Consider the following 144,179-nt stretch of genomic DNA (forward strand, 5'->3'; position numbering starts at 1 on the left):
TGTATGTGTGTATGTGTGTGTATATATATATTAGATTTTTACAACCCCTGGTAAGCCCCAATTATGGGAGGAAGCTAACCGCTTCCATCATCTGTCAATCAGCTCGTCACAAGAGTCCATCACAACAGAAACCCAATATTTTTACTGTTGCCTTTGTTATTTATCAGCACAAATAAAAACACACACACACACACATATATACATATATATATATACATACATACATACATACACATATATACACATATATACCCACACACACACATACATATATATATATATATATACACATACATACACATACACATACACACATACATACATATTACAAAGATCAGAACTGTAGAAGCCACGGGATTCTGTAAAACATTCTATGGAAGCAAAGTTGGACTTTGAAGAAGTCTGATGTAAACCACTGGTTAAGTTTAGTCCCCAGATGCTCATTAAGATTATCAAAACTTTAACTTTGAAAACATCTCCCCAAAGAGGCAAGATGTTTAGAGCAAGACTAGGAATGTCCCTTGGAAAGTCAGCCAAGGCTCTCTTTAGACCTATTTTATCAACACATCTGAGGATTATTAATCCCCATTGGGTGGGACAAAAGATCATAACAAAATACACAGATATATACATTAATATGCTCCTTTGAGTTCAGAATTGCTAAATATAGTTGAGTTAAATTAATATGGTTTCAATAAGTGGTCTCAGTAGCACATAACCCACAATAGATTCAAGTTATTCCTTTCTTTTAATGATTAATAATTTGGGTAAGTAAAAACAAAGCCACAAATTGTGCTTTCTTCTTCTGTGAATAACTGGAAACTACTGAGGGAATCTGTTTATTCTACATATTTACTATAGGTCCAAGTCAGTCTGAGGTTGATGATGTAAAGACTTGAACAACTAATCTTTCATTTTCAATTACAAGGTCTACTGTAATTCCTTGTTATAGTTGACATAGTTGAATTACATAATGAGTAGAAACACTATTTCCTTGACCAAATTCACTGTGCACTTGCTATTTTAAAAAGGTTTCTGTGAACAATTTGTACTCAAGCTAATAAGAATATATGTACATCAGGGATGTATAAATGAACAAAGTCAAAATGAAGTTCAGAACCCTATACCTGGGGCCGGGTTGTATTGCTAATAAATATATTTTGTTTTGAGTCTTTTACGGGACCAATATAAAGCCCAAATCAGAGATATCTACCAGGTATAAATATTTCTTGTTTTTAATGCAATCAATGACTTGTTCCCTAATAATAGAATAACAGAATTGGAAAGGACCTTGGAAGTCTTCTAGTCCAACACCCTACTGAAGCAGGAGACCCAATAACATTTCAGACAAAAAATATGTTATTCTTTAAAGTTCAGAAGTTAAAGAGCGTGATTAATCTGGATTTCAGCTTGCATCACAACAACTAACTGAAGAACATGACCAACTGAATGCCAACCTTCCACCATGGCAGTTAGCTAAAGACAGGGCTCCTGAGGAGATATGGATATAACTGTAAGTCTCAAACAACAGCAGCACATCACAATTTAAGAAGAGAAGAGAATGAAGTCAAGCTGTCTGCATGAAATAAAAAAGTGTGACTCAGCAAATCAGTCAAACTGGGAGGAAGGGATATATAATCTTCAATCAGAATAGAGCTGGAGAAAAAGAGCTTGGAGATCTTTTAGTCCAGGCCTCTGTTCAAGCAGGAGATCCTATACCAGTGATTGCTAACCCTTTTTCCATTGTGTGCCAAAAGTGAGGGAAGCCAGGGGGGGTCGTGCGTGGGTGTGCCCACATCCATAATTCTATGTGTGTGACACCCCCCCGTGCACATGTGTGTGTGACCCCCAGCTCACTCCCAAATTTTGGCCTGCGATGGAACCATTTTTCACCCTCCCCAAAAATGGCCTCCCCATAGGCCCTCCGGAGCTTTCAGGAGACTTCCCTGAAGCCTCTGGAGGGTGAAAAATGGCCCTACGGGCAAACTGGAAGTTCAGGAATGGATTTCCAGTTTCCCATAGGGCCATTATGTGCCCTCCAGAGCCTTCAGAAAGCTTCCCTGAAGCCTCCGGAGGGAGAAAAACAGCCCAACGTGCAAAGTGGAAGTTTGTTTGCAGGGAAGCCTCCAGAGGGCGAAAAACTGTCGAAAATGAAGACTGAAGTCAGCTGGCCATTACGCACATGCGCACTGGAGCTGACAGGGCAATGCCTCATGTGCCCTAACAAATGGCTCCACATGCCAGCTGTGGCATGTGTGCCATAGGTTCGCCATCATGGTCCTATGCCATTTCAGACAAGTGACTATCCAGTCTCTTCTTAAAAACCTCCAGTGGTGAAGGACCTACAACTTCTGATGGTAAGCTGTTCCACTACTTGTCCTCACTGTAAGGAAGTTTCTCCTTAATTCCAGGAAACTATGGTGTGTGTGTATGTGTCTCTCTGTGTGTGTATGCCTTCATTATCATCATTAGATATCATCATAACCTACATCCTCATCCCTGATAAAGTTTAATAAATTAACATAACAAATGACAGGGTTAAATTTCCAGCAGATACAGGAGAGGGTACTAAATGAGATGGAGAAGGCAGTATTAAAAACTGTTTAAAAATTTTATAAAGAGTGATCAAGCTAAGAGGAAAAATAAAATTAAAAGATAAGAAAATTTGAAAAAAAAAGATTGAAACTGAAGGCTTGAAAAGTAAACAGATAGATACTTTAACAATAGATACTTTAAAATAGATGTACACACAATGCAACCTGCCAAGCAGCTCTTCCGGACCATTTACATTTTTTGAAAACTCATACAATCCACTTTGTTGAAATGCTGAAAGCAGGTTATCTGAGAAGCCATCTCTTCGCAAAGGGAAAAGCCTGCCTCACTGACTACAGTGGAAGATCTCTGCTAGAGAATATAAACAGGCGGGGTCAAGGAGAAGAGCCTTTTCTGCTGTGGCCCCCATCCCTGTAGGATATTCTATCACGGGAGGTAAGAACTGCCCCCTCCCTTTGGACCTTCCACAACCTGGCTTTGTCAGATGACCTGGGGCCCTAAGGGGGGGGACGTTCACTGCTGAAGCTGACTGATGGGATAAGAAGGCCCCATCCCTATTAATTAATGTTGCACTACCAGGAAAAAGCTGCCATTTAATTTTCCACAGCCAACTCCAAGCCTCACCAACACTGCCAGCTCCATTATTATTACTGGCCACATAGGTAACTGTCAGCAGAGAAAACAAACCAAGCATGGGATCATGTTTTGAACATTGAAAACTATTTCCTGTCATGGAAAAAATTGCTTCTTGAAGATGATATTCATTCCTAACTCAACTAGATCAACTTTTTTGGGGAAGAACATACACGTTCAAGGCCCGTATGTAAAAGTCCATCAGGACATTGAATTACCAATATTAAATAATATATCCCTGAATCATGTATTTCTTGTCCCACACATAATTTTGAGACACATGCAATGTAAGTTACATAAGATAAGATAATATATAAGAACATATGTTCCCTAAGAGAGATCCATTTGTGTTGTTGATAGCTCACAACTGCTCACACACATGGTTTGACAATATGAAGTTTGTCATCTTGTATTTAGTGTCTCAGTTGGCGATTGCAACTGTACACTTTTGTAATACAACAGAGTTTTGGGATCTGAATGCACCAGATTCCTTTTCTTGACTTTCATTACCTGATTCAGAATCAAACTCATTGTTAGAGCAATATGCTTGTCAGGTTGGTGATCTAGATATGTTTGAATTTTAAGGAATTATCTTTCAAACAACTTTGCTTCACTGTTGGCAAGATGCTTTGATCATAACACATATGGGTCAGAACCAGGGGTGGGTTCCTGTCAATTCTAACCTCTTCTATAGAAGAGGTTCCACAAATCTACAGTGCTTTTTAGAACCGGTTCCAGCTCCCTCCCCCTGCCCATCCGTACATCATCAAGATGAAGAGCGAGAGGAGGAATTCTGGGAGTTAAAGTCCACAAGTCTTAAAGCTGTCAAGTTTGAACACCCCTGGGGTTTTTTTTCTAAAGGGTTGTAACTTGACAGCTTTAAGACTTGCATACTTCAATGCCAGAGTTCCTGAGCCAACATTTTGGTTGCTAAGCAAGAGCATTGTTAAGTGAGATTCACCACATTTTACAAGTTTGAGGTTTGAGGTTTATTGGATTTATATGCCGCCCTTCTCCCAAGGACTCAGGGTGGCATACAACATAAAAAAAACACATATTATAAAATTTAAAAGGGACATTAAATAAAGTATCCAAAAAACCCAATTGATATTTGCAATAAAAATTTAAAAATTAAATTAAAATTAACAACCAAATTAATCCTATATTTTATTCTATTCAGGCGAGACCGGCTTGCTGGAAAAGCCAACTGTTTGGCCATGCCCACCCAGTCACATGGCTGGCAAGCCATTTCCACCCGGTCACATGGCCAGCAAGCCACTCCCACCTGGTCACATGGCTGGCAAGCCACTCCCACAAAGCAGGCCACACCTACAGAAGAGGTTCTAAATTTTTTTGAAACCCACCAGTGATCAGAACCCAATCCATGACCATAAGCAATCCCTGTTCCACTGCAATAATCTAAGAATATGCAGAATGAGTAAATTATTATCCCAGAATCAGTATATGCAAATAGTTAAAGCTGATGAAAACATCAAGATGTGATGCAATCCAAACAGATTTTCCACCCTGAGTTTTATTGGCCAAATATGAACTCATATGTTGGATACTTTATCAAGAATTCAGCTGCTTATGTGAAAGCTCACCCTTTGTTCAATGATCAAACACTGTTGCCCTTTTCTACTATCATCTCATCAAATTGAGAATTGTTTTTGTTAAACTGGAGAACCAGTTTGCCCTAACGGCTAAGGAACCAGACTAGAATCTGGGAGACTGGGAGTTCTAGTTCTACCTTAGGCACAAAGCAATAGAAGTCTAGAGCAATACTTTATTTATTTATTATATGCTTGGAGTGTTTTAACAAACTGCATCATTGTTTGGTCTGGTCCCTGCAATGCTTCAGAGAGAAAGTTGATACAGAGAGTGGTAAGGACAACCAAGAAGATTATAGGAAGCTCGCTTCCTGTCATTCAGTATACTGCTTATAAGGGCTAAGTGCTTCTAATCCTGCTTATAAGAGCCATGTGCTTTGAGTTAGAGAGCCTACACATCCACTTCATGGTCTATTTTGATTGTTCCCCTCTGGGAGGAGATTTCAAAGTATTTCTAGCAACACTAATAGATTCTGAAACAGCTTTGTTCCCTATGCGATCTGTCTAGTAAACTCACAAGATTCGTTTCTCTTGCCATGTACATGTATACGTCTATCAAACTAGACTGTGTTGTTTCTCTATGTCATATATGTGGGTATATGCATAATTTTGTATTTATTTATTTTGTTTAGTGTATATTAGAGGTGGAGACCCTTTGAGAGCTGCATGCAATGAAATTTCATTTTAATGTATGCCAATTAGTGTACATTCAAAGTGACAGTAAAGTTATTCTAAGTCTAAGTCTAAGTTTATTGAGCTAGCTAGGCTATAACAAAATTCTGCAAGACTGCTTGTATTGTGCCTTCCCTTCTTTATATACCTCAGTGAATCAAGCAAATGTTTGTCTGAGCTGCTTCTAAATATTATCTTGTTTCCCAGGATTGAAAGAATGTTTGCCCCTCTTTGCCTAGGAAATGGTTCTTGCATATTTCTGTCATGATTCTCACTTACAACCCTGTCATGATTACAACCTGGTCTTGATGGGTATAATAATCTGAGCCTAGTTTGGGCCTAGTCTGAATCCAAACCATGGTGGAAATTAGCCTATTAAAATCACCATTGAAGTTGCTATGAGTTGGAGTTGCTATGGGTTGATGTGACATGGGAATTGCAAATGTCTCCTCTATATAATAAGGCAAAATAAAAGTTTGAATGATTTTTTGGTGTTAAAAGTTTTATTTCATTTTCATTTTATACAATCACATATATACTGTGCATGATTAAGGCCATACAACATTAAGCAATAAACACAACTCTTCTTATATTCCAAAATACAAAACCAACATAGCGCTTCAACCCTCCATACACCCTTTCTTCCTCCCCCCTCCAACTTTCTTTTCTCCCCTTCAACATTCCCATCTTCTACTTCCCCTCCCCCTCTAATGTTCCTTTCTCCCCCTCCCTTCCATCTCACCCTCTTTCCATTCCCCTCTCACTCCCTCTCTACCCCTCTCTCTTCTTTCCCTCTACTCCTCACTTCGGTGTATTTCTACTATCCATCGATGTATTCGACTTCTTATTTTATACTAAAATTAAAAAAAGGAAAAGAAAAAAGCAACAGTATACAAGTGCGTTCTTGTTGTTCTAAAGATTAACATAAACTATATTACCCCCCCTCCCCCCTCCCCCCTATAATCCCCCCTCCCTTCCCCCCTTCCGACTTCCCAAATCCCGTACCCGGTATAGCTTTTTATCAAACACAGTCTCGAGTATATTAAAACCAAGTAAGTTAAAAGTGAAAAGAAAAAGGAAAAGAATAGAAGAAAAAAGTACTAAAAAAAAAAAGAAAGAAAATCAATAAACTCTCTACATTGAGCTCAGCTTCTTATCATTAAACAAAAAGGAAAGAAAAAAAAAAAACCTAAGCGGTTTACATCATTCCTAATCTTAATTAGTTAATTACCTGCAGGATTTCAACATATATTAAAACCAAGTAAGTTAACCAAGTAGAATTTTTCTCTAGCTAGGGGCCTTATCCCTTTATCTAAATATCTATCTATTTCCAAACCCTTAATTTGTCCCTTTTATGCTTCCTTCCTCTCTGACACAATTTAAACACATCTCAAGTTCTTCTCTCGGTTTCCTCTTCCAGCTCTTCTCATCCCTGCCTCTATCTGTATCCATATACATCCATATACACACATATATATATACACGCCCATATACATACACATACATATATTTTATATTCATCCGTACTCCTCTCATATATGCTCCGCCTTCCTGCAAACTCCCTGGATGTATCCTTCCAAGCAGTATATTCAGATAGCAATTTTTACAGTTCCATCTCAAAGTAAGCTCTCATTGAACCTCCACTACTCTCCCATCTACACCACACCTCCCAACTCCATCCAAATTGGGCCGCGATCCAAGAGAACCACCACGATCTCCGCCCTCCACCCTGGAAAATAAGTCATCAGTAATTTATATAAAGGAAAATTCAAAATTATCCATTAAGTCTTTTTAGATCCCATACAATATATCTCCCCCCCCCCAAAAAAAAATCAACATCAGTTCGTTCAACCTTAATGTCTCTTCCTCGGTATACAACTATATCATTTTATACAAAACAAAAGTCACAGAATGTTAACCAAGTTCAAAATTAAGCCAATATTTTGGGTCAGTTAATTAAATATAATTTTCTTACAGAGGAATTATATCATTTTAAAGCTGTTTGATATAGTAAAATATTTGCTTTCTCTTTTGTAATGAGTTCATACATGTCTCCTTAATCAATAGTTGATGATCATAAATGTTGCTGCAATCCACCTTATTTTCCCATTCGTCTAGGAGCACGACTGGGTCCTTGTTCTCTGGTCTCCTGCTCTTCCGGAAGGGGAAAACGATACTTCCTGTTTTGTAATTGTGTGTTACATTGTTTCTCTTGTCCTTCTCTTTGTCTTTCTCCAAGTCCAGGTGATTCAAGATGTTCCGCCTTTAAGATCTTATGGTAAAAATATCGGGCTTCCCATACAGAGTTAAGACGATATTTTTGCTCACCGAATGTGATTATAATACCAAAAGGCACATCCCATCTATACTGTATCTGATGATTTCTGAGTTCTTTAACTAGAAAAGCATAGTCTCTCCTGGCTCTTAACATTTGAGGTGGTATTTCCTTGAAAACAATCAAGTCCTGTCCATCAATTTGCAGCCTGGTATTATAAAACTCTTGTAGCATCGCGTTTCTGGATTCTCTTGTAGCAAGATATATAATTACATCTCTCGGGAGCTGTCTCTGTTTTGCCACCCACGAATTATGACGGTAAATTTTCTGGATCTGCCAATCAAATTTGAGTCCCGGATTTCCCATTGAACGACTGAAAGCCTCTGAAAAAATCTGTTTCAAGTTCTCCTGATCGTTTTCACGCAATCCCCTAACTCTTAATGCAAGCTCTGTCTTTTTATAATTTGTCATAACAAGTTGTTTTTCTGCGTTTTCAACTTTCTGCTGCAGCACTTCAATTTTGGATGTCAGGTTGGCGTTGGCTTCCTCCAGAAACTCCAGCTTATCTTCCATTCCACCAACATAATCTGTCAATACTGTTACAAATCCAATCATATCATCCTTTGTTTGAGCAATCCTGGCATCAAGCTTATCACATAAATCTGAAATAAGTTGCTTCATCTCCTCTCTGAATTCTTTAAGAGTCTCAAAAAGAAATTCTTTCGTTAACAAATCTCCAGTAGGGGGCATAGAAGGTAAGGACTGCGGCTTTGTAACAATTGCTTGAGATATATTGCTCAAAGTACGTTTCCCCGACCTTGATTTCGGTGCCATTATAGAAAGAAAGCAAACAAAGTTTTCAAGTCTGGTCTCTGCTCGCGTTGATTTCAGATAAAATAATTTCAGTAAACTTTTAGAAGTTGATAAGAAAAGATCTTCGAGGGAGTGAAGCTAATTAATTTATATGAGGTTATTCCTTTGATTCTGTGCCAGGAAGTTGGAAATATAATTCTGTGCCAAGAAGTTGGAGATATATCATTATAACAAATGCGGAAGCTATAAAATCGCCATTTTGAAAACCATTAAACAAAGGAGTTTTTTCAAAAGAGTTTTTTATAACATTGAAGCTGGTATTTTTGATAGAGCAAACAAAAAAAAAGTTTTCAGGATGGTCTCTGCTCGTATTAATTTTCTTTTCAAAATATATTTTATTCATTTTCACATTCCATTTTACAATCACTTATATACAGGGTATTTGCTATAAGAAAAATAAATAAATAAAAAAAATAAAACAAAATAAAAAAGAAAACACAACTCATCATTCACAACCCCACCTGACACTTCCATCCTCCATACACCCCATCTACCCCCTCCAACTTTCCTTTCCTCCCTCTAACACTCCCCTCTGCTCGTATTAATTTTCTATAGCCTAGTTTCAAAAGATTGTTCTGAGGGGGGTGGTGTCACTTGCCTTGTACTGTAAAAAACAGCTGAGAAGATCTGACCGGAGTTAAATGACTCAGCCTTGGCAGAATCTCTTCCTCCGTTCACAGCCAAAAAAAAACACCTGCAAACTTCAAAGAAGATTCTCACCGACTGAATCGACTGCTCTCTGCTTTTTTCTAGCCTGAAAAAAGAGATATCTAAGGTATTAAATAGATAACGAACCAGAACTCTGGAGGCAGCTCAGATAAGCTGCTGGCAGCGGCAGCCCCTCCCCGGAAGTCCAAGTTTGAATGATTTTGAGAAATAAACACAATCCACAAACTTTTCCCCAAAGGAAATATTTATTTAACCATTCATTGCAGTGTTATACCACACTTCTCCTTAGCATGGAACATATAAAAATAATTTCATCTTATCAACATAACAAAACAGAACATGTTAGACTCACTTGAGAGCAATTTGTCCAAACTTACTTGGTTAATTAAATGAACATGATATTAATTTTGATGTTTTAAATATATACACTATGAAATCCTAATCATTCTTATCAATCATTACTCTAAAAACACTGGGATTTAATAAATGACAGGTCAGAAATAAAGATAGAGCATGCCCAGTCATAATTCTTCTCATAACAATTGGAGCAAATCTTTTCAGCAAAGAGAGCTTAAATGAATATTTCAATAAAAAACCAATTTCTATTATGAAACTTGTAAAAAGTCAACATTGTTAATATGACAAATATTATGGATGAGGAAGCAAACAACTTTCAGTTACATTCTGCCTTATCTGGTGTGCAAAAATGAAAAGGCCCCTTGCAAAATCTTTACAATTTTTCTCTTTGCCCATGGCTTGAATGTAGCAAGATCTTAAATATCCACTGGTATACAATTGCATGGTTAAGACGACATAAGTCTCCAGGTTATCAATACAAAACATCAACCACGTTGAGTCTAACACATTTCCAGTTAGACCACATTTGAGGTGAACATTTCATTCTGACCTCCAATAAAATTTTAAGTCCCATGACAGACGTTGCATCTCTGCAACACTTTCACCAAGGCTCCTTTCACTTCTTTGTTCCTGAGACTGTAAATCATGGGATTGAACATGGGTGTGACAATGCTATAGAACAAGGAGATCATTTTATCCTGGTCTGGTGAATGGCTTACGCCAGGTCTCATGTACATGAACATAGCAGTTCCATAAAACAATGCTACCACAGTCATGTGGGAGGCACACGTAGAGAAAGCTTTAGACCGGCCTTGTGTGGAGCGAATCTTCAAGATGGTTATTAGAATGTGGACATATGTGATCAATATAAAGGAGAAGGGACACAAAAGAATGAGGACAGCAATGACAAACACAATGATTTCATTAATATGAGTGTCAGCACACACAAGTTTTAGCAGAACCACGATGTCACAGGAAAAGTGGTTAATGACATTTGGGCCACAATAAGGCATGTGGAGAGTATGGATTACATGCACCATGGCAAAGAGGAAGCCAAAGAGCCAGGCTGATAAAGCCAACTTGATGCAGACTTTCTGGTTCATCATGAGGGTGTAGCGCAGAGGGTAACATATGGCCACAAAGCGATCATAGGCCATGATTGCAAGGAGGATACACTCAGTAATTGCCAGGCCAAAGAAAAAGTAGATCTGAACACCACAGCCAGCAAATGAAATGGTCTTCTTTGGGGACCACAGGTTGATTAATAACTGAGGAAGGACAGTAGTTGTGTAGCAGATGTCTACAAAGGAGAGGTTACTTAAGAAAAAGTACATGGGGGTGTGGAGTTGAGGATCCAGCCAAATGAGCATCAGGATGATCACATTGCCTGTTAATGTGATGCTGTAGACAATCACAAACATCCCAAAGAGAACAAAGCGGGTCTTCAGGTCACTGGTAAGACCCACGAAGAAAAATTCTGTCACTGTTGTTTGATTCGCCATCTCTTCCTCCACTGCAATGGAAGAAACAGCTTCTCCTGTAAAATACAATGGCTTATGTTAGCAAGTATATTAATCAATGAGAGATCCTATTAGAATTTACTGCATTTGTTCACTTATATTAAAGCCAAAGAAGTAAGATTTTTTCAGCAACTCTGGTTTTCTTCATTCCTGCAAATATTACTGGAATAATTCCTACCCAGCAGTATATTGTTACAAAATTTCATGGATTTCAGTTTTTGTCATTCTATTTATCTGTATATTAAATTCATAAATTAGATTCTTCATCACAATGAGCTCAGAGTGCTATTTTGCAAGAATGTAATTCAAATTACTAATAAAAATAAGGAATAAATTGAGGGCATAAGGCATAAAGTTTTAAAAGGAGACAAAGTGGAGCCAAAATAAAATACACTTGTAGCAAAGTGATTATACAAATATCTGAATTATTATTAGCCAAAATTAACAAGATCCTTAAAGACAACTTGTAAGGGCCATGTGAATACATTCAGCTGAAGTATCACAGATAAACTGTGAAGTTCCTTCCAAGCAAGTATGATCAGAAAGTTGAGAGACATGGTGAAACTGTGGCCATTCCCACAATAGTAACTTTTGTCATTTTCTAGAATCATCCAACTGTTGTGCCAATCTAAAAGTAATCAGGACTGGCCCTACATTACTTCAGTGATGTTGGGCTGATGAAGTGCTTTAATTTCCTAATGAGGAAGCAGCCTAAACTAATTTAATAATAAATTAGAATAACAATATAACCAATATTGCAATATTTTAATGCAAATGTAATATTTTATATATTGTAAATAATATAAATAATAATACATAAGAGAGAATACCTTATCAGGTATGACAAATTTGCAATTGAAAGCGAGCAGAAATTTAGGCATCAATCTTGGCATCAGGAGAATGCAATTCCTAGACAACATCAAAGATAGCATTTCTTATTTTTGTGCTCTCCAAATGTGGTAGGAGCACAATTTTCAGAATTCCTGGTCAAAGTTCCCAATATATCAGCACTGGAAAGCAACTTTGCTTTTCATTAGATCCCCATTATCTATCTTTAGGAATAACATGGAAAAATTGAGCAATTTGGCTTCCTGAAATGTGTTTACCTAAAGTTAGATCAAGTGTTCAATTCACAAATACACTCCCCTACTTACTTACTTATTTATTTACTTGCTTGCTTACTTTACATATTTAAAATATTTATTACCACTATCATTGTTTTCATATTGCTGTCATCATGAGCATCAGAAAATGCTTCCTTTTTTGAATTACTAACAAATTGGGAATCAAAGGCCTTTGTGCATCAGCTTCCAACAACATTGGACCAGCATGAATGAAATACTCCCCAATCTGCTGCAGACCTAAAATAGTTCCATTACATAAGGATTAACCCCCACTCCCATTTTTCCTACATAAAATAAATACAACTTGAATGTACAAGTGACAAGACACTAATCAAACCTAGTGCTATTCTGTTGTGTTGAATTACAAGATTCACCATCCTCACTCAGCATGGTCAGGAGAAAAATGCCGTCCAATAAATCTGGGAAATATCAGAGAGGGAAGGGAATGCTAGTTTAGTACAGTTTTAGTAATGGCTTCTTAGAAAATCCTTATATTACAAATTTTCAAATTATTATCTCTAGCCAATCTTGGATTACAATAAATATCTGCACCTTAAAAAAAATTGCTTCCTCTATAGTTTTCAGCTATGAAAAAAACAATAGTAGCTTTCTCTTTACTTACCCAGATTAGTAATGATTAAAAGAAATGGATAAAATGATTCTGTTGTGGGTAATGTGCTACTGAGTCCACCTCTTGCGACTAAACCTCTTTGATTCAACTATGTGCAGCATTTCTGAAGCCAAAGGAGCCTGTTAGGTATCTGTGTATTCTGTTATTGCCTTCTGTCATACCCAATGGAGATTAAGACAAAATAATCTTCAGAGATGAGTTGAACAGTGATGGTAAAATAGGTCTAAAGAGACCCTTGGCTGATTTTCCAAGGGACATTTCCAATCTTGGGAATCTTGCAACTTCAGGGAGGTGTTTCCAAAGTAAATTTTAACAACCTTGCATTTTAATGAGCATTTGGGGACTAAAGTTAACCTGAAGTATATATCATAACAGAGCCAAACATGGAGACTGCACATCAAAAGCTGATAAATTGCATTAGAGGGATGGCAATAGCTCCTTTATATAATACATAGCTGCCAAATGAGGGAGAAATTTAGGGAGAACTTTCTGCTGAAGCTCTGGGCTGGAGCATCTTTAAATATCAGAAGCTTACCAAAATGTTATTTGGTCACATCCTTTTCAAAAGCCATAAACAGATGGACCCAAATTTGTGGAAGATCAGAAAAATAGTTGAAAACAAGTGATTTGGTTTATTGATGAAAAAAAAAAGTCTTGTTTGTGGAAGTGAGACTGCAAATCCTCTTAATGATGTCTACTCCCTGGCTGGGGAATAAATAGAAGGAAAGGGGAATGGTTGTCGTAGGAGACAACAGTTCGCATTTCTGAAGATTTTGCTTGTTGTGTTTTGTGCCACAAAGACTGCTTGCTAGAACTTAATTTGCAGCCTTTTGGCTGGGAGCTCATGGCCTTACAATTATCGCAAGGAACTGATAAGGTCTGTTACTGCACTTAACTCATTGAAGGACTATTGCCTGGACAATTTTGTTGGGTGAATGCAATTAATTCACAAGAGGTAAATAAAGAGGGGGGGTTGTGACAAGGAGTCTGTTTCTTGCTTCTGCTAAAGCTGGGTCAGAACAGTTTTTTTCTAAATTTGCATAAGACTTGATCTAGTGGAATGGGCCTTTGATTTGAAGTTCTTCTCCAAAGTCAAACTTTTGAAAGATTCATATTGATTATGGAGTGCCTCTATATCACAACTGATGCTGTGATTAGAATGAATTGCCATGCTATTGCCACAAGAACACTATTTTGGGAAAGCCGACAATTATAGTGCCCCTCTTTCTCCCTTTTTCTTGCTGCAGAGACGGCCATTTTGTTGAATGTATTATTAGATCTAAAATTTTAGACCTAAAGGGAGCTTTTTAAAATCAATAATATCTAATAAATAAAAATTAAGTTGATGGAGCAACTTATTAAGGTGGTGCTGATTGGGTCAAGGTTGACTCAGCCCCCAACCTTCCAATGATCTATTTCAGTGTTTCTCAACCTTGGCAACTTGAAGATATCCGGATTTCAACTCCCAGAATTCCCCAGCCAGCATTCGCTGGCTGGGGAATTCTGGGAGTTGAAGTCCGGACATCTTCAAGTTGCCAAGGTTGAGAAACACTGATCTAGTTGTTGGGGGCAATAAGCTGACATTGTAAACTGCTCAGATAGTTTTGCAGAGCTCTAAGGAGTGGTTATATAAGTCTAAGTGCTATTGCTGACATTTGCTCTTTTTTATCTTACACAAATTCTAGTTTGAACGTCAACTAAAACAACATTGGTAGCTAAACTATTCCAGTTTCTGTACACCAAACGTTGATTATCCTATGCGGGCTGAATCCTAAATGTTAAAGTTTCAAATTTCTAGTTATAAACCTTACAAAAATATTAAATATTAATATTAAAATTATGATATATTAGAGACTAAATTGACACTGGATCTTCACTCATGGTAAACCCTCAGAGCATTCCCTTTAGCCACTCAAGGATTACATGTAGTGAATTCGTTGAATTCCTGTTCCATCAATGCTCGCTCACGTCACAGTATCTATCATGAGAAAATGGGATCAATTAAGATCCTTTAGTGAAACCTCAGATAAGCAAGTAAGTGGCAAATGCAGACCTCTGTTTCCTCTTAGCCTGGTGTCATTCATACATCCTTCTGTACAGTGCTAGGTTTTCTCTCCATAGCCATACTAATGATGATGCATACTAATGATGGTATATTTGGGAACTGAACAATTCTAAGAGAAGAGATATGAGAGGGAACCCCTGCTTTACATGGAAATGTTTCCTGAAGATGGATATATTGAATGTAATGTGAATGCACAATGTACTGAACAAAAAAAAAAAAAGAAACTAGGCAAGAGATCTCTTTGTTGATCAATTATAGTTTGAGATGCTATTGATCTCTGTTTTTTTCATGTAAAATATTTACAAAAATATAATATAATCTTAATTGTATTTTATCATACACACACACACACACACACACACACCACATAAGCAGAAGCCACAGAATTCTTGTTGCAATATGTATTTTGAACCATAAGCCAAGGTTTCTATGGTGAGTAAAAAGAAAATGATAGGGTCCTACATTTGTCAACCACAGAACACACACTATATTTCCAGTTGAGGAAAATAACAACCAACTAGCCTACTAGCATTTTTTCAAAGGGCCTTGAAGATCTGGCTCTTTGCCCAGGCTTTTCGCTAGGATGGTTGAAACACGCACATGTATATATCTTGTAACCTGGTTTTGCCATCTTTTTGCTTCTTTGTTTTTACTGTAGTACATTTTTTATTATTTTTTTCTGTGACTTGTACTTTGTGAACTACCCAGAATCTCAAATTCAATAAAAAAAATAATGAATAAATAAGGTTACAATGTTGACCATGAAAGATCTACATGCTCTTCTTTCTGCGCATGTGCGAGGAACATGTCTGCCGAGCTCACCGCTCCGGCTCTGCTTAAGAAAAACAGCCAGGGAAGAGGTGAAACTGTGCTCTGAATTTGAGCCAAGGAGAGGCTACGGTACGAACAATTCATTAGGGTGCTGGTCCCGGCAGTGGATAGGAGAGATATTGCTCTCCAAGGCTGCCGATTGAGAAAGACGCTGACACCGCTCGGAAGATGCCGCGGCCCAGCTGGTCTGGAAAGCCCCAATCTCACTGTGACTGCTGCATGACTGCCGTGAGCGCTGTTGTGCCTCTGTCTCGCCGATGCCGCTTGAAAACGCCGTGGCTCAGCTGTTTGAAGGACACAGCGGCCCAGCTGCTCTAGGGGAGCCCTGACTTTGCTGCGGCTGCCTGGGGGAGCCCCGATCCTGCTGTGACTGCCGCTCTGACCCAGCTGTTCTGGGGGAGCCTTTATCCTCCTGTGACTGCTGTTTTTGTGGTTCGGCTGACACGACCATTGTGGACTGCTGGTTAACTCGCTGGCCTGCTGGCCCGCTGGCCCGCCAAAGCCGTCGTGAGAACGCTGCGCCTGTGAGAACGCTGCGGTCTCAGCTGTTCGGAGGTCCGTCTTGGGGGGGGGGGCGATCCTGCTCAGGGCTAGCCATTACCGGGGAAGGAGGGTCCACTACGTCACAGCAATCCCTCCTTCTGGCCCTATTAGTTCCATTCCAAGGCCAGATGGCGAGAGTTGTCAAGGCCCTGGTCTCAGGCTGTTATTGCTAAATGCCAGGTTTGTGGTTCACAAGGCTCCCCTCGTCCGGGACCTAATATTAGACAAGGGGGCAGACCTGGCATGTATTACTGAAACCTGGCTGGGGAGGAGTCCCACTCACTGAAATGTGCCCAGAGGGTTTTCAGGTGCTTCATCAGCCATGACCCCAGAGAAGGGGGGGTGGCTATCATCATCCGAGGGTCTTTAGTTCCTCGTAGGATCCCTGCTCCGGAGCTTGTCGGGTGTGAGTCCTTGCTGGTAAAGTTGGACCTTGGGGGTCAAGTGGGCTTGTTGTTAACGTACCTTCCTCCCAACAGCGTTGCAACAGCCCTCCCCTCGCTCCTCGAGTCAGTAGCCGAGCTGGCAGTCAAGTTCCCCAGGCTTATGGTACTGGGGGATTTCAATTTGCCTTCGCTCCGTGATCATTCTGATGGGGCGCAAGAGTTCATGGCTTCCATGACAGCCATGGACTTGACCCAAGTAATTTGGGGTCCGACTCCGAATTACTTGGGTCACAGGTAACTGACCTCACACTTGACCTCATATTTCTCTCAGAGCAGTGGAGACGTGATCTAGATTTGAGGGATGTTAAGATCTTGCCCTTGTCATGGTCTGATCACTTCCTACTGAGGCTTGACTTTCGGAAACCAATCCCCCACTGTAGGGAGGAGGAACTGATTAGGTGGTTCCGCCCCAGGCGCCTGATGGACCCTATGGGATTTCAGACGGCGCTTGGAGAAATACCTGGTGCTCTCGTCCACAGTCCGGTGGAGGCATTGGTTGCTGGTTGGAGTATAGCGGCGGCGGGGGCTCTTAACCGGATTGCGCCTTTATGGCCTCTCCGAGGTAGCAGATCCAGGAGGACCCCTTGGTTTACCGAGGAACTCCGGGAGATGAAGCGCCAAAAGAGACTTCTAGAGAGCCGCTGGAGGGCCAGTAACTCTGAGTCAGACCGAGCACTGATGAGAGCCTATGTGCCTATCTCATGGCAATACGGGCAGCGAAATGTGCGCATTTTGCCGCTCTTATTGCATCCGCTGAATCGCGCCCAGGCGCCTTGTTTAGAATAACCCGCTCCCTCTTGAAAGGGAGGGATGCGGATGACCCTTTACAAAGCAGAGCTGAGGAATTTGTTCAGTTTCTAGTGGATAAAGTCCCTCGGATTCAGACAGATCTGGACTCCAATTGCTCAGAGCCAGCCGAGGTACCGCGGGAAGGTCTTGAGCGGAATCTATGGACTGAGTTTCAACTTGTCATGCCTGAGGAAGTGGACAAGGCCATGGGAGCGGTGAGCGCCTCCACTTGTATACTGGACCCGTGCCCCTCCTGGCTGGTCGTGAACAGCAGGGAGGTGACATGCGGCTGGATCCAGATGATAGTTAACACCTCTCTCCGGGAGGGATCCTTCCCGCTCCTCCTAAAGGAAGCGGTGGTGAGACCCCTCCTGAAGCCGTCTCTGGATCCAGCCATCTTGAGTAACTATCGTCCAGTCTCCAACCTCCCCTTTATAGGGAAGGTTGTTGAGAAAGTGGTGGCTTTCAACTCCGACAGTCCTTGGATGAAACCGATTATCTGGATTCCTTTCAGTATGGATTCAGGCCTGGCTACAGCACAGAAACTGCTTTGGTCACGCTGATCGATGATCTCTGGAGAGCCAGGGATAGGGGCCACGCCTCTATCCTAGTGCTCCTTGACCTCTCAGCGGCCTTCGATACCATCGACCATGGTATCCTTCTGCGGTGGTTGCGGGAGGTGGGGGTGGGAGGCACCGTTCTTCGGTGGTTCTCCTCCTACCTCTCGGACAGGTCGCAGTCAGTGTTGGTCGGAGGGCAGAGATTGACCCCTAGGCCCCTCAATTATGGGATGCCGCAGGGTTTGGTCCTGTCCCCCTTCCTATTTAATATCTACATGAAGCCGCTGGGTGAGATCATATGTCGGCACGGGATTAAATACCACCAATATGCGGACAATACACAGTTGTATCTGTCCGCCCCGTGCCAACTCAGTGAAGCGGTTGAAGTGATGTGCCAGTGCCTGGAGGCTGTCAGGGTCTGGATGGGAACGAACAAGCTTGCACTCAATCCCGACAAGACTGAGTGGCTATTGATGCTCCCTCCCAAAGATTGGCTACTTATTCCATCTCTCAGGCTGGGGGATAAAATTATACACCCCTCAGAAAGGGTTCGCAATTTGGGAGTCCTCCTGGACCCACAGCTGACTTTAGAACACCATCTGTCGGCTGTGGGGAGCATTTGCCCAGGTTCGCCTGGTGCACCAACTGCGACCCTACCTGGACTGGGAGGCCCTTCGAATAGTCACTCACGCCCTCGTGACCTCAAGACTGGACTACTGTAACACAGTACTGTAAGAGTATTTGGAGACTTCAACTTGTCCAGAATGCAGCCGCCCAAGCGATTGTGGGTGCACCTCGGTACACCCACGTTACACCTATCCTCTGCGAGCTGCACTGGGTGCCAATTGGTCTCCGGACACGCTTCAAGGTGCTAGTCGTTACTTTTAAAGCCCTACATGGTATTGGACCTGGGTACTTGAGAGACCGCCTCCTACCAATTACCTCCCTAAGACCTATTAGATCCCACAGACTAGGCCTCCTCCGAATTCCATCCACCGGCCAGTGTCAACTGGCAACTCCCTGGGGGAGGGCCTTCTCTGTGGCTGCTCTGGCGCTCTGGAACGATCTCCCCGTTGAGATCCGGACCCTTACCACCATTCTGGCTTTCCGCAAAGCTACTAAGACCTGGCTGTTCCGGCAGGCCTGGGGCTGTTGAATTTTCAGCCCCATCCAAGGTTACGACTGTTGTTGTATTTTTAAATTGTTTGTCTTTTTATTTTTATTTGTACCCCCTTCCCCTTCTGATTGTTAGCCGCCCTGAGTCTCTCGGGAATAGGGCGGCATACAAACTGAATAAACTGAAATTGAAACTGAAACTCGGTGTTCTGGAATACTTTATTACTTCACTGAGGGAACATTTCCTTATGTTCTCATGACTTAAGGTCAGTAAAAAAAATATTTACTAATATGGCAATTATTTGTTTCTGCTTGGGTGTGCATTATTTGACAGGGGCAGTAAAGATTTCAAATATAGATACTTATATTGAACACAAATTTTAACTTAGCTACTTCATAGAAAGGAAGGTATGGAAAATATGAGTCTAATAATTATTTTGAGAGGCAAGAATCTAAAGGGACCAGCACATATTTGTCAACAGTCTTATCATGTTTGGATTTATATAATGATATGGCTGGGTCCCAATCCATGGGTTCCTCCATTCTCCCAGGAACATATCTGTAACGTTCTGAGCATGCTCACCAAGTTTGTGTAATGGCAGGAGATAGCCGACAGCTGATTGGCTTACCATCTGACAGCCCCGAGTATAAAAAGTGAGCTGTCAGATGAGAAGCCTGCTGTTCCTGTCTCAAAGCCGGTTCCTACTGTTAGCTTGTTGGAATGTTGTTGTAAACTTGTTAGCCTTTATTCCTGTCTCTGCCTCAGTAATTCTGGCCATAACCCACTGTCCTAGTACACAATACTGACGACGAGGATGGGATCGCCGAACTGAGGTCAGGAGCGAGCTGGTCACTACGAGCTGAAGTCACTAACTGAAGCCACACTTTTGGAACCGAGCTCTGTCACTCGCGACGAGACGTCGCTGCTGATTCTGACAGGAATGGCCACCCTAACGTTCGCGCCATTCAGCCAGGATTCCGAGACTTGGAAGTCATACATAGCCAGGTTCGAATGTTCCCTGGTCGTGCATGACATTACTGACTTAACTGATGAAAGAAAATGCACGTTTTTCCTATCCTTTTGTGAGTCCGACGTTTTCCACACAGCGAGGGCTCTCACAACCCCTGACCCCATCAAAGCGGTTCCATGGCAGATGTTCATGGCAAAATTCAAGAGCCATTACGCTCCGTCACCATCTAAAATAGCCCTCCAGCACGCATTCCACCGCAGGAACCATGGTGAAGGAGAGTCTGTCAATAATTATGTGGCCGTGCTAAGAACGGCAGATCTCCATTGTGAATTCAGAGATCTTGACGAGGCCTTACTCGACCGTCTGTTTTTGAAGTGTAATTCCAGCCTGTGTTTTTTGCAGATGAAAGAAGGATAGGTAAAATGGAAACAGCTGAAAAACAGAATAATTTATAAAATAAAGTTGCAGAGCCCAAGGAAAAATGAATTATCTTGACCTTATTCAGGGTTCAAGCCTGGGTATCGGATGGAGACTGCATCAGTTGTTCAGGTAGATGCCATTTATTGGAATCTTAGCAGGGACATAGATAGAAGCACTCCTGCTTGGTTATCTTGGTAGCTTTTGATACCACTAGTCATGTATCCTGGGTTAGGTTCAGTAGCACTATTTTACAAGGAGGGAGGAAGATATTCCATGCCTTGGGGGTACTTCAAAACTCACAACTATTGTTGGATGGCATGTGGAAGCTGTGACTAAAAGAGTTTTGCCCAACTTTATTTCCACTTTCTTGAAGAGGATGGATCTGGCTACAACGTTACCACCTTATCACCACATGGTTAAACTTCTTCAATATATTCTACATAGGAATGCCTTTGAAAACATTTTAAAAAATAAAATTGATGTAAAATGTAACAGTCGATTTGTTGACTAGTGCTAGGCACTTTGATCACAGTATACAGTATATCTCTTATAGGCCCTGCATTGCCTATAGGTTTCCAATATAGTGATAGTTTGACTTACATAGTTGGACACCAAAGTTCTTCTTTCAGGATCACCAAACCAGAGTCAATTTTTACAAGGATGTCCCCCCAGGATAAACTGCTGCTGCCTTTTTCAGGTAAGGATTTTTAAGGATGAACAGCGGTGATGATGACAATGACAATGACAATGGCACCTATACAATTCCCTGCAACAGGGAGATATAAATAATTTAAGTTCCATTTTATTTATGAATAGCGAAATCACGATCTATTCATTTCAACAAATGAGTTAGCATTTAGCCCTATATTTTTTAGCTGTTCAACAAGGAACAAGCAGACAAGAAACATGGAAAAGATTAGAGCAATCATAAAGGCCTTGGAATACATATATATATATGCCCTTTATGACTGCTCTAATCTTTTATATATGTATGTATGTGTGTATGTGTATGTATGTATCAGTGACGTGCGGTCAGCTTTACCCCCGGTGAGGCTGTTTTTAGACTTGTGGACTTCAACTCCCAGAATTCCACAGCCAGGCATGTTCAGTTCTGATTTAAAGAGACAGCGTTTTTCCCCCTTGCAAAATAAGTTTTCCCATTTTTTTTCTTCTCCCTCCCCCTCCTTCCTCCCTCTCTCCCTCCCTCCCCCTCTCTAAAAACAGACACACGGACACAGAGAACTTCGATTCTTCTCTCATTCACTCACTCTCAAACACAAACACAGAAGTTGGATTGGATATATTTTCCAAAGGCTTGAAAGCAGCTCCTCTGCCATACCCCCCCTTTCCCTGTTGCCTTCCGATCAAACTTTTGGAATTCCTCCCCCCTCCCCACACATGCACCTTTTCCAGCTGTTTCAGAGACGATTTCAACTCTGCTTCTCCCAGCCCTCCCCTCCCCTCTTGAAAAGCCAGAGCTCTGAAGTCAGACTGAGTTAGTCGCTCCCAGAAAACTCTAAAAAGCCTCTAAAAATGCCCTCTACAGGAGGCGAGAGAATACGTGCCTCATTTGAATACGAAATTCTTCGCTTGTTAACCCTTGCTTAACTCTTAAAAGGCGAAAAAATCCTTATGCAAAAGAGGCCCCTCGTTCTCTGGCCTCCTCCTAGTTAATACTGAGAGCAGACACCAAGCCATTGTGACTTGAAATCTGGTAGCAACTACCCTGGCTTTAATTATTTTAAGAAAATTATTTAAAATCCTTTCCTCTCCCTGAGGAGACTGGTGAGGCCCCGCCTCCCTTGCCTCTAGTGACTGCACGTCCCTGGTATGTATGTATGTATGTATGTATGTATGTATGTACATATACATACATACATACATACATACACACACATATATACATACATACACACACATATATATATACACATATATAAACACACACATACATATATATATATATATATATATATATATATATATATATATACATACATACATACATACATACATACATACATACATACATACACATACACACATACATACATATTACAAAGATCAGAACTGTAGAAGCCACGGGATTCTCTAAAACATTCTATGGAAGCAAAGTTGGACTTTGAAGAAGTCTGATGTAAACCACTGGTTAAGTTTAGTCCCCAGATGCTCATTAAGATTATCAAAACTTTAACTTTGAAAACATCTCCCGGAAGAGGCAACATGTTTAGAGCAAGACTAGGAATGTCCCTTGGAAAGTCAGCCAAGGCTCTCTTTAGACCTATTTTACCAACACATCTGAGGATTATTAATCCCCATTGGGTGGGACAGAAGATCATAACAAAATACACAGATATATACATTAATATGCTGACTGATGGGATAAGAAGGCCCATCCCTATTAATTAATGTTGCACTACCAGGAAAAAGCTGCCATTTAATTTTCCACAGCCAACTCCAAGCCTCACCAACACTGCCAGCTCCATCACTGTTACTGGCCACATAGGTAACTGTCAGCAGAGAAAACAAACCAAGCATGGGATCTTGTTTTGAACATTGAAAACTATTTCCTGTCATGGAAAAAATTGCTTCTTGAAGATGATATTCATTCCTAACTCAACTAGATCAACTTTTTGGGGGAAGAACATACACGTTCAAGGCCCGTATGTAAAAGTCCATCAGGACATTGAATCACCAATGTTAAATAATATATCCCTGAATCATGTATTTCTTGTCCCACACATAATTTTGAGACACATGCTATGTAAGTTACATAAGATAAGATAATATATAAGAACATATTTATGTTCCCTATGAGAGATCCATTTGTGTTGTTGATAGCTCACAACTGCTCACACACATGGTTTGACAATATGAAGTTCGTCATCTTGCATTTAGTGTCTCAGTTGGCGATTGCAACTGTACACTTTTGTAATACAACAGAGTTTTGGGATCTGAATGCACCTGATTCCTTTTCTTGACTTTCATTACCTGATTCAGAATCAAACTCATTGTTAGAGCAATATGCTTGTCAGGTTGGTGATCTAGATATGTTTGAATTTTAAGGAATTATCTTTCGAACAACTTTGCTTCACTGTTGGCAAGATGCTTTGATCATAACACATATGGGTCAGAACCAGGGGTGGGTTCCTGTCAATTCTAACCTCTTCTATAGAAGAGGTTCCACAAATCTACAGTGCCGTTTAGAACCGGTTCCAGCTCCCTCCCCCTGCCCGTCCGCACATCATCAAGATGAAGAGCGAGAGGAGGAATTCTGGGAATTGAAGTCCACAAGTCTTAAAGCTGTCAAGTTTGAACACTCCTGGGTTTTTTTTTTCTAAAGGGTTAGGATGCAAGAGTCTTGTAACTTGACAGCTTTAAGACTTGCATACTTCAATGCCAGAGTTCCTGAGCCAACATTTTGGTTGCTAAGCAAGAGCGTTGTTAAGTGAGTTTCACCACATTTTACAAGTTTGAGGTTTGAGGTTTACTGGATTTATATGCCGCCCTTCTCCCAAGGACTCAGGGTGGCATACAACATAAAACAAAACACATATTATAAAATTTAAAAGGGACATTAAATAAAGTATCCAAAAAACCCAATTGATATTTGCAATAAAAATTTAAAAATTAAATTAAAATTAACAACCAAATTAATCCTATATTTTATTCTATTCAGGTGAGACTGGCTTGCTGGAAAAGCCAACTGTTTGGCCATGCCCACCCAGTCACATGGCTGGCAAGCCATTCCCACCCGGTCACATGGCCAGCAAGCCACTCCCACCTGGTCACATGGCTGGCAAGCCACTCCCACAAAGCAGGCCACACCTACAGAAGAGGTTCTAAATTTTTTTGAAACCCACCATTGATCAGAACCCAATCCATGACCATAAGCAATCCCTGTTCCACTGCAATAATCTAAGAATATGCAGAATGAGTAAATTGATATCCCAGAATCAATATATGCAAATAGTTAAAGCTGATGAAAACATCAAGATGTGATGCAATCCAAACAGATTTTCTACCCTGAGTTTTATTGGCCAAATATGAACTCATATGTTGGATACTTTATCAAGAATTCAGCTGCTTATGTGAAAGCTCACCCTTTGTTCAATGATCAAACACTCTTGCCCTTTTCTACTATCATCTCATCCTTGGATCAAATTGAGAATTGCTTTTGTTAAACTGGAGAACCAGTTTGCCCTAACGGCTAAGGAATCAGACTAGAATCTGGGAGACTGGGAGTTCTAGTTCTACCTTAGGCACAAGGCAATAGAAGTCTAGAGCAGTGTTTTTCAACCACTGTGCCGCGGCACACTAGTGTGCCATGACATAGTGTAAGGTGTGCCGTGGGAAAAACACCCGCCTATAGTCAATATAGGCACAGAGTTAAAATTTTTTAACATTTTCTAATGGTGGTGTGCCTCATGATATTTTTCATGAAAAAAGTGTGCCTTTGCACAAAAAAGGTTGAAAAACACTGGTCTAGAGCAATACTTTATTTATTTATTATATGCTTGGGACTGTTTTAACAAACTGCATCATTGTTTGGTCTGGTCCCTGCAATGCTTCAGAGAGAAAGTTGATACAGAGAGTGGTAAGGACAACCAAGAAGATTATAGGAAGCTCGCTTCCTGTCATTCAGTATGCTGCTTATAAGGGCTAAGTGCTTCTAATCCTGCTTATAAGAGCCATGTGCTTTGAGTTAGAGACCCTACACATCCACTTCATGGTCTATTTTGGTTGTTCCCCTCTGGGAGGAGATTTCAAAGTATTTCTAGCAAGACTAACAGATTCTGAAACAGCTTTGTTCCCTATGCGATCTGTCTAGTAAACTCACAAGATTCGTTTCTCTTGCCATGTACATGTATACATCTATCAAACTAGACTGTGTTGTTTCTCTATGTCATATATGTGGGTATATGCATAATTTTGTATTTATTTATTTTGTTTAGTGTATATTAGAGGTGGAGACCCTTTGAGAGCTGCATGCAATGAAATTTCATTTTGATGTATGCCAATTAGTGTACATTCAAAGTGACAGTAAAGTTATTCTAAATCTAAGTCTAAGTCTAAGTTTATTGAGCTAGATAGGCTATAACAAAATTCTGCAAGACTCCTTGTACTATGCCTTCCCTTCTTTATAGACCTCAGTGAATCAAGAAAATGTTTGTTTGAGCTGCTTCTAAATATTATCTTGTTTCCCAGGATTGAAAGAATGTTTGCCCCTCTTTGCCTAGGAAATGGTTCTTGCTTATTTCTGTCATGATTCTCACTTACAACCCTGTCATGATTACAACCTGGTCTTGATGGGTGTAATAATCTGAGCCTAGTTTGGGCTTAGTCTGAAACCAAACCATGGTGGAAATTAGCCTATTAAAATCACCATTGAAGTTGCTATGAGTTGGAGTTGCTATGGGTTGATGTGACATGGGAATTGCAAATGTCTCCTCTATATAATAAGGCAAAATAAAAGTTTGAATGATTTTGAGAAATAAACACAATCCACAAACTTTTTCCCCAAGGAAATATTTATTTAACCATTCATTGCAGTGTTATACCACACTTCTCCTTAGCATGGAACATATAAAAATAATTTCATCTTATCAACATAACAAAACAGAACATGTTAGACTCACTTGAGAGCAATTTGTCCAAACTTACTTGGTTAATTAAATGAACATGATATTAATTTTGATGTTTTAAATATATACACTATGAAATCCTAATCATTCTTATCAATCATTACTCTAAAAACACTGGGATTTAATAAATGACAGGTCAGAAATAAAGATAGAGCATGCCCAGTCATAATTCTTCTCATAACAATTGGAGCAAATCTTTTCAGCAAAGAGAGCTTAAATGAATATTTCAATAAAAAACCAATTTCTATTATGAAACTTGTAAAAAGTCAACATTCCTAATATGACAAATATTATGGATGAGGAAGCAAACAACTTTCAGTTACATTCTGCTTTACCCATCTGGTGTGCAAAAATGAAAAGGCCCCTTGCAAAATCTTTACAATTTTTCTCTTTGCCCATGGCTTGAATGTAGCAAGATCTTAAATATCCACTGGTATACAATTGCATGGTTAAGACGACATAAGTCTCCAGGTTATCAATACAAAACATCAACCACGTTGAGTCTAACACATTTCCAGTTAGACCACATTTGAGGTGAACATTTCATTCTGACCTCCAATAAAATTTTAAGTCCCATGACAGACGTTGCATCTCTGCAACACTTTCACCAAGGCTCCTTTCACTTCTTTGTTCCTGAGACTGTAAATCATGGGATTGAACATGGGTGTGACAATGCTATAGAACAAGGAGATCATTTTATCCTGGTCTGGTGAATGGCTTACGCCAGGTCTCATGTACATGAACATAGCAGTTCCATAAAACAATGCTACCACAGTCATGTGGGAGGCACACGTAGAGAAAGCTTTAGACCGGCCTTGTGTGGAGCGAATCTTCAAGATGGTTATTAGAATGTGGACATATGTGATCAATATAAAGGAGAAGGGACACAAAAGAATGAGGACAGCAATGACAAACACAATGATTTCATTAATATGAGTGTCAGCACACACAAGTTTTAGCAGAACCACGATGTCACAGGAAAAGTGGTTAATGACATTTGGGCCACAATAAGGCATGTGGAGAGTATTGATTACATGCACCATTGCAAAGAGGAAGCCAAAGAGCCAGGCTGATAAAGCCAACTTGATGCAGACTTTCTGGTTCATCATGAGGGTGTAGCGCAGAGGGTAACATATGGCCACAAAGCGATCATAGGCCATGATTGCAAGGAGGATACACTCAGTAATGGCCAGGCCAAAGAAAAAGTAGATCTGAACACCACAACCAGCAAATGAAATGGTCTTCTTTGGGAACCACAAATTGGTTAATAACTGAGGAAGGACAGTAGTTGTGTAGCAGATGTCTACAAAGGAGAGGTTACTTAAGAAAAAGTACATGGGGGTGTGGAGTTGAGGATCCAGCCAAATGAGCATCAGGATGATCACATTGCCTGTTAATGTGATGCTGTAGACAATCACAAACATCCCAAAGAGAACAAAGCGGGTCTTCAGGTCACTGGTAAGACCCACGAAGAAAAATTCTGTCACTGTTGTTTGATTCGCCATCTCTTCCTCCACTGCAATGGAAGAAACAGCTTCTCCTGTAAAATACAATGGCTTATCTTAGCAAGTATATTAATCAATGAGAGATCCTATTAGAATTTACTGCATTTGTTCACTTATATTAAAGCCAAAGAAGTAAGATTTTTTCAGCAACTCTGGTTTTCTTCATTCCTGCAAATATTACTGGAATAATTCCTACACAGCAGTATATTGTTACAAAATTTCAGTTTTTGTTATTCTATTTATTTGTATATTAAATTCATAAATTAGATTCCTCATCACAATGAGCTCAGAGTGATATTTTGCAAGAATGTAATTCAAATTACTAATAAAAATAAGGAATAAATTGAGGGCATAAGGCATAAAGTTTTAAAAGGAGACAAAGTGGAGCCAAAATAAAATACACTTGTAGCAAAGTGATTATACAAATATCTGAATTATTATTAGCCAAAATTAACAAGATCCTTAAAGACAACTTGTAAGGGTCATGTGAATACATTCAGCTGAAGTATCATAGATAAACTGTGAAGTTCCTTCCAAGCAAGTATGATCAGAAAGTTGAGAGACATGGTGAAACTGTGGCCATTCCCACAATAGTAACTTTTGTCATTTTCTAGAATCATCCAACTGTTGTGCCAATCTAAAAGTAATCAGGACTGGCCCTACATCACTTCAGTGATGTTGGGCTGATGAAGTGCTTTAATTTCCTAATGAGGAAGCAGCCTAAACTAATTTAATAATAAATTAGAATAACAATATAACCAATATTGCAATATTTTAATGCAAATGTAATATTTTATATATTGTAAATAATATAAATAATAATACATAAGAGAGAATACCTTATCAGGTATGACAAATTTGCAATTGAAAGCGAGCAGAAATTTAGGCATCAATCTTGGCATCAGGAGAATGCAATTCCTAGACAACATCAAAGATAGCATTTCTTATTTTTGTGCTCTCCAAATGTGGTAGGAGCACAATTTTCAGAATTCCTAGTCAAAGTTCCCAATATATCAGCACTGGAAAGCAACTTTGCTTTTCATTAGATCCCCATTATCTATCTTTAGGAATAACATGGAAAAATTGAGCAATTTGGCTTCCTGAAATGTGTTTACCTAAAGTTAGATCAAGTGTTCAATTCACAAATACACTCCCCTACTTACTTACTTATTTATTTACTTGCTTGCTTACTTTACATATTTAAAATATTTATTACCACTCTCATTGTTTTCATATTGCTGTCATCATTAGCATCAGAAAATGCTTCCTTTTTTGAATTACTAACAAATTGGGAATCAAAGGCCTTTGTGCATCAGCTTCCAACAACATTGGACCAGCATGAATGAAATACTCCCCAATCTGCTGCAGACCTAAAATAGTTCCATTACATAAGGATTAACCCCCCCTCCCTATTTTTCCTACATAAAATAAATACAACTTGAATGTACAAGTGACAAGACACTAATCAAACCTAGTGCTATTCTGTTGTGTTGAATTACAAGATTCACCATCCTCACTCAGCATGGTCAGGAGAAAAATGCCGTCCAATAGATCTGGGAAATATTAGAGAGGGAAGGGAATGCTAGTTTAGTACAGTTTTAGTAATGGCTTCTTAGAAAATCCTTATATTACAAATTTTCAAATTATTATCTCTAGCCAGTCTTGGATTACAATAAATATCTGCACCTTTAAAAAATTGCTTCCTCTATAGTTTTCAGCTATGAAAAAAACAATAGTAGCTTTTTCTTTACTTACCCAGATTAGTAATGATTAAAAGAAATGGATAAAATGATTCTGTTGTGGGTAATGTGGTACTGAGTCCACCTCTTGCGACTAAACCTCTTTGATTCAACTATGTGCAGCATTTCTGAAGCCAAAGGAGCATGGCTTTGGCTCACGGAGAGATGTTCCTCTATCAAGGTAGATAACTATATGAAATTGCTACAACAGGTATCTAAAGATATGACTAATTGGAGTAGCAAACAATTGTCTCTGATGGGCAGGATTGCGACAGTCAAGACATATGTATTACCAAAATTTTTGTTTTTGTTTCAAACAGCACCAACTAAATTGGACAAATTTTTTTAAAAATCTTTGGAGACAATAGTGACACAGTTTATATGGCAAGGCAAGAAAGCACGAATCAAAGCCCAAACATTGCAAAAACGCAGAGAACTGGGAGGCTTCGGAGTACCCAACTGGGAAGCATACTATAACGCAGCAATCATGACATGGGTGAAAGACTGGGTGATGTTGAGTAGAAGGCGGCTATTGGCTATAGAGGGACATGACCTCCCCCAGGGATGGCATGCCTCCCTCTGGCAAGAAAGAGACACCCCCCATAGGTACTTCATGGGACATTATATTCGGAAGATTTTGATGGGGGTCTGGGAAAAAATGAGGAAAAAATACTATCTTAGGGTTCCGTGCTGGTTGGCACCATTAGAGGCCTTAACGCATCCGAGTGTATTTAATTGGACAAGAAACATAACATATAAAGACATCATGACAGAAGATGGCAACATGAAAACAAAGATGGAATTAGAGCAACAGGGCAGGAATTTGGAATGGTGGGAATATTTACAGGTTAGAAACAGGTTTAAAAGTGATAAGGCACGTTTTGGGATCTACCCAAACCCTCAGGGGCTAGATAACATCTTGTTTGGTGGAGACAAGAAAATGTTATCGAAGATTTACCAATTTTTGACCTGCCAAGATGCTAATGAAGAGATGGACAAAAGCCTTCTAATAGCATGGGAGAGAAACCTAGGCTATGAAATTGAAATGGGCAAATGGTGGGATCTATGGAGTAAGACCATTAAACTTACAACATATACTGCATTCAAAGAAAACATATACAAGATGGTTTATAGGTGGCACTTCCCCCCAACGAGGTTAGCCAAGATGTTCCCTGGGTTATCTCCATTGTGTTGGAAATGTGGAAGAAAGGATGGCACATTCTACCATATTTGGTGGTCCTGTACTGAGGCCACGAAATATTGGAAAAGGATTAAGAAATGGTTAAAAGAGGTTACCGGGGCAAACATGGAATGGAGACCCGAGAACCTTCTACTAAGCATTAAACCAGAAAACATAAGTAGTTCAATATGGCATTTGAGCCTGCATATAATTGTGGCCGCAAGAATAACCTATGCACAATTTTGGAAATCCACTACCATACCGTCGGAAGATGCTATAATTAAAAAGATCTATGAATGTGCAGAAATGGACAGAATGACGGGTTGGCTGAGGGACAAAGGAGAAACAGAACATTATCTTAGCTGGAACCTATGGTATATGTGGGCGACAGGGAGAACAGCAGGGACTTAAAATGGGGAAAGTTAACATGGGTACTGTAATAGATCCCTGAACTTTGCAATGAGAAGATGTGGCTTAGAGACCTAACAATGAGGAAGGAAAGAAAAAGTTGGGCTGTGAATGACTGTCACCACGGGGGGGGGGGGGGAGGGGGGGTTGTATGTTTAAAACGGTATTTGTATCTGTATGTTTTACGCTTAAAAAAAAAGTATAACTAATGAATGCCGATACAAAAGGCTGTATATTTACTTTATATTGTTATGTATGATTTGTCTTTCTTATGTTGCTGTATTTTTCTTTCTGTTTTTTAAAGATAATAATGTTTAATAAAAATTATATTTAAAAAAAAAAGGATTAACTCCCCTCCCATTTTTCCTACATAAAATAAATACAACTTGAATGTACAAGTGACAAGACACTAATCAAACCTAGTGCTATTCTGTTGTGTTGAATTACAAGATTCACCATCCTCACTCAGCATGGTCAGGAGAAAAATGTCGTCCAATAGATCTGGGAAATATTAGAGAGGGAAGGGAATGCTAGTTTAGTACAGTTTTAGTAATGGCTTCTTAGAAAATCCTTATATTACAATTTTTCAAATTATTATCTCTAGCCAGTCTTGGATTACAATAAATATCTGCACCTTAAAAAAATTGCTTCCTCTATAGTTTTCAGCTATGAAAAAAACAATAGTAGCTTTTTCTTTACTTACCCAGATTAGTAATGATTAAAAGAAATGGATAAAATGATTCTGTTGTGGGTAATGTGCTACTGAGTCCACCTCTTGCGACTAAACCTCTTTGATTCAACTATGTGCAGCATTTCTGAAGCCAAAGGAGCATATTAGGTATCTATGTATTCTGTTATTGCTTTCTGTCATACCCAATGGAGATTAAGACAAAATAATCTTCAGAGATGAGTTGAACAGTGATGGTAAAATAGGTCTAAAGAGACCCTTGGCTGATTTTCCAAGGGACATTTCCAATCTTGGGAATCTTGCAACTTCAGGGAGGTGTTTCCAAAGTAAATTTTTAACAACCTTGCATTTTAATGTGCATTTGGGGACTAAAGTTATATATCATAACTGAAGTATATATCATAACAGAGCCAAACATGGAGACTGTACATCAAAAGCTGATAAATTGCATTAGAGGGATGGCAATAGATAGCTCCTTTATATAATACATAGCTGCCAAATGAGGGAGAAATTTAGGGAGAACTTTCTGCTGAAGCTCTGGGCTGGAGCATCTTTAAATATCAGAAGCTTACCAAAATGTTATTTGGTCACATCCTTTTCAAAAGCCATAAACAGATGGATCCAAATTTGTGGAATATCAGAAAAATAGTTGAAAACAAGTGATTTGGTTTATTGATGAGAAAAAAAAGTCTTGTTTGTGGAAGTGGGACTGCAAATCCTCTTAATGATGTCTACTCCCTGGCTGGGGAATAAATAGAAGGAAAGGGGAATGGTTGTCGTAGGAGACAACAGTTTGCATTTCTGAAGATTTTGATCGTTGTGTTTCGTGCCACAAGCACTGCTTGCTAGAACTTAATTTGCAGCCTTTTGGCTGGGAGCTCATGGCCTTACAATTATCGCAAGAAACTGATAAGGTTTGTTACTGCAGTTAACTCATTGAAGGACTATTGCCTGGACAACAGCTGGACAATTTTGTTGGGTGAATGCAATTAATTCACAAGAGGTAAATAAAGAGGGGGGGTTGTGACAAGGAGTCTGTTTCTTGCTTCTGCTAAAGCTGGGTCAGAACAGGTTTTTTTCTAGATTTGCATAAGACTTGATCTAGTGGAATGGGCCTTTGATTTGAAGTTCTTCTCCAAAGTCAAATTTTTGAAAGATTCATATTGATTATGGAGTGGCTCTATATCACAACTGATGCTGTGATTAGAATGAATTGCCATGCTATTGCCACAAGAACACTATTTTGAGAAAGCCGACAATTATAGTGCCCCTCTTTCTCCCTTTCTTCTTGCTGCAGAGACGACCATTTTGTTGAATGTATTATTAGACCTAAAATTTTAGACCTAAAGGGATTTTTTTAAAATCAATAATATCTAATAAATAAAAATTAAGTTGATGGAGCAACTTATTAAGGCGCCATGATGGTGATGATTGGGTCAAGGTTGACTCAGCCTCCAACCTTCTAATGATCTAGTTGTTGGGGGCAATAAGCTGACATTGTAAACTGCTTAGTTAGTTTTGCAGAGCTCTATGGAGTGGTTATATAAGTCTAAGTCAGTGTTTCTCAACCTTGGCAACTCGAATGCTGGCTGGGGAATTCTGGGAGTTGAAGTCCAGACATCTTCAAGTTGCCAAGGTTGAGAAACATTGGTCTAAGTGCTATTGCTGACATTTGCTCTTTTTTTATCTTACACAAATTCTAGTTTGAACGTCAACTAAAACAACATTGGTATGCTAAACTATTCCAGTTTCTGTACACCAAACGTTGATTATACTATGCGGGCTGAATCCTAAATGTTAAAGTTTCAAATTTCTGGTTATAAACCTTACAAAAATATTAAGAAGTTATGATATATTAGAGACTAAATTGACACTGGATCTTCACTCATGGTAAACCTTCAGAGCATTCCCTTTAGCCATTCAAGGATTACACGTAGTGAATTTGCTGAATTCCTGTTCCACCAATGCTCGCTCACGTCACAGTATCTATCATGAGAAAATGGGATCAATTAAGATCCTTTAGTGAAACCTCAGATAAGCAAGTAAGTGGCAAATGCAGACTTCTGTTTCCTCTTAGCCAGGTGTCATTCATACACCCTTCTGTACAGTGCTAGGTTTTCTCTCCATAGCCATACTAATGATGATGCATACTAATGATGGTATATTTGGGAACTGAACAATTCTAAGAGAAGAGATATGAGAGGGAACCCCTGCTTTACATGGAAATGTTTCCTGAAGATGGATATATTGAATGTAATGTGAATGCACAATGTACTGAACAAAAAAAAAGAAACTAGGCAAGAGATCTCTTTGTTGATCAATTATAGTTTGAGATGCTATTGATCTCTGTTTTTTTCATGTAAAATATTTACAAAAATATAATATAATCTTAATTGTATTTTATCATACACACACACACACACACACACACACACACACACACACACACCACATAAGCAGAAGCCACAGAATTCTTGTTGCAATATGTATTTTGACCCATAAGCCAAGGTTTCTATGGTGAGTAAAAAGAAAATGATAGGGTCCTACATTTGTCAACCACAGAACACACACTATATTTCCAGTTGAGGAAAATAACAACCAACCAGCCTACTAGCATTTTTTCAAAGGGCCTTGAAGATCTGGCTCTTTGCCCAGGCTTTTCGCTAGGATGGTTGAAACATGCACATGTATATATCTTGTAACCTGGTTTTGCCATCTTTTTGCTTCTTTGTTTTTACTGTAGTACATTTTTTATTATTTTTTTCTGTGACTTGTACTTTGTGAACTACCCAGAATCTCAAATTCAATATATAAAAAAAAAGAATAAATAAGGTTACAATGTTGACCATGAAAGATCTACATGCTCGGTGTTCTGGAACACTTTATTACTTCACTGAGGGAACATTTCCTTATGTTCTCATGACTTAAGGTCAGTTAAAAAAAATATTTGCTAATATGGCAATTATTTGTTTCTGCTTGGGTGTGCATTATTTGACAGGGGCAGTAAAGATTTCAAATATAGATACTTGAACACAAATTCTAACTTAGCTACTTCTTAGAAAGTAAAGTATGGAAAATATGAGTCTAATAATTATTTTGAGAGGCAAGAATCTAAAGGGACCAGCATATATTTGTCAACAGTCTTATCATGTTTGGATTTACATAATAATATGGCTGGGTCCCAATCCATGGGTTCCTCCATTCTCCCAGGAACATATCTGTCACGTTCTGAGCATGCTCACCAAGTTTGTGTAATGGTGGGAGATAGCCGACAGCTGATTGGCTTACCATCTGACAGCGCCGAGTATAAAAAGGGAGCTGTCAGAAGCCTGCTGTTCCTGTTTCAAAGCTGGTTCCTACTGTTAGCTTGTTGGAATATTGTTGTAAACTTGCTAGCCTTTATTCCTGTCTCCGCCTCAGTCATTCTAGCCATAACCCAATGTCCTAGTACACAATACTGGCGACGAGGATGGGATCGCCGAAATGAAGTCAGGAGCGAGCTGGTCACTACGAGCTGAAGTCACTAGCTGAAGTCACACTTTTGGAACCGAGCTCTGTCACTTGCGACAAGACGTCACTGCTGATTCTGACAGGAATGGCCACCATAACGTTCGTGCCATTCAGCCAGGGCTCCGAGACTTGGGAGTCATACATAGCCCAGTTCAAATGTTTCCTGGTTGCGCATGACATTACTGACTTAACTGATGAAAGAAAATGCGCGCTTTTCCTGTCCGTTTGTGGGTCTGACGTTTTCCACCCAGTGAGGGCTCTCACAGCTCCTGACCCCATCAAAACGGTTCCATGGCTGATGTTCATGGCAAAATTCAAGAGCCATTATGCTCCATCATCATCTAAAATAGCCCGCCGGCACGCATTCCACCGCAGGAACCAAGGTGAAGGAGAGTCTGTCAAAAATTACGTGGCCGCGCTAAGAATGGCAGCTCTCCATTGCGAATTCAGAGACCTTGACGAGGCCTTACTCGACCGTCTGGTTTGTGGCATCCGGGACTTGAGGCTACAGAGGCGTCTCTTAGTGAAGCCTGACCTGTAATTCCAGTCTGCATTCAATGAAGCCCCCACCGCGGAGCTAGCCGTGACCTCCTTGGCCGCTATTAAATAGCATCACCCCTCTGCCAATGCTGACCCCTTGGGAATGACCAGCATGGCTGCGGTTCACCAAGGGGAGGTGAGTGAAGAGTCAGAGCCTGAGCGGGAGCAGGACATCAACCGCCTTAAGGAGGCAAACAAAAAGGGCTTTGCGAGAGGCAAGGGTACCCCTAAATCTGCATGTATTGGGTGCGGAGGCAACCATGAAAGAGCCGAATGCAGATTTAGGCAGGCCCTCTGCCAGCGCTGTGGCCAAAGGGGCCACATTGTCAGAGTGTTTCGGGCCTCCCAGCCGATGTCCACCTCAGGGTTCCAGGCTGGCAAAACTCAAAATTCCTATGGCCTGCTGGAGGGTCCAAAGAAGCCAAGAGTCGAGTGTCACGCCATCCTCCATAATACACCAACTGGTGAAGCAATCAACTGGCAATCGTGCCACAGCATAAAAAAGAAAATCCAGCTGACGGTCTACATCAAAGGAGCTCCATGTCAGATGGAGCTCGATACTGGCTCTGCCACGTCCAGTGTTTCTTGGAGCACCATAAAGAGACTCATTCCACAACTTGTGAAGCGCCATTTGCAGAGCTGCAATTTGACCCTCAGAGACCATCAGGGAAACCTGATCCCTGTAATCGGCACTAGCAAGTTTAAGGTGCAGTTCAAGGGGTTTGAAGGCAGGCTTCCGCTCATAATCGTTGAGGGAAAGCTGCCCAGTCTCCTTGGGCTGGATTGGTTTGATTCCCTTGGCCTGCAGATCAGCGGCATACATAGCGTAAACCAATCCGACCTGGACTGCCTAGTTAGAGAATTTCCCACTGTGTTTGATGGTCAGCTGGGCCATTACACTGGCACGCCTGTGTCTTTCAACCTTGATCCTTCAGTGCCGCCCATCCGCATGAAACTGTGGCATGTGCCAATCGCCCTCAAGCCTAAAGTGGACGCTGAGCTAGACAAGCTCATCATGCAAGTGGTCCTTGAGCTGGTGGACCATGCACGGTGGGAGACCCCCATCATTGTGCCAATCAAGCCTGATGGCAGCGTCAGAATCTGCGCTGACTACCGCTGCTCCATTAACCGCGCATTGCCATCTAACGCCTACCTTGTGCCAGTGGTCCAACACCTACTTCACACCTTGGGCGAAGGCTCCATCTTCATGAAGCTGGACCTTGCCCAGGTGTACCAGCAGCTGGTGGTTGATGATGACGCGGCTGAAGCCCAAACCATCATAACTCACCGGGGCACTTTCAAATGCTGCCAATTGCAGTTCGGGGTAAGCATTGCCCCGGTTGTGTTCCAAAGCTTGTTGGAGCGGTTGCTCCAAGGACTCAGTGGTGTCGTCCCGTACTTTGGCGATGTCTTCATTTCTGCCTCCTGCCATAAGGAACTGATGTCCCGGCTGTGGGCCGTTTTACAGAAATTTCAACAAATGAGACTGAAAGTGAAGCGTGAAAAATGCCAGATTGCTATCAGTCAAGTCGAATTCCTGGGGTTCCTGGTTGATGCTCAGGGCATCCATCCCACCGCTGCCAAAACCAAAGCTATTGTGGAGGCCCCTACACTGGCCTCGAGGGCTGAACGCCAAGCCTTCCTTGGACTACTGAATTTCTATGCCATGTTCCTCCCCCACAAGGCCTCTGTGACTGAACCGCTCCACCGCCTGCTGGACCTTAACGCTCCCTAGGTCTGGGGCCTCTTTCAAAGTGGTGAAACAACTGCTGGTGTCAAACGCTGTGCTCACACAATACAGCAAACACTTGCCCCTGTTGCTGGCCTGTGACGCTTCTCAGTATGGGGTCGGTGCGGTCCTGTGCCACCAGTTGCTTAACGGCGCAAAGGTGCCGGTGGCGTTTTTCTCCAACCCCATCCGCAGCTGAAAGTAACTATGCACAAATTGACAAGGAAGCCTTTGCAATTGTGGCCGGGGTCTGACGGTTCCACCACTATGTTTACAGCTGCCGGTTCCAGATTGTCACTGACCACAAGCCGCTCCTCGGGTTGCTCGCTGGGGACAGGCAAGCTCCGCAGGTGATGTCCCCTCGCATGACCCGGTCGTTTGTATTCCTAGCTGCTTATGACTATTCCCTGAACCACCGCCCGGGCAAGCAAATCGCCCACGTCGATGCCTTGAGTAAATGCCCTCTGCCGGACACTCTTGAAGACCCTGTGCCCATGTCTTCCATGTTACTGGTGGAAGACCTTGGCCTGCCGGTCACGGCTGCTGACATCGCCCGATTGTCTGCAAAGGATCAGGTAATCTCCCGGGTTTTAGATTGAGTGAAGAGGGGGTGGCCTAGGGACAGCGTAGGGCCAGAATTCCTCCCGTACAAGACTCAGCTGCTGGAGCTCTCTGTACCGAGTGGCTTCCTGTTATGGGGCCATCGCGTTATTGTACCGCCCCAGCTCAGGACTACTGTCCTGCAGCAGCTTCACTGTGCCCATCCCGGCATTGTACGGATGAAGGTGTTGGGGCGTAGTTACTTATGGTGGCCTAAGCTAGATCAGGACATAACCGACAATGTCTCCCGGTGCCCCCAATGTCAGGGCTCTCAGGCAGCTTCACCTAGGGCAGAGCCTCGGGAATGGGAACAACCTACCTCTCTGTGGTCCCGCCTACATGTAGACCTTGCTGGCCCCATTCAGGGACAGGTCCTCCTCATTGTGTTGGACATGTTTTCTACATAGCTGGAGGTTGTCAGAATGCCATCCACCACTGCGGATGCACTGATAGGGGCCTTCAGGAGGTTGTTCGCCACCCATAGGATCCCGGATGTGCTGGTGTCTGACAATGGACCTCAGCTGGTGTCCACCAAATTTGAGGGTTTTCTGGCCTCTATGGGGGTTCGTCACGCATTGATTTCCCCCTTCCACCTGGCTAGCAATGGTTTGGCGGAGCACATAGTCCACTCCTCCAAGGAGGCCCTTGTCAAAATGAGCCCAGCTGGTTGGCAGGAACGCATCGATACTTTCCTGCTGGCCCATCACAGAACACCGTGCCTAGATACCAACATGAGCCCTGCAGAGCTATTAATGGTCTGACACCTTAGAACCGCCCTTGATCGGCTGCACCGCAATTACACTACTCCTAAGCCTTTAGGCTCCAGGGATGGAACACGATCTTTCATGTGGGGGGAGGCAGTATACGCTAGGAATTACGTAGGACACCCTTTGTGGCTACCGGGTGTTGTGATTGACAAGACTGGGCCCTGTTCTTACAGGATGAAGCTGGACGACGGCCGGGAGTGGCAGTGCCACTGTGACCAGTTGTGGGCCAAATGAGGAAACCCGGCGGAGCTGCCTGCCCAGTCCCAGAGGGAGGACGGCACCATGCCTGGAAACGCAGCCCCTGCGAACATTCTTGCAGCCGGCCCAGAAGTACGAAACAGCAACTTACCTACTTGCAAGACTACGCTTGCGCGAACGTGGTGGGAAGGAGTGTCACATTCTGAGCATGCTCACCAAGTTTGTGTAATGGCGGGAGACAGCCGACAGCTGATTGGCTTACTATCTGACAGCGCTGAGTATAAAAAGGGAGCTGTCAGATGAGAAGCCTGCTGTTCCTGTCTTGAAGCCGGTTCCTACTGTTAGCTTGTTGTGTTAAAAGGAATAAACTTGTTAAGCCTTCATTCCTGTCTCCGCCTCAGTCATTCCGGCCATAACCGACTGTCCTAGTACACAATAGTATCCCTTATCACCTCGCAAGCATTAGAGATCACTATTTCACTACTAAGTGAAGTGGGATTTATTTTTCAGCCCCATTCATTGTAGCAAGGGAGCAGGAGACAAGATCTCTGAGGGAATATTTGTGCTTCAGATAAACGAGTTGGAAAAGATGTGGGCTTTGCACAGTTTCTGCTGGTCTTTTTTAAGGAACACTTTGTGGATCATAGCTTGTGGACTACAAATTGCAGTAAGAATAGTTTTCTGATGATGGTCCTTCATCTAGGAAGACGTCTTCAGAAAAGGCTGAGCTACACATGATTCTGGTAGTTGGATGAAGTTTGGAGACTGCATAGGGAGAGGTATAGGGAGTGTAGAATGGGCAGGTAAGGGTGGAGGACTAAACTGAGAGCAGAAGAAGAACCCCAAAGGGAAGATGGGCATAAAAGTTCTGCTAAGGTAGGTATTAATTATTTGCAAGAATGCTAGAATAAAGAGTTGGAACATCCCATAGTAATAAATCAGTGTCTGAATCCTTATACAGTATCAAAATGTTACCTATAATATTTAGAGGAGACTAATTCAAGTTTTTGTTTCATGTTTAAACAATGATGCCGTGCTGATATATCTTTAGACAAAAGGATTGGCTGTTATGTTGGAATTATTAAGCAGAGAAAGCACATGTTCATGACAATTTCCAGTCTCTCATCCATCTGACGACAGCTAAATCTACACTTTAAGTCCGGGTGTGCATACAATCCCCTCGCATTTGGTTTCACAGAGTTTTAATATTGTAAAAGAAGCATAGAAATTTCATTATGCCATTTCTATAATAGGATATGGTTATGTTTGGTAATGTTTGTCCTTCCTCAAGTTTAGTCTGAGATTAAGAGATGCAGTCACTGTTCTGTCCCCTAACCATTTGAGGTTTGTGGGCAGATATCTTTTCTAGTTCTACCATATATGTAGAACTAGATGTGTTTATAGCGTATCACGCATGGTCTTAACATAGATTTACGAAAGGGCATTATTATATTGGCAGTTTGCCTTTCAGTTCTGCTCTTATTAAGTGTGTTTTTTTACAGCAACTGCACATTCATTCCATTAATATATATGTGAAATTGGGGTACAGTATTTCGTAAAACCAATATCCTGACTGCTGGAGGAAAAATTGCAGTTACTGTATGCATTAATATTACATTAATATTACATATACTGGCCAATGGTCTTAATTTTTAAATGAACTGATGATAATTCATGGTTGCTGAATCTATTTCACTGCAATGGATTTTAATTAACCAGATTTATCACCATTCCCCAAGCATTTATGACTGTATTAAACAATTATCTACCAGAATATTATAACTTTTAGAGTATTATATACCTATGAAAGTTTAAAAAATTGTGACCAGCATCACATACTGTATCTCACAGACATGGTCGTTTTTTCTAATGGTTATCCCAGTGGTGGGATTCAGCCAATTCGCACCAGTTCAGGAGAACTGGTTAACTTTCTGAGCAGTTTGGGGAACTAGTTGTTGGAAGAAATCATTAGGGCAGAGAACTGGTTATTAAATTATTACAAGTTAAATTATTTGAATTCCACCACTGGGTCACCTGCATATGTACCATTGGGTGGACGAAGTATGGCACTGCCCAATACTCTGTGATCATTGCAGTTTTTGCAAAGGGTAAACTTTGCAGGTGTGCATATTCTCCCATAATCTCCATCATGCAGTGTCCTATATGAGTAGGCTTCTTTCCTTTTTCAAATATTGAAATGAATGCTGAGAATATAAGAAAGTGAGAGGTTTTTCCCCACATAATGGGATGCAATGGTGAAATTGTCTCAAGATGTTTGTGTAAGATTTATAAGCACAATCATTTTATTTGTTCCCCATGTATATATACAGATCTTTGTCCAATGAATATATCCAATGAAACAAACAAACAAAATAAAGCATCATGATGAACCAAACATCTGTGACTGAATTCCTTCTGCTTGGTCTTTCCAAAAACTTGAGGATCCGTCTTTTTTTGCTTGGACTTTTTTCAATCGTCTATGTTCTGACTCTGGTGTACAACACAATCATCCTGATGCTCATTTGGCTGGATATGCGACTCCACACTCCCATGTATTTCTTCCTGGGCCAACTTGCCTGTGTAGACATCTGCTATACTTCCAGCACAGTCCCCCAGATGTTGGCTAACCTTCAAAGCCCAAGACAAACCATCTCATTGGCTGCCTGTGCCATACAGATGCATATTTTCCTGGCATTGGCTATTACTGAGTGCATTTTGCTTGCAGTAATGGCATATGATAGGTATGTAGCAATATGCCACCCACTGCATTATGTCTTCCTCATGAACAAGACAGTGTGCATGAAATTAGCCTTGATCTGCTGGACTATTGGTTTTTTATTGCCAGTGGTCCATTCTGTTCTTACCTGGCAATTGCCGTTCTGTGGTTCTAATTTGATTGATCATTTCTTTTGTGAAATGCCGGCTTTGCTGAAGCTAGCATGTGCCAATACCCAAATGGTTCAAACGGTTACTTCAATGGGGTGCATTTTCACCTTACTTATTCCCATCTCCTTTATCTTGATGACTTATATCCGCATCTTAGTGGCCATTTTAAAAATCCAATCTGTGCAAGGGCAACACAAAGCTTTCTTTACATGTGGTTCCCATATGACCGTTGTGGTTCTTTTCTATGGGAGCGCCATATTTATGTACATGCGACCAGAGTCCAGCCATTCTTCAGGCCAGGACAAAATAGTTTCTCTTTTCTACAGCATTGTCGCACCCATATTCAATCCCATGATATACTGTCTAAACAGCAAGACAATGAAAGATGCCTTTCTAAAAATGCTGCAATGATGTAACTTTTGAATGATAATTAAATAGCAAAAAGGGCCACTTTTTGAGCTTTAATACCATTATATGAAGTTTCCAAAAGATGACATAATTAATTTACGAGCCTCGAGACAATGTTCAAAAGAAAAGAAGTCATTTATTAGGATCAACATTTTGGCATGTTCTTTTGTGAAGCCGATTGTGGATTTCCGGTTAATGATCTTTGCACTGTGTCCCTAGCTCTCCCCTCCCTCAGTCTGTGTCATAAATCATATCCACCAACGAGGTTGTAGAAATATGAGATCCAACTCTGGCCAAAGGTATGCATGGAATCCTTCCTCCAATGTCAACTTGATAATAGTCATGGTAATGCTTTGCAAGTTGACACGTTACTCTAATAGCAGTCTCACTCTGGCAATGGAACAAATATGTTGTAATAAACAATGGTCCACATTATTATTACTATTTATCATAACTAATTAAAAATAATCTATATGAGTTTTTACAGATTGACTGATTAAGTAATTCTTCATAAATGTCCACATTAGAGAAATTATGGGTGATTTCTGATTGAGCCTATTTCTCCCTGGAATAGCATCTGCAAATGGAGCAAAAATTCCCTTTCTCTGCAGACCAATGTGACTATCCTCACTAGTTTTAAAGCATTGGGATGTCTTCTGAAAAGTATTTTGGAAACACACAGGATGCTTCTGTACTGAGTAGGGAAGAGCAACCAGGTTAAGTCCACCATGCAAGTAACAGTCTGTTCACAATAAGACACAATTGCAAAAAAATGATTCCTTTTTTTTAAGTGATAAATATTACATTAGGTAACTTCTTAGAGGAAGTATTTCCTTAAATGCACTAAAGCAGGAAGTGTTTATGCAAAAATGCTCCCTGTTGTAAATTTTTAATTGACACAACAGGCTTTTGTTTGAAAATAGAAAATCTGTTCTCTAATCAAGAAGAAAGCTTTTAATCAACTGAGTAATCAGTAATATTTCCACAAAGTACAATTTATGCTTTTCCCCTGGTTTGGATTCCAGACAAATCAATCTATATAAATAAAAATGTAAAGGTTGTTTGTTCAAAATCGCTAATCTCCTAAAGTTCTTCACCGATTGCTTTGATATTTTGACACAACGTTGCATTTGAATACGCGAATGTTTTTATATACGTATATTATATAGATGTCACAACTGTGACAGGTAAAATCATGATGTTTTGTAAAAACATGCTTTTTTGAAAACCAGCGCCATGTGGTGGACGTATAAGCCACACACGCTATACTAAATATAGCATATATACTACCCCCGGCCAGCCCAGCCGAGCTCCAGAGGAGGCGGAGGCGGAGTGTCTCTTCAGCCTGGCCGGCTGCGCACGCTCTCTGCCCCCCTCACAGAGAGCCAGCTATGGCCTCACCAAGGCGGTTCCGATGGGGCGGCGGCAGTGGTGTCAGCCTGAGATGCAGCGGGGCTGGGGCGGCCCCTGGGTGCCCCGTGAGGTGGTACATTGAGGACTTCTCCTCCAAGATCCTGGACATCTCACTCTCCTGGGCCACCGACTTGGGCACAGCTCCTCCGAGGAGATGCTCAACAACTTCCATGAGGCCAACAGCCCTGGCGCTGTCTTCCCCAACCAGCCTCCCCAAGTCCTGACCAATGGCAGCACCCACCTGCTACCCCACTACGCCCAGACTGGACCACAGCAACGTGTGTCCAGGTACAGCTAGTTTATCAATAAAGGACAATATTTGTAGCTCAGGGTTGAAATCCCAAAATGCCAGGGAATATCTAGAAGCCTGGCATTCTGACAAATCAGCCATCAACAGATAGATAGACATTAACAACCTCTATAGACTATGCAAATTAGACTACCACCCAGATCAAAAAAGGAACAGAAAGACCCAAGGACCTCTCTACCAGCAATCAGCACCCAGATCAGCATAGGTTAACTCCAAAGTTAACATCAGACCAGCGGTGGGTTTCAACTGGTTCGTGGCGGTCCCTGCGAACCGGTTGGTCGGCGAACCCAGAAGTAAGTAACTTCCGGGAACGGCGAAGGGCCTGCCTGCCCGCCCGCGGACCTTACTCAGTTTTGACGAGTTCTGTGCTTCCACGCATGCGCAGGACGCATACAGCGCCTGCGCGATCCTCCAGGAGCAGCTGGAGCATCGCGCAGACGCTAGTACGCATGCGTGCACCGCGCGTGTGCACGAGGACGCCGCCGGCCTCGTTCCAACCGAACTGGTTGGAACGGGGCGAGAAACCAACCCCTGCATCAGACCAACAATCAAATAAAGAATACTCCAATCAAGAAACTGCCAATGAAGACAACAGTAAACAGCCCAACCAAAGACTATCTAAGTCTATCTCCACCAACATTGACAGGGCAAGCCACCAGAATATCAATTTAGCAAACTATACTCTTTATTAGAACTGATGATGTTACCTAGTCTGCACGAAAACAACAAGTCCAGACAGCACTCAAATCAATTACAGTAATCTATACAAACGAATTAAACACTGTAGCCATAATTATCAAATGCCAGTCCAAAGACATTTACAAAATGCATAACTGAAGTGGCAAGTTCACATATTCTCACAAATTATGGCGAGCAACATTGAATTCTTTCATAAATAGACAATTTGACTTGGGAATAATCAAAAAGACGGACTTTGCAGAGAAATCTCATTATTCCAACATCACCCATGCAGCAGCGGAAGCTGCTAATAACACTGTAGCCATTCGAACAAATTGGGGACAAGAACTGCAATGTCACCTGTATGTCCATGCAGTGCATATTCTCCTGGCTGTGCCAGAGCAAATGTAATTTATCTACTCAGATTTAAAAAATTGATGCTGATGGAAATTATTGATGGATAGATAGTAAATGTGTAATGCACAACTCTATTCCAGCTGCCAATACAGCTTCACAAAGAACTCTTACTATTCCCTGTATGGCAGTTGCTTATCAGTGTCCCTTATAGGATTGAGTGACTGCGCACTGGGAACCAGGAACTATTACTTTCCATTACCAAAATGTCAACACCACACTGAGAGGCCTTTATGTATTTATTTGAAGCATGCCGTAAAGGATAGAAAGACAGAGAGTCTTGCCTCATAAATGGTGCAGACTATTAGAAAGGGAACAAAATCCACACTATTCTGGAGAGTTGCCTAGGTACAGTTCCAACAAGGCAGTTGTATTCTCTGCCTTTGCAAAGAGCTGCCCCAAGTGAAGCCACATGCAGTAGTCCAACTGAATGATGTCAACGCTTGGATCACTCACTTGTCCAGGAACAGCATGTCCACTATAAATGGTCAAAAGCTCTTTTAGGTTCAGCTTCCACCTGCTCTTCCAGCAGAAGCTATAAACCTTCAGAATAGATTTTTAAGGAAAGTGTAAGCCCATCTAGACCAATAGCTGGAGTATCCATCACTTCTGTACTGACAGTAACTTTGTCTTGCTAGGATTCAGTTTCAGACAGTTTCATCCAATCCAGTACCATATAGACTCTAGCAATTCTCTACTATATCACCTACTCCGGCTGGGATAGAAATGTTAAGCTAGATATAATCAACATGTTGATATCAAATCCCTGACAGGTAATTATTCCAAAGTCTTTGCGCAAAAGTTAAACAAGATGTGAGAGCGTTATTGCAAAAATGGCTCAAAAAAAAAAAATCCACTATGTGAAAATCCCAAATTGGCTATCACCGACAGAAAGGACAACCATCCAAATTTTATAGATTTGAACAAAATGCTAAGGTGCAGAGATTTAATTGATAGACAGGGAAATTTAAAAACAATTGAAGAATTGGCAGAACAGAACATGAAAGTTGACTGGCTAACTTACCTCCAAATCAAAACTAAATACAATAATGATACTAAATTATATGACATCGAAAGAGAATTGGATAAAATTATTCAAAGCCCAGATAGAAAGATGATAGGGAGAATATATAAATTTCTCCTCAAGTATAAAAACCAGTACAAAATGTTTTACAGATGGCATCTGGCACCAACAAGATTAGGTAAAATCTTAACAAATACCTCCCCAAAATGTTGAAAATGCAAATCAATACACGGAACATATTACCATTTATGGTGGACCTGTGAGGAGGCTAAATTTTTTTGGAAAAAGATCAAAAATTGGATGGAGGCAATAACAGGGGTTAGAATAGAATGGAAACCTGAAGTGTTTTTTTTTTTTAGGAATAATGTCTGCAAAATACAAAAAAGAAACCCAGTATTTAACACTACATATAATTACGGGTGGCAAGGATTGCCTTTGTCCAGAAATGGAAAAACAAATTAACTCCGAGCGAAGATGAAATAATAAGAAAGGTTATGGATTGTGCTGAAATGGACAAACTAACTAAAGAAATCCAGGGAAAAGAAGAATCAGAATTCTACCAGATATGGGATAAATGGTATAGGTGGATGGAGGAAAGAAACAAGAATCAATGAAGGAATATAACAAAACTCAAAAATAATAGTTATGACTAAAATAAGAAGGTTAAGAATGGTGAAATCTGAATGAAATACAATAGAAGGGGAAATAATATAAGGTGAGTGGTATCGATTGATAATTGCTATTAGAAAGAACAGGAAGCCCCTGTTTGTATTGTATTGTGTAAATGTGGTATACGTCTAAGTTTTGTGCGTGTGTATTTTACATATTTGTTAATAAAAAAAACGTGAGAGGATTAATTTTTGGAAACACAAGGACTCAACCGTTCCTTCTGCAGCTAAATCAGACAGAACTACCAGGAAGATCAGAATTCCTGCAAAACAGTTTCTCCAATCTTCAACCTTCACAGATGTCCCAAATGAATTCCATGATGAATTGTATTGTAAAAAATTAAAACTCACTCCTAGAAAAATGCAATATCCTGGGAAATATTGAAGAGGCAGAATATTATATTTCCCTGGATAAGAAATGGAGAAACATGTTTTGAGGCAGAAAACAGCCTCACTCTTAATAGCCCCCACCTTTGTCAATGGGCCATTAAAAGGCCTGAGTCAGTCTATTCTACATAACAAAGTTCCCCCTTCAGCTCCAGGGTGATGGGATTAAGGCATAATAATATTAGCCCTTTACCCATCTCACCACAGGGCACCTGGGAAGAAGCAATGCTCAACCAAGCTTGGACTCAAAGCACAGCCAACCGAGTTGCCCCTGCATGGCCCCATGGGAGTCTGATAACCAATCAGAATACAAGCTCAGGTTCAAAGCCCAGAGTGGGCATGAAACCAGGAACTTTCAGCATCTCTGCTTCTTTTTCTTCTTCATCCAACATCTGGAAGCATGTGATCCCCCTTTTCTGTTCAGAACCTCAAGCCATGTGGTCCTGTTCATCATTAAACCAACTTTCCAAGCAGCCTCCATGTTTCCAGTGTCTTTTTCCTCACTTGGAACTGAACCCAGAAGGACATTTCTTCCAACAGTATCAAATACTACTAAAAAATCTCACATAAAAAGAAAAAAGTGTTCTGTATCTCTGAAGGTTTTGCTACAGGTCATCCATAAGAGCAAGCAATCTGGTTTGAGTTTTTTGTGTTCAACTACAGTATATACCCAAAAGGACAAGTACCAATTAACCAGTATTTCTTAAAATTCTAGACAGAAAAAAATGGAAATACATTAGGGAACATTAGTATCTTTGGCTCCCAATAGATTTGAAAATAGCCAACAAATTGTAGGTGTGTTTAAACTCGGTTCACTCGATTGGCAGATGGAAAGGTTGATTACATGAAGAGCACTCACAGTAGTCATATTTTGAGAGGATCCTTTGACTTCAGTAGTTCTTTGCTCTAATGTATATGTGATGGTCTAGACCAGAGTTTCTCAGCTTTACCAACTTTAAGGTGAATGGAATCCAATTCCCACTGGAATTCTGGTTGAGGATTTCTGGGAATTGAAGTATATTCGAAGTTGCTAAAACTGAGAAACACTGGTCTAGATCCAAGTGGAGGTCTCCAGGGCATCAAACAGCAATTTCTTTTATGAAAGCTCCACTGAATTTGAGGTCTCCTTCAGAAGAAGCATGTGTTTTGCTACGAGTGCTAGTTCCTCCCATAACAACAGACATTTAAAACTGAAGTGAAGATGTCTTTCTGCTCACAAATAAAAGCGGGAAGAAATACTGCATGCAATACAGGCAAAAACAGAGTAAACCTTCCCACAACATTACAACTAACAGGTGGGTGCATTGCAGTGCACTGTTTGTATTTTTTAATTGAAAATCAATACAATGCTTTAGCACCTAGATATAGTATGGTGATTGAAATTAATTAAACATAACAAAAAAGAGAAAACAAATTAATAAAAAAAATAATTTTAAAGATCCATATTATTATAGCCATTAATAATAGCATAAAAGTAATTCAATCCTTATGTTCATCATTAAATCTATGCCGTAGAGAAACATATTGCTTCACTTCTCATCTTTGGAGCATTGAGACTGTTCAAAAATAGACAACAGATTCAATCCATTCTTTAAAATTAAGAAGGCAAATTTCTTTACATGAAGGTAAAATTATCTTCTTTGCCATGCTGTAATTTCAATAGAGCTGAAACTCTTCATGAGACGAAATATTCCATTCTTTAGGTATACAGTTTGAGATTATATTAGGATCCTTCACTTTATTTCTTCTCAAAATTATTCTAACGTATATAGTAATCTGAAATCAAACTGATTCTAGTTGGACAGGATCAGTTCATAAGAATCTTCAAATTTCTTGCTATGCCAACATAAAAAAAATCTAATGTGTAACACTTTTTACAAACATTTTTAAGATGTCCAATGAAGATGAAATAATATTTTTGTTAAATTAATATCAAATTATATCATAAGAATAATATTGTCGTGGGCTCATTGATTCTCCAAAAATTAATACTCTCATTTTTATTCCAAAATACAGATATATAACTAATACTGACTTTCATTTACTTTGAAATTCCTTTTAATATTGAATTTTGGTTTTATTCAAGCACTACTTCTCTTAAAGATCTTTAAAGTGCAGGTATCTTGCTAAGAAAAATTTGTTGGAAAATAAATATTTTAAAGATCTTGAGATTGATCATCTCAAGATCTTTAAAATAATCATTAGGAATAGTATCGATCCCTTCTTTGGTCTAAGCATTATGCTAAATTATTAGGAAATCTTTGCACTATTTTAACATTTGTGTCATTTTGCAACAATTTCTTATGATTAGGAATCAAAATGTTGGTATTTAAGGCTGGAAAGGAAGAATCCTATTTAATGTACCTGAATCCTAAAACATATCAGATTTTCAGAGGTGTAACAAACTTACTTTCCAAAAAGACCCATGAGAAGAACATTCATAATTATTTTTCTATTTTTTAATAAATAAAATAAAGGCCCAAATACTCCTCTTCCATCTCTTCACCATCACTCTATAAGAGGTGGCATGCAGAGCCCTCTCTGTGTGCATGTGCGCCGTCCCCAGCTGTTCTTCTGATTTCCAGCGTGCACATGCCTGCCGGCCAGCGGGTCTTCGTGCGTGCCGGAGTGCTGGAAACCTGAAGACTGGGTTTCTGGCGCTCTGGCACGTGCATGCACATATGTTTTGGTTTGAGCACTTGGTGATGAAAAGGTTCGCCATCACTGCTCTATAGCCATTACAATAGTAACTAACCTCAATTTATCCAAGAACACTCAAGGGCTTTTGCCTGCCATAACACATTTTCTCATTAACTTTCTACATACAAAAATATCTAATGGGGGTTAATATTGGATACCTCTTAAATATATATACATTAAGTTCCATGTAATACTTATTTCAATAATTTTACAAAGTATATTAAATGAAATATTATTGTATGGTCCACTGAACCTTTCCTAATTCTTGGTGACTGGGTGGAAATGTCAATGCAGTTTTCTTGAGAATATTTTCAGAGGTAACTTTCTAGAGCTGAATACTGAGAGGCCCACAGTTACCATACATTGACTATATTATGTTCATGTTCTCTTGGCTTCTGGTCCAGCACCTTAAACAAGGGAGCAAACATTGGATAAGAATAACTCCTTCCAAATCTCCATGTTTCTTTATCCAAACAACGAGGTTAGTAAAGTATCTACTGCTTATCTCCCTGGCATTAAATAGAAGTAAAGCTATGCAGAAACAGAAGGACATATTTCTGAATGATTTGAAACAATGAGAATCAAGACGTTAATATAATTCAATCCTAGATTTAGAACAAATAAATAAATAAAAGCATTTCATAATCAGTTGGATTTAATGGAAGTTAATGGCACTTAAAAGTTGAACATTATTAAACAGAAACATTTTGAGAAATGTAAGGAAACAGATAAATCCAGCTTATCAACTGCATAAGAAATATGATACAGTAAAAGAATTGTTACCTCCATTTGGGATGGTTATTAGATAATTTTTTACAGCAAAGAAAATGAAAAGCAGTTTATTAAATATTAGTTTACATTATAAAATGAACAGACATCTGATCTGGAAAATGATCAAACAATATTTGAACAAAACTTTGCATACAAAATTTACTGATCACAAAATGAAGTTTTTAGTTATCCTCTAACTAATGACAGATTTTAGAAATCTTGTCTTTTTAAAAATAATTTTAGCAAATAGTCAAAATTTATGTGTTATGAATTTAAATTGGGGATACATATTATTTATTTACATTTATATATTATGTACTGACATAAAATCTAACATTTTATTTCACAGGGAAGACACTTTGATTTAAGAATACAGAGTAAAAATACTTGCGTACATGCCTCTTGTTTTCCCCATTTTGTACACAAATGTCAGATTTTCTAACTGATCTTAGACAGCTAGAAAACTTAGCATGCAGACAGGAGGGAACAGCTTTGAAGAACTACATAGCAAGCAGGCAACCTAAAGGAATGTTTAAAGCCATCATTTCCCTTTCTTCTGCAAAACATAGTAACTGGGCTTCTATTCTCTCAATGAGTCTACAGAAAATAATCAGTATAGGCAAAATCTTACAATGTTTACAGAATTACAGTTGATTTATTTTGCAATCATTTTTTTTTTTTGCAAAGTCTTTTCTTGACAGAATCAGAAGAGGAATTCACAGAACAAAAAAAAAAGTCCGTAATGAAAATAAACTGATTGGTCTAGAAAAATTGTATGTAGATATGTAAATTTTAGTAAATTCCCATGATTCCTAAAGAAGAGCAAAGCTCTCATGTACACTAATTTTCATGGTCCTTTGATGCACTGCTTGATTTTATTAGACAGACATTTATGATGAAATAAATGAGGCTATGTTATGTTTCCAATGCATTGACTCTGCTCCTCCCACTTTTTATTATCTTTATTTCATTTTAACAATTTGTTTCTTATTCTTTCACTTGACTTTGCTTTAGATGACTAACATTTCTGCTGATTATGAAGAAATGTTTGGTTTTCTACTTGTTTATTAGTTGTATGTCATCAGTGGTGGGATTCAGCCAGTTTGCACCTATTTGGGAGAACCGGTTGTTAACTTTCTAAACAATTTGGACAACTGGTTGTTGGAATAAATCTCATTTTGTTTTTTTCCACTTTACAGGCTAATCTTGTAAGGAAGGCAGGAAGGAAACATTCTGGTGTTGTTTCTAGCCTAATCTTGATTGCCCTGCTTACAGAAACTGCCTCTCCGGTTAACCCTTATTACATTGTAACAGCTAAGGTGAAGCGTCCATTGACATGAGTGATGTTGAGTTGGCCACGCCCACCCAGTCACATGTCCATTGAGCCACGCCTACCCAGCTGGTCATTAGGGCAGAGAACCAGTTGTTAAATTATTTGAATCCCACCACTGTATGTCACCCAGAGTCACTTTATTGTAAGAATGGCAGCCATATCAATAAGACATAATTTATTCATATAAAATGGACTAACAACACTGCAGGAAAAAAATGGTGTTACATAGTGATAATTAGAGAAAAAAAGAAATGTATGTAGTTCAAGAATATTTGATAAATGTATTTAATCCTATTTTTTATAGGACTCGTGACATTTGAGCCATGGTGGTGCAGTGGTTAGAACGCAGTACTGCAGGCTTCTTCTGTTGACAGCTGGCTAACTGCAGTTTGGCAATTCAATTCTCACCAGGCTCAAGGTTGACTCAGCCTTCCATCCTTCCGAGGTGGGTAAAATGAGGACCCATTTTGTTAGGGACAATATGCTGACTCTGTAAACCACTTAGAGAGGGCTGTGAAGTTGTATGTAAGTCTAAGTGCTAGTGCTATTTCAGATAGCAAGTCAATTTCCTTTTTTACAGAAGTGGAAGTGACTGATATTTATTATTCCAAATATGCTGTAGTTGACAGAATTTCCCTCTTGTACCTGTAAAATGAGATTGGGAAGTTATAATGGCAAACCAAACCTATGTGGCTGAATTCCATTTCCTTGGCCTTTCCAGAAGCTTGAAAATCCGTCTTTTATTGCTTGGACTTTTTTCAATTGTCTATGCTGTCACTCTGGTGGGCAATACAATCATCTTAATGCTCATATGGTTGGATGCCCGGCTCCACACCCCCATGTATTTCTTCCTGACCCATCTGGCTTGTGTGGACATCTGTTATACTTCCAGCACCATCCCCCAGATGCTGACCAACCTTCAAAGCCCAGGACAAGCCATCTCAGTGGCTGGATGTGCCATACAGATGTATATATTTCTGGCGTTGGCCACAGCAGAGTGTTTTCTCCTGGCAGTGATGGCCTATGATAGATATGTGGCAATATGCCATCCATTGCACTACAGAGTCCTCATGAACAAAACAATATGCATCTTTATGGCCATGGCATGCTGGACTAGTGGCCTCGTCCTCCCTGTGGTCCATACCGTTCTCACTTGGCAGTTGCCATTCTGTGGTCCTAACTTGATAGATCACTACTTTTGTGAAATGCCAGCTTTGCTGAAGCTGGCATGCGCTGATACCAGAGTTATTGAAAAGATTACTTCGGCGGGCTGCATTTTCACCTTGCTTATTCCTATAACTTTTATCACAATGACTTATATCCGCATTCTAGTAGCTATCTTGAAAACCCAATCTGCAAAAGGGCTGCACAAAGCTTTCTCCACATGTGGTTCCCACATGACAGTTGTGGTACTTTTCTATGGCAGCGCCATATTTATGTACATGAGACCTGAATCCAGTCACTCTCCAGGCCAGGATAAAATGATTTCTTTGTTTTATAGCATTGTCATTCCTTTGTGCAATCCCATTATTTACAGTTTGAAGAATAAGGATATAAAAAGAGCCTTGGCTAAAATCCTGCAGTTCTGAAGGCTTTCTGTAGTGCCAAACAAACAGATAAGATTCCTTGTAGTGGTCTATAAACTCTGGGCTGTTTCTTCTTTCGGGCAACAACACTTTATGGTGTCAGGCAGGATCTTTCTTCTATCTTTGATGGTTCCTGTTTTTATTTATTTATATTACTGATGATAAAAATGTAATCTGGAATCTTCTAGGAAATATCCTATTCAGTTTTTTCATTCTAGGATTAAGTGAGAACTTGAAAAATTTGAAATTAATATTTTAGTTATTACTTTCATTAAATCAACAATTGCTGCAGAAAAATACTATAGTGCAGTAGCAACAGGAGTTGACATATACAGATGTTACTTAAACAAATTGGATATTTGCCCCGATGACTATATAATGATACTATTTTATTCTGGTTTCTCGAGGCATACTCTCACAGGATCTTTGCACCACTCCAAGATCACTTTTGCATCTGTTTGATTTCTGTTATTGTAATCTGGGTTCATCTGAGTTGAAATAATTTTTACCTCAAACATAGTATGTTCAAAAGATTAAGTACAATCTGTTGGAAGAAATGTCCATCTGGGTTGAATTCCAAGTGGGAAGAAAAACACAAACATGGAGATTGCTTGGAAAGATGGTTTAAGGTGGACAGGACCACATGGTTTTGAGGTCCTGGGCCAAAAAAGAGCACATGGGTGTGTGTGTTATCTATCCTCTCTTGGGCTCCGCCTTGGAGCTTCCTGTTCCTGTTTAAGAAATGTATTCTGATTGGTTGTCAGACTCCCATGAGTTCATGGAGGGGTAATTTAGTAGTGTCTTTTGAGTCCCAACCTTGGTTGAATCTTGCTGGGTGATGTAATCTCCCCAGGTGCCATGTGGTGAGTTCTGTTGCTAGATGGGTAGAGGGCTAATCGTATCATGTCCTAAGGGCTATGTCTTTTGTGTTGTAGATAAACTGGCCCAGCCTTTCTGGGCTATTAACAAAGGTGGGGGCTGCTTTCCAAGAGCATGTTTCTCCTTTTCTCATCCAGGAAGGTATAATATTCTGCCTTTTTAATATTTCTTAGAATATTTCATTCTTCTAGGAGAGGGGTGGATGGCTAACTTCCTACAAATCTTTTGCTTGAAATGTTGTGCCTTGATGGAGTCTGTGGGTAATACATTACGCTATTGGCAGGAAACTTGTTTCCTGTTGTAAATAGCTGGGAGTCACCGGATTCGATCAACTTCAGAGATATGTAGCCTTTCATGAATTTAAGGATTGACCAAATCTCATCTTTGTAAATATTTTGAAGTTCACTTTTTAAATACTGCTTATTAAAGATTGAAAACTTTAAGAATTGAATGTCGGGGTTGTATTTGCTGAATGAATTTCCCTTCAAACTGTTAAGAAAATTATACATTTAAAGTTTTGTAACTCTCTCTCTCTCTCTCTCTCTCTCTCTCTCTCTATATATATATATATATATATATATATATGTATATGTATATGTATATGTATATGTATATGTATATGTGTATGTATATATTAGATTTTTATTTATCAGCACAAAATAAAAAACACACACACACATACATACATACATACATACACACACAAAATATAATCACAGCATTAATTTTAGAAAGTTTTAAATGAACTAATGGTTCGGATGAATTTGATTTCAGATTTTGAAAAATAATCCTTTTTTCATGGGAAATTTCTGTATGTTTATATCTAAACAACTAATAAAATGACTTAAAGGATGGACACCAGAGGGCAGTAAATTTTTAAATGCTGGAATTACAGGAGACTTAATAAAGATGCCAATAATGAGACAAGAGGTAAAGAAAGTATGAGAAAGTAGTTTAGACTTTGCTGGAGAGAAGGGGGGGGGGAGTAGGGGACACAAAATTGGTTTATTGATCAAGGTTAATATAAATGGATTGCTATTGTTTAATTTAATTTTTTATTAGTACTGTATATGATGTTTTAAATTTTTTATTTAAAAATGGGCTAGGGAGATTTGTTTAAATAGAAAATGAAAAGTACAGATAAATGGAAAAGGAGAGGTGGAAAAATGTTTATTAATGTAATTTGTATGTTAGGTTGTTATTTCTGATAGCCCATAATGCACTTTTGTTGATTTAGGATGGAGTGGTAAAAGCCTGAAAGATTTGATTGTAGAAAATGTGTTTGAGATATGGGATGAAGAAGTGATTGGTTTGTTTTTTTTCATTTGAGAAAACGGTGGCAAGTTGTTGGTGTTGATTGTACTTCCTGAGGAGGAAGAGTTGATCTTTTTTTTTCTTTTCTTCTGCTCTGCTTCTTTTTATATATTTTTACTCTATGTAGATTGTATCAGTTTTATTTGTGTAATGTAATTTTTAATAAAATTATTGCAAAAAATAAGACATTTTCATGAAACAAAGCACATCATTTTGGAAATTGTCATCAGCGCCTGCAATTCTGATCTGTAAGTGGAATCTTTTTGAATGTTTAAATCCTTTTCTCTCACTCAACCATCTGTGGTGGCTTATGTTTAACATGCTTCCTAATATATTCAATATTGTTGTTATTTATTTAAATTTTCTGGCTCCCACTTCCAGTTGATTCTAGGTGGATACAAAACTAGCACGAAGATACGAAGGTTGCGCACACACGCGTGTGTGCAGATACTTTTCAAGAGTTGCACGCAGCCCCCCCACCCCCGGGCCGTAAGTGTGAAGGAACTGGTGCTTTCCTCTCTAGCAAGGCCGCCGGTAGTTGTTAACGTTGTTGCGGCTGCTGCGGGCGCCCATGTGACATTTCCCCGCCTTCCTCCGCTTGCCGAGAGGGAACCCTGGAGTGGGTTGGGCTCCGAGAGCTGCACGTGACGACGTAAAGCGCGTCTTTTTTTGGAAGGGGTGAGTTGTGGCTGTTGCCTTCTTCCCTTTTCTTTGGAGGCATGTGGACCCGCAAGTTTTCCCTCGTCAACCTGGCTTTCCGACAGAGCATGGCTACAGGGCGCGGGAGTTCGGGGGTCAGCAAGAAGAAGGTGGAGTGTTTCTACGACGTCGTATCCCCCTACTCCTGGCTTGGCTTTGAGGTAAGGGCGCTGGGAAAAGCCGTGTGGAAGCAAAGACCTTGTGTCTTCCAAATCAAGCAGAGCCTGCGTTGCTCAGGAGCCTACCTGTCGGGCTTCCGTCTGATTTCCTGCCGTGTTAGGTGCGATTTGGAGTAGGATAAGCGTAGCAATGGTAGTTTTTCTTTTTCAGCTTTGATTCTTGTCCTGTGAATTGCAGCTTCAGATGACCGGAATTTTCTTGGTTTAAAGTCCAGCGTCATGCTGTTTGCTAATGTGAAGATGTGGACGACAGCAGCATAGGAGGACGGCCCTTTCTTGAAGTCCAGTTGCCTTTTGGAAAAAGCACTTTTTGGGCAACCATGACCTGGATGATTGAGAATCTCCATTTGCAAACGGGACCTCTTTCACCTGCATCTTGCAGTGAGGAGTACCTTCCTCCCTCCTTCTGTCAGCTGGGCCAGCCTCCAAGATACTTCATTTTAGTATTCTTCCTTTCACCATTTAACTATTTTTCTTAACAGTTAACCATCTTTTGATCCCTGGATGTCTTGTTCCTCTCTAATAAGTTTTTGCTCCTGGAATTTTGTGGGATTTCCCCAGCCTTAGGAAAAGCCTCTGTTGCCCTTGACAAAAATTTGCAATTTCTGGATAATGTTCAGTATACTATGAAATCCTCATCTGGAAATACTCCAGCCTAGAAAAAAGGGGAAAGGAGTAGAGGGAAACCCCACACCCCCAAATGCCAGCAATAATCACAAAACTACTAGGACTTTCTTGGTTTTAACTTTGACACACTTTTCTGTGGCTGCTGAAAACATTGCAACATTTATCATCTCTGCACTATGTATATGGATTGTAGATATGTTGGGACTCGAGTGCAATATTAACCTAAGCTATGTAGCAATAAGTCACATAAGTCTGATTTTAGTTTGAATTATTGGACTTTGGAACTATTTGTAAATATGGAGTGTGTTGCCTTGAGTTGGATGAAAACAAATCCTGATATATATGAATATTTCAAAATACTCTTGTTAAGCGGGAAGTGCATCATATCACATAGATTCATTATATACAGTTACAGTATATATACTTGGTTTGCAAGAATGTAAGTCTAGATGTTTAGGGATTTCTGCATCTTTTTGCTGCCATCTAGTGGTGATCCCTATTTTTGCAGTCCCTATGATTACACCATATGGCTTCCACTACCAGGCTATCTTAATGTATTATTTCCAAATTTATCTATTTTACCTGGGAAATATATTAATTCCTGCTGTGAAAGAACTGGTTTGCAAGTAAACCAAATGTGTAACTTTGTTTATTAGGAAAATAAAACTATGTTTGCTGTGATGTTTTGATTTCTTTATTTTGCTAATATAGTGTCTTTCACTTTTCTTCTTTTTCCTGCAAAGAATGTTTAATATTTTCGGTTGTTTGATGTCAGTGGGCTATGTGGGCTATGATCAGGGGTGGGTTTCAACCGGTACGCGGTAGTCCCTGCGAACCGGTTGGTTGGCGAACCCGGAAGTAAGTAACTTCCGGGAACGGCGAAGGGCCCACTCGCCCGCCCGCGCTCCTTACCCGGTTTTGATGAGTTCTGCGCTTCCACGCATGCGCAGGACGCATACAGCGCCTGCGCAATCCTCCAGGAGCAGCTGGAGCATCGCACAGACGCTAGTACGCATGCGTGCGCTGCACACGTGCACACGCGCGCCGCATGCACACACGAGGACGCCGCTGGCCCCGTTCCAACCGAACCAGTTGGAACGGGGCGAGAAACCCACCCCTGGCTATGATGTATAGTATTACTTAAAATATCAAAGTACTTTATTCCCACTTCAAATTACAGTTAAATGTTCTGACCCCACCCCCCTCCGTACACTGAGGTACTCCAAGACAAGATTAGTGCTAGACAATCTATTCACAGTAAATTAACACACTGACAAGACCTGGGCAGCAATCCAGACTTCCAAGATAAGAAATACACCCGAGAGCTTCTCCAGCGTTGGTATAATTAGTTGAATCCTGCAAACAGCCTCCTCCCAAAGTCTCTCCTTACATACTCACTTGGGAGGAGCCTAATTACAACCACCTGGGTCCAATTATCTTCTGTATCTGCATAGTTGCTCTCGGCGTTTCTCTGCCCGCCTTTGCCTGGCGTCCGGGACCAACTCCCTTAGCTCCTCCCCACTGCTCCAAGGCCTGGCATCATGGGCGCACTCTCTCTGGCTTTCACCGCTGCTCCATGCCTCAGGCGCCTCCTGGTGGCCAACCAGCCTCTCTGGTCCCTGCTCGGAGTTGGAACCCTGCCTATGGTCCTCCACATCTTCCAGAGCCGACTCATAGGGCCCCTTGCTATCGGAGTCTGTTTGCAGCTCCAACGGCTCCTGCTGGGCCACAACAGTTAAATGAAGTCCTCAACTTAAGATCAATTGCTTAGTGACAATTCAAAGTTATGACAGACACTCCCCTCCAGCTACTAAAATAATAAAGATGGGTTTTTAAAAAAATAGCCACATTTTGTGTTTAGTTCCTGTGATACTTTACTTTTACTGGATTTATATCCTAATAAATTTACACCTGATTTTCAACAAACATATTATGATCTTCCATGATAGTACAGGCTATAAAGGTTCGTGTCAAATGAACTTGCTTGCTTCTGGAGCCTTGTCTTTAAATAGATGCATGTGGAACTATTGTGGTATAGTGGTTATAGTATTGGACTAGGGGCAAAGAAGCCCAGCTTTTACTCCACCCAAGCTATGGAAATTCTGGGTAGTGGCTTCCTCGCAGATCAACCTACTTCAGAGAACTATTGTGGGGAAAAATAAGGGGAAAGAATGTCATGTATGCCAGTGGTCTCCAAGCTTGGCAACTTTAAGACTTGTGGACTTCAACTTCCAGAGTTCCTCAGCCAGCTTTGCTTAGGTCTTAAAATTGCCAAGGTTGGAGACCACTGATGTATGCCATTCTGTGCTCCTGAAGGAAAATGGATTATAAATAAAATATATTTGTGACAGCTGCCTTTTCCTATTGCGGGAGCACCCAAATTCTTTTACTCTCTAATGTTACAGATGTTGCTTTACATTTTCTGAATTTCTAGTTCTCAATACAGGTAGTCCTTGACTTACAACCATTCATTTAGTGATTGTTCGAAATTACAATGGCACTGAAAATAGTGACTTATAACAGTTTTTCTCATCTATGACTATGACTCATATTTATGAATGTTGCAATGTTCTGGTGTCATGTGATCACTTTTTGTGACCTGACAAGAAAAGTCAAGAGTCACATAATAACTCTGTTGCTAACTTAACGACTGCAGTGATTCATTTAAGAATTGTGACAAGAAAGTTCATAAAATCAGGCAAAACTCACTTAATTAGCAATGGACATTTGGGGTCCAATTGTGATCATAAATTGAGGGCCACCTGTAATAATCCCTGTCATCTCTGTAGATTATTTGCAGGTACCGTCCGATCTGGAATCTAGATGTGCATTTGCGGCCAGTTTTTCTTGCAGGAATAATGAAGGCAACTGGTAAGTAAGTATTTAATTGTTCACCCCAGTTTAGGTGAAGCAACTAGTTACAAATGTAGGGTTGCAAAACACTAGATCAAAGAGATTGGTGAAACATTGCATCTTTGTTTTTCTCATGTCTTTCTTTAAAGGAAATCTGAACTAGCTCTATTATATGTTTTATCTATATCTATATTTATATCTATATCTGTATTTCTTTCTATATCTATATCTATATCTATGTGAAAACACTCACGCAGGAATCACGAAATCTCCAGAACGTAAAGCCTACAAACTTGAAATTTGGCACGTATCTTCCTCTTTGCTTCTAGGTGCTCGGTAGCAAAGAATTTTTCAAAATGATCATCAGAACATTAGTATTTTGTATATTATTATTAATACACTCTGATGCTTAGGAGTTTAGACATTCTACTCCCGATCCCAACCTGAAATCTTGGATGTGGATGTGGCCAGTGCAAGACCTGCTGGCTAGGAGTTTGGAGAGGAGCTTGAGGGAGAGAAGGAGATACAATAAGTGAGGCTTCTGCGGGGCAAACCTGAGGGAGAGAAGGTGATAAGATACCATATTTTTCGGAGTATAAGATGCACCTTTTTCTCCTCAAAAAGAGGCTAAAATGGGTGCATCTTATAAACGGAATACAGCATTTTTTTGCCTCCTGAAACCATGCCCCTTTACCAAAATGTCCATGCATAGCTTGTAGGAGGCTTTCAGAGACCTCCTGGGGGCTGGGGAGGGCAGAAATGTGCAAAGGACAGCCCATTTTTTGCCCACTCTATAAGCTTCCTAATGCCCTTTTTTTTTGACAAAAAATGGGCCTGTTTTCACAAAAAAGGGACCATTTTTTGCTCGTTTTTGCCAACCCCCCCCCCTCCCCGGGGAAACTCTACAAGCCTCCTAAGGGCTATTCATGCCCTTAAAAAAATGAGCCAATTTCCACGAAAGACAGGCTGTTTTGGAGAGGTTTGCAGAGTGCAAAAACTTTTTTTTAATTTGCCTCTTCAAAACCTTGGTGCGTCTTACACTCCGAAAAATATGGTACGGGGGTTTCTGTGGGGCAAACCTGAGGGAGAGAATGTGATAAGATAGATGGGGCTTCTGTGGGGCAAGCCTGAGGGAGAGAAGAGGATAGGATAAGGGAAGCTTCTGTGGGCCATATATACACATATTAGTCTAGAGTAAAAAAAGGACTACGGGTAACACGATAGCAGTGTTCAATATTTGAGCGGCTGCCACAAAGAAGAGAGGACCAACCTCTTCTCCAAAGTAAAATTAAGCATGCAATATTCAGATTTCCACAGTCCTATCCAAACCTAGAATACTAGCTTCCCATACTTTGATGGATGGAATTAAAACACAAATACAAAATTAAAGGTTTACTATTGAAATCATATTTTGTGAATTGCAATCTTTTGCAACAGGGAACCAGCCCCCAGCAATGCTTCCCAAGAGAGGAGAATATATGCTAAAGGATATCAGTCAAATGGCAAAGTATTGCCAAGTGCCAATGAATATACCGAAGGATTTCCTAAACACTGTGATCGTGAAAGGTAATGAAAGAGATTGTTTTCTCCAAATTGGTGCCCGTTAGGCAATTTGGAAATAATGGTTTCTGCTCATGTGGAAGACATCAGGAAGTAGAACAGTGATGGGCAACCTTTTTGGCGTGGTGTGTCAAAAATCGGCAAAAAATCGAGCATAACTCGCGTTGTGTGTCACTTCGACAAAAACATAATTTTGCGCAGTTTAAACTACAAAAATGTATAATTGCAATATATAATTGTATTTAATAAACCAAAAACAAATTATTTAACATACCTGCTTAGTAACTTCTTTGTTCATCAGTCAATTTCGTATGTTGCCCTTGATATTATTGAACTTGTTTGGGGTGCCGTGAACCAGGGCTGTGGAGTCGGCTGCTTCCAGCTCCACGTCCTCATCAACATGCCGCTCCAGCCCGCCCCAAGAGAACTCAGATATTCTCTTAATAATTGCATCTTTATTCTGCATATCGTGAAATAGAACTGGCGCACATCTTAGGAGAGTTTCTTTAATAAATTCTCCCTCATTAAGCGCTTTTGCATGCTGAGCTATGGAGTGAGCAATGCTCAAACTTGCAGAGTTTAAATTTGTAGAGCCTTTCATAAATTTAAGGATGGAGTTACCCTTAAACTATTGGCACCCCAATAGTTGCTGCTAATGGCGCTCACAGTTCCCGTTGGCACTCCGCTGTTCCCTGCTGTGGTGCGGTCGTAACCGACAGTCCCAGGAATAGACTCTCTGTGCCGGCCTGACTGGAGAGAGGCACGCACTGTTCCCGCGCTCCTCTCCTGCGAGTCCTCCTTCGCCGCGCTGATGACGTGTGTGCGCACGGCACGCACGCCTTACCAGCAGCCCCTGCGCTCAGAAAGGGGCGGCGGCGATACAGTAAGTGAGTGTGGGCAGGGGAAATCACACGTCCCGCCCCCCCCCCCCGTTCCTCCAGCACAGATTCTTTCATCCTTGGTGGCCGTGCAGGAGCCGAGGATGAGTCGCATGAAATCCTGTGCGTGTCACCCCAAATGGCTACGCGTGTCAGCACTGACACGCGTGTCATAGGTTCGCCATCACTGAAGTAGAAAGTCAAAGATATTCTTTTAAAATTTAGCATTTATACAGCTTTTTTGTGCATGTTTGTGTATGTCTCTACTGTCTACAGGAAGTCTGCCTGCCATGCGTTTCATCACTGCTGTGGATATAGCAGAACCTCAGTTTCTGGAGTCTGTTTCTAGAGAACTCTGGATGCGTATTTGGTCCAGGGTAGGTATGGAAATCCTGCACACAAATGCATCTCTCTTGGCATTTTTCTATCCTTTCAAATAATCATTTAGGCAAGAAAGTTGAAATCATCTTAATGAGACTTGCATGCATGTGAGTCAACTAAGCGAAATACAGAACTATGTGGGGACCTACAGAAATTTAAATATTCTTTAAGACCCAATGAAATGAACATTAATTAATTAAATGAATTAATTTCAGCTATATCTCATTTTCCTCTTCATTCTCTCCCTATTCCCCGGGTAGGTTAAATGGACCTATTTCCAAATTCATTTAGACAAACGCCATTGTTGTCCTTCATGGTTTTGTTTAGTTTGTTTTCTTATCTCACTATTTCCTTGACCCATCTTATTCACAAGCTTTATTAATCAGTTGCATATTTTTTTGTTTTTCTAGGATGAAGACATAGTTCAGCCAGAAAGTATATTGGCAGTAAGTTCCTGCTCCTCTTCATGTTTCTTCTCTTGCTCTTCTCCTTCAGGGTGGTTTAGATGCAAAAGGACTTGTCTGTGCTTCTGGCTGAATAATTCTGAAAGAAGTTTCAATCGGACAGTGTTTAGATGCCTGTGGTCCTAAGTGTGGGACTCTTGCAGGACTGTCCATGCAGAAGGGAACTTGTGTGGCTTTGTTCTTTTCCTCAGTTATGAATTCTTTGAAGGATGTAGACGTCTTTTATTCTTTTAAAATTAGCAAATTGAGAGAAAATAAGTTTGTCAGTAGTGTTATTACATCATTTCATGGTGCATGGAAATGCAGTTTTCCTAGGACTTAGACTTAAAGCCCATACAATCTGTAGTTTACTTTTTAAAAGAATTGTATGCTACTTAATTTATATGGAATATTACCTCAAAGTCAGTAAATACTCTTCATACTGATTCATTCACTTTTAGAATCTTTAGGCAGAAAAATCTCAGTTTAAGACTTGAGATCACAGTGAGAAGAGCAAACTTTTAGCCAGAGAGACTAATAATAACAACCCAGAAGGAATCTAGTACTAATTTTATGGCTAATAAATTTTAAGAAAGGGCATAAGCTTCCATACGTGGCCGATTATTTCATCATACTTCATCATGAATTGCGGCTCACAAAAGCTGAGGCCCTTTCATAATATTTGCTACTCAGAGAAAGTGCTACCAGACTCCTTGTGATTGTGGACTGCTGTAGATTATCGTTTTACTGTTGAAGTAAAAAAGGAAATCTCATGTGAAAAAAGGGAATCCATTGTCTAAAGAGAATTTAAGTATTTTAGTAGTTAAGAATAGAAGCTAAATCAATACCAGCAAACCAGAAAGATGTTGAACAATTTGAGTTGGGCCAGAAGTTTAGTATGCTGCTGCTTTGATAGGGCCATTTTGTTTCCAGTTCAATTAAGTGCAAACCTCTTCTTTCCTTTTAATATCTCAGGTAGTTTATGTGTCTCTCAACATGGAAAGCTGCCTGAGGTTTTATCCAGTCAACTTTACACTGCCCAGAGCCACTGGGAAATTGGCAGTTAAGAAATATGTAGTATAAACAAACAAACAAACAAACTTGGCTGCATCTTCTTCCCCCCTCCCTCAGGCTGCAGAGAAAGCAGGCTTGTCCTCAGGTAAAAGCCAGGAGCTTCTGAAAATGAGCACCTCACCTGAGGTGAAGAACCGTCTGAAAGAGACAACGGACGAAGCCCTGAAGTTTGGGGTAAGTGCCAGTATTTTATGAAATATATCATTCAGTCACAGTCTGTTTTCAAAAAGATGTAGGATCTTGGGAAGCTGAATTCTTTCATGCTCCGATGAGCAACTTTGTTGGCTAATAAAGTCACCTTAGAAGACCTACAGCCCCTCAGAACCTTCTGACTTATTTTTCCTGATCTTTGTAACTATTATCCATAATTTCCAATTGAAATATTGCTGTCATATTCATGAAGAACAGGGTAGATGGTCAACCTTATAATATAATATAGCACAGCAACAAGGTAACTGCCTATTATTTCCCATTTAGTGAGGTATTTTACAAAACCCTTCCATGCGCAGATCAGCTTGAACTGATGTGTAATTATGCTTAAGATCTGTTTATGAGGATTGATGCATACTTGTGTGCCAACATTATTGCAGTGAAAAGCAATGAGCGTAATCCACATTTGGTCCAATGGGAGATAAGTAAGGTTTGCTTAGGAGCAACCACACATGTGCTTCTTAATCTCACTTAAGCTTTATAGTTTAAGCTAAAATGCACCAGCATCTACCAAAGTATAGATAGTTGGATGGATGGCAAGGTGTTCAGAACTGTGAAAAACAGTGATACTCAGAAAACTCAAAAAGTTGACAAAAGGCAAAGACTTTCTAAAGTTGGGAGATTTTGCAAGTGTGACAGTTGATCTATCTTTCCTTTTATGGCTTTTGTTCTGTTTTCTCCTCATCCAGGCGAGCAGGTAAATTTTGATGTTCTATGAATCTTGAATATGTTTCCTGACAAAATAGCATTGGTGTGGAGGCACAGGTGAACTGGATCCATTTTTCAGTCCTTGGAAGGGAGTGGGGGAGCAATAGTGCACTTTTTTTTTAACTTTAAAAACTGTCCTTGGGGAAATGCAGGTTAAATGTGCAGCCATCTAATACAGAAACTAATTGACACATTGGAACTCTTCTGGTTTGCATCTGTTACCCTGAACTACGCAGTTACAAGAAGCAGAATTTTCTACTTATACCTTATGTTGGGTTTTCCCAAGTAGGCGTTTGGAATGCCGTGTTTTGTTATCCAGACTGACGGACAACCCCAGCTTTTCTTTGGTTCAGATCGTATCGAACTACTAGGAAATGTTTTGGGTGAGTGTTATTAATGTTTCTGTTGTTAATTATTGAGGAATTTTCTTTAGCTTCCATAATGGACCAAAACGTTACAAAATATTATTTTGTTTGCTTGCAGCTTCCATAAAAAAGGAAAAAAAGGAAAATCTTGAATGTCTTGGGTTAGGAGGAAACTATTTTGCTGCTATTATCACTTAACAATATGGAAGTTGTTTGCTATTGTCTTGTTTTTTTCTTTTAGGTTACAGTGTGCCCCAAAACCTGTTTAGCTTTCTCAAAATACTCAAGTTGGCATCATCCAGCTGGGTTCCCTGTTACTTCAAACAGCTTGCTATTATCCTACTCTGTCTCTGAGGACCTTAGAACAGGGGTCCCCAACTCCCCCGAACATGGCCTGTTTTAAACTGGACCACACAAGCAATGGGCGCTTTGATTGGAGGACACTTTCGGGTGAAGCTCCACTTGCGCGAGTGGAGAGCGCTTGCATGTGAAGCTCCATTCATGCAAATAGAGCTTTGTACAAGCACTCTCCGCTTGTACAAGTAGAGCGTCACACATGAGCACAAGCGTCCTCCACTCACTCCATTTGTGCGCTCACACCAATGGAACTGTGTGCGGGCACATGTGTCTGCCACTTATGCCCAACACATGCTAGGCCGTCCCACCAAGATTAAAAGATTGAGGACTACTGCATGTATAAGCGTTGTGTTTACTGAGTACTATAAAGAAAAAGGAGAGAAATATGTGTAACCAATAATTTACAAAGAGATGTCAAATGTCCTCATAATTTAAACATTAAGTAAGTAGAATGTAACTTACCTTTTGTATAATTCTACTTTTGTTCTAAAGCTCATGAAAGAGGAAGAAAGAAGTTTTTTCCTCACTGATGCTTTCATCGAAATTGCTTTTTGCTCTTGGGAATTACTTTAGATAGCACAAGTAAGAAAGCAAAGGAGTCTGAATGAAACTCATTGGGGAAAAAATGGCATAGATAATTTTGGAGCACAGAGAAATTTATTTGTTAAACTGTCAATTTCCTTTACAGGGGAAACAATCTGTTTGGTGTTTTTTTATAATTTGATTGACCTAGTAGGGTTTTTTAAAGTGAAAATGTTAAGGTTGCCCTCCTCTGCATTTTAATCTGGAAGTACTGCTTGAAACAGAAGAGTTTTGAGATGTCAAAAGCAGCCTAAAATTAGGTGAGATCATCCAGAGTTTCAACTGGTCAGCAAGTAATGCTTTGGAGATACTAGAAGAAAGCTGCTGGAACATAGTGGCTAGAAACATTCTCTGGCCAAGAGCATTTAAAATTCATTACATAAATTTCCAGCTGAGAATATCTAACAGTCTCGGTATAGCCGTTACTATGGATCTAAGCCTCATTCATTTATTACTGAAACAGAAGCACTCAATAAGTGAGCAAGCACTACACTGGATTGAGATTCCTCAAATAGTGGCTTGCAGGCAGTTATGCATTGAATAAATGTAATACCTGGAGATGTGGACTGGATTAGGCTGACTTCTGAATTCAAACAGGCTCTTTGGGGTGGGGTGGGTGGGTGGCTTTATAAGATAGGAATAATCCCAGCAATTATGTTCTGAATTGAATTGAAACATAACCTTTTTATATAACTGGCACATTGGAGCCAGTTACCGGAGAAAGGAACATGTCAATCTGTATAAATAGAATTTGTGTATGTTTTACACTTTTACATTTGGATGTCTTTCTGTTATGTCAAAAATCAAATATGTGAGGATAACAGAAGTAGTAAAGTGTGCCTGCAAAGTGCTAAATACAGATCAGACATATTTCAGATCTTTTCTTCAGATCTCAGCACTTTCTTTGGCTTTGGAACAAAGTTCCTCTATTTCTTTCAATTGTGGAAGAGTTTTCAGGACCTTTGATAAAAGTTCTAGGGTCTAATATACAGTGCAGTATTTTGGGCTGCACAATAAATATTTCTCAGATACTTAGAGGATCATCTCTCTTTGTTTCTTCACACTGTATTTTAGGGCTAGGATTTGAGTAGAGTAGGTTCAAATCATACTTTGGACTCAAGTCTTGAATACAGTTGGGCAGCCAGGAATATTGAGTCAAACTGGATCTTGTGAGGTAATAAAGCAAGTCTTGTACTAATAATTAGAGGTGTATGAAATATTTTAAGCTCAAAACATTTTAAGTTTAAAATACATTTCAGTTTTGCCAGAAGTGTTGCTAAATGGCCCTTGAGACAGGTTTAGAACACTTTGGTAAGATGAGGGCAACTGTTCTGTGCTTGAAATGTTTCACATTTGAAAGTTTGTAGTGTAGGATGAGATGTAATTAAATTTATCCTCATTTGTGGTTTTAACTGTTTTATGAATTTGATTTTTTTGTTTGGTATTGATTGTCTTCACAGGAGAGAAGTGGCTGGGGCCAGTTCCCACATCATCTAAGCTCTAGTTCTCAGGAGCAATGAGAAAAGTCAGCAACCTAGTAAAATTATAAACATCATATCCTTCCTACTTTTTACAAGATGACTGGCACTGGAACTGTCTTAATATAAAAGATCAGAATAATTGTCTTCAAATATCATGCAACTGCCAAGATTGAAGCTCTCACAGCAGAGAGCTGTTATATAGCCCTTCTTGCAACCACTGAGTACCAGGATCTAGATGGCTCCTGAATGCAATGAATTGTCATAGAATAATATCTGGTTACCTGCGATTGATGATTCCCCCCAAAAATGACACTGGCCACCTGGTGGTCAAGATAACTGACAATTAACATGTGTTAGGAATCTTCAGTATTCAGGATGCTTGTCTGCAAAAATTATTTTCTGTCTTTTACCCTCTTTAGCAGCCACCACCGCAACGAGCTATTATAAGTCTTGTTGAGAAAAGCATCTATCTGTAAAAATATGTATAGGTTACTTTTCATCATCATTCACCATCATTTATATAATACTGCATTTTATACTCTCTCCTTATTTAGCAACAGCATTGTTCCAGAAACTTTGTCATTAAGGGAAATAGTTTCTAAATAGGTGTGCATTAGAGAGAGACAGATGCTGTGAAAATTACTGGTTGCTGCCTTCTCATTCAGATGAGGTTTCATGCAACTAGAATAGTGTTACTTTCACTCCAGTGTGCATTGTTCTTAGGTACAAGAAGCTTGGTCATATGTGTGCGGTATTTTTCGGACTATAAGACACACGGGAGCATAAGACACACCATGATTTTGAAGAGGTAAATAAAAAAAAAGTTTTTGCTCTCTGTATGCCTCGTTTTTTGCAAAAGAAAAGGGCATGCAGAGGCTTTGAGAAGCTTGTAGAGTGCTCCTGCAGCGCGGGGGGGGGGGGGACACCTTGGTTTTTTTTTTTTTTTTTGGCCTCCTCGGCCCCCAGGAGCACTTTGCAAGCCTCCCAAACCTTCTGCGCCTCTGTTTTTGCAAAGGGGCAGGGTTTTGGTAGGCCAAAAATGCTGTATTCAATGTATAAGACACACAGATTTTCACCCCCTTTTTGGGGGGAAAAGGTGCGTCTTATAGTCCTAAAAATAAGGTATATTAAACCAGTTATAAAAATCACTGCATGTGGTATGTGACTTGAGTGCATAGCTGGGGGCATCTATTGGTTGAAAGGCAGAAATTTATAATTTGCAAATTTGCATTTCTGTGCAAAGGCAAAGTTTGAGGAAAGGGGCAAGAGATGAGGGATGCGTTGAATGAATTCTCACTTACTCATGAGGAGGGTTTATGAAAACATCTTGGCTCACTGCACCATTCAAGGAAGTTAAGAGGTTTTCTGATTCAAATACAATTGAGAACAATCTTTGAATACAGGAGAATTTTAAATTAAGATGTTCCAGAAAAAGAAAAGGTTGCTAAGATTTTTGTGCCTTATATACACACTGCTTTCTTTGCTCAGATTTTCTTGCAATAGCTATTGTCTTCTTTTTTTGACTGATAGGAATGTTTTAAAGAGTGCTTTTTTCTCCAAATTAAACATTCAGTTTGAATCTTATATTGTCAGAGCTAGGAATATTGGCTAGGATCCTCTTAGATATTGTAAACCTTTAGCTTGTAAACATGTTTCAATTGGCCACTGAATAATAATAAAGTAATCAAATTGGTCGGAATTCTGTATCACATACAAGCTAAGTAGGATTAACATGAAATTCAGCCTTTAAAATACAATGCAAACTCTTGTTTATTATTTCTCTAAAGTTAAGAGATCTTCAAAGGTGCAGATGAATTGTACATTGAGTTGTTTTGGGGCAATTGGGGCCCATTCCAAAAGTGTTGGAATGCTTTACCAGAATAGCACAGGATGAGATACTTTGTGTGTAACATCCTCCTGCCCCTGGTAATTATATTACCTGTATTGACTGCTAAAGAAAGGCTGCCTTAGCTTTTTTTTCTGGTCTCAAATTGCAGGACTCCTATATCATATAAAACAGGTGTGGTGGCTCAGTGGCCTAAAAGACTCTGGAGAAGGTCTATACTCCAACAGTTTGATACCGCCCCCCAGTGAGCTCCCATCACTTACCTCAGTTCCTGCCAATCTAGCAGTTTGAAAGCATGTAAATGCAAGTCGATAAATAGGTACCACTTCAGTGGAAAGGTAACAGCACCCCTTGTTTTCCGCATGCTCTGTGCTGCGTGATGTCATGACCATGGAAACATCTTTGGACAGTATTGGCTCAGTGGTCTAGAAACGGAGATGAGTGCTACCCCCTAAAGTTAGCTACTATAGCAGAGTAAAACCCACAGGGACTCCTTTATTTTATATCTTACAAAGCTCTCTATGCAAACTGCTAAGCCATGAAAGCAGAGAGGCAGCATGTAAGCCTTTAGGTCTGTAAGGGTCCTTGTGTGTTTAAACAGCAGAGTGTACAGCTCATTTATCAAAGACAGTTTAAGAAACACTTTCTTGGGAAGAACTAAATATGATTTGTTTGAATTTGAACATGATTTGTAAAATACTTGAAATATTAAAGTTGGTGAAGAGTGGCGTGAAAGGGATTTGTTAAAATGTCTGAACAAATTGAGACAATTGCATAAAATAAAGCAGGCAAAAAACCACTAAAATAATAAAACATTCTTCTAGCTTTTTGTGGTTGCTTTAACTTCAAGGTCTATTTAAGTAACTGTGTTTTCTCAGGCATTTTAAGCTGGGTGGTGTTATTTTTGCATATACTGCATTATTATTATAGTTTAAGGTAGTTTCTCATCATTTTTTCCTTTCAGATTGTGGATCCCAATTGTGATCTCTAAGCAAGAACTATACATAAGCCCCTTTCCTATCTTGTAAAAGTCCGCCCATTGATCACATTGCTCTAAATGTCTCTGTTCATGCTTCACTGCTTTTTGCCATACATACACAGTAATGGAGCAGTAAAGAATAATTATTGTAACTACATGAGAAAAGGAGATGGAAATGAGCCATTTCCACTAATATTTACCAGGTGTCCCTCCAGGAAACAAGGCAAATTGAAGCAATTTATGTAATTTGTTGTCAAGGATTTGCTTTTTTGTGCCTGGGGGCCCACAAGAAACATGCTTAGTGATGTCATTATGTCACTAGAGTAACTAAGATCAAAATGTTTCTTATTTTGGAGGGGGGTTAAGGAAAGTTAAAAGTGTAGAATGAGTATCTCAAGCCATTTTGCCCCTAAAACATCCAAATGGAAAAATTAAGATTTGCAAAATAAAGTAGACAAGATGTCAAAGGTATCTTATGGTATGCAGGTTACCAACCATGGTCTGTATAGGGCTTGGATACATTGACCCTTTCATAACTTAACCCTAATTTACATAGACAGAAGATATGAAATTGGTGGCAAATGCTTTTAATGTAATGTCAGTTGGTAATCTGCCACAGGTCTGTTCTAATTTCTGAACAGTTAACTTACGTTTGGAGGTTTTTTTTTTATGAACATGTAAAACGAGCTCCAGGACTATAAATACAATAGTGATATTAAAATAGCTTCTAACATTCTTAAATATACAACAATTGTTAAGAGCAGGGGATAGGAGAGATGTTATGTTGTGATACAGATATTGAGAATGATTCTTACAGGTTGTAAGAATGCAAACCACACTGCTATTGTATTTGAGAGTTTTTATCAAAGCATTATTTGGTGGAATATATTTCTACTAGGGCTTATGAACTCCCATAATTAAACATTTTAGGTGAAACGTTAAAGTGTTAACTAAGCTACAGATCATTATGATTCCAGGTCTCCCTCTTTGAATAAAACCTTAGATGTTTGTCAGCTTTAAACAAAAAAATACCACACACACAAGAATGAATTGGTCACAGTAGTCTTTTATTGCAAGCCCAAGACACATCACAGACATAACAAGCATTGGACAAGGAGTCATAGATTCACATTTACAGGTTTTGGTTCTTGATGGCACAAAGACTCAGGGAAGAGGGTGGCAGTGGTACAGTGAAATATTTAACAGATCTGAGGAATCTGATGAATAATGAAACAAATGCTCTTTGTCTCATACACACACACATGCTCTTTGGCACTATGTGTCCTGCCTATACTGCATAATGCAGTTCTGATGTTTTGCTTATGAACCAGGTATAATCCTGGGAGCACTAAGATATATTCCTCTTTTGAGGCCTTCATGCTGAAGAATGAACACAAATACAGCCTTCTTGAAAGGGCCCTGTAGGACACCCAAATCCTTCCAAGTGGGATCTTGAATATCTAAATTTTAGCTGTAATAACAGAGAAAAAAGCACTCCTCTTTTGTTTGCTTCTAAAGCTATGGCAGATGGGAGAGCCCTCCCTCTTATTTTTAAAGATTTAGATTGGTTCCGCTCTCCTGAGGTTGCTGAATTGGAATGATACATATGGATGAGTAAAATGCCACATTTGGACTCTGATTCCTGACTGCCTGTGGTGCAGCTGTCAATGAAGCAGAAGGGCCAGGTGAGGCGTTTCTGGGAATCCACCATTGTTTCCTCTGAATTCCAAAGTGAACTGCTGTGAGTTCTCACTTCAGCAGCAGATCCTACATACAGAGAAAAGATGAAGATAACTCCAAGAATCAACTAATGGACAGATGCAATCACTGAATTTTCCTCCTATACTTCAGCTGAGATGGATAAGCTTAATGAAGAGAGACAATCTCCGCCATGAATAAACATAAAGCCTTGTATCATTCATCATAGCAGATAGGAAGCCAAAACATCATTTTCAGCAACTTCATAAAGAATGACCCTTTGTGAATAGGTGCACAATTGGATGAGTAAAGCTTCCTATAAGGTGGCCAATTTAATATTTGCAGCTTTGGAAAGTAACAGTCCTGGAAAACAGTCCAGTAATTGACCAAGTTGAAGTAGTCTGTAACAGAGGTGGGTTGCTATTTTTTTTACTACTGGTTCGGGTTCGCATGCACAGAAGCATCCGGGTGGGTGGGTGGAGCCTCCCGCCGCTGCTACTACCGGTTCAGCTGAACCGGCAGCAACCCACCTTTGGTCTGTAAAGGGATAACCATAATGTTCAAATTACTATGTAACAGGAGAAATCTGATTTAAAATCTGGTAAGCCAAGAAGTTCCATGGGCTTGGTAACAAACTTTTGCCGTAATCAATCTTACAGGAAATACAAGGAAACAGCTATGTAGATTGCTCAAAAACTTCATCAGACTACTTATTCTGTTGTAGAAGACAACAATATTCCACAGAGCAAGGCTAGGGAAGGTACAAGAAGCTATAACCTTGTATTTGATAAGGATAATGCTGTAGGGAATAAGTAGGCAGAAGGCAGTAATCAACCAGAGGTGGATTCAGAGGGTTTCCTGTTAATTGTGGTAACATCTTTATAAAGTTGTCAGAATATCTTGACTTGATAGCCATTCAGTACTCGTGGAGCAATAAAGCCTTGTCTTTCTACAATGCTCAGGGGAGAAGTAATGTTCCAACAGAGAAATGTGTTAAAAGACATTATCAAGACTAAGGAAGAAGCTACATGCAATATTTGCATTTTTAAAAAATCCCCTCCCCCTTGGGAACTTTCTCCTCTCTCCCACTCTTAACCATTTGATGTAATCCACAAAGGATGCACACCTCCCAATGACAGTGAAAAAGCAGCAATAGACAGAAACAGACAAAACTAGCTAGTGAGCTAAGTGATGATTCAGCAAATAATAAGTCACAGCAATGAGAGGAGATGGGCTGGAAAAGGGCACTGTGGGAATCGAGGATGCAGTATTAAGGAGTTAGCCAAGTTATGAAGTTAGCCTTGATAAGATACATGGATGTGGGCTGACAAACCATGTTGAGCAAGGACTGAGTGGCTACTTCAAAAAAATGTTCCAAATTGTTAGTCTGAGAAAATGGAGAATTGGAAGATATTATAGGACTAAAAAAAATATAAAAAAACCAACAGGCTTTACTTTTAACAGCATTTGACTGTTTTTCAAAGAGGTGGGATATATAGAGCATAGCAAAGATAACCAATTCTCCTGTCACTTTTTCCCTACGTGCCCTTATCCCCCTGTGTCCTAGGGTATTGAGACCCCCTAGGAAGCAGATTACCTGTGAATTACCCAGCATGCACTGAGATACCCCTCCAGCGATGGCATCACACACAGCATAAAATGGAGGCCTGTGGAACAAGGAAGTGGCAGTTTCTTTAACCTTCATCTTGCCCTGATTCCCTGTATATGAAGAACCCACAAATCACCTCCCTACCTGAATTTCATACATGCATTTAAAGAAGAATAAAACATACTGGGCTGTAACGTTGAGCATCCACTTTACTGCTTTTCCCCTTTTCCATGGAGCCTGCAGCATTGCTAGAAGGTAGCAGCTGAGTTACTGAAAGGAACCAAGCACAAAAAAACAGTAAGTTATATCAAAACATATCCTGAAGGAGACTCAGCTGTGACGGAAAAACGTCTGGGAACGAGATCATCAATGTTATCAACAACCTATATGTACAAATGGCATGTTTATCTGGGATATTTCTCATTTGGTAATGCTCCTTAGTAAAATTCTATTTTTGTGTCTACTATTTGGAAGATACCTGGTGATGATTTGATTTGGAATTCCAGGATTTAGAATTTAAATCTTGAGTGGGGAGGAGACGAACATACTGTATCTTCCCTTGAGAAAGGGAAGATGAGAAAGAAATTAATTTGATTAACTTTTTAAGGTGAAGTTTTTGAATTTGCACTGAATGTGTACTCCGAGAGCTACCCTTGGCTGAATGTTGTGACATAATTCATTGATAAAAATGAACACATTAGAGAAACTGTAAATGTGTATTTAAAAATTACTAATAAACATGGTACAGAAAAGCCCATTAAAATGCATGTTATCATTTTATTATTCAGAAAAATTGATAGAATTGTTCAAACTTATCCTAAATTGAGGAAAGAAACATATTCCTCAATTGTCTTGTTCATCAAGTACTCCAGAATTTGTCTTCATTGAAAACTAGAATCACCACAATATTCCATGTTTTGGTTCTGTCAAATCGTAGCTCACCAATTTGGTCAAAATCTTGAGAGACAATGGATTAATTTTGGGTTTAAAACAAAATATATTTGCCCCTACTTTTACATAACATATAACATCAGGTGGTGGCAATGCCTGACCAGTCTTTTCTTACATTGAATTGTATCTGCTTAGTACTTGGGCTAGATACTGTATCTATGGAGATTCTCAGTCATCCAGGTCATGGTTGTCCCAAAGATGTTTTTTCAAGAGGCAACTGGACTTTCTGTTTTTTTCTTTGAAGACAATCACTTCTCATTTTGAAGACAGCAAAGTCCACATTTTAGACAGAGAGGACCGCTGGTTTGAAAGAGGGATCAAAGAGGCCATCTATATCAAAATTGAATAGTCCTCTCTCAACAGAGGGGGAGAGATATAACATCATTCATCTCTATAACACAATCTTTTCAAAAGAAGGCGGCTCCACAGCCATTTGCACCACTCATGTAATCCTGATGACACAGATAAACCTCCAGGTGGCCTTAATAACTTGCTAAAAGAATGCAAATGTCCAGCTGTCTGAAAGGAGTATAAATACTTCTAATCCTCCAGAGCTGAAGAAGTTTCTTGGATGAGAAGTGAAATGTCTTCGAAGAAAAACTAGAAAGTCCAGGTGCCTTTTGAAAAAGCACCTTTGGGACTACTTGGGCTAGAGAATGAATAGTGACCAGTTGGCATTAATCTTCCTCTAAAGAAAGTTGTTTCTTTCCCCTCCCATCAAATATCATGGATTCCTTTTTCTACAGTGAGGTCAGCTAGTATATCTACATACCATAAACCAATGTCAATATACCGGTAGTCAGAAGCCCTGTGAGTATATAAAACCAATTACATGCAGGCCTGATTTCTTGCTAAAAATATAATTGTTCTTCCCACTTATTTTGGTTTATGAATAAACTGGCTACTTCTCCTAATTTTGTAACCAAGGTGGGTAGTTGTTTGGGAATAATCAAACAAATTGAGGATCTTGGAGAAGTACTGACAGTTATATTTATACTCTTGCCAAGAAACTTTTATTTACATATTAAGTAAAAGTTCCTTTGAGTAAGCTTGATTTTTGATGAGTACATGAATACATTCCATGCTGTTTTCTAGAAATAGCATGGACGTAATTTGTCACTACTTCCAGGAAGTTTTCTCTACAGCCCTAGGAATCTCTGGTGATCTCAGTGGAAAAGTCTAGAAAGGAAACCTAAAAAGTGATTTATGACAAAGAGATTTTCTATTCATAGAGAAGGAACATGAATGGAGCAATAGAAAGCACCTGATTGAATCTAAAAGAGCCAAGGGGATCAAAAACTCAAGGGGAACATTGGAGAATCATCAAATGGGAAAGTCATCTTTTTTTAAAAGAGACATTGACTTTGTTGCCTAAACATTTGTATAGCTCATTTTGGAGGGAAGAGAGGAGGGAGGAATTTTGAGCTACATAATTAATAGTAATGCAATTTCTGTCTTAAAATTCTGAGAATTTGGTCAAACTAAATGTGAAGTCAACCTAGTTTTATCTTGGCTTCAGAAGCTCATTAGGAGAGTTCTAGGAGAAAATGATCACAGTTTCGACATTCATCTGCTGGAATAGACATCTCTCAGACAAGGGAGTTTCAGCCCATAAACCAGGTCACAAATTAGGGTGGAACATATTTAAATAAATGGTTTCATCCAAGATGTTACTATATTCTGAAATTATTTCACAAATGCTGATTGTAATTTGATTGGGTAAGGACTGCACCATCTTTTGTTAACTACCTTTAAGATCCATCTAGATAGATTTCTCTGACATCTTGGACTGACCAGGTTAAGGGCAGGTGTGTGTGTGTGTGTGTGTGTGTGCGTGCGTGCACACATACACAATTTCTGTTCTGTAAGCAGTCTGTCATCTGAACAAATAAAAAGAATCTCCATTAATTTTTACCTGTTAGTACCACCACTGTATCCATTCTAGAAGGTGGTACAATATATATGAAATTATACTGAAAACTCTACTGGTAAACATGTAACTGATTGACAGTAGGGCCAGAAATTGTAATACTTTAATTACAGTGGTACCTTGGTAGCTTTGAAATTCATCAAATTTGGTACTCAATGCATTTTGATGCAAAAAGTTTGTCCCAGTACTCATTGTTTGGTACTCAACACACAAGCTAGAACTTGTTGGTGTCAGCTGCCTTGTGACTCACTACATTATTCCTTATGGGAATTTTTTTTTTTTGTACTCACTGTTTTTGATACCAATTAATGGTGAGTACCGAGGTACCACTGTACATGCTTCCAATAATGCATTAGTAATTTACAATGCTTGCCTCCCCTCCCAGTTGATCAACCTTCTGTGGATGTTCAGTCCTTAATGATGCTGTTTTTAGGGTGGGGGGAATAGTCCTTTTCTAAATAAATGTTATGCTCCCCTACACATCTATGCTTTCTTCTTACGTGTGGGTTTTGATTACATTTCTCTCCTTGAGGATCATGAACACAGAAAACTCCTTCTAATCCAGATGGTTCATTACCTACCACTGCTGTGTGAGTCACTGTTGCTGCTTCTTAAGTTACAGTTTTGTAACAACACAATGATATAAAAAGTATCTACTCTGCCTAGCAGATCTGCCTTAGAAATGAACTAATTTCAGTGTTTACCTGGTGAGCTGGTACTACTGGGTGTACAGACACTGTCATCTAACCATGCATTCTGAACCAGGGAATCCTGCTTCTGGGGACCTTCAAGAGAACACATTAACTCCTGCACAAGAAAAATGGGAAACAGCTTTAGAGGTCACTTAGTCTGTATCTGGAAGATTGCTTCTATGAAAGGGAGTAATAAAAGATCCCACACTGACCGCTTCATTCTCCTCCTCCTCTGATGTTTCATTCTCTCTGACTCCACTACAACAGCTGCTCACATTAGATGAAGAACGGGACAGGGGCTGCATCACACAATATCCTGATGTCTGATTGGAGAGACCTCTGCTGAAGGAACACAAGCTCCAAAGAATCACTGTCACAATCCTCAAGAGCTATTTGCCCATCCTAAATATTAATCTTCCCTTCTGACAAATATCAGCCTATGTAGCATAGCAATCTGAATTGCTGCTTCCTAAATCCTCTTACACACCGGTGGTGGGTTCCTACCGGCGTTCCTACCGCTTTGCTGCATGCGCATGCGCACTTGAAAGAAACTTGCTCAGAAAGCAAGGAAAATAGCTGAGGAGCGGCAATTTAATCTGCCGCCCCTGATCAGCTGGGCTTCAGAAGCTGAAATAAAGGTAAGTATAATCCAGAGGCGGGTGGGCAGGCCCACTTTCAAAGCAACAGAGAACCGGTTCGCTCTCTGCTTGATGGCAGAGTTACCGGTTCAGGAGAACCGGTCCGAACCAGTAGGAACCCACCACTGGTCTTCCCTAATGACACTGGCAGGTGCTATATTTCTTTATTCTGTGGAAATAATCTCAAGTCATCCCTCCTGCCCATACGATCTTTCATGTTCAACTCACTTGCTCTTCCTGTTAGGGAATTCTGGTGAACTCGGACTGGAGGAACCATCTGACTTGAGATCAAAGAAAGGCCCAGGACTCTCCAATACCTTCTGTATCCTTTCAGCCACATCTTTGCTAGAAAGAAAAGAATAACTTTATTACAGAGGAAAAAGCCCTTCTATGAGGTCTGTAAGATCCGTGACTAATTTTATGGATGCTCCAGAAGTTCTAATCTCCAGAGTAAAGGTTGGTGGTCCTTTCCCAGAACTACTTTTCATAATCTTAGGAAACCCACCCCTCCTTCAAATGTGAAACACAGAACACCAGCTAGTCTGTAACATCCTTCTTGGAACTTGCCAGATTCATTAATCCTTATGCCTGCTAATAAATAATTAAACAATGGGATAAATGGCTAGCTGTAAAACAAAGTATTAATCTCTTGCACCTTTATTTTAATTTCCAAAAGTGTCTGGGCACAGTATGGTTTCTCAAGTAAATGAAAGGCTTTTGCAATTCAGTGTTTGTTCAGAAATGAATCCATTTGACAGGGAAAAGGACAAAGATAAGCAGATCTTATAGGAGGGACCTGGCTTCATGGTGGTAGTGATGGTTGAGGCAAGTGGGAAGTAATGCTCAGATAAATTAGTCCTTTGAAAAGGGCTCAATTTTCATAGCAACCATCAAGTGAATGAATAAGCCTCCCAGCCACCATTTTGCAAAAGCACTTGGAGTATGATAAAATTCTTATCATGCCCACCAGAGCAAAAAAGCACATCTTATTCTTTTCCAAAGTGTTTGAAAACATCTTCATTACAATTACCTTTTCAGTTCATTGTAAAAAAATATTTTTCAGCTGGGCTGAAAAAATGTTTTTATGGCTGAGAAACAGCACTGGTTTTTTTTAATATGTTTCAGATGACCAGAAGCCATGGGTTCATGACAGTTATGTCTCAGCCCAGTTTTTGCCTGAAGAAAAATACTCATGGGATCCTGCCCATATTGCATTTTTTGAACTGCAATTAATCAATTTATTTACACAATGCATAATTAAGTTTGAAGTTTGCTAGCATGAGATGTGATGCTGGCTACCAGCTTGGCTGGCTTAAAAAATAAAAATAGTTGGACTTGGATCCATTCATGAAAGTCATGGGGATCAACAACTATTAGCCTTAAGGGCAATGTTACAGCCTCTGAAAGTCACCTGCTGGAGACTGTCTTCCTTCTGCAGGTAGTTGGCAATAAGAAACATTGCTGGACTAGAGGTCTGATCGAGTAGAACTTTGCTTTGGTCTTTATTCCCATGTTGTTGGAACTCTTCAGCAGTTGTTTTGTGGGTAAGCTAATTATCTCCTTGCTCTGCTGTAGTAGAGGAAGAAAAACTGCAGACACAGTCTTCTGATCGTAGGAGATAGCTGCAGTGTTGCCGTTTCGGTTCCACCACAAAACCGCGGACGACAAAATCGCGCTCGACGAAAGCGCGCATTTGACGTCATCACAGCGCGACGAAAACATCGCGCTGTGATCGATAAATGTAAAAATAAAGCGAAAACCTTACCCTAACCCCTCCAAACCTAACCCTAAACCTAACCCTAACCCTAACCCTTAACCTAACTGCTTTAATTTTATTTTTATTTCAATTTTTTTTTTGTCGCGCTGTGATGACGTCAAATGCGCGCTTTTGTCGAGCGCGATTTTGTCGTCCGCGGTTTTGACGGGTCACGGCCGTTTCATATTGATTAAAAGTAAAGCAGCTACAACAGATGCTAAATTTAATTTAAACCAAATATGGCAAGGGAAACTAGTCCCTCTCCTTCAGTCAGTGTTTCTAACTTTCTTTGTAAGAAGAAAACAAGTTCCCTGAATTTTGCACTAAAGCAAGAAGACCCCTTCCAGAAATGTTGTTTGGATCTCCCACCAAACCTAACATGAGTTGAGTTTTCTTTCACTTTGCAAAATATATCATTCTTGACATGTCTGCTAACATTGCAGGTACTAATTCTACTTTGGCTCCTCCTCCTTATTCATCTTGAGCAGTTGCTGGACTTGATCCTAGATTAGCCTAGCAGGAAATTGGATTAATTTGATTCGTTGCGCACCCACCAATGGCACCATGGCTATTGACAAGGGCAGAGGCAAGGAAAGTGTGACAGTGAACCATAACATCTCTGCTCAACCATAGCCTGCTGGCCTCTGTCTCTTCCTTGGAGGAAGAGGAAACATTTAATCATCCTTCCTCAGTTTAAAACCTTGGGCAATAATACCACTAAAGTAGAACTTGTATGCAAACTTGAACACCAAATTGCAGTATTTTCAATGTAATTACATTTGCAACACTTTAGCATGATTTTGCAAAAACATCCATGTTGCTTTTATGACTGAATACCATTACTTTTAAGAAGTTTTTATTTCTTCTGCTTTCGTTCCATTTGCAGGATAGAAAGAAAGGGATTTTAGGTTTTCTTTGTTTTTATTCTGAGGGGCTGAAGGGTGGCATTGCTTCCATAAATTATTTGTATAGCGCAACAAGCTGAAATGTTGGTGAAGAGCTTATCAGAGTAATTAATAGAACTGTCCCAAAATAATTACTATTACAGACTATGTTCATCTGGTAATCAGCAAGGAGAAGCAGGTAAATTAATTAGAATAGAGTATGGAGCCTGTATAGGTCAGGTTCATAATTATTTACAGATACAAGGTTAGTTGTTAATATACTATACAACAGAAATAATAAACAAAGAATATATCATTGTTCAGCTCTTCAAAAATTACTAGCAATGCATTTGTACATGTATCTGTTTATCTAGATCTGTTTATCAGGCACTCCAGAAATTTAATGGAGTCATAGAGCCTCATCTTGTGTGCTGACTTCCAAGATCCAGCTACCAAATTTAAGTGAAAACAAATCATTTCAGTGGCACAGGTTTGCACTTAGACAAAAAGGCAAAAAAATGGCAGATTAATCCGCTCCACTCTAATGTAGAAACATGACAATGGTCTAAACAATTTGTTTTTGTTATATCACCACATAGCTGTCATGCCCTCCTTAGCATTCAGGAACCACTTCGATTTTATGATATGTACAGCTCCTAGCTAGAAAACAGTTGTCTAATTTGATCTAAGTCAACAAATGCATTAACGTAATGAGTTTCTTTTAGACCTTTTTTGCTTAATTTGTGGTGCCACAGCATGTCCCAAATCAACTTGCTAGAATTTCAGAGCATGCTCGTAATTTGCTCAGAAAAACACAGCAAGGTCATTTGTTTAGGCCCAAATTCAAACAAGAACAGTGCCTCTTCTTCTCTCATTTTTAATCCTCATGTCAACCCTGAAAATTATTCCTTCCTCTCTGCTTCTTTTCCCTTGAATCTTTCTCATCTCTCTTCACATAGGCTCAACCTAGTGTTCTCTTAATCCATTTAAGCTAGATTCTGCAACAATAAAATATGTCCTATGCCCAATTCAGAAGTTGACTTTTTAATTGTTCAAGAAACTAAATTCAGAACTGCTATGAAATTGTCCCATGAAAGCATTAAGATGTTTATTACAGAAATCATAGAACTGTTAGGAAAGTCATCTTGACAGATTCCAGGATGACACATCAGAAACAAAACAGCTGACACACAGATGGAGAAAATGGGGTCAACAGGCTGCATGATAAACAAAGAGGAACACTCCAGTTAGGTTTGATTAGCAAGTAGCTTTGGATACAAGTGCTCTTGGTTCTTGGAATAAAATCAGAGCCCATGAGTCACAACAGTAGATTAAAAGTTACAGCTGAAATTGCTACTCAGTGACAAAGAAAATTACCTTTTGAGGGCACTAAGGACCTCTCCTGCCAACAACATACATAACCATACTAACCCCATCTTTCAAAATCAATGCCCTCCCGATATATGCAGACTACACATCTTTTACATATTGGTTAAAGGCCATGATAGCTAGGGATTTTGGCAGATGCAGTTCAACTATACCTAGAGGATACAAGGTTGGATTAACACTTGCACCAAACACTATTTCCTCCCTCTGCTCTAGTTCTAGTCCTGCCATTCTTCCCATGGTCCATACCTCTTCTCCTCTTGGATGTTCTCAATGCCAATGGCACTACTACGTCTCCCATTGAAGCGGCTGCCTCGGTTGCGTGATGGGCTTCTCCCAGGCAGGGCAAAGGACTAGTGGAGAGGAAATGATAGAAAGGAGAAAAAAAGAGGAAGGAGGAGGAAAGAAATAGAAAAGCACGAGTTGGAACAGGAGCAAAAGATGGAGAACTAGATTTCCAGATCCCGTCCATACATTTAATGCTAACAGATCAATCTGTCAAACTTAGAAAGCTAAAGAAGCTAATTCAATAGAGAAAATGTAGAATAAGAAAAGAAAAAGCAATACACTAAAAGCAATAAACTAGTAATTGCAGAGACAACAGTGAGAAATACTTTAGATATATAGAATGATACTGGCGCTGAGACAGTAGAGACAATATAGATTGAAGGAGAAAGAAAAATAGAGGGAAAAAATATACAGAGCCACAGTTTGAACCAAACAAAGCACTAACATTAGTTTCAACTACCATTAAAAATGATGCTCTAATGTCATTCCCTTCCTGAATGTCCAGAAGAACTTCCTTCCTCTTTCAAAATAAATGTTCATTATATCACTGATAACAAGCAACACACATCTTGGACAGAATATCAGTATCTACTTGTCATTCTAGCATTTATTTTCTGTGCATAATTTCTCCAAATGGAGATTCCCTCTCCTGGCTTTCCTTCCAACAAGCAGTTTGGGACCTAGAAATCTACAGCAGTGGTCAGAAAAAAGAATTAATTAGCATCTTGACATGGATTTGTGTAACTATGGATCTCAATGCCATCTTCAGGCTAATAATTAAAACTGTAGTCCCCTAAGAGGAGTGACTCCAACACCCGGGATTCATTGTAAGCAGCAACTTCACATATGTACTCTGCTCCCAGACCTGCAAGTTCAGTGTTGGGAGAAAGGCTTGTCCTTCATTAACAGTGGACTGAGCCATGGCTGAATGGAAGAACATATGAGTTGAATGCAGTAGATCCCAGCCAAAACCTCCCAAGTATATATGCAGTCAAGTCATACTAACTAATAATCCACATATTTTCGAACAATAGTGGCCAAGTCATACTAACTAATAATCCACATATTTTCTAACAATAGTGGCCAAGTCAGACTAACTAATAATCCACATATTTTCTAACAATAGTGGCCAAGTCAGACTAACTAATAATCCACATATTTTCTAACAATAGTGGCCAACTCATACTAACTAATAATCCACATATTTTCTAACAATAGTGGCCAAGTCAGACTAACTAATAATCCACATATTTTCTAACAATAGTGGCCAAGTCATACTAACTAATAATCCACATATTTTCTAACAATAGTGGCCAAGTCAGACTAACTAATAATCCACATATTTTCTAACAATAGTGGCCAAGTCATACTAACTAATAATCCACATATTTTCTAACAATAGTGGCCAAGTCAGACTAACTAATAATCCACATATTTTCTAACAATAGTGGCCGTCAGACTAACTAATAATCCACATATTTTCTAACAATAGTGGCCAAGTCAGACTAACTAATAATCCACATATTTTCTAACAATAGTGGCCAAGTCAGACTAACTAATAATCCACATATTTTCTAACAATAGTGACAAATCCATCCTAATTGCCCAGACTGTCTATAGGAAGGTTTTCTCCACATGCTTTCCATGCCTGTTAAACCAGAAATGTTCACTTGCATGCACTAGTTCAGTGCAGCAGGTTTAATGCCTAGTGAAAACTACTCCTATTTCCTTCATTTGAGGCTGTCAGATAATCATGAAACAGGCTTTATTTGCTATATCCCCTATCAAATTATCCTTAATAAGAGCACGCGAAATTAAAGATTGAGAAAACTGCCAAAACTGAGAACAGGGGAAATACTCTTTTTCTTTTTTTCTTTTTTTTAGAATTTCAGTATCATAGCATTGTCTACTTCGGTCCTTCCCAACTTGTACCTAACTTGGCATACACATGCCCTGCAATCTCCTTAATTTCTGGTATGCCCCTGCAACATGGCCAGTCAGGAACATGGTGAAATTGGTTGGCAATGAGAGAAAAGAGGGACCATGCAAGGAAAATTGGGATGGGTTTGAGGGATATTAAATTTCATGCTGACATGGATTTTTGTTAATGGGAGGAAAACACTTCAATTCAGCACCGGGGAAAGGTCTTTAGATGAATTGGATGGAGAATTGAAAACATAATGTTTTTGATAGACTTGGTTTTACAAGGAAGTGCCATGAAGTCACAGTTTAGACTAAGGAGATTAACATGAAATAATCCCAAAGAGTTCTACCTGGGTTTACACAATTGTCTGCAAGAAATCACTTAGCTTGGTTATCTGGGGTTTTCAAGATGCCACTGATAAGCTCCTTCATTTAAACATATCATTGCTTACTAATTAAGCTTTGTTACTGAAGCCTCAAGGGACATTTTTAATTTTTTCCCCCAGAGATAAAATGGCTAGGATGATCCATATTCTGATAACCATCATTTTTTCCAGAAAATGCATATGACAACTACTATCATGTATGAAGCCTTTTACAAATACAGTTTCAAAGTTACAGTGCTTTTCTTGCTCATTTTGAGCCTTGGTTGAATTTCTCCCAACAATCATCTTTCTTGCACCAAGATCTTTCCCCAAAGCCCTCCTCTAATGCCACTGGCATGTGAGGCTGGTGGGAAGCAATATTTTGGTGTTAGTATAAAAGCTTGTATTTTTTTAAGCCTTTAAAATATCTGGTGTATTTGTGACAGTACTTTTTTGACTTTTACCTTAGATTATCTCCCTATTTTAAAATTCTCCCATATACCACTTTTCACGTTAATGGAGTTGGGTTCCAAACACAGAGGACTATGATTGACAAATGAACATAGAGACATGAAAACAAATCCATATAGACATCTGAGCTATTTTTACAGAGTTACAGCTATCAGCAAAGAGCGTTGACAAGCAGCAGATCTAGAGAAAAATGGGGAAGAAGGGGGCTGAAGGCATGCTTATTAGCTTCCCCAGTCCCTACCCCATAAAACCTTACCGCAGCAATAGCCTTGGGACCCTCGGCGACACTTTGGTTGAGGGCAAGGCCTGCAGTAGCTGGGCGGCTGGGTAGAGTTGCTGGGGGCTGCTGCTGCTTCTTCATGGCTATCCCCATAGTGTCCAGGCTCTGGCTACGGCCTCGGATCACCCGCTGGAGAGAAGGGCAACAGGGAAACAGACACAGAGACATTGACATACACACACAAGGAAAGCACGGAGAGTAGCAGAGATGCTGGTGGATAAGAACTGGGAGGCAAAGAATACTAACCCTGAACTTCCTCTCACTATTGGATCTTAAGCAGAGAAAGTATCCTCCCCGCCCAATATCCAAGTGGACAGAAGAATCTTCCCAAACAATCCAAGGCTACAGTCTTCATTAAGAACTTTGTTGCTTTCCACTAAGTCAGGGGTCTCCAACCTTGGCAACTTTAAGCCTGGCGGACTTCAACTTCAAGCTTTGCTGTCTAGGGAATTCTAGGATTTGAAGTCTGCCAGACTTAAAGTTGCCAAGGTTGGAGATCCCTGCTCTAAGTGATACTGGACAACTATAATAATGATTCTCTAGGTTAACTCTTTCCTCTATTATATGAATCTTGAAGACACAAATTGGGACACCAAATCTACATTATAGTACTGAAAATAAGATGTTATCTCAAAAGAAATATGAATTCATTTTCTAGCTTTTTATGGATAGTTCTCTCCAGGCTGGTCAGTTCAGACCATAAAACAAGCAGCACTGTATAATGAACTATTATCCAGAAAGAAAAACAGAGGAGTCACATATCCTGAATGAAAGCATCAATTACTCCTTCTCATGCTCTGAATGGAGGTTCCTCCCCACTCACCCTGCCATTTCATGTCAAATTTAACTATCCTGAAGATAATATTTATCCTGAAAGTTCTTATCAATAAGAACTTTGATCAATAAAAATTAAATTATCTTTTTTAAGGTAGTACTTCCACTACAATTACTGAAAAAATAATTATAAAATTAATTTAATAAAGTAAAATGATGGTATATTGAATTATAAACCAAGTTCCCCATTATTTTCTTTTAATGGCATACAAGAATAAAAGTGGTACTAACTTTCATTGTGTTGGCAGCAGTTTTACATATAACTACATCTTTTATCTTTCACTTTTTACTTCTGTAGGAAATGTATTTCTTTCAGCTATTCAACTGCTGTTCTATAAAAATTATATCATATCAGGCAGCACTGCTTTCAGCTTATGTTGAAACGTCTTTCCTCTGTTCTTCAATTTTTGTAATATTGACAGTGATAGTATTGATGTTATTACCTAGTTTTGGTAATGAAACATCTGCAAGAAAACAACCAAGCTCAGAGAGCACCAAGGACCCTCTCATTTCAACCCTGAGCTACAACTATTCTTCTGTATCAAGACCATGATCTATTTCGACTTTGAGCCTATCCTGCCCTCCAGGGTTGGGTTGCTGCCGGTTTTACTACCAGTTCCCAACCCATGTGCAACCCACATGTGCAAGCGAACAATTTACATTGAACTGCGCAACGCACAGTCACTAAAAACCAAAATGGCGATGGTCCAGCAGCGGCAAGGGAACCGGTTCGGGGGCATGGCAGGCCTGGGTCGCTGCTGGTTCTGCGACCCAGCCCTGAATTCCATTACCAGTTCGCCCAAACCAGGCTGAACCAGGAGCAACCCACTTCTGCCGCCTTCCCACATTCCTTCCTTTAACCCATATCCAGGTGATATGTTTTATATCTGTGTACTGCTCAAGATATAAACCAAGTTAAAGAATTAGAAATCCCATGTTCTATGTAGTCCGACCTTTCCTTAAAATGTTTCCAGAAAGTCAACTAGAAGTTGAAGTCTTCCCAATACCAACCAGCACATCCTGGGGAACGTCCAATCTATGAACTATTCTAAGATCATATCAAAATTCAGATATTTGGCAACTGACTCATATTTATAACAATTGCAGTGTCCCGTGGTCATGTAGTCACCTTTTGCAACCTTCTGACAAGCAAAGTCAATGGTGAACCGAGATTCACTTAACTACTGTGTTACTAACTTAGCAACTGCAGTGATTCACTTAACAATTGTGGCAAGAAAGATTGTAAAGTGGGGCAAACGTCACTTAAAAACTGTCTCATTTAGCAATAGAAATTTGGGACTCAATTGTGGTCTTCAATGGAAGACTACTTGTATAGATAGTATGTTCTCAGTATAAAATGCATAACAATTTTCTCTGTGATGGTGCACACAGAGCAAAAACCAACAACAATATAATATTATTTGTAATTTGTAGACTGAGATCCTTCAAATTTTTGGTCTGATTTACACATAAAATACCAACGAGTATGTATTTTTGTGCCACTACAGACTGGAGTTGGATTCCCTTTTCTAGTCCCCAGATTTACTTCACTCAAATATACAACATATAATTGATCCTGGCTATTGCTACTATAGCTGTGGAAAGCAGTACCTTGTGAAACACAAAACCACCTTTCAAACACAGGCATGTGGGGGAACGACAAGCAGAGGTGAGGAAACCTGGGCCATGATACCACCTCTCCCCTTATGTATTTTTATGCAACACAGTGATGCTACTATGAAAGGACAGTTCTTATGCTGTGATATCACAACACACATTTCAGCATTTTTAGAATTAGCATCATGATTAGGCCTCCAGATTTCCAACATTATTTCTCCAATTTTTCATTCCCATTCTTCTCCACTGTATTGTAATGAGAGTAAGGGATGCAAGACTACATAACTGGACAGAAAGAAAACATGTTTGAGAATTTATACATTGTTTCTATGTGTTAATAATTTATTGTACACCACCCAGAGTCCATCTGTGAGGGAGATGGGCAGTTCCAAATTAAATAAAATTTAACAAATTTTCCCTGGAATGTAAAATGTGTTATATTTCAAGTATAAATGATTGAATCCACTTTCCCTTCCACATAGTGATCAAATATACTTTCCCTTCCAGCTAATGTACAGGTGCAGATACATAGAAACCAAAATGACAGGTGGGAGTCACATTACAGGTATTACAAATTGTCCTCCAAGCATGAAGTGGCCTTATTTTCCAAGAAAAATGAATAAACGAGCCTAGTACCTAACAGACTGAGTTCTGAGTTGGGAAATTATGTGGCTTACTTCTCAGCTTTGATAAACAAAACCCCTCCCCAACATAATATGAACTTACAGTTGCAGGCCTACCTATTGCAATATTTTAAGTGGCCAGGTGTGCCTTTGCACAACTTCATATTGTGCACCAACTGGGTCCATTCTTGGAGCGTGAGGCTCTGTTCACTGTCACTTATGTTGGTTGCCAGTACTTCTGAGTGCAATTCAAGGTGTCAATAAAGACTTTTTAAATTAGGGAGTACCCTCTGGTGGGGCTAGGAATAGAGCATTTTCTATTCCGGCAACTTTTGCTTGGAACCTCTTTCCCACAAGATTAAATTGCCCCTGCCTCTGTTGGCCTTTTGCATGGCTTTAAAGACATGGTTTTGTCACTGGGCCTGGGGATCTGTGTGTAGGTCCAAGCAATACCTGTGTTGTAGCTTCCCCCTCCCACCTTGGCTGCAGATTGTGTATGCTGTTGTTTCTTTATTGGTACTAGCCAGAGCAGCATCAAGTTATAAACATGGAAGGACATTGAGAAATTCAGCGTTTACACCATCTCTCACCTTGAAATTCTCAAAGAAGCCACCACCCCCATTCTCTATTTTGTCCTCATCTCCTGAGGCCAGGCCCATCATACTGCGGCTACGAATCTGCAGTTCTTCAAAAAGGCTCTCCAAAAGTGCACTGCGGGTGCGATCCTGCTCCAGGAAGAGAGAAACAAAGAGAAGCATTGTTGTCAAAGATTTCAAGTCAAACTATGGAAGTGCATGTGCAAAAGGGAAAGAGGCAAAATAGAAGGCCATTTCATGTCTGGATGGGTTACATAATCTGTTGAGTCATAGTTCTGAGCTTACATCCTCCAGTGTTAAGATGTTGCATTCAGTTCAAAAGTCCCTTATTTATTTACTGAAATATATGTTAATTCTGTTTTTAATTTAAAAAGGGCCAACACTAGAAAGTTAGAAACAAATAAGCAGTGGGATGCTTATGAGGATTCTCTGTCTGTCCGACCCTACTTCTAAAAAGGAAGAGTAAATAGGAAGTTTGCAGGTAGACATAGGTTATGCTAAAAAAGAAACCTAGGCAGGCATTTTGAGAGAACATCTAGGTATGCTTTCACAATTCCAAATCAAAGAGACTGCCCACCCTGCCTTAAGAACTATTTCATAAAAGCCTGTGTGAAAACTAATATTTAATATCAAGTCTTATAATCTAGATCCCTCTTCAGAGATTCAGCAAGAGAGCTTCTGGGAAAGGAATGTCTCCATGATGATGGTATAGAATGTCTCCTAGTTGAAATCTGCCGGAAAAAGAAGACCTGTATCTTGACAAGTTGATGATAAAGATGATAATTACTAGTTTGAGGTGTAAAATAATTTATTATTGTTGCCAGTAAGTTCAGGCTTTCCTTTATTTTTTGTTGTTGTTTTTACTCTCCTTTTACACATGACACCAGAGTCAGCAAAAATAATATGTTATTGAAAAGCTTTTTTTCTGGATGGTTTCACCCGACGTCCCAAGTAAGAGTCAGAATGCATCTGCCAAAAACATCATACAAATACAACCATCCACTTCCTTTTAAAAATAGTTATTCTGAACATTCCTTAAAGAAGCTTACCATATTATTAACCAGCTAGTTTTTAGGCCCCTAGGTAGAGACCCCAAAGTGGGCAAATCAGAAGGCACCAGATTGCAGATGAATTTCTTAAAATGAAAATAAGAACATTTTCATTTTGGATTTGTTGAAGTTTTGTGATTTCTTAATTTTATGAACTCAGTAGTTTAAACTGGGTCACTTAGTAGAGAAAAAAGTAATGGAAATAACTGTAATCAGTTACACCTTTATTTCTGAAAGCTCTATGCCTGTACAGCTAAACTAGTAAGAATAACAAATTAAATATCTTACTGGACAGAGTTCATACAAATCAACTGCTAATAGCATTCAAGCACATTTGCATGGACTGAATTGTACAAGGATTTCAGGAAAACCTGTAACCACCCACTTACAAGAACAGCCAATCTCTAATCCAGCTTCATCCAAATGCTTGTTTATTGATGATTGTTACTATAAGATGTTAAATGGCAAAAACAGCATGCCATTGGATTATGTCCTTATTTGAGAATTTGTCCTTTTCTTAAGGGAAATGTTTATTTTAAAAGGGCATCAAATTCTTTTCATTCATTCCCAACTCTTAGGAATCTTAAATGTAATTTTAACATTGGGAGAAATTTTCTGAAGCTGATATTTCAGCAATTTATATACATTGCTAATTATGCATTTTCATTTCATATATTTTGTTTCGTACAGATATTTGCTTGAAAAGTTATTAATAGAAATGTAACCAAACTTACTTCCAACTTGGCAAATTTCTCAGCGTGGTAACAGCTATACTCTGCATTGATAAGCTTTGCCAGAAGAAATTCACGGAACTCTGTGCCCTATGGGGAGGAAAAAAGGGAGACTCCTCCATCATGTTGGACATTCCGTAGCATCCTCTCTCACTTTAATCAATGAGAGCTACAACCATTCTGGTTTAAGAATGGAGGGTTTGGGAATGCTTTTTTTAGGAAGCCAAACTAACATGGACTCTATGGAAATACAAGAACCCAGAAGGATGTCTTAAGAATATGATTTCATTCACAGTGTAAAGTCGCTCTCTCCCACAACAATGTACATGATTCTCATAGGGGGAAAAATTATCTTCTATATAAAAAGAGTGTGAGCTTTTCTTCAGACAGCCAAGTGTCTGACCTGGATTGTATGACCTTTTCTGTGTTGGTTATTAAACAGTCAGTTCACTATGGGATTGTTTTGGGTTTTTTTTGCCAAAAATCAGAAGTAAATGCCACTTTTCCGTAAAACATCGTAAAATGTGGTCATATGACTATGGAACATTGCAAATAGTCATAAATATGGGAAAGTTGCCAAGAAATGCAGTCACAGGACTTGGGAGAGTGGTTGTTGGAACTTTAGAATTGGGTTGTAAATACTTCTGAGAGATCCATCATAACTTTGAATAGTAGCTTAATGACCAGCCATAAGTCAAGTACTACCTGTTAAGATTCAAGAGATTTACCTAACTGAGGCTTCACTGAAGAATCTCAATTGATCCTGTGGGTTCTGGCTGGCGTTACTGCCGGTTTGCTTGTGGGTGTGCTTTGCGCAGAACTAAAAAAAAAAAGATGGCAGCGGTAACGGGGATGACCGGGGAACCGGTTCGGTGGCATGGCCAGCCTGGGTCGCTGCCATTTCTGCAACCCAGGCCAGCATACCACTACCGGTTCGGTTGAACCCGGCTGAATCAGTAGGAACCCACCTCTGGGCCTCAGGATATATTGAGAACTGTGACATGAATGAGCATTAATAGAACATGAATTCAGTCAATGCTCTCTCTCTGTTCATTATCAGATATTTTTCAAGCAGTTGAACCAGAGGTGGTATTCAGCAGGTTCTGACCAGTTTTGGAGAACCACTAGCAGAAATTTTGAGTAGTTTGGAGAACCTATAAATACCATCTCTGACTGGCCCTGGCCCCATCTATCCTCTGCCTCCTGAGTCCCAGCTGATCGGGAAGAAATGGGGATTTTGCAGTATCCTTCTCCTGCCAGGCCCAGTAAGTTATGCCACGCCCAGCAAGCCACACCCACAGAACCAGTAGTAAAAATTTTGACCTAGGAACAGCAAAGATAAATCTATAAAAATCTCCCTGCACCTGTTTGCCTAGTTCTTAACTGCCGCAAAGTCTAAAGGTTTGCAGATGGAATTTGCTCTGTACTTCACTGTTGGATATAGACTGAAACATTCCCCAAATATGAAAAACTAAGCTTCAGATTTGCCCAGCTGGGTCTAAAAAATAGAAAACCAAGATTTGTTTGTAAGATTAACTGCATGATGCTGTTGCTCTTGTTGCTAACTGGTTCACTGTTTGACAATGTGAAATGAACTGCAATAATTGCCTCTGAATTGGCTGTTGTGTTAAAACGGGAAGAAGGATTATTACTCAGACAATCAAACTGCACATCACAGATATGAAAGGTTAGTTCCCTAAAAGTATCTGATATCATATATGATTTTCTCAGTCCTGGATAATCTGCAGAAATCTCCAGCCTGCAGTGTTGGAAAAAGCTGCTCTAGGGACCAGACATACCAACCTTTTTGAATACTGCTGGATTTGGAAGAGGGGGTCCAAAAAAGGGAACATCATCACGGGCAGTCACAGAAACCTGAAACAATCATAATTAACAGAGTAAGAGAGAGCAGAAAGGTCACTGCAGACTTAAGACAAGAATTAATAAGTTACATTTCTGCCAAACAGTCTTCAAAGCATGAAATTGGCAACACTCCAATTATAGGTTTCTTTTTTATGCCACATTGACTCAGGAGAAGAAGGAAGCATTGTAAAGCTGGGTTTTAAAAAAACCAAGCATTTGATTAAACTATTGTTTGATTTTTTGATTCTAGTTCTTTGCAGTTAGTTTTAACTTTATTATGCTACTTTGATTGCTTTTTATATTTTATCCAGTTAGATACCCCAATGTAATAATCTTACATTTCCAAATTTCATGAGGAGGAATTTTTGTCTAGATTTCATATATTTTCCTATTCTACCACCTCTTATATTAGGCAACATAGTATCAACAGTAGAGACCTTCTAGTAGTTTCTATTATCTCCAAGGTCTTGAAATAGACACCTAACATTAGAACCATCATTACATTCATGGCTAAACAACCAGATATAAAGATAGTTTTCTCCCATGTGCCATCATTCTGATGAACACTTAATCCCCACAGCAATGTTTCATTTTTCATTTTATCTCTTCTCATCTTTCCTACTATTTTCTCCTATTGGTTTCTTATGATTTATCAGTTGTTGTTTGTAACTTATGATTAATTTTTGTAACTATGATTATAACCTATGACCTTTTACTTGCTATTAATATGTTTACTGTAAGCTTAGGCACCAGAGATAAATTCCTTGTGTGTCTGATCACAGTTAGCCAATAAACTACTCTACTCTACTCAACTTTTGCTCCTACTCTACTCTTAAAAAATCTGTTTAATATAATATTTATTATATTATAAAGATTTATATAAATTTACTGATTATTCAGTATTAGGTTTACATCCTGATACAGTTCATGTTCTATTGATGCTTGAATTTTAAAAGTTCTAGTTAATTCAAGCAGTGCCATTCTGAAATGCTAAATGAATTATTAGTATCCTTTAGTTTAGTTCCCTTATTCTCTTTAAGTTTAATTCTACATATCAAGTAAGTAAGGGCACAGCATCCACCAGCACTGTTCCCTCTAAGGTGCACGCCTGTGCGGCCGCGCACATTGCAAGAAAACCCCGCGCAGCAGTTTTTATCTGCCGCGCAGAGATTTCTTAAGGAAACGTGTGGAAGTCCTTTGCAGGCGGCTACAACTGAATCCGGCAGTGCTGTTGCCTGTTGGAGGAGGAGGAGGCGAACTAGCCTGCCACCACCGCCCACCGCCAGCCCCGCCGCTCTTCCCGCTCCCTTCTCAGCCCCACAGTCCAGCGGTCGCAGCAGAAGCAGCCCCGGGTCTCCGCTGCCGCTCCCCGCATTTTCTGGACGGGGTCTCGCAGGAAGGAATCCCCTCTCCAAGGGATCCCCGTCCAGAAAATGCGGGGAGTGGCAGTGGAGACCCGGGGCTGCTTCTGCTGCGACCGCTGGACTGTGGGGCTGGGAAGGGGGCGGGAAGAGCGGCGGGGCTGGCGGTGGCCGGTGGTGGCAGGCTGGTTCGCCTCCTCCTCCTCCAACAGCACTGCCGGATTTCTGCCCAATGCTGCGTGGGCGCCAGCGGGAGCTTTGGCGGCTTCACCTCAGCCGCAGCGCTGGGCAGCAAATGTGTTGGTGCTGTTGGAGGAGGAGGAGGAGGAGGAAGCAGCAATAGCACCTGAGGACAGGACAAGAACCAATGGAAACTTATCAGGAGACTCAAGCTGGAAATAAGGAGAAATCTGACAGTAAGAACAATTAAAATCAATGGAATCTTAATTCATTTGCTACAGGTTTTCAAAAGACTGGAGGGCCATTTGTCTCAGATGATATAAAGACTCCTGCCTTGGACAAGGGGCTGGACTAGAAGACCTCCAGTATCCCTTCTGATTCTATGATTTTAAAAACCACAAACTTTTTACAGCTCGCTTGCAACTTTACCAAATTTAATTCAGCCATTTCCTTTTGTTATTAAATGGGTATTGCTAGTTCAATGCACATGCACTCCACTTTTAAGATGCTGAAAAAATCCCCATGACCTGCAACAAAATTCATTCTTCTACTCTTATCTTGCCCTAATTTCTGATAGGTTCCTGAAATATAGATCTATAAAATTTAGTGAAAATATTTCTATCTATTTTAATACAGACTCATAAAACAGATTGGGACAAATGACATTAGTGCTCTGGGATAATAGCAGGTTTACTCTCTTTGGATTTTCAGATAAAAGGTATCTTTTGTGCTAAGTTCTAACAATGTAGTTCTCTAATGTAACTATGAAACAGTCCAAATATATAATTCCCCTCAGGGAGGAATTCTGGGAGTTGAAGTCCACAAGTCTTAAAGCTGTCACGTTTGAAGACCACTGGGTTTTTTTCCCCCCTAAAGGGTTAGGGGTGCAAGGGTCTTGTAACAACAGCTTTAAGACTTGCGTGCTTCAAATGCCAGACTTTCTGAGCCAACATTTTGGTTGCTAAGCAGGACCGTTGTTAAGTGATACTGATATTATATAACACTTTTAATTAAGCGGGTACCTTGAATAAACATAACTTTGAGTTTCAAATAATACTGATTTTGTTGTTGTCTTAGGTGACATCTGTGAAAAAAATTCAGGTGCTCAGGCATGAAAATATGCCGCTCAAACACTATACTTTTCCGCTCACACTGAAAAAAAATTAGAGGGAACATTGTCCACCAGGTGGTCAAAACAGGCAAGATGGTGGTCACATCATTGAGACTGAGGGCCTCCCTTTGCACATAGACCCACACAATCACAGAAACCATATACTACTACTTCACATGAATATTTGTACAGTATTGACATTAAAGTAATAGGCCCTTTTTAATGCAGTTGCAGTATTTCTTCGGAGACCTATCATCAAGAACAATTACACTCACCATGTTATGTTGCATACTTTTTATTCTATTTATGAGTAGAAGAAGAAAGACATATATTTTATTTTTGTTGAAAAATGAGAACAAGAATGGATTGGAGATTCTGAAGAAAGTAAAGGGAGAACAAGGTGTTTCCCCTTGACCCCCATTTAGGCTCCCCAAAATAAAATAGCTATGTATGAGCATAGACTAATGGTTGTTGCTGAGGAATAAAAGAAGGACAGTCCAGCAGTAGACAATAGAAAAGTTAGAGAATGATAAAACAGGAATTCAGAATGCAGCAGGCAACTGTAATGCCACAGAACATTCTATGGCTTCCCCAGGAATGGTAAATTGTGTACTGTGTGCCTTTACCTTGTACAGTGTCTCTCCACTGGCATTGTGGTGGAGTTGCACCACCATATAGGCATGTAGAAAATTTGATGCGATCATATCGGGCACAAAAGGAGTATTTTCGTCTTGGAAGACAATGGCCACAATATCGTTCCCAATGTGGCGCTTGCGTTGGAGCTGAAAAGGAACAAAGAAGATTGCACAAAATGGTAACTCCTCCTTTACAGTTTGGGCAATCCACAAACCAATTCCATCCTATTCCAAATTGAGGGATGTTTATAGCAAGCTCTAGTCTGTCCATAGTCACCTTGTAGAAAATGAATGGCATAAAAATGTAATAAATAAAATAAAATAAAGTTTGTTGATTTACAACTAGAATCTTTCCTCCTGCAAATCATGACATCCCTTGAAATTTCTGTTGCTCAAAAACAATGGTGCCATTCTATTATTTTGGAATAGGAAACAGGAAACCTAAATCTAAACCTAAAATTAAAACCCTAAATCCTAAAATAGGCTTAATGATGTTTAGAAAGAATACTTGCCAAATTCCTACCTACCAAATCTAAGAAATTACAAAAATCACATCTCCACCAGTATACTGCATAGACTGTGGCTTTTTCTAAAGGTTTGTTCAGCCCTGGGCCAGGATTTTGATATCAAATTCTGTAAGACAGAATAAGTACATATTTTGTACCTATGTACATTTTATTTTCTCTTTTTGCATATAAGCAAAGATGCAGGACTGAAAATGACCATAACCCAACTAAACTGGGTAATTTATGAATGATTTCAGAATAACCCATGTAATAGTTTGAATTTAAGACTAGGTCCTGAATCCTGGCTTGTCATTGTCAAATTCCAACTCATGCACAGTTGGAAGTTAGATTTAAGTACAGATTTTTTTTATTCACAATCAACAATGAGCAAAATTACAAAAACATGTAAAACATAATAGACGGCAGGGTCATCCTTGCAATGCCCAATTTTCACTGCTTCTATAGTGTATTTGGCTAGCACCCTGGAATGTTTGGGTCTAAAAAGGAAGCAATTTAACACATCTATTCTGGCAGAATATTAGTGTAAGAGGGCCAAAATATAACACAGAGATCCCTGTAAGTACAATACACACTACATTGTTTCAATTTCTCCAGTCATATGAGGGAGTGCATTCAATTAATGGGGTTTTAGGGTGTCTGTCCTGCAAACACTGAGAAGGGAGTTCATGCTGCCTTCTCATTCTGGGAAATATAAGCAATTAAGATAATTTGAGGTTCTCAAGGAGATTTTGCAGCCTATCTTGTCCTTCTCTGTGAATTTTTATTAGCATCAAATTGACAATATCTAAAGACTGCCCCTTTCCGAATTCTATTCAACATACCTGCTGGGCATCTCCCTCTGTGAAAGGCAACATTGTAGAGACATGGAACATGAGCTCTTTGCCCCGGAAATTTGTGTAGATGGATTCTGTTCCTGTCTGACCTCTTGTAACATCCAGTCCACCTCGGAATCTGAACAGAACAATAGAGGGAAGGCAAAGGGGAAGAGCGCCAAGAGAAGAAGGACAAAAATTAGGGTTTTTAATTTTTTTTAATCAAAGTTGGAGACCTAATTCATGACTGTAATAATTGCATCTACTACTATTGGTCAAAACTTTTAGTCTGATACATATCTCAGGAAACAAAATAGGCCACTAAGGAAACCTATGGCCACATTATTGAAGATTGTTATTTGCTTCATTTCCCTTTCCCTTCTATTTTCAGTATTTTAAAGGAATCAGTTCACCTCCTATTAGCATATTACAGCACCCTTCCATCATTTGGGCTGAGCATGAACCAGAGGGACTATTTTAAGTTAGTAAAGATAAACTAACTCACTTGTAAGTCAGTGTGGTGTAGTGGTTAAGGCACGATGCTAGAAACCAAGATACTGTGAGTATCGGATCTAGTCTCCTGCTTTAGGTACAAGCCACCTGGGTGGGTCACTCTCTGTTAGCCTTAGACCAGGAAAGGGCAAACTATTTCTGAAAACTTTGACAAGAAAACTGCAGGTATTAGTTCAGGCAATTGCCAGAAGCCAACACTGATTTGACGGCACACACAGATGCAAACAGACTCACAAGAAGCCTACAGAAGAATTTATTTCTGAGTAAATATGTGTTTTTCCATCCCATCTGAGCGGACAGGGTGGTACACTGCAGGTGCTTTCCCTTATATATTATCACCTTTTGGGTCCTTCAAACCATGCCTTTTCTGGTGCAGCTCCTGCCCTATGGCACATCCTCCCCATTGAGATCCATCAGGCCCCCATCTTTCTATCATTCTGGAGAGGGCTTAAAACCTGGCTCTTCCACCAGGCATGATCAGAATATGGATACACTAGAGCAGAATAATTGTGGAGCTATGACTTTCTAGTGTTGTTGGTTTTATACTGTTTTATCACTTGTAAGCCACCTAGATTTTTTTAGAAGATAGAGAGTTATAGTTTAAAAAAAAAAAAAAGTAAATGAAAATATATGCTGTTTCTTTGGATGGGCTCATGTGCTAGCCTGAAAACAAAAGAGTCATAGCATGGTTTAATCATTATAGGCAAACCATACCAGGAAGACACTGTGGGAAGCTCCACAAAGATGAGAGCAGGTCTATTCTTAAGCTCTAATAAGTATTCTGAGTCATTTTGTACCTTTCAGGGCTGGTGAGAAATCTTCCCTGTTGGCTTCCACTGTGAGTCATGCCTGACTGAAGACATGTCCATGAATGAGTGGAAGTGATGACTGCTGTGTAGAATGAAAGACTGGTGGGTAGACCGGTCCTTCAAAGCTCTCCAGAGAAGGAGAGAACAGGAGCCCACAAGTGCTCTGAAAGGTAGGTACCTCATAAACAGACCATAAAACAATGGTTTCCTGTGGGTTTGAGTGCCAGGAGCTGAGGAAGACAATATCTTTGCTCTCAGCAACAGTAGAGCCTTTAACAAGGACACTAAATTAGTTGAACTTCACTTTCCAATCATATTTGGAAATGTTCAGTCTAATAATGACTTTATGGATATTAGGGATCTTCAAAATGACTTTGGAACCCGTGACTTTTACTTACTTCTTTCGGTTTAACAAAACCTAAATAGAGACTTAAGAATTTTCAAATAAAATACAATAAGCAAAAGGCAAAAAAATTTTTTTAAGAAAGTTAAATGGATTGGGAGGCTAGGAATATCGGCTATTTTTGCTATTAGATCTGAAAAACAAGTAGATAGTTAAATAATATCTTAGTTATTATAGTTAAATGATATCTTATTATAGTTAAATAATACCTTAAATAATATTATGGACTACTGTGGCCTAGAGGTGGAGCTCTTGCCTCACAATCAGGAGGTTGTGAGTTTGATCCTAGGGTAGAGGTAGATGTAGGGTCTCCTGCTTGGGCAGGGGGTTGGACTATATGACCAGCAAGGTCCCTTCCAACTCTGTTAATCTGTTAATATTCTTGTCGAGGTGGCATAGTGGTTAAATGCAGCACTGCAGGCTACTTCAGCTGACTGCAGTTCTGCAGTTCGGCTGTTCAAATCTCACTGGCTCAGGGTTGACTCAGCCTTCCATCCTTCCTAGGTGGGTAAAATGAGGACCCGGATTGTTGGGGGCAATATGCTGACTCTATAAAACCGCTTAGAGAGGGCTGAAAGCCCTATGAAGCGGTATATAAGTCTAACTGCTATTGCTATTGTTGGAAATGACTAAAACGGAAGTAAACCCATATTAGGAACTGAGGCTTGATGAAGGTTGCAAATGGACACTAGAGGGAAACAAAGGGCCAGGCCAGAAAACAAACAAACAAACAAAAAAAAAAAAACTCCAGTCAAAATTGCTACGTTGGCTACAATCTTTTTCTTATCCTAGAGTTTTTGGATAAGTGGACCAAAGTGTTACCTAAAATCTCAGAATAAATACAAATTTCAATGGATAATTTTTTAAAAGATGAGAAAAAAATTAAAAACTTTCACCAGGTATTGACATTATAAAATTTGAAGGCATGAAAGACAACCAAATTGAGATCACCAAAATGGGAATACAAAGAACAAATCAAGAAAAAGATCTGGACATGGAACAGATGCAACAAGAATCCTGGACAAGGTCTCTTTATGGGATTTATAAAGTGGGTTGGAATGTCTTGAATGCCAAAGACTGATGAAAAATCAAACCCACTGGAATGATTTAAAGCAGGGGTGTCAAACTCATGGCCCGTGGGCTGGATGCATCATGCACTGGCCACGTCCACCCACGATTTAGCGAAGAGGAAAAAAGTCACAATACGTCATGTGACGACGCATGTTGACACCCCTCATTTAAAGGCTAAAATTGTAAAAAGCAAAAAGAAATAATATAAAGTTGGACTGTTTGATCAGGGATAAATTATTTGTTTAATATTTCTGATAACTCCTAATGGACTTTTGCTGAACCATCTGAAAAGATGACATTATATGAACTGCAGATAAATAGTTAGGCTATGGGAATAAGGGTTTTTATTTGTAACTTTAAAAGAGGGTGAAATGTTATCTTAAGCTTGGTGTAACAAAGCTTGGAAGACACTTCCTTATTATTATTGTTGCCTTTTTCTTTTCCGTTTATTCTTTTTTTCTGCACTTCCTGCACTTTTTCCTTCTAGTTTAGTTTGTATTGTTTTTTACTGTGTTTATTAAAAACTTCAATAAAATTATATTTTAAATTATATTTTAAAAAGAAGGCCATCAAGAGCAATACAAGAAAAATAATTTGGTAGTAGGCTTAACATGGAAAGCACTTACCCACGAAAATCCTGCAGCTGGATCCTATCGCCTAGGAGATCTAAAAACTCTAAGAAGCCTAAACTCTCTTCTGTATTACTGAAGACTTCTTCCTCTGTGGTCTGGGAGTAAAAAAGAGAAGAAAAGGAAGAGGGAGGAGACAGTCATTTCTCATTCTTTCTTAAATTATCCTAAAGATCCTTTTGTACAAAGGATATAAGTCTGAAATGGTGTACAGCTGAGGTGCTCAGGTTCAATCACAGTGAGTTATTCGCCTCACTGGGTGATTTTGGACAAGCCTCTTTCCCAGCCTTGTCAACCTCTTTAAAGAATTGTTACCAGAGTAAAATGTATTTGGGGTGAAATATGCATTCCGGTATTTGCTTTTTAAGAAAAAAAGAATATTAAAAATGTTAGTAGAAAAATAAAACTTCTTTTCCTGTTCAATGCTTCATTTTTTCCTTACCTACAGAATGATGGAACATCATTTAGGATGGGCCTAAAGACAAGGCCTAGTACCAAGTACAAAACTGCCTTTTTTCTTGGTTGGCCCAGCCATATCCTTCATGAAGCCTATGAAAAACAACTCTCTGGTTTTGTAATTCAAAACTGCACTGAAATTAAACTTTATGTTAATGTATAGCAGAGCACAATATTTAAATACACAAGAAAAGTGATTTTTATGCTGATTCTAGTGGTTCTTGGCTGAGGGCCCTTCTGGATGCCTCATAAGAACCATGACAGAACAATGAAGAGCAACAGCAGTTTGGTCTGCTCACAGTTAACAAGGGTAGGGTTATAAGTCTTCTTGGAGGAAACCCCCCCCCCCTCTTTTTCATTTGATCAGCTCTTCAAACAATAACAAAGATTTTCCAGACTGAATGTGTATGGCTTGAACATGGAACAGAAAACTCAATATCTACTTTACTTTAGCCTGAAAAACTCTTTCTGTATGGTGGGGGTGGGGGAATAAATATTAAGTTTACAGCAAAGGGAGGAGGTATATCCAGTGTCTTCCTGCATGAAACAGTCTCTACTAATCTATGTTTTACAGTTTTAGAAAAGTGTTAATTTTGTTTAATTTTTTTATTGCTGTTTGAGTACTCATTTTCTATTTGGCACTTTAAAACAAAAGCATAAGGATGAAGATGCTGGCAGAGTTATTGTGCTGTAAGCGGCAAAGCTCTGGAATCAGAAAACTTTCTCAGATCGAAATGTTCTGCAGAATATTTTCCACTTGAAACAAATTTAGCAGTTTCAAAACTATATGGAATTTGATTATCTATTGCCCAACATTGTTTCCATTGTTACACTAAAAGCATTTTTTCTCCGCACCATCAAAGCTTTTAATTTATTTGAATGTACAGTGGATGCATCGTTAAATGGACTAGATTTTGTTTTTTTCACATCAAATAATGTAGTCCAAATACACATGCAGAATATTAAGGTAGAATCAAATTCATTTGCAGAAGAAAAAAATCCTCAAAAGTCCACATCTCTAATAATAGGTATACTACTTTATATTTTCCAAAAGGCAATTGACCTTTTCTTCAAAAAGAGTAATGTGGCCTGAAATGGCTCCAACCTTTGAAGTAACCTTTTTCCACCCAACCTTGCCTATTATTTCTCACTGCTGCTGTTTTTGATGACTGAAGATAAGGCAGAAGTGACTCAGAACAGAGGGCGTAAGATTAACAAGAAATAATTGACTATATACAAGCAGCATAGGGAGGGAGGATGCAATGGAAGGAATTGAAGTTTGTTTCCAGTTTCCCCACATATACATGAGCAACAGGTGTGAGAGTGAAAAGTATTTTTACCTGCCCAAATTTTTGGTAGATGACACCAAACTTGAAGTTATTGCTGATGACATGTTCATCAAATGCAACAATGAGTTGGGAAGCCTAGGAGATGGAGAAAAAGCTTGAATTAGCAGGCAGCTGGTTGGAGAAAAAATATCTATATTTTTTCTACATTCAGAAACATATAGGGGTTACCTTAGGATACAGCACAGGGAAGAAGCGGTCAACATTCACATCTTCACAGAGCAGCTGCAAGGCAAAGTAGGAGGACTTAGCATTCCTAATGTAGGAACCTGACTTCTTAGCCAAGGACAAATGCCATTATGATTAATACGAGTCATAGGAGGCATTGTATTTTCAATAGATTTGCATTTGTAAGGGATTTGTCTTTTAATTTATTCCTTCTCTTGTTCAATTATTAAACTCACATTTATACAATTAAATGTGGGTTTTTGAAATTAAATGTAGGTTTTAAACTTGTAATTGGTTAAACTGTTGCACTATTAAGACTGGATGAAGCATATATACTTGGGAGTTTTACATGCAAGTTAGCTGAAAAGAAACCATTATACTTAGTCCCCCACAAGTCAACCTCTTAATAATTAATGTTAATAATTCTCTTCCATTTATCTTACAAAGGTACCAAAATGAAGAGTTGCCAGGTTGGAGAAGATTGCTGCATTAGGTGAATTAAAGTAAAGGATTCAATGGGCAAAGGAGCCCATTCAACAGAAAAGGAGCCAGCCAAGAAACTATTGAAAGCTTTATATTGAGAAAATTTGATATTTATATCTTAAGCTGTTAGGAATGCCAAGGTCAAAACCAAAAATGTAAATGGCTCCAATATGCAATTGGCAATCAATGAAGATCTCTCAATCTTATGATTGATGTTCCTTCCAGTAATCAGTAGCTTGTCCACAACAATTTACATCAGTTGCAATTTGTAGAAACCTGCTAAGGGCAGCCCCACATAAAGCAGTAGTTGGGACAGGATGTATCTCGAATGTGGTTAGGATTAGTCCATTGCTTATAGCTGTGAAAACTTGCTTCTCCCCACAGCTATCCCCTACCAACCGAATGACAGCTCAAATCTAGGCAGCTTTCCTAGACTGGAAATCTGCTCTTTCTGGATGAGAACAGTGCCATTCCAAACAGATTCCATTTTAAGCTTCAAGTCACACATTCTTCTTACCAGTAGCACCTCAACATTTTTTCAGCTTGTTTTTCTCCATCTAATCTGAATTTAATCAACAGTCTAATTACTCTACTGCTACTCACTGCTTCCTTTGAAATAGATAATGAGGTGTGTGGAGCTGACATTATGACATTCCAAATTTGCCCTCCCACAGCAGTTTCTTGTAGATGATAAACAACATGAAATTGAAATTGAGTCCTCTGGATTTCCATAAATCAGGGATCTGGATGTTGAGCAATATTTCACACAACCTCACCTTTGGGGTGCATCCAAATGATTTGAATTACTGCAAAATATACCAGTTCCAGCACACGGTCCACAAGGACCCATTGGGGTTGGCAATTGCAGCTCTTGAGAATTCCAGGAAAACTAGAAGGATCACATTCATTTCCTCCTAGGGCCGGGATGGCGAACCTATGGCACGCATGCCACAGTTGGCACGCGGAGCCATTTGTCAGAGCACACATATGTGCGTGCTGGTCAGCTGAGTTCACCCTTTTTTAAAGCCATTTTTTGCCCTCCCCAGGCTTCAGAGGCTTTATAGGAGCCTGGGAAGGGTGAAAAGAGCCTCCCCCGCCAGAGGCCCTCCAGAGGCTTCATAAGCTCCCTGAAGCCTCTGGAGCGCAAAAAACAGGCCCTACGGGCAAACCGGAAGTTCAGGAACAGACTGAACTCTGGAGCAGTCAAAAGTCACTTCCGGTTTGCTCGGAGGGTTGTTTTGACTGCTCCGGAGGCTTCACGGAAGCCTCCTGAAGGTAGTTGAACCCTTCAGAGCACTTAAAACGACCCTCTGAGCACTTCCGGTTTGCTCGGAGGGTCATTTTGACTGCTCCAAAGGTTTCAGGGAAGCCTCCTGAAGGTCCCTGAAGCCTTCGGAGTGCTTCCGGGGGGGGCGGGGGAGGCTGTTTTCGCCCTCACCAGGCTCCTATAAAGCCTCTGGAGCCAGGGGAGGGCGAAAAAAGCATGCAAAAAATGGGGGGTTGCGCCTGTAGTGCGTGCATGCGCACTGGGGGGGTGTCGTGCATTGCATTATGGGTGCGGCACGCTCGCACACGACCCGCCAGCGCTCCCCCCACTTATGGCAAGCAAGCCAAAAAAGGTTCACCATCGATGTCCTAGGTTCTGCCATAGGGCATAATCCAAGGCAACCAGACCAGTCTTAGCCTCATAGGAAAAACTCCATTTGAAATGGATCCAAATAATTATGTCAAGAAACATCTGGAACTTTGCTGCCCCTAGCTTTTCAGTTATCTGATCCATGAGTAGATACTTTCTATAATTTCTAAGTTTTTCCAGGTCCAGGAAGGGCTTTTTTAAAAATAAAGTTGATATAACTGAGATCTTCAACTAAAGGGAAAGGCATATATCACCCATGGAAGAATTAACCATCTTCCACAGTCATAAAGCCAGTTCCATACTCAAGCCCTCGCCAATTTCCTTAAATGCACTCAGCTTTCCTGATAAATCCAAGGTGCTACTGAAAGAAGAGGGCCATAAGAACCATATTGACAACTGTGTTCCAAAATTGGCCAGGGTTTTAACAATATTGCTGACAGGTGAGGCAGGAAATTCCTCAAGTACATCCAGGAAATTTCCTGATCCATCAGGGACCTAGATCTAACCAATTCTGTAGATCCTTCATTCCTGTAGAAATTTATAGCTTCTTCTCCTCCTCCAACGTTCCTCTACATTGCTGTTTCTCCACTGTGGATAGATTGTAGAAATATATTGATCTGGATCCATGATCTTGCATGTGGACATATATGAAGGATAGGGGTATAAGGGCAACATATATCTCCACATTTATGCCTGTACATACACATGTAATCCCTGAATAGGTAAAGGTTCTCCACCCAACCTTTGAGAATTGTCATAATAGTTGCTGCAATAATGTAATTGGAGGAGTCACAGTTTTCATGGAACATTTGAAACCTTCACAGCAGAGACTTAAATAGCAAAAGCCCAAGCCAGGCTTTGATAGAAAAAGAGTAAAGCTTGAAACACTTACCTTGGCCATTTGGACAGCATTAGGAAACTCTGTCAGGCAGGAGATGGGGATGAGATCATGCTTGGTAGACGTTCGAGCTCTGTTTGAGCAACAAGAAAAAACAGAATAAATTAATGAGCAACCAAGCAATCATCCCTGATGGGTTACAGCCACTTTTCTCCCACCACAATTTAATTTGCTGGAGAGAAAGACGTACAGTGGCAAATTCTGCTACGTGTAAACACCAAGGAGACTTGTGCACATTTCTTATATCGGCAGTAATGAACCTAACTGAACAAGTCGCTGTAAAAAGTCTAAAAAACAAACTGGGACAAGGACCGGCAATTGCCAATTTAAAACAAGCTTTAGAAAACCAACAAATGGAAGGAGAACTTACTGAAAAGGCTAACTAGCCCTGTGATATCATGAGGGTGGTGGCATCAAAGGGCAATTTTACCTCAGCAACAGATGAAGATTGTCTTGCCCTTCAACCTGTTCATACTTCACAGAAAGAACCAAGTAGCCCAAAGCTGAATCATTGGCATAAAAATTCTGATGCTCCTAAAACAAAGACATCAAAATGATTGTCTTATCTTACAATGCTTGACAATGAGCAAATAAATGAACAGGCTCTGTCTCTCCTACAAATGTTGACTAACCCACCTCATATAACCCAGGCATCAGGCTACAAACTTTGGAGACTGGGAGTTCTAATCCTGCCTTAGGCACAAGGCTAGCTGGGCCATCTTGGGCCAGTCACTCTCTCTCAGTCCTAGGAAGCAGGCAAGGGCAAACCACTTGCCAGGAAAGCTGCAAGTAACCAGCAAGTAACCAGGAATCAAGACTGACTTGAAGGCACTCCTTCTTTCCCCCCACTCTGAAATAACAAGACAGTTGCAGTAATAGGTCCAAGTACTATGCTGCTGTGACATAGGCACTTTTTCAAGGGGACAGTCACAGCATATTGTAGGATTTGCCAAGTGGCCATCAATGGTTCTTTCAAGGACTTATAGAGCCGTGACATTTTTTACAATAGTTTTGAATTTTCTGTGTTTCCCACTTTTTCAGAACTGGATATTCCTAAAATGGAGTGGATATTCTGTCAGGAAAGGCACATTTCCTACACATATGCACATTTATTGGAGAAATATTGAAAGAACAAGACTGCTCTGCTATTAGTAATATTTCTAAAACATTATGTTTTTAAGCACAGGAATGGAAACTTTCAGTTTTGCTGTTTAAATTGAACTAGCTATTTTTTGCTAATTAATCTATGTTATATCATTTTAGTAGTCTTTTTTGTTTTATTTAGTACTGTAAGCTAAGTAACTCATTATGCAAATGCCTTTAACAAACAATGATAATGTATATATTATCTTCTTTCAGTAGCACCTTGGATTTATCAGAAAATCTATTCTTGATTTACAGGGTATGTGTTGTTTGTTTGAATTTGAATTCATTTTTTCTAGCATAGTGCAAGACTTTCAAGCAATAGAAATAAAGTTGTGGAACTGTGCTGTTGATTACATAATTTCCCAAGCCTTTTTTTATTTTTTATTATGAAGTTGATTAATTTTGAAGTTATATTATACTGATAATATTGCGTTCTCTATATGTTTTTTTCTCTACTCTAGCCAAGTGGAGTACTATATTATAATAAAATTAAAAATTGAGTTGACGTAGTAAATTTCAAGTTTGAATCTTCAATAAAAATACTTGAAAAGTAATATTTTTAACATTGATGTATAGTGTTTTGCTTTCTTAACCAAGTTGTATCCACTGATTTATACTGCAAATTATTACAAAGAAAAGACCTATAATATAAAGATTTGGACTATGTTAAATAATATAAACTGTTACCTTTCCCAGGAAGTGTTTGCGGTACAGCTTTGCTGTTGGATCGCACTCCAACCTCACTTTGCCACTGCAAGGAGAAGGCAAATCTTGCAATTCAGGGCCTGATACAGGAAGGCTGTGAGAGGTCCCTTCAATCCAGTAACCTCCAAACTGTGGTAAGATGATTAGAGGGTATGGCCAGCCCCTCTGTAATACCTTTTAAGATAGAAGACAGGGAATCTGCACTTGCATTTGAAATTAATCAAATTCCATAGCTATACACATCGGAACACTTTAAAATTTTTTATATTTTATTCAATTTTCAATTTTCACATTCCATTTGCAATCATTTATACACAGGGTATTTACTATAAGAAAAGAAGAAAAAAAAAAAGGAAAAAAGGAATAAAACGAACAGATAAAAAGGAAACACAACTCATCATTCCCAACCCCACCTAACCCTTGCATCCTCCATACACCCCATCTACCCCCTCCAACTTTCCTTTCTCCCTCTAACACTCCCCTCCTACTTCCCTTTCCCCTCAAACCTTCCTTCTCCCCTTACTCCCCAGACACCCTCCTTACATACTCCTTACATTCCCCTTACTCCTTCCTTACTCCTCCCTCTTCCTTCCCTCTACCTCCCTCCTTGGTGTATGCCTTTATTCGAGTGTTGTTTGATCTAATAAATGTAAAATGAACCAAGGAAAAAAAAAAGATAATAATAATAATAATAAAAAAAAGGAACCACCGTATATAAATACATTCTTGTTCTTATTAAGATTATGTTAACCCCCCCCCCACCCCACCCCCCACAATCCCCATCCCTAATCCTCCCGGCTTCCCAGGGCCCACACCTGGCACTACCTTCTATCTAAAATATCTTGTATACATATGGATTAAAAAATAAAAGTAATATATAAAAAGGAAAAAAAAAGAAACCACTCTTTGTGTTGATCTCAGCCCCCCATCTTTATCTATGCTTAAATAGTATAAATCATTCTATCTATATTTTATTCTCGTCTCTTACTTCTTTGCTATTTACCCCGATCTTCTGTAGACTCTCCCGTTCCCTTCCTAAACCTCATGATCCCTTCCAATAAGATTTAAGCAGCATAGTTCCTGCCATATATTCAAATATAACTTTACAGACAAGTAATCAAACTTTCCCTTCTAGTAAAATTTAAACAACGTGAATGATCTTTCTTTACCCCTTTTTCAAACCGTAATTCAAAATAATCTAACCAGATTTCCCCTTCTTAGTAAAGTTAAGCAACATAGATCAGATATTACTTTACACAGGAATCAATTTCTATCTTAAGATAATTCCAACCGACTTCCCCTTCTAGTAGAATTTAAATAACTTAGTTCATTCCACATGCATTTTACTCTCATCCCCCACTTGTCTGATATTTACCACTATCAAATTTATGCTAACATTTGTTTAAAATATAGCTCAGAGCGATTTGTAGCATGAATCATTCCACATATTCCAGTAATACTTTCAACAAGAGTCAGTTAACCTTCTATTTTAAGGTAGTCGCTTCTAACAAAGTTTAAACAACATAAATCATTCCGCATTCTTTTTACAGTTATCTTAAGATAATCCCAAGCGGCTTCCTGTTCTAATAAGCTTTAAACAACGTAAATTTTGCCCTCTTCCCTTGCTTGTCTGGTATTTACCACAAATAACATAATTCATTCCACATACATTTTACCCTCATCTCTTGCTTGTCTAATATTTACCACTATCAAATTTATACTAGCGTTTATTTAAAAAGTAACTATAACAACCAACTTTCCCTTCAAATAAAAGTTAAATAGCATGGATCATTTTCAAATAATACTTTCAGCAAGAGTCAGTTAACCTTCTATTTTAAAATAGTCCCATCTAACAAAGTTTAAACAACATAAATCATTCCGCATTCTTTTAACCACTATCAAATTTGTGCTAACGTTACTTTAGAATCTAGCTCAAAGTAGTTTCATCCAGCTTTCCCTTCTGATAAAAATTAGTCCACTTTTTCTACCGGAGAGAGGTCTCAAACCCCCATTCAGTCCTCAACTTTAGGAAGTCTTTTGAAGTATCTAAATTCTCGATCTGCGTTCTTCTGCTTCTCCGAGAGAGGAGGGGCTACCCCCTCCATCTTGCAGCCGCATAGCCAGCCGTTTGCTTTCTCCTTCCGCTTGTCTCTCCTCTCTTCCGAGCGCGTCAGGAAGTCCCGCCTTCAGAATCCTACAATAGAAATCTTGAGCCTCCGAAATAGAGTTAAGACGAAATCTTTGATTCTCAAATGTAACCGTGATGCCGGCAGGGGCCTCCCATCTGTATCGAATCTGTTGACTCCTAAGCTCTTTAGTTAAAAAGGCGTAGTCCCTTCTTGCTCTCAATATCTGGAAAGGAATCTCTTTGAAGACAATCAGGTCCTGGTCATCAATTCGGAGCCTATTATTATAAAAATTTTGCACAATCGCGTTTCTAGATTCTTTTGTAGAGAAATATATAATTATGTCCCTCGGGAGCTGTCGCTGTTCCGCTATCAATGAGTTCTGGCGATAGATTTTCCGAATCTGCCAATCAAAGTTAAGTCCCGGGCTTCCCAGCGCGTGGCTGAAGGCTTCAGCAAAGGTCTGTTTTAAATTCTCTTGCTTCTTTTCACGGAATCCTCTGACTCTAATTGCAAATGCCTTCCTATTAAAATTTAGTATCATAAGCTGTTCTTCGTTATTTCTAATTTTTTCTTGTAAAATTTGAATATTAGTAGTCAAATTAAAATTAGCCTTCTCCAGACTTTCCAATTTGTTTTCTATTTCAGCAGAGTAATCTGACAGGGCAGACACAGCTGCAAAAGTATTCGCCTTCATTTGATTAACTTTAGATTGTAAATCATCAAATAATTCCAATACAAATTCCCTGATTTCTTTCTTAAAAGCGTTAAGCATTTTAAGAAGATATTCCTGTGTTAAAAGTTCCTCAACAGAAGACATAGGAGACAAAGGCTGTGTTTCCAATGAAAATTCTTTAAATTCTTTTGTAGCAAGACGCTTCTTTGATTTGGATGGCATAATAAATAAGCAAGTAAGCAGAGCTTCGCTCCCCTCTATTTCCAAAAAAGAAAAATTTATTTTCTTAAGGAGCAGTCTGCAGGAAGATAACACCGGCTAAGTATATCAATCATCCACGGAGAGAAATCGCCATTTTGAGGTCTAATTAGACAAAGAAGTCTCTAAGACGAATGGTGCTGGTATTTACGATAGTACTAAAAACATAAATCTCACAGGGGTGGGACCCGCCCGTATCAATTCTAGCTTGAAAAAAAAAACTTTGTCTTGTCCTGGGGGGGGGCTAGCCTGTCTGGGGCTGCCAAAAAAAAGGCAGCTGAGAAGAAATGGCTGGAGATAAGAGCTCCGCTTCGGCCGGAACTAATCTCTTTCCACAGCCAAAAAAGAAAAAAGGCTGTGGTTTACGATTAGATCCTAACCTACGGGGCTATTCTCCCTGCCCCTTTCTTAGCCAGAAAGGGGTGCTATCTATGATCTTATTTAGATATACAGACCAGATCTCTGAGGAGCTCGGTGGAGCCCTCCTCGGCAACAGGCCACGCCCCCCGGAAGCCCACATCGGAACACTTTAAATCACCCCTCCTCACTCCACTTCTTCCAGATGAATTGGATTACAACTTTTATTAAGCATATCTCAGCATCCTCCTTCTACTTCAGAGCTCAAGGAGTTCATCCTCCTGAAATAGCTATGGATTAATCTCAAAAAAAGGAACTAGATCTGGAGACCAAAAATCCTATCAAAGAACTCAAATGTGCAATCACCCAAAGTGGTACTTGATCCTTCTTTAGCTGACAAACCTGAGCCAGACTTAGCTTTGTTCAATTAAAACATATGAACTGAATCCATCATTGACTCACCTCATGGATGCTGGGGTATGGGATGTATTCCTCTTCTCTCTAAAAACACATAGAGGCCATTAATAAATACATAGGAGTGTTGAAAAGAAATCTGACCAAATTTGTTTCCAAGCAGAGAGTAAAGAATACAGACAGTTGCTTGAACCAGAAGTAAAGTTTATTTCTGAGAGCACAATGTACAGAATCAATTGTCAGAAATGGCTGCGTTTGAGTCTTTTCTAAGAGCCTTTTATATAGAGAATTCTTAACCTTGGTTCCTCAAAAGCATGCACAAACACACCCTTTAAGAATCCCACCAAAATAGGCTTAGCCAGCACTCCGAGAAAAAGCACTTTTGCATTTAGACACCCTGCTGGCTGGCAGTTTCTGTAGCATTTTGTAGAATCACAGAGTTGGAAAGGACCGTGTAGCTCTTCCAGTCTAACCCCCTGACCAAGACAGAAGTGCTCATACCTTCTCAGACAAATAGTAGTCTTTTCTTGAGAAACTCCAAGAAATGGAGCATCCCCAGCTCTGGGAGGAAAGCTGTTCCATTGCTAAATAGTTCTGTCTGGAAATTCTTCCTTATTTCCAGGTTGGATCCCCTTCTGATGAGTTTCCACACATTGCTTCTTGTTCTACTTTAAGGTGCTATGAAGAATAAATCAATGCCCTTTCCCAATACCCTTCAAGTATTGGAAGATTACTATCATGTCTCCCATCAATCTTTTCTTCATTAAGCTAAAAATACTTAGTTCCTTTAGGTGTTCTTCATAGGTTTTAGCTTCTAGACCCATCATTGTATTTGTTGCTATTGTCTGAAACATCACATGACTGCACTAATTTATGACAGCAATCCTGGCACATCCTGTTGCAGTTGTTTACTAAGGATCATGGATCATCAAGCAAGTACTTGCCCCCGCCTGGGTTTGATCTTTCCCAGCCCAGAGCCTCCGGTAAAGGACTGCTTCCAACTCCCCCAACTGCCAATTTCCCCTCCCAATCTCTATCCTGCACCATGCTGGTTCAGGCTGGTTTGTCTGAACTGGTAGTAAAAAATGCTTTAAAAAGTAAAAAAAAATAATCCGATGATCAGCTGTGTGACAATCAGCTGTGCTACACAATCGTGGGAACTTGTTTTTACTTTTTTAAAGCATTTTTACTACCTATTTGCCAGAACTGGTAGTAAAAAAAATGCTTTAAAAATCAGCTGCGTCTGATTGTCTCTGAGGTTCCTGCTTGTTGCAGGTGCCATTTTGTGTGAAGTCCAGCTGCTTTTACATTGTGACATTGATTTGGCCATGCCTGCCCACCCAGTCACATGACCACCAAGCCACGCCTACTCAGTCACATGACCACCAAGCTAGGCCCACCCAATCATATGACCACCAAACCGTACCCACCAAGCCACACCCATAGAACCGGTAGGGAACATTTTTGAATTTCACCACTGGCTTAGACTGCTTGTTATATTGGGGTACCCCAACCTACCCCAGCATGAATTCATTCACCCAGCTCCTTTGGCTCTCAGTTTTCTTCATTGACCTTTCAGCTTTTGTCCTCAGCCACTATTTCACTACTTTTTGGACTCAGCTTCTCTGGTGAACATTTCCTATCTGTGACTCCCTGGGTCTTCAGAAAGCTGCTCTGCCTTTGTAAACCTGGCTATCTTGTCAAAGACTTTCCAAAGACAGTACAACTGTATGAACAGCCAAAATGGGTCATTTTAATCAGCACTGTATAAACTCTGAATGAATGGTTGTAAGTCAAAAATTACTTATATAGTTTTTTTAGCAACAATGGTTTGGGTGCTTTTTTCCAGGATGGTTTTTTAAAAATTTCCTGAAATAGTCTGTGGTGGGATTTTGTGATGGTGTCCTATTTAAATACTAAACAGATCTGTCTGCTGGATGTTGCCATCTGCTGTTGTGGCAGAAATGCCAGAGTTATAATATTACAAATGTTTCTAGATCAAGCTTAGGAATGAATTCTGTAACCCACTCTTTATAACGTTGTCTGTGCCTCTAATTCAGAAACTTCCAGTTTGTATTCAACTTTCAACTCTACATGGTAGAACAGATCACGAAACTGACTCCACAGGAAAATTAAACACTACACTTTATGGAGATCAGCTGTAGTAATAAAATCTTGCAAGCCTGCCTATGTTTTTCCTCCCCTCCTCCTCCTCCTATTCCAGTAAATGAGGAAAGAATAAATCTTAGTTTTTTTTTTCTAATACCCTTCTCCCACTTCCAACATTACATGCTTCAATACCCATTGTTGCCTTAACAACTTTTCCAAGGTCATCTCCATGGCTTCCTACAAGAACTCGAGCTAAGCTGGTCATTGAAAGACTTGCAAGACATGAAGACTATTGAAGTGTCTGCCGGTTTATTTCTAGTTAATGAGAGAGGCTGATTACCACTTTAAAAGCCTGTAAGGTGCTTCTTGCTGAGTTCAGGCAATTGACCTGTTTGATAGATTTTGTAAAGATTATGTTTTAGTGAGTAACAGAATCTTGACTAATGTCAGAAGCTAAAGAAAACTTGCCAGGGGAATCTTGAAGAACCAGACATGATTGAATCAAAGAAAAAAAATCAGAGGGATATTTTATGGCATGCATAAAGAAACATTCAACTAAAGTAGTGCAATTGCTAGATTGGCACACAATTATACTTACAATCACAAGAGAACAAGAAATAGGTGCAAAGAGTGACTTTTCCTTTTCATCTTGCCATTCCTTTTAATCTTGCTCTTCCAGAGTTATTTGGAAGTACTCCTGAATTAAGGCCCCTTATATGATAGTACTGGTTTATTTATTGTGAACTTTGAAGTTGTATTATTCTAGTCATGCTGACTGGGAATTCTTGGCTCTGCAGTCTCAGTACAATTAGAAGGTGCCAGTTTTGGAAGATTAGTCTGCTTTGGAACACTTCATTTATTTATTTGTTTGTTTTTAATTAATTAATATTCCACCTTTATTATTTTTAGAAATAATTCAAGTTGGTGAATGGCCCCAATATTGTTTCTTCCTCCTATTTTTCCCACAGCAATCCTCTCAGGTGGGTTGGGCTAAGAGAGTGATTTAGGCATGAAAGCCACCCACTGACTCTCATGCCTAAAGTGGGAATACCTTTGGATTCCAGCCTAGTGCCTTAATACCTCCCAACGGCCGATAAGATCTCACAGGATGGGCCTTCTCCCGGTGCCGTCGACCGGACAATGCCGGCTGGCGACTCCTTGGGGGAGGGCCTTCTCTGTAGCTGCTCCAGCCCTGTGGAATGATCTACCCCCAGAGATCCGGACCCTTCCCACTCTCTCAGCCTTCTGAAAGGCCACAAAGACCTGGCTATTCCGGCAGGCCTGGGGCTGTTAACCTCATAAATGAGGTCCAGCCCCACCTAGTTTGAGTGTATGATGTGTTGCTTTTTAATCTGTTTTCCTCTTCCCTTATTTTAACTTTTTATCTTTTTAGTTCTGTATCTTGTAAGCCGCCCGGAGTCCTTCGGGATTGGGCGGCATATAAATTCATTAAATTTACAATTTTACAATTTAATCACTAGACCAAAATAGTCTATTTTTCTGAACACTGAAATATACACAAACAATGTGTATATTGCTCTGTTTTCTGCCTTCCCCTTAGAGGCAAGAATTTCCAGCTAGCATGACTAGAGTAATATAACTTTGAAGTCTATAATAAGCCAATACTACGGTATAAAGGGTATTGATTTATATTAATATTAATTTTTCTTTATTGCTATAATTATTTCTATTTCTTTTATTTCTCTTCTTCCCTCACCTGGACTATGGCTATCTCCAATTTGCCTCTAATCAGTACTCACAGTGATACCCACAGATATTGGACTTTCTCTGACAGCACTACTAAATTTTAGTGCTACAATTTTGAAAAGTCATGGTATACGTTCTCTCATATTAAGGGATGGGATTTTCATTAAAAGCATAATGCAAGCCATAGCTAAGGTTTGAGTTAAGGAAGAAAATAAAAAACAGAGAAAACTCAAATTGGGCACAGGCCCAAATATGTGAGTCTGTTCCCAGACTATACAACCCATTGTGACTTCTGCCTCTCTCCCCCCCCTCCGCCAAAAAAAAACCAGTAAGCCTTGCTCCCATTCCTCTAAGGGTATCCATTCCCTGCACCAGCAATTCTAACTCCACAGTTGTACAGAAACAGAAGACTGCTGTTCATTCCATGATGGAGAAAGAGAGGATTCCACTCAATTGGGAGTGAAGCCTATTTCAAGTCCTTAAGAACAGACACCACCACACCACACTGCCGCCCCCCAAAATCTCACCTGCAAAGCATCCTGCTGAGTTGTTTATTGACTAAAATTCTGCTGAAATACTATGGTGCAACTTGTCCTGTCATAGAATAATGTGCAGCCCTTTCCTGGGGGTTTATCATTCCTAATTCAAAAAATGCAATGAACAATGGAAACTGACCTTGAGTGTGGCTGGAAGTGAACATCTTTGCTCATCCAAACGACTTCTCTAGACAGACAGATAGGGAGACAAGGAAGGCCAGAAGAGAGGCAGGAAAGAAGAACGAAGGAATCAATCAATCTCTGGTTTATTTTCCCTCTGCCTTAGAGAGGGAAAGCTGTTGAAAGTCGATTTGGCCTTCAAATAACATTCTGGGGCAAGGATAACAACTAAGCACAATTTAATTTACATATAATGATATTAAACACAGTTAATATAATCGTTTGCCACATATTGAATACCTCTTCCATTCTATCATATTAAATATTATGGTTTGGTGGCAAATTTTGGAGGGGCTCTAGAAGCTGTAGCTGACAACAGCAAATCACTGCTCTTTTCAGGACCAAGAGCCTCATTACCAAACCATTTTACATTTCAGGAGCAAAGAGTAAGATCCCCAAAGTTCATTATAGGCAACATATTTAGAGAATATGCTTTTGTTATGCTGCTATGCTTAATCATTCACTCTAGAATAATCACCTTTTTTCAAAAGAGGAGACTTTTGTCATTCAAACATACATGCAAACATGTATTTCCTTATAGGTAACAGTCAGATTACAGAACAAATATGATATTCAGAAATGCTAAGACATTTGAGAAAAATATTATTGGCCTAAAATCCTGGGAAGAAGAGACAGAAGGGATCAGCTGTGATAAACCAGGAGAGTTTTTTTTTTAACTAACAAAACTATTTCTATATGGTTTCTTGCTCACCCAAGTGAGGGAATCAATCCATCCCCAAACCTAATCACTACTGCCTGTAATGCAATTAACCAAAGGTTATTTTTCCCCTCACTGGTTGCTTCAGTTTAAACCACATAGGCACTCATCAGAGTAGTAATTCAGTGAAACTAACTGCTCCCATCCACTTTCTTCTGAGAGCTTCAAATGGAAAAATAAATTCCATTCATCAAATTACCAAATGTTTACTCTAGGTAACACATCCACAGTGTGTTAGACTCAAACTATATGTTACACAATCTGCCCTGGAAAGTAAGTTAGTTCTTTTTATAATTCATTCCACGAATCTCAATTGAGTTTATCAGTAGAGTGATTTCAGTTTAAATTCCAATACACAAGAAAGCGTGAACACAGATGTGCAAGAGAAGTGACTCAAAAAGCATTTCACCCTGGAGTCAGATAATTACCAGGCCCAAATGAAAACAGAGATGTAGCTCACAGGCAGAGGAAGAGAACTGAGGTATCACTAAGGGAAAGCACAGCTCTTGGAGCTACATGACTTCCAGAAGCACAGCAGAAAGAAAGCATCCATTTCTAACAAACAGACACAGCAGAGAGGTAAAAACATTTTCGTAAATTACAAGGAGAATCTCACAGGAGCCAGATGAACCAATAGAAATATCATGGCAGGAACAGGCAGGGTGAAATTTAAGGGCATCGAAGGAAGATGAGTCACCAGAAGCCAGCTACGTGGAGAGGGTTAACAGCTTACACAGCTACAGACAGGGCAGAGACCTTTGAGGTAATTATTGCATTTGGGTAATGTTCAGGTGGCAAGACAATTCCACAGCAGAATCAGCTTGTTATCAGAGGTTCAAAATTTGATCATGAAACAAAAACATACCTGCATTTTTTCAATCATTTCAAATAAGTCGACTACCTGTATGGAATCACATAAAATAAGAAATCAATTTGCAGACCCCAGATTTTAGGTCATTATTACTGTTTCGTTAGATAGTGTTTTCAATACTGCACAGTGCTTTTTTAAAAATGAAAATACAAAATACAGAGTGCTTCCTGATAGCTGCTGTCTCAGAAGAGAAAAAACATATTGTATAAGCTCTAATTATCTGGAAACCAGGCCACTTTGGAAAAGTGTCATGTCTTACACCTTTTAGTGAGCTGCTCATTACTATTGTATTCCTTACTCAGATATTCTTTTTTGTCTGAAAAGAACCAAATATTTTGCCATTTAAAGGACAACCTTTAAATTTTAAACCTTAAAAAAAACATACTGTAATTGGAAGAGACCCTGGAAAGTTCAAGTACCTGCTGAAAACAGGACAGCACTATAGCACTCCTAACATATTTTATCTATCAATCATCTCTCTCTTTCTCTCTTTCTCTCTCACTTGTCTAATTTAGATACCATCCATCTCACTCTGAGTAACATCAGGACCAGGTGCTTTACGTAAGGTTATCCAGCTCTGTTTAAACACTTTAAGGGGCATCAACTCCTATTTAAGTCTGTTTCCATTAAATGTTCTTCTAAATTTTAGCCACAAAATTACCTCTGGTTGAATCCATATCTTTCTCACTGAGACAAAAGAAATTAATCTGCTGCATATTCAACATGAAAACCTTTCAAACTGTCAGATACCACTGATATATTCTTGTCAATATTTTTCCTGGCTTCCATCTCTTAGATGATTAGTCCTAAATTGAAGACTGCATATAATACTTTCATGAGAGAAACCTGAATGGAACCTTCTCCTTTGTTCATTAAACACCTAGATGATAGTTTTTCATAGACAAAACACAGGAACCATTACTGACTTAGCAATATATATGCCATTGCAAGGGAGGAAAGAGGAAGAACTATAAGCAGTAAGGTCAAAGAAATGCATAAAATAATTATATTATTGACAGCATCAAACTGAGATACAAAAGGTAGGTTTGTTACATGAACCCCTCAAAATGTCCTAAAGAGACAAGAGTTTGGGGGGGGGGAACCAACATGCTCAAAACCTTCCCCAAATCTCTAAGTATACCAGTTCCATTTCCAATCTTTCATACTTGGGTGCCAAGAACTGAAGTTCTAAGCATATACTGCTGAAAAAGCTGAGAATCGTCCAGCTATGCTAACCCAGTTCCTGTCCGTAAGGAGACTGATACTAATGGCATTCAGTTTAGAAGATACTCAGACAGTCAGAAAACTGTCTGGGTGACCTTAGACTAGCTTCTCTCTCAAGCTAAATTATGTCCTTAAGGGTAACAAGGATTATCTGTAGCTCCAAGACATAACTGGTTGAGTTAAGCACAACTGCATTATTAGAGGCAGGCAGAAAGCAAGGGGACTCCTTACCTTATTCTGAACACCTAGATTAAGGGCAGCCTGAGGGTCCTGGATAGGTGAATCTAAGATGTCACTGATGCAGTGTTCTGCTTCATCAGATCTCCTGTATGAAGAGGAGGCCATGCCAGTTAGTATAATAAAAACAAACAACAGCTGCAGAACTGTCAATTTCCCAGTTGCTGACACTCTTTTTCATAAGCTTAGGAACTGGCCTGATTGTAGTTCAGACAATGCCCAGACTGTATTTTTATAAAATCAATTCAGAGAAATGTACATAATTCTTTTCAAGGAAAGATTATAACTATTAATGGGCAGGAAGAGAAGGTTTTTAAAATGATATCTAGCCAAAGCAAAGCACTAAAATAAAGAAACTCTAGGTAAATTCCCCTAGTCATCACAGGCATACATTTATTAATGTGCCTCACACAAGCATTCAACACTGAATATGGTTTCAGAGACAAAAGCCATTTGCAATTAAACTTCAGTCAGTGAATAGTCAAACAAAAGCATGTTTAAAAACCAAGAACAGAGCTTGTGCAGGCTATACATGCAATCACAAATCATTCTTGCCAATCCATTGTTGCATCCCTGGTTGCATTCTGGTTTATTTATTATTTATTAGACACAAATCACCTTTCATTCAGGAGCTTAAGCAGTGTATACAGCATATGCTACCTCTTCCCATTTCCTCTACACAGCAGCAACCCAGTGAGATTAGTTAGGCTGAGAGAGAATTGCTGGCCCCCAAGCCACACAGGAAGCTTCTATGGTTGAGGATGGACTTGGACTTAAGTCTCCCTAATGCCAGTGTTACCCCTTAAGCACTATCTCTCCCTCCCATTATTGGACTGATGTAAAGGTGTCCCTGCAGGTTTAACCTCACCAGTTGTGACCAACTTAAGGGGGCTATGCTCATCTCCATTTCTTAAGCCAGAAGTCTGGAGCCTTTTTTAAGCCAGTGATGTCTGGAGATGTTTCGATGGTCTTGTGGCCAGCATGTCATCACCCCTGACTGATACCTTTTATATATTATCCAGTTTGGCACTTCAGCTTTCTATTACAGCCGCCTTTCCCTTTCGTGCAAAGCAATTTTTTGGGAGACTTTAATAGTGCCACTGAATGAAAAATTGTTGAACTCACATATATCAAAAAGTTTCAGACAATCTCAGAAGATTTCAACAAGCATAAGGGGCTTTAATACTCTACAATAATGAACTGATAAGATAATCTGTTGCACGTGTAACCTGTGCCTGCATAACCCCCCTTTTCTTCCCCCCACCTCATCCTATTTAAATCCTACATCAGTCTAGCCACATCTGGTGAAGTGAGCTGCAACTCATGAATGCTGATGCCTTTTAATAAAATGTATCAGAAAAGGTGCTGCCAGACGCCTGATTTTTCACATTCCATTTCAGATGCATAGGACTCTGACTTGCTACAGTGACAATTATTTCTCCATCTCTTCTTCCAAACAAGTATTTGGATGGATGGGATGAACAATATAATTAGAAAGAGAAATCCTGAAGAATCATATTGGGACCATTCATAAATAACAGAGAAGGCTATGAATAAAAAATAGTATCCTCCTGGAATGATGCCCCAAAAGATGCATCATGTGGAAGTTCTACAAATAATAATTTGACCTGATTTAACTTTTTGCCACAAAAAATCCTAGTCTGATATAGAAAGGCTTCCTCTTCGGTATATATGAAATATGTGTTTTCTATGCATACAAAACCACAATGCAACAGTATAGAAGTTTTTATAATACATGACAAAATACTTGACAGAGTAGAACAAAAGACCATCTACTCCAATGTTCCGTACCCTGGCAGCTGACACGTACACCCACAAAATTCAGAATTAGGACATAATAGCAATAGCCTTCTTTCTTTGATTTATGTTTTCATTTATCTTGCTATCCTTAGCAACAGCGCCCTATGTTTGGTCTCCAACAGCTGGTGTTTTAAGATAGGCTGTTTTTGATTCTAGACTAATTTACTAGATTAGTAGCCATTGAAAGGCCTGTCCTCCATGAAGTGGTCTTCTTTTATAATAATCTAAGATTATAGCCCTCCTCATTACATCTTCCCTATTTGTTTCTATAGTCATTTATTTCTTTGAAAGAGTCCTGATTCTCCTTGCACAGGGCTCCTTGAGCAAGAAAAAAGGGAGGGAGAAAAATACATCTCTGTCACATTTTCTATCAGTGCTGAACATTATTTTATATGCTTCTGCTGGATCTTTTCTTATCTGCCCTCATTCTAAGTTAAGATGCCCAAATGCTTTAATGTATGTTTTTGAAGTCAGGTAACAAAATTTCCATAGGTTTTTTTTCTCTTAATATCTGCCTACCTTTTCGTAGTACAGGTAGCAGTACTATTTTTGGTAGTACGATTTATGACCAAAATTGAGCCCCAAATTTCTGTTAAGTGAATTTTGCCCCATTTTATGACCTTTCTCGCCTCAGTTGTTAAGTGAATCACTGCAGTTGGTATATTGATAACCTGGTTGTTAAATTAATCTGGCTTCCCCATTGGTCGCAGAAGTTCGCAAAAGGTGATCACATGATCTTGGGACCCAGCAATAATCATAAATATGAATCAGTTGCGAAACATCTGAATTTTGATCACATGGTCATAGGGATGCTAAAAAGATCATAACTGCGAAAAACAGTCATAAATCATTGTAACTTTGAACGGTCACTAAACAAACTGTTGTAAATTGAGGACTCCCTGTACTTCGCAGACATCTGTCGTAACACGACAGAACAGCTGAATTACTTACAGATGACAAGATCCCTCTACCCTAAAAGGCACAAGATAGCAACCAGCAAGCTACTTCTCCACTCCGAAGTGGCAGGCATTACCTGTAGCTGGTAGAATATGCTTGGATCATTTATCAAAGCAATAAAAAGTATCCAATACTATAATAAGAATTGTTTCTGTGTATGAGCCATTTGCCTAGAGAAGGCCAGGAGACATGTTTCACTGCTCCAGATGTATTTCGGTCTGGATTACCTCCAGCTGTAGCCAGCTATACACTCCGTCTGGGATTCAGTGACTAAGCTGTTGTTTAGTTATGCAGAGAGCTTACCTGCATTAATAGCAGTATTATATAAAGAGTATTATTATGCAGTATTATGGAAATTTTCTATAATTAGAAGTATTATGTAAATTCTCTATTATTAGCAGTATTATGTAAATTCTCAGACACTGCTATGCTCTTCGGTCTGACTATAAACCTGAATAAGATTGAAATACTTGACCAACCTGTAACAAATATGAAGGCCATAAAACCAAAAACCACTGTTGATGCCACCCAGTTGACAAATACAAACATTAAATACTTGGGAAGAATCATCTTGAGTGGTGGCTCTTTGAACAAAGAAACTGACTCCAGTACCAGCAAGACCAGTCAAGTGCTGGGGCAGCTGCATACTTGAGTGCTCAATTATACAATGTCTATACCAATTTCGTTGTATTTAAGTACAATGACAATAAAGATTATACATACCTTCACAAACCTCAAAGTCTACAGAGTTGTGGTTATCCCTTCTCTCCTATGTGGATGTGAATTCTGTGTCAATGACACATCAAACAACTGGAGAAATTTCACATGGGTGCCCTCAGCTCCATCCTTGACATTTGATGGCAAGACCTTGTCTCCAACCTGGAGGTTCTGGGTCACAAAATGTCCACCAGCATTGAGTTCCTTATTATCAGAGCCAAGATGTGGTGGACGGGACATGTCATCCAATGAATGACCACTATACCTTGCCAATTGTTGTATAATGTACTGGAGACTGGAAAGAGACCTTGAGGTCATTCACACAGGCTTTTACAAAGATGCTGTGAAGGAAACTAATGCCACTGTGACATTCAGCTAAGGGAACCAGAAGCTGTGGTTGCTGACACAACCTGTTGGTCGGCTCTGTGCTATGAAGCCCTTTTGTCAGCTTTGAAGAGAGGTGCAGACAAAAGCTGATAGAAAACTGTGAACTGTATCACAGAACAACATCCACAGTTACTACAACAATGGGCTTTCAGTACCTCCATTGTGTTAGACTCTGCCTTCCAGACTGGGAATGCAAAGCCTGGTTCGGGGGAGTTGGAATCAGGACTGTCTGATGGGGATGGCATGACTCCCTTGGCATGTTTGGAGAGGCCAGAGACTGAGGACAATGCTGTCAGAAGCCTCCCAGGCATTGGGAGAGGTGGTTGACTGGATGGAGAGCTGCCTGCCTAACAGACACAGGGGAGGATGGGCTGCTGACAGGCAGTAGGGCTGATAGGCAGCAGATCCCCTCTGATGAGGAACAGCTGCTTCCCCCGCTTGATCCAAGGGCATGGGGAGCCAAGAGTAGGCATACTCAGAGAAGGGCTGCTAGGCTACTCAAAAGAAGGACACCCCAACCCTCCTCCCAAGGAACACCTGGAGTGGATTGATTTAAGGAGAAGCAGTGGGGAGTTAGTCTTTGCCAGGAACAATTGTTTGTTTTGACTTACACTTCCCCAGCTTTAACGCATGCCTTTTGCCTTTAGCCTTGAGGATTGCCTTTTGTCTTGTACTTACCTTGAGGACTGCTTTTTGCCTCTTGCCTTTCCTTTTTGTGAGAATTGCTTTTTGCTTTGTACCTTGTCTTTGCCCTGAAGCCTGCCTTTTGTCTTGTGTCTTGACTTTGCCTTAAGAACTACAGTTTACCTCGTGGGCTTGCTTAACCAGGTGGACTGGACTGGGACCCTGGACCTTGCCATGTGAGGGTGCTCCTACTGTGTGGACTTTCTTTGTTACGGGGTGTTTTGGGGAGACTGAGGGTGGCTGCCTTCAGGATAGTGTGGGGTGGAGCCTTACCAGAAGTTGGAGGCAGAAGTAGGTTTCTGCTGGATCAGGAGAACTGGTAGTGGCGGCGGTGGGAGGCTCCATCCACCCACCTGGATGCTTCTGCACATGCACAGAAGCATTTTGTGAATGTGTGAGCACACGCATGAACAAACCGGTAGTAAAATAGATTGAAACTCACCACTGGTTGGAGGGCCTTTGTTGGAACACTTACTTAAAGCAGTAAAGGACTCTCTAAAAGCCTGCCTTGCTTTGACCACTTGGATCATAACAGTATCCACAAATGAACTACACAACAACAGAGGAAGCAGCTCTGCCTTCACATCAGTTTCTCACAGATAATCATGTAAAAGGGCAAGGCAGACTTTGCACAGTAAGCAGCAATTACTGTTTCCAATAAACCCACTTTTAGGCTTTCCTAGAAGATCCTATGCTTCTAGAACAAATGTGCATTAGAGGAAAAAATTACCTCATCATGGCTCATTCACATAGGTAAACCATTTGTGTCCAATGCAAATTAAAGTGTTCACTGTAAGCTTTGTAATGTAGATTTAAAGCAGCTAGAAAATCAAATAAGAACAGCTGGGTTACCTGAAGTTGCCCATTGCAAATCTAATTCTGACACATCTTCTCAATAATTACCAGAATAATCTACTTCAAACTAAAAAAGTTAGTTTCCCGAGGACAAGAAATAATGGGAACTGAATATGGATTGATCAAAAAAAAGAAAGGATAGGATCAACAGCCAGAGGCCAATAATAAAACTCTTGTTGAGTGGCCACCAAAATGTATTAGCTTTTAAAACCTTCCAACAGTGGGATATTTGATTGGTACCACAGAATAATGGCTATCTGGCAAGTTTCAATAGCTATAAAAAAAGGAGAACATTTGCAGGAGAAGGCAGCTTGGTGTCCTCCAGTGGTTTTGGCATTCAGTTTCCATCAACTACGTTCAGCCTGGTCAGACAGTGATCAGGGACTATTTATAATCCAAAACCTCTGGAAGACATCAATTTCAGACCCAGAACGTTTCTATAGCATATTTGACTGCTCAAAGTGATCCTAATAATGCATTAACCCCTTTCTGCAGGGAACTCCAAAGTCCAGACACAATCATGCAGGAATGACTGAGATTTTAATAAAACAGGAATATTTGGTAGAAGTCCCACTATTTCATTCAAGTACTGTTCCCAGGATTCTGTACAAAAACCTTCATATATCCATTATATTTCCAAACAGTTTCTAGCAGAATAATGAATAATATAGTTGAAAGGGTCCTTGGAGATCTTCTAGTCCAACTTCCTCCTCAAGCAGGAGATCCTATACCATATCAGCCAAATGGATATCCAGTCTCTTCTTAAAAGTCTCCAGTGATGGAGCACCCACATCTTCTGAAGGAAAGCCATTCCACTGGTTAATTGTTCTCACTATCAGGAAATTTTTCCTTAATTCTAGGTTGGATCTCTCCTTGACAAGTTTCCATTTGTTGCTTCTTGTCCTGCCTTCAGAATAGGTTGACTCCCTCTTCTGCGTAGCAGTCCCTTAGATACTGGAAGACTGCTACCATGTCACTCCTAATCCTTCTCTTCATTAGAGTAGACATGCCCACTTCCTGCAACTGTTCTTCATATGTTGTAGCCTCCAGTCCACTCTCAGCATTAGAAGTCAAAATAAATTGGGCAGCCCTTCCATCTTCCACAGATCTTCTCTAGTAAGAAAATGAAAGGAAATAATGGGGCTAGACCCTTCCCTTGTAATAATCCAAAGTAAAGAGAAGAGTTCAATATTAAGAGGACTTGCCTAAAACTATCTTTTGGATTTGTGGCTAAAGCAAGATTTCAAATGATGTCAGCCATTGCACTCTTGACTTTTAAGAATAAAAAAGTGAGTGCAAGGGAGGGCTGTCATTCCCTCGTATTTGGAGAAATGATGGTCTTCTGCAAGGGGATTTTTGTATTTTTGGGCACCTCTTCCCAACTGACAATGCAGATTTCTAAGTTGTTCAGAGAGGCTACAGGAACACAGAAACTTTCTATACATAGACAGTGCACCAAACTAGTGATGGATGCAGAGGGATGGCAGAAGTAGAATACTGTACTTCCGCTACCCACCTTGTATACTTACTGATGTTCCCTCCAAGGAATTTGAGGGGAGGGGGGCAAAACAAGTGATAAAAGTATTTTTCTTTTACAGATATGTGGTAGACTGTGCGGGCAGAAATTATTCCTAATTGCACTTAGTCTGCAGTGCTTTGCCAACAAAAGCAAAACTATCATCTTCTCTGGGCTAATTGACACACACTTTAATTTACAGTTTATAAAAATAAGTATCCTATTAATATTAATATTAAATAACTGAAAACACATTTGGTTACCTACTCTGGGATAATTTATATTGCTACTCTGGGCTTCTAAGCATACCATTAGGTCTTTATAAAAATGTAAATGGAATGAAATCCTTCACTTTAGCCCTCCATCTCCAGTCTAATTCACAACCAAAGACTACAAAGACCTTCTGTATCTACACATTTTAAAGGTAATTCTTCCATCAAATTTCGCCATTTCTACCTTTCCAGAACTATGTAGGCCAACTCTCCATAATCTGGTTCCCTCCAGATTTCCTGGGATAGCAACTCCAAGAACTCCAAGCAACATTAGCAATAGCTAGCAATTTTGGAAGCTTCGTTTCGAACATCTCTGGAGAGAACCAAGTTGGAGAAGGGAGAAAGAGAACCTGAGGCAAAAGCAACCTGAAATAATGAAGCATACTCCTCTTCCTCACCAAGGTATACAAAGCCATACTTCTCTTGCAAGTGGCTCCAGATTCTCAGATGTGCTAAAAGCACATGGCAGCCTTTTTATTTCCCTGGAATAAACACGGAGAGCGATAACACAGCTTGAAGGAATGTAGAGTAAAGCCAGGGTTGATCTATACATACCCTCCATAGGTCCCAAAGGTCAAACTACGCTTCCAAGAAAACATGCTCTCTTCTTGCAGGCTCTTCTGTGCCTGTTGAGGCTTTGTTGGTCTCCTGCATGTAGGCTTTGTTCTTTCTGTGCAGTATACACTGGGCAGCCTGTCTCCAGAAGACACAACTGCTATCCCCAAATCACTTCCTCCCTGGAAGTTAAATGGCTACTGCCTTTCTTTCCTGAGACACACTTCAAATGAGAAAAAGAAGAGCCTATTCTGCGCAAGAGCAGGAAACTCCTGGGGAGACACTGCAGGTTACCAGGAATGTGAGCCAGTGAGCGGCGCAACCACAGAGAAAACGAGAGAGGAGGGGCTTCATGTAAAAAAAAAGAGAGAGAACTGAATGAAATAAACATAAAGGTAGAAAGTGAAAATACATTTTAAAGCATAGCATATCATCTATAGAAGAACTGTAATCTGGGTCCCTACCATGTTTATTATTTCATGGTTTACCTGCCACAAAAATACACAGAGATTTCTGGTCTATCATGCAAAATAGATCCTTAGATGCTACAGGGATAACATTTGCAGGGAAGCAAAGATAGAAATGAAGGAAGAAATGTAATAGTCTAATATGTATTCAATCTTTATTGAAGAAGGACAAAATGATCCTCATTCTGAGAATGTATGTGGAATGTTTAAGGAATAGTCCACATGTTTCAATGGTGCTAACAATGCAGAGGTATAGTATATAATTCCATTTAGCTGCCTCAAGTCACATCCTGATCAATAATCTTTAATAGATTATTTTTCTTCAAATAAATGAAAAGAATAAAATACATATAAATTATTTTTCTTTATGTAAAATTCTCCTTATACAGGGTGAGAATCAACTCAAATCCTAGAAGTTCTGTAAGTGGAGGTCTTTGGTAAGATAATTCTTTGTTATTAATATTGCCTGCTTCTATCAACAAGAATATTAAGATAGATGGGATTAGGGTTCTAAAGCAGACATCTTGCTAATATTTTGTTCATATTAATATTTTGAATCTTGCTCTTCTATATCAGGAATTAACCTAAACCATTTCACTAGGTAAAAAAATATAAAAAGGAATAATACAAAATAGATGTCAGAGGCAGAAAAAACAGAATTTCTACTCTCTTAGTTACTTCATGCAGTAATAAATATCAAGCAGAATTACCCATAACTTATTTATTATACCAATTCTTTTGTATGAAAGCTCAGGGTGAAATACATGAAAGTATCATCTTTACTTTATCCTCACATTAATTTTTGTTAATAGGCTGGACAGAGGGATAAAGTTGGTTATATATCATGTACTAAGCCTTAATGTGTGTGTGGTGTTTTAAATTCTAACTTATTGTGGTATGTAGATTTACCAATTCAAGATCTTCTGGCCCTAAATGTATTTAGGACTCTAAAGATAAATTGAACTAAACCATGAAACTATGAGTATATACTGTATATAATTACTCTCTTAAGAGAGGTTTGGTGCTTATCTTTAATTATGATGTTGTTTTCAGATTTTTTTTTCCTGCTGTGCTTTCTTTTTTATTGATATTACCCTTAGGCCCTTGCAAAAAGTAAAAGGAACAAAAATACATAATTAAAATACAAGCAACCAAAACCAAATTTGCAACAGTCATTTAACAGCAAGAGAAATGTGTGAAAATGGCTTTTCTCTGCCAGATAGCCAGGGTAACCTCATTTAGACATGAATGATCCAAAAGTAGTAAGTTATAGAAGGACATTCTAAATATCTTTTGCTTGGCTTTTAGCTGAATTTAATGCAAAGCATGTCGCACTGTATAGTGCTCTATTGTTTAATGTTTAATATTTAATAATATATTAAGAATTTTAATACTGATGAGAAACATCCTGCCAGATTAAGGACAATAAATTATTGCCTAAGACTATGCAAAAGGTCCTTTTATATAAATCCTTCTCTCATGCCACAATCTTAAAAGACCCCAATCATCATTATTTGGGGTAGGTTTTTTTTTATAAACATAAATATTAGAAGGAAAACTAAAAGGACAAAATATAAAGAGTCTTTAAAAGGTCAAAGCTGCAAAGGAAAATACAGATGTTAAATTTAATCTGAAAAATGTAATTCTCTCCAGTAACTGGCTGCACATATCCCACCAAGCTGTATTGTGTTAATGGCTTAAGCTTAGCACATTATGGAATCCAGCCATTGTGGTTTATTTAAAATACTCTGCTTAAAACAAACTATACTTAGCATCAGGTAGATTTTACTTTACTGAGTACTATAAAACCCATGGGACAAATTATTCTCTATGTTTCAAACTATATACTAATAAACTTTACACTGCTGTCAGTTGTGATAGGTAGCCCTGGAAATATTTTTATAATAAAATGTTTGTGTCACCCAAATAACAATCTCTGGCCAATTTTTTTGACAAGAAGCACTAAGTTGAAGCTTGGTTTGACGTTAGCTTATGAATCCTGGCTTTCTGATCCCATGACTTTGTCAAAAAATCAGAAAGACAAATTTCCTCCTATATGGCTTCGCCATTATTTCTGAATATAGAATCTTGACTCTCTGTTTAGAAGATTGCACTCTTTTCCCCAAATCTCCAACAATATTGTTCTGAGGTTCAGCACCACTTTGAGGGCAATGAAGAACTGAGAATCTCGCTTCCAAATCCCAAACTACAAGTTTCATCAGTGCAAGAACATCTCTATTTCACAGATGAGAAACTAGGGGCTTCCGCTATCCTCATTTTATCTCAAAGGTACTTTTTCAAAAGGCAACTGGACTGGTTTTTTTTCTTCTTTAAGGAAGACCAAAGGTTTTGTTTTTTATCCAAGAAACTTCACCAGTTGTGATGGCGGGGGCGGGGGGGAATGAAAAGATAGATACTGACAGAAGACTGGATAGTACGGGGATGGAAAGATAGATTCTGACAGGATTTGGGGGGGGGGGTCATGTATGTGAAGGAAGAATTGCATTTCTTTGCAGTAAACTGGTCGTTAGCACTCTCCCTGAGAGCTCTTTGACCTAAGTGTCACCTGAATCAAAGTGCAATTGGTTGTGAAATCTTCTTGGAACTGCTGCAAGGGCTGTGTTGTAGATAGGAGATAGGTGGTGTTTTATTCCTCTCCCTCTGTTGAGAGAGAGCTGCTCAATGTTAACATAAATGGCCTCTTTTACTCCTCTTTCAAACCAATGATCCTCTCTATCCAAAATGTGGACTTTACTGTCTTTGCTGAGGATTTCCATCCCATCCACCTGCCATTTCTAATTCTGAACATTTTAATACTATAAAGCAGGGGTCTCCAACCTTGGCAACTTTACGACTTGTGGACTTCAACTCTCAGAATTCCTCAGCCAGCGTATGCTGGCTGAGGAATTCTGGGAGTTGAAGTCCACAAGTCGTAAAGTTGCCAAGGTTGGAGACCCCTGCTATAAAGCACATATGGACCAAAAGTTGTAGGCGTGGCATTGGGGTAAGAACAGACAAGTCTCCATTCTGAGCAATAAATAGTAGTAAAAGACTCAAAGGCCTGAAAAGGAGCAAGGGGTTAGAACTGTATTCCAAATTTTGTCTTTATATATACTAATTCTGCAAGAAGAATAGACCCTCCTGCAATCAATACCAGAGAAGAAACGTTGGTCCTACCTGAAATGTTGCTTCTAGGTATTTTGCACGAGGGTCCAGGCCCCACCCTGGGTCCGTTGTTAGGCCCGCTGGGGGTGGGGGAGGGAAGTGGGTTTTCTTTCCCCCTTTTTTCTTTTCCAATCAGGTCATTTCAATATCATCTTTATATGGCTGCGTCCTCATCGAAACTGGAGCCAAGGAGGAGGGGTCAGAGATGCGTGGCTAAAGTTATGACTCAGTCTCTGGACAGATTAGGACATGATAATCCTGAGCGAGAGGAGATTGTTCTCTGCCAATTCCCAGCTGTTGGGTTTTGACCCTTAGGGCCTTTGAGTGGTTCCCCCTTGACGATTGACAGGTGCTTTCACTGTGACATTGTCCGTCAATATGAGCAGGTTTTGGCCTTCGACCCACGATTGGAAGTGGCGAAGGGCCAGATGGATTGCTCTCAGCTCTAGCTAGATTATGTTGTGGTATAAGTCTGTCCTTGTCCACTGTTCCTGCACTAGCTGTGATCCCAGTGGAGCACCCCAGCCGAACAGACTCGCATCCGTGGTGAGGGTGAGTCCTCTATCCTTTGGGGAAGAAGTGCTGTTAAAGTGCTGTTATATTATAACCTTGAATTATAGATTATTTCCACACACACCCCCCCCCCCCCCCCAAAAAAAAAGTGGATAACAATCTTTACAATTTCTTATCTGGGAATTGAAATTCAACTAACCTAGAGAATGTCAGAGTGGAGAAGGCTGTAAAAACTATTTAGCTTGGCAGATTGCTTGCAAAATTAACAACAGATATATTTCCAGATTGGAGGTCACAGTTAATATGTATAAGATCTTTCAGAAAAGAAGGCAGGTTTCTGATCATGTCACTTTTCTGTATACAAACATTAGGTATTACAATGTTTATGGATTGTAAGGCAACTTCCATGTAAAAATATAATGGGAGAAGTTTCATTTCAGATCTCAAGTGCTGCTGTTCATAAGAGTTTGATAATGATTTTTGGCTATTAACAAATAGAATCACCCTAATAATAAAAGATAATAAAATTATTCTTCCTTTGTCCTAAGTAGTTCTGAAAAAAGAAGCTTTTATCTTCTTCTCTTCAATGGCATTTTCAAATTTTATTTTACATGCAAAAAAGGAAAGAGCGAAAAATACCCTTGTAAGTATATCACATCATACAATTGTTCACTTATAATAGTTTGAGACGGGAATCAAAATAATAAACTAGAATGCACAGATCAAATGTCTAAACAGTCTTCAAATTAAGACTCTTACCAATTAAATCCTCGTTTGAATACAGAGACGTATATCAGACCACTATATAACTGAAAGGAAATGGACGTCTTTTCAATTTTGTAATTATAGGTTTTCACCATTATAAATATGTGCAGTATCTATTTTCATTGTTCTCCTGTTGATTTCCAAACCATTGTTATATAATTCAAAAGAACATCAGTATTTATATATGTCTGCATGTCCCCCAAAGTAAAATGAATGTGTTAAATATCTTTTATCCAAAAGAGAACCATCACAGTACATAACTATGTTCTTCATAGCTAATAACTGAAGTTAATGACTTCAGAAGTTATTAAATCTTTCAGTTACTTCTTCAAAAGATATATGAGTCTAACATATTCTCCCTCTATTCCTCTCCTCTCCTTTCCTCTCCAACAATCATTTTAGGTTTTTAGATTTATATCCTATCTTTCTTTTCAAACTAATACAAAAATGAAGTCCATGGGACACATCATATCTACAGCATCACTTGTTGCTCCCAGCTCACCCTGAGGCTGGTGGCACATATCTCGCAAAGGTGGGAGCTTATGGAACAGTTGTATATCTTCCAAATAATTAAGGCGTTCATATCAGCCTTTAAAACTTCTAAACCTGCATATTGGTTCACAGATTTGCCCATTGTGTAGCCCTCAATAAAACTTCGTGTGGTCCTCAAGATAACCTTCTGCTTTAGAAGTTTAAGCCATCAGGCACTATATATACTTTTGCAATTTGATCTTCACAAAACAATATTGTAAAATAGTCTGAGCTAAGAGAAGGTAATTGGGACAAAGTCACCTACTAACCTTCCAGATTTAGCCCAATATATATCTCAAACTGGCTCTTGTAAATAAAAAGGCAGAATCTTCCTCTTCTGTGATCAGGTGAGTTGATAATCATCTCAGGAGTTTATTGACATTGTAAAAATCTGCCACTTGATAGAAAAATGTTATAACTGTTTACTGTTCACTGTGTTCTTGACTATGGGCAGAGTCAAAGTGGTGCCTGGGGCAGCGTCATGCAGTTATCTGAGATGCCTTCCTGCCTGTAGATGCCAATGAAATGTCTAGAATGTTCTCTGATATGACTTCTGCCATCCATGTCCATCAAGTTTCTATCTCTGTGTATCTGGCTATCCAGTCTTTTCTTGAAAACTTCCAGTAATGGAGCGTCCACAAGTTCAGGGAGACAAGCCTTTCCACTGATTAATTGTTCTCAGAGAGAGAGATGGTCCGGGAGATAGTCAATGGAGATGATGCTAGCCTTGAAATAGATATTAGTATGCCATCTCCTCAAAATACGATCTTTCCTGGAGCCAGCTATTTTAAACAATTATTTCCATCCTTCCCTTTTTAGACTTCTCATGATTAACTGGTATCACTGACCACAATTTACTTCTGCACCATCTACAAGAGTTGGGAGTTGGAGGTGCTGTGTGGTTGCGGAAGATAAGTTGGTCTAGTGGGTGTTCCCTTGCAGGGTGCCTCAGAGGTTTTTCAATATAATTATTTGAATCATTCCCCCATGCTTGATAGAATCATAATTTCCGATAAACAATGAAAGCTTTGGTATATAATTCAACATCATGTTAACTTCTTAAAATTTAAATATTTTCCTTTGAATCGACTTATGTGCATTAAAATACTATTCCAAAAATATATCAGATGATCACATGCCCATATAATATGGGTTAATGAACCTTCGGTTTTGTAAATCACCAATGTAGAAAATCTGATGTCCATCCTTTCAAATACATCCTTTGGAGTGTCAAATATACCCTGAATACAATTTGTGATGAATCAACTTTAATCTCAAATCTGTAGATACCATTTAAGGGACATGAAGCCATTGATGAGGTATTACTGGATACTAGTTCTTTAGTCCATGTTTGAAATATACGGTACTACAAATGTCCACTTTAAAAATATTATTGGTGTAAGTTTTACTTCTCTCATTGAGTCCATGTAAGAAAGCAACTCAGGTGCCTCTGAAGATGCAAAAGTAGCAGGCCCATATTGGTTCATTAGAACATGCTTAAATTGAAGATGTTCACTCTTTCTGACAGGTATGGAACTCCAAATTCTGGGATTAGTGCAATGCATTCTACTTGAGATTGCCCTTGAAGACTACTAAAAATGACTGTTGATACAAAATGTAATAGCCTGCATTGGCTGTTCATATTCTGGGTACAGTTCAAAGTACTGATTTCAACCAATACAGCCCTATATGAATTTGCTCCCAAATACCTTCAGGACCAACTTTTTCATATAGAATTGATCAATAGTGTGTCCTCTCTAACAAATCATATTAATATTTCCCCACTTTTGTGAGATTAAGAGGGCAGGAGCTCATAGTCAGTAGATTCTTTTATACCTGCTTTAAAGAAGGTTTTCTGGAACGTAGTGAAAATAGGTCTTCCAGAGAACATCTGAAAGATAATAGATTAGTGCTGTTTGGATTACCAGATGTTGCTTTGGTCTGCATTTATGTGCCGTTTTACTGATGTCACCCATCAGGAGTGTGTGCAGGTTGTGATATTATGCAAAACAAATACATATATTTGCTGAGGAGAAAACTATATCCCTATTCCTTAATTGGGCTAAATGAAAAATAAATCTTGATCTTGCGCATCTGAACATGCAATAATTCCTATCTATAATTAGGACATTTAAAGGCAAAAAAAGTAGGACTATATTACTACAAGGGAAAATTTGTGGAACTCTCTTTTGGGACAATCTCAGTATAAAAGAATAAGTCCTATCTTAGATTTCCCTTAGTTCCATTAAAAATGGAAATACTCCAAGCTGAAAAGGAAAATACAGCAACAATACTTTTTGGTTTAGCATATGTCAGATGATAGCATCTCTGGCATCAGATGTTAGTTTTCCAAAAGCAATTACAAACTCCTCCAGACTGGCTAACTGGGCTCAGATTTACTAATCCAATCATGTTTCCCTTTTAAAATCACTTGTCAACATTCAGTTGAAATAAGGTAGCATTTATTCTGCAGCCAAATTGGAATTTAAGTGCATACTGGGAGATTTTTATTTTTGGTGCAGTGATTTATAAGCAAACATTTAAAGAGCAGCTTGATATAAAACTGTAAAGTTTTAGCATAGTTGTTCTTAAATTCATTTGCCTAGGTTTTCATGGGAAACAATTTTTTTTTACTGTCAGTGTTCCAAGAAATATTCTCTTTTGTTCCTGGTGGATATTACAACATTTTTAATTTGTATGTGCAGTAAAGAGATAAGAGAAAGCACTCCATATCATTTACCAGGCTATCTTCAAATATGTCAGAGTATATTTCCCTATCTTTGATGAAAGGGCACAATTTAGGCTGCATGAGTAGATCAAACAAACTGATGTGCCATCCATCAGTTAAATAAATGACATCAAGATTGTACAAGCCTGATGTGAAATAGAAGAAAACAGGACAGAGCCATAGTCACTGAAAGACCAACTTAAACCTTTCTTTATCACCCAGAGAATTCAGTTTTCCAACTGAAGGTAACAGTGATGTTTGATGAAATGGAATCCTCTTGACAAAAACTTATGCCACAATGAATCTGTTAGTTCTTAAAATGCCACAGAACACACATACACACACATGCACACACTCTTTGTTTTTGCTGCAACAGATCAGTATGTGTCAAACACAAATGCAAACATCTGCTCCATGCAGAGCAGCAGAACCAAGTCATGAATATGATCATCTCTTTTTAATGCATGAAAATGGAAGCAAGATCTCTTCATTCATACCAAACCTACAATAATGCCTCCTAGACAAGATGCAGTTGGAGCAATCAGAGCCCCTTTTGGTTCACCATTGCTTAGTAAATACCTCTAAGACCAACATAGCTGACCAGCAGGCACAGAGACAAATGGCAAGCAATCTTCAATTGCATTTCTTGTCAGGCTGATGAGTTTTGGGATAGGGTTTTTTTGCCTAAATATAAATTCCTCTCTTATTTTATACCTGCTCAGGAACATTCTTAACAACAAAATCCTTGTTATATTTCATAGATAAGCCTTACCAATGAAAACATTTGCTGGATCTAAACACCACTGTGTTCCTGCACATACAAAGACCATAATTATTGGTGCAAGAAATCAAGATCTCTTATTAGCCAAGGATCCCAAAGATGCTTGCACCGTTTCTTCTAATACTGTCCCTTCAACCATAGCAATGACAGGTAGCAATTCAAGAGGGGCATCAAGTTGCAGTCCCAAGGAACAACTCTTGCAGCATTTTCTGCCTGCAATGTTTTAAACTGCCCCAGAAGAAAGGATATGGGAGAAATGGTAACTCTTCTGGACCATCTCTCTCTCTCTCTCCTCGTCTTCTTTTCCACCCACCAGCTCCACCTGGGGAGGGATGTGATTTGTGCTCAACTTAGAGCTCAGCCCAGTCGAAACATCTCTCAGTCCAGGAATTCGTTCACTCATTTAATCTTTTTTTTTAGAGAGGAGTCTGAATGTCTCAGCCCTTCTCAGTAAATGACCACGAAGGGGTACACTGCTTTTGAAGATGGAGGCTCGACTTATCTGTCACGGTTAAGAGCCGTGACCGGCTCTCCCTCCTCCTTCGTGCCTCCTTCCCTTTTCCCGCGCCTCCTTAATTAGCCTGGCAGGAGAGGCGCCACGCGGCGGCCGAGCTCCCCTACCTGCGCGCAATTCTCTCATCGCCGGCGAGCAGGCAAGCGGACGGCGGCAACGACGCAGGGAGCCCGGCGCCCGGCTGCTCCTCTGCATTTGCTAGCTTTCCCCTTCGCAGCCCAGCCTATCAATTATTCAAGTAGGTTGCGGCGTCCTTTTCTCCTCCCCTTCCGCTGCCGCGACTCCACCTGCAGACGGCAGCCGTGCTTCGGCTGAGGGCGATTTGGCGGAGAAGGGGGAAGGGGCGCGGGGACACCGGGAAGGCGGACTTGGATGGCTATGCCCTCCCGAGGAGATACGGCTCAGAGCCCCCTCCCGATTCTGCTTCCCGTGAAGGAGATGAGGGAAGCCGCACTAATCTGAGCCCAGTTACAACAGGCAGGGCAGTTTTCTGTTTCCCCCGAGCTAGCAATTTTGATGGTTTGAAATTAATGTCTTGAACTCTCTCAAAATCAGGTTCGTGACGTCTGAACGGCAGCCCAATCTGAGTAGGATTTGGGGTATTTTTTTTTACTTTAACGTGTGTATGGGGGGGTTGTGTGTGTGTGTGTGTGTGTGTGTGTGTGTGACGAAAGCAAAACCTGCCTAACATAGTTTGTCTCAGTCCCGACAACCAGCAGGGGTGAGGTGGCTGGTGGCATCTAGTCAGTCCGATCCTTTCTGTGCTCCCTTGAAGCCAGATTCCCCCAGTGCACCATCTTTGGAGACAGTCCCGTGGTTTGTTTGCTTTTTTTTGCTAAGCCACACAATGAAACAGGGGAAGAACCCAAAGTCTTGTGTGACCTTGGCTATACATTTTCCAAGCTTGCAATAGCAACCTGTCCCTGTAGAAACAAGAAGTTAAATAGAAATCTTCAATGAAGAGGAGAAGTGGTGATCAATATCTTAGTGTTGGGTTTCATTAAAGATTTTCTGTTAATTTTCCCTTTTTCAAAGTGGATAGGAGAGAGAAGTTTCAATTCACATGCAGATTAATTCCTTTTACTGTAAAATAATCTAGAAAAAAGGTTTTGATTTATGCTGGGAAATTTCATGGCTTGGAGTGGGACTTTGGCTCGCTTGAGCTCTATCACTGAGACAAAAAACAAACATTGGCTAAGTTTGTGTGCTGTGTTAGGCTGTGATTGTTTTAACCATGTTTTTTGTAGTCAGGTTCGCACAAAACGCTGAATTATGTATGTGATGCAAATAATAATGGGCTGGGTTTGCACATCCACTAAATCAAGGGCCATCCACTAAATCTAAGGCCATCCCATTTTTACTCAGAACAATGTATAAGCCCATATGTTTCTCAAAAGTATTGATCATTCCCACTCATGATCTTTGGGGAATATCCTCAAGTCCACCTGCTATCTTCCTCCTTTCAGCAAATGCAAATTCCCCTCTCTCTTCAGGAACTGCCATAACTCATTCTGAAGTCACCATCTGAAATTAATCATAGCTTCTATTAAATAGCAAAGGCGTAGATAACTTCAGAATTGGGAGAAAGAGAAGCGAGTGGGTGGGATCAAATCACTCAATAAATGGGCTTGGTTGTAGGGAAATTTAAATTTGTATTAATTTTTAAGACATGACATACTATACTTATTTGAGGGCTGACAACAGTCTTTATTTGTTTCCCACTTGAAAATGGCAGAAAAGTAGCCTTTCATTTTTTAAGAATCCTAGAAAAAGGGAGGGAGAGACAGTTTGGTGTAATGATTCAGACACCAGACTGGAAACTTGAGAGATCGTGACTTCTAGTCCTATCTTAAACATAAAGTTAGCTGGGTAAATTTGGGTTAGTCTTAGGATTTAGTTTAGGGACCAAGTAAGACTTGATAGCAGCAGGTTTGGTTTTATGACTTCAGATGTTCTATGGGGGTGGGGTTTGTTTTAAGCATCCGAATAAGCAGATAAATAGCTGGATCTTCTTCCTTCTGTGACTCTGCTTTTCAGTTACCCTTTCTCCCCTTCTTGCCTTGCTCAAGTGGAAGAGTTTGTCCTTCTTTACTCCTTAAATCTGTATCTTCTTTCAGTGTGATCACAGATAGGCACCTCAATGCTCAGATCTGATCTGGCTTCTGCACTGAAATACCTGCAAACTCATCTCTTCATGAAATATATTTGTAGCAAACAACGTCTGGCTATCAATTGCTACTGATCATATTTAATTTCCAGAGAGAAACTGCCAGAAGCAATTTGTGGCCTGGATTATGCTTCTCCTACAGTATTACAGAAAGCTAACTAGAGGAGCTTTTCAGCGGTGCAACTGAGCTCTTGTATCTGAAGGGAGTTTCATGCACATAAAAGAAAGCTACATATGAATCTCTGTGCCTGATGTAACAAATACAAGTGTTAGCGTAGAGAGGACCATCCAAGAAGTTTTGCTGCATTGGGAGAAAAGTTTCTCCCCACTCCAACCCCTTGTCATGAACAGAAATTAGCCAGACAACTCTGCAGTCAGTTAGTCAGTCAGTCAGTCTCTCTCCCCCCCCATCTTTCCCTCCCTCCCCATCACCCTGGGCACTGCCTCAGGACAAGCAGTCTCTTTTGCTACCTGAGGTCAGTTTAGGAGTTGGTGGGTGGGCACATAGCCCAAGCAGTCCTGTCTTTCAGGTAACTTGCTGCTCCCTTGCCTCTGTTCTAGGGTTTACTGTATCTCTTGGCTGCCATCTTGTGGAAATTTGGGTTTTGTAGCCCAGCACATCGCGTATCATGTTTGCTGACAAATGCTGCAGTGCAAGAATGCCCATGTTTTCTGCTAGACCAGTCCCAGAATCCTCCCAGTTAGCTAGCATAGCCATTAATGAGAATGCTGGGAGTTGAAATCCATTCATCTAGATTGAAGTTGTTTTTCAGGTAAAGGCTGTTGAGCATGTTTAATCAGTCTGTAGCCTTTCTACACTGCCTTGTGCCTGGGTCTCGGTGGCATGAAAAGGTAACTCAGATTAGGTAATCTGGTGGGGCGGGGGGAGGAACATTGACTCAAGAAGATGGAAATTCAGTTTCTATTCTGTCATACCTACCAGAATTTTCTGCCCAAGGCAGCCAGCTCTTTATGCCTAATAGCTAACCTGCCCAGCTCAAGCAGATGCTGATCTCTTTCAGATTGCGCTGAGCAGGTCAACAATGCTCTCCAGTTGTTCCATCTCTTGCATAACTTAATATTCCATCTGGTATTTAATGGATTACTTTAGGTTTTATTGCTTAACATTAGATATTCTAAAGGAATGTGGAGAGGCTGCTTTTCTGCTGGGTTTATTAGAACACTGACTCTTCAAGGCAGTTCTGTCAAAATGGATGCCATCACTGTCTGGTTGTGCTTCCACACAACAGCTCAGAGGCTGCAGAGTAGCTAAAAAAATATAGACACCACAGCAATGGCTACTGCTTTGCTCCTGTCTCTATCCTGGGGTAAACAAGAATGGAAATGTTTCTCTGCAAAGCTGTAGCTCAATATAAAATGCAATGGGCTTGAATCCCTCCAAGGGTTAATAGCAAAGGTGGTATATTCATCAGGTTCTGACCAGTTCTGGAGAACCGGTAACGGAAATTTTGAGTAGTTCGGACAACCTGTAAATACCACCTCTGAATGGCCCTGCTCCCATCTATTCTCTGCCTACCGAGTCCCAGATGATGATGAGGAAATGGGGATTTTGCAGTATCCTTCCCCTGCCATGCCCAGCAAGCCACACCCACAGAACCGCTAGTAAAATTTTTTGAATCCCACCACTGGTTAATAGTGCAATACAATAAAAGCTCAGATGCTGACCTCAAAATACCTGGCACCTGCACAGCCTTCTACATATTATCCAACCACACAATGTGCTTCACTTTGTTGCTTTCCTCTTAGTAGCTGGAAGTTCATGCCCATATTTCCTGTTCCACTGCTATGGTATCAACTGGATTACAGGTAGTCCTCAACTTACGACCACAATAGAGCCCAGAATTTATATTGCTAAGTGAGAAATTTGTTAAATGAAATTTGTCCCATTTTATGACTTTTTTTGACACATTCGTTAAGCAAATCACTGCAGTTGTTAAATTAGTAACACAGTTACGTAAGTGAATCTGAGGTTCCCATTGACTGTCAGAAGGTTGCAAAAGATGTTCCTATGACCCTGGGACACTGTAACCATCATAAATATGAATCAGTTGACAACATCCAAATGTAAATCGTGTGACCATGGTCAACAGTCATAAGTATGAAAAATGGTCATAAGTCACTGTTTTCAGTGCTGTTGTAACTTTGAACGATCTCTAAGTGATCTGTAAGTTGAGGACTACCAGAGGACTACCAGTATTGCATCAACAGGTCCTGTGGTAGGGGACCAGTTTCATCACCCCTGGAACTGAAAGAGTGAATCCTGAGTGTTTTGCAACCCCAGCAGAGAGGTTGCATGGAGATTTAAAACTCCCAGCCCCCTTAGGTTGTAGATCTATCATGAAGATGGGAAGGAGTATTCCTAACCCTCATCTTCCTATGGTACATTATTGGTTGTTTGTTGAATATGTAGACAGGTAGCCCTCAACTTAAAATGAGAGTTTCCATCACTAAGTGATGCAGTCATTAGATAAAATACCATGGGACTGCACTGCTTCGTGATAAAGAGTCCCAATGGTCCTTATTGCAGTTGTTAGGCCAGGGCAATGCCATCCTTATCTCCCACTCCAACTCTGTCCTTTTGGCGGTCCTGAGACTGCCACCTACCCCTGCCACCCCCTACTGCTGGCAGCTAACCTTTGCCATTTTCTTTCCAATGGTGATCCAGAGTGCAAGGTGCAGAGTATGTGTTAGAAGCACCCCCGGAGAACTGGTCCGTGGGCTTCAGTGCATCAGAAGCTGCTAGTGCTTTGCAAGGCTTTGCAGGAAGAAGGCAAAGCCATGAATGAGTAGACCAGTGATGGCCTTTTCTCCACCTTGTTTTCCAGGAATTCTTCCAACACGAACTGCAGAGTGTGTGCTGTGTCTCTGGGAAACTCACATCCCTCCACTTCCTTCAATCCTGCCACCATCCCAAACAGTGCTGCCATCCCGAATAGTCCTACAACAATATTTTAGGGCAGCCCTAGATGGAATGTTAAGGAATTGGCTGAACAATTGAGGGTATTCTTCAGGGTTCCCATAGTATCATCAAAATGCTTGAAATAGTTGTCTGAAGATTTGGAATGTCTTGGTGACCCATCGATATCTCTACCGCAGGTTGAAGGGTATCAAGACTCTGAACTGGTGACTAAAGCCAGAAGCAGGGCAACATGATACACAAAAATCAACTATTCAGAGAACAGATTCCTAGTTCATGGAACCACTGATCTGTCAATAGGGATTTTTACCAAGTGTCAAATGGGTTATATTTTCCTGCCCAATTTTTAGATCAGGAATGACCCTGAACTGAGCTTTGCTCAGCAGGAGCTCCAGCAAACTAAGTTTTTTGTGGGTTTATCATCTACATTGTTCTTAGAGAAAGAGAGGTTTTGCTTCAACTGACTTATAATTTAATTATTATGAGACTTTAATATAGTTATCGCAACATGTTTCTCCTGAACACGCCTTTTTTATTTGGGAGCATATTCTTCTTTTTGTCACAGCTTCACTAACTTCCAATCTGTTTCAGGAGTAATTGATCATGATTACCTTGGCATTTGCATTTGTCTCTGAATGATTAAACTGCCCCGCAAGCTCTCCTTTAACAGTTGTCATAGGTGGCTGGAATCTTTCTGTCCCACCCTCCATTCTCTTTGATGGAGAATCCCAATTGGGATAATTTAAAAAAAAAAATTCAATAGCCATGCAATCTGCTGTCTCTGTGGCTAAACTCTTGCACAGGTGGGAGACAGAGAATCTTGTTTTAATCTTAATTTTGCAAGGCACATTGATTATTATTTAAACTGAAAGGCAAAATATAATAAACATTTCTAATCTGTGGGAGTCCTTGGTGTCTCTGACCTTGCAGACTAACAAGTAGTAAACAGCAGCTTAGTCAAGGACCTACCAAGGAGAAAACCATATCACCACCAACACTGACAGGACAAGCTACTGCACATAAACAAAAGCAAACCCCACTTTCTTGTAGCATTAACGATGTTACCTAGTCAGGTAACAAAATGCTGCAAGCAAGAACCAGTCTTGGCACCAAGGATTCCACAGCGCAACCCTGAGCTACATACATTCTCTTCAATTGGCAGCAGTTTGAATCTCTTACATGTAAAATACCTCTAAGACACAGTTTAAAGCTTACCAGTAGGTATTATCACAGAGTACTTTATTTCATGGGAATGCAAGTGTGTGCATAGTAGAAATTGACATACAAAAAAAAAATAGTCATATATTGTTCATGTCAGGCTCTCCTAAGCCCAAGGTGTGGTGTGGTTAGTACTTAGAAGCAGTGGTGGATTGCCAATTTTTTTACTACCGGTTTGGGCGCGCTTGCACGCGTGCGTGACACTTCTGCACATGTGCAGAATTGTCCAGGTGGGTTGGCGGAGCTTCCCGCTACCACTACTGTCGGTTCGCCCAATCCGGGCCGAACCAGGAGCAACCCACCTCTGCTTGGGAGAGAGACCAGTAGTAAATGCAGACCTGTAAACTAACCATGACATTTTTAAAAATTAAAAGTAGACAATAAATCATTTTTGTATTTTATCTTAAATCTCCATGGATGCAACCATGAAGTTTCCAAGAGTTGAGCCTGATTTGATGCTGCAATTGCCAATATTCCAGCAAAACTGTTCACTGTGATGATTGCTGAATTATCCACTCACTAGGATGGTAGTGTTAGGCATGCAAAAATAAATAGTAATGGGTTGCAGTCAGAAAATAGGAGTGACAGTACAGGGATAGCATGTGGCTATTATGACTCAGAAACCTCTGATAAATAAATCTGTTTCTGGAGCTGTTCATTCTTATGGTGTTTGCTTTCTGTGTTATGGGAACAAAGCAGGATCTAAAAGGCACAGCTAGGGTGCCTCTGATCCTTTGAGGGCCCAGGTGGCACAGTGGTTAGAGTGCAATACTGCAGGCTACTTCAGCTGACTGCTAGCTACAGTTCAGTAGTTCAAATCTCACCAGCTCAAGGTTGACTCAGCCTTCTATCCTTCCGAGGTAGGTAAAATGAGGACCCAGATTGTTGGGGGCAATATGCTGACTCTGTAAACTTCTTAGAGAGGGCTGTAAAAACTCTGTGAAGTGATATATAAGTCTAAGTGCTAGTGCTATTGCAAAAA

At 39.7% G+C, this 144,179-nt stretch overlaps 5 protein-coding genes and 1 pseudogene across 7 annotated transcripts; 3 read left to right on the top strand and 3 right to left on the bottom strand.

Annotated features, from left to right (window-relative positions):
• Positions 1 to 9,619: 9,619 nt before the first annotated feature.
• On the bottom strand, positions 9,620 to 22,098 carry LOC116505325 (olfactory receptor 2A12-like). The gene is made up of 4 exons (XM_032212492.1): positions 22,063 to 22,098; positions 21,259 to 21,424; positions 11,993 to 12,071; positions 9,620 to 11,179 (listed from the first exon to the last, which is right to left on the bottom strand). Exon 4 carries the CDS (start codon positions 11,142 to 11,144, stop codon positions 10,206 to 10,208), a length of 939 nt encoding a protein of 312 aa, XP_032068383.1. The 5' UTR covers positions 11,145 to 11,179; positions 11,993 to 12,071; positions 21,259 to 21,424; positions 22,063 to 22,098; the 3' UTR covers positions 9,620 to 10,205.
• A 4,181-nt stretch (positions 22,099 to 26,279) lies between these two features.
• Positions 26,280 to 29,042, bottom strand: LOC116505392 (olfactory receptor 2A12-like). Of its 2 annotated transcripts, none has more exons than XM_032212606.1 (2): positions 29,028 to 29,042; positions 26,280 to 27,808 (listed from the first exon to the last, which is right to left on the bottom strand). In XM_032212606.1, the coding sequence occupies exons 1-2, from the start codon at positions 29,040 to 29,042 to the stop codon at positions 26,870 to 26,872; spliced, it is 954 nt and encodes a 317-aa protein (XP_032068497.1). In that variant the 3' UTR covers positions 26,280 to 26,869. The 2 variants fall into 2 exon arrangements, with proteins under 2 accessions (XP_032068497.1, XP_032068496.1); XM_032212605.1 differs by lacking the exon at positions 29,028 to 29,042 and adding an exon at positions 28,648 to 28,710 and having other exon boundaries at positions 26,280 to 27,843.
• Positions 29,043 to 41,549: 12,507 nt separating this feature from the next.
• LOC116506462 (olfactory receptor 2A12-like) lies at positions 41,550 to 42,464 on the top strand. The gene has a single exon (XM_032214227.1). It carries the CDS (start codon positions 41,550 to 41,552, stop codon positions 42,462 to 42,464), a length of 915 nt encoding a protein of 304 aa, XP_032070118.1.
• A 10,366-nt stretch (positions 42,465 to 52,830) lies between these two features.
• Positions 52,831 to 53,904, top strand: LOC116505742 (annotated as a pseudogene).
• A 2,663-nt stretch (positions 53,905 to 56,567) lies between these two features.
• On the top strand, positions 56,568 to 69,140 carry GSTK1 (glutathione S-transferase kappa 1). 2 transcript variants are annotated; one of them, XM_032213393.1, is made up of 8 exons: positions 56,570 to 56,798; positions 60,233 to 60,314; positions 61,734 to 61,862; positions 63,011 to 63,111; positions 63,526 to 63,561; positions 64,690 to 64,806; positions 65,840 to 65,933; positions 68,315 to 69,140. In XM_032213393.1, exons 1-8 carry the CDS (start codon positions 56,658 to 56,660, stop codon positions 68,356 to 68,358), a joined length of 744 nt encoding a protein of 247 aa, XP_032069284.1. In that variant the 5' UTR covers positions 56,570 to 56,657; the 3' UTR covers positions 68,359 to 69,140. The 2 variants fall into 2 exon arrangements, with proteins under 2 accessions (XP_032069285.1, XP_032069284.1); XM_032213394.1 differs by lacking the exons at positions 64,690 to 64,806; positions 65,840 to 65,933; positions 68,315 to 69,140 and adding an exon at positions 64,534 to 64,671 and having other exon boundaries at positions 56,568 to 56,798.
• A 306-nt stretch (positions 69,141 to 69,446) lies between these two features.
• Positions 69,447 to 118,203, bottom strand: LOC116506307 (rap1 GTPase-activating protein 1-like). The gene is made up of 21 exons (XM_032213982.1): positions 118,180 to 118,203; positions 116,556 to 116,603; positions 112,113 to 112,151; positions 108,216 to 108,407; positions 106,813 to 106,916; positions 106,377 to 106,455; positions 103,369 to 103,422; positions 103,192 to 103,275; positions 101,393 to 101,493; positions 97,980 to 98,109; positions 96,623 to 96,778; positions 93,285 to 93,356; positions 91,485 to 91,571; positions 89,696 to 89,830; positions 86,008 to 86,160; positions 82,954 to 83,057; positions 78,907 to 79,023; positions 78,253 to 78,379; positions 78,053 to 78,155; positions 74,652 to 74,737; positions 69,447 to 74,525 (listed from the first exon to the last, which is right to left on the bottom strand). Exons 1-21 carry the CDS (start codon positions 118,195 to 118,197, stop codon positions 74,502 to 74,504), a joined length of 2,013 nt encoding a protein of 670 aa, XP_032069873.1. The 5' UTR covers positions 118,198 to 118,203; the 3' UTR covers positions 69,447 to 74,501.
• Between the last annotated feature and the right edge of the window lie 25,976 nt (positions 118,204 to 144,179).

The sequence above is a fragment of the Thamnophis elegans genome, chromosome 3 (assembly GCF_009769535.1).
Source record: "Thamnophis elegans isolate rThaEle1 chromosome 3, rThaEle1.pri, whole genome shotgun sequence".
Classification (NCBI taxonomy): domain Eukaryota; kingdom Metazoa; phylum Chordata; class Lepidosauria; order Squamata; family Colubridae; genus Thamnophis; species Thamnophis elegans.

Coding starts and splice junctions, on each gene's coding strand:
- LOC116505325 (XM_032212492.1), bottom strand. CDS start 11,144: ATGGCGAATCAAACAACAGTGACAGAATTTTTCTTCGTGGGTCTTACC.
- LOC116506462 (XM_032214227.1), top strand. CDS start 41,550: ATGATGAACCAAACATCTGTGACTGAATTCCTTCTGCTTGGTCTTTCC.
- GSTK1 (XM_032213393.1), top strand. CDS start 56,658: ATGTGGACCCGCAAGTTTTCCCTCGTCAACCTGGCTTTCCGACAGAGC. Junction 56,799..60,232: donor ACTCCTGGCTTGGCTTTGAG/GTAAGGGCGCTG, acceptor TCATCTCTGTAG/ATTATTTGCAGGTACCGTCC. Junction 63,562..64,689: donor AGCCAGAAAGTATATTGGCA/GTAAGTTCCTGC, acceptor CCCCTCCCTCAG/GCTGCAGAGAAAGCAGGCTT.
- LOC116506307 (XM_032213982.1), bottom strand. Junction 106,917..108,215: donor GCAAACACTTCCTGGGAAAG/GTAACAGTTTAT, acceptor TCTTTGTTTTAG/GAGCATCAGAATTTTTATGC. Junction 96,779..97,979: donor CAGAGGGAGATGCCCAGCAG/GTATGTTGAATA, acceptor GTTCCTTTTCAG/CTCCAACGCAAGCGCCACAT.